At 40.3% G+C, this 144,179-nt stretch overlaps 3 protein-coding genes and 1 long non-coding RNA gene across 8 annotated transcripts; 1 reads left to right on the plus strand and 3 right to left on the minus strand.

Moving 5' to 3' along the window:
• Nucleotides 1-5,437: 5,437 nt before the first annotated feature.
• Nucleotides 5,438-72,295, plus strand: ITGA2 (integrin subunit alpha 2). The gene is made up of 30 exons (XM_066339037.1): nt 5,438-5,585; nt 23,978-24,101; nt 32,108-32,217; nt 33,161-33,252; nt 37,670-37,784; nt 38,182-38,309; nt 39,450-39,598; nt 40,600-40,750; nt 41,175-41,340; nt 42,542-42,615; nt 43,957-44,095; nt 46,657-46,802; nt 47,506-47,649; nt 49,530-49,733; nt 50,516-50,652; nt 52,130-52,269; nt 53,233-53,384; nt 54,433-54,543; nt 55,087-55,169; nt 55,962-56,103; nt 57,736-57,828; nt 58,830-58,906; nt 59,005-59,088; nt 61,683-61,785; nt 62,577-62,687; nt 63,170-63,274; nt 63,574-63,687; nt 65,869-65,958; nt 69,299-69,415; nt 70,154-72,295. The coding sequence occupies exons 1-30, from the start codon at nt 5,540-5,542 to the stop codon at nt 70,241-70,243; spliced, it is 3,537 nt and encodes a 1,178-aa protein (XP_066195134.1). The 5' UTR covers nt 5,438-5,539; the 3' UTR covers nt 70,244-72,295.
• On the minus strand, nt 64,110-69,323 carry LOC136373966 (uncharacterized). The gene is made up of 2 exons (XR_010745777.1): nt 68,789-69,323; nt 64,110-64,883 (listed from the first exon to the last, which is right to left on the minus strand). It is a non-coding gene; the product is annotated as an uncharacterized lncRNA (long non-coding RNA).
• A 6,901-nt stretch (nt 72,296-79,196) lies between the features above and the next one.
• LOC136373963 (molybdopterin synthase catalytic subunit) lies at nt 79,197-84,041 on the minus strand. Its single transcript, XM_066339052.1, has 5 exons — nt 83,900-84,041; nt 82,939-83,065; nt 81,935-82,088; nt 80,419-80,542; nt 79,197-79,302 (listed from the first exon to the last, which is right to left on the minus strand). Exons 1-5 carry the CDS (start codon nt 83,915-83,917, stop codon nt 79,234-79,236), a joined length of 492 nt encoding a protein of 163 aa, XP_066195149.1. The 5' UTR covers nt 83,918-84,041; the 3' UTR covers nt 79,197-79,233.
• Nucleotides 79,197-87,457, minus strand: LOC136373964 (molybdopterin synthase sulfur carrier subunit-like). 5 transcript variants are annotated; one of them, XR_010745774.1, is made up of 7 exons: nt 87,337-87,457; nt 86,884-87,005; nt 84,141-84,287; nt 81,935-82,088; nt 80,775-80,821; nt 80,419-80,542; nt 79,197-79,302 (listed from the first exon to the last, which is right to left on the minus strand). XR_010745774.1 is itself a non-coding variant. In XM_066339053.1 (4 exons), the coding sequence occupies exons 1-3, from the start codon at nt 87,346-87,348 to the stop codon at nt 84,161-84,163; spliced, it is 261 nt and encodes an 86-aa protein (XP_066195150.1). In that variant the 5' UTR covers nt 87,349-87,457; the 3' UTR covers nt 83,034-83,065; nt 84,141-84,160. The 5 variants fall into 5 exon arrangements, 2 of the variants coding, with proteins under 2 accessions (XP_066195150.1, XP_066195151.1); XR_010745776.1 differs by lacking the exon at nt 81,935-82,088; XR_010745775.1 differs by lacking the exons at nt 80,775-80,821; nt 81,935-82,088.
• Nucleotides 87,458-144,179: the final 56,722 nt, after the last annotated feature.

The following is a 144,179-nucleotide window of genomic DNA, read 5'->3' on the forward strand; positions in this document are numbered from 1 at the left end:
TGAAACTACAGGTTTTTCAGCCTGACCTTGGTCCCAGGGAAGGTTATGGAACAAATTATCTTGAGTGTAATCACACAGCCCTTAAAGGACACCCTTTACGAATTAGAGGGATGACACCCAGCCACCAAAAGTTTAGGAAAGGCAGACCCTGCCTGACCAATCTGACCTCCTTTAATGACCTGGTGACAACATCTGATGGATGAGGATATTGTCTACCGGGACTTCAGTAGAGCCTCTGACACTGTCTCCCACAGCATAATCCTGGAACAGCTGGCAGCTCAGGACTTGGATAGGAGCACCCTTTGCTGGCTGGATGGCCAGGCCCAGAGAGTGGTGGTGAGTGGTGCTGCATTCAGCTGGTAGCCAGTCACTGATGGGCTTCCACAAGGCTCAGTGTTGGGCATAATTCTGTTCAATTTATTTCATATCCTGTTCAGTATCTTAAAGATCTGGATGAGGAGATTGAGTATTCCCTTAATAAATCCACAGCCTACACCAAGTTGGGCAGAAGTGTTGATCTGCTGGAGCACAGGCAGGCTCTGCAGAGGGATGTGGACAGGCTGGATCATGGGCTGAGGCCAGTGGTGTGAGGGTCAACAAGGGCCAGGGCTGGGTCCTGCCCTTGGCTCACAACAGCCCCAGGCAGGGCCACAGGCTGGGACAGAGGGGCTGGAAAGGACCTGGGGGTGCTGGTGACAGTGACTGAACATGAGCCAGGCTGTGCCCAGGGGGCCAAGAAGGCCAATGGCATCCTGGCCTGGGTCAGCAATGGTGTGGGCAGCAGGAGCAGGGCAGGGATTGTCCCCCTGTGCTGGGCACTGCTGAGGCCACACCTCGAGTGCTGTGTCCAGTTCTGGGCCCTCACTGCAAGACAGACACTGAGGGGCTGGAGAGAGTCCAGAGAAGGGCAATGGAGCTGGGGAAGGGTCTGGAGCAGCAGTGCTGTCAGGAGCAGCTGAGAGGACCAGCTGGGATGTTCAGCCTGGAGAAAAGGAGGCTCAGGGGTGACCTTATCATTCCCTGAAAGGAGGCTGTGGCCAGTTCAGTCTCTTCTGCCATTCAAGCAGTAATTGGAAAAGACGACCTGAGTTCAATCTGAACATGGGGAGGTTGAAATTGGACATCAGGAGCTATTTCTTCACAGAAGGGATGATTAGAGATTGGAATAGTCTTGATGATCTCAGAAGTCTTTTCCAATCTAATTGAGTCTGTGATAATGTGAATGCGTATTTACAGTCAGCTAGACAACATGTGATCACATTACCACAGTTTATCCACCACCTTTCTGACATTTCATCATTTACTCAAGGTTTGTTGCTAATCTACAAAATGTAGCAAATAATCAGGAGAGAATAGGTCCAGTTCAGCAGTTATAAATATACCAAAAGGTGGGGTTTCTTTTATATTCAGTATTACTTTTTATTAGTTTCACACACCTGATTTGTAAATAGTCTAAGAAGGAAAAAAACTAATCAGTAACAAGGTAATGCATTAAGACTAAAATATTTCTCACATACTTAATTTAAAATTCAGTGGCATTCAGTGGAAATTTTTAAGGGAGTCAGGTTTCCTAAAAAATGTCTACCAAGTTCTTGAGCAAATTTTGATGGCAGGCAAATAAAAAGGAATAATTTATAGACCTTAATTAAAAAAAAAATCAAAACAATTATGAAGTTTCCAAAATTGAAATGGTCAAAAATGTAAACAAAAGCATATTCTAAGGAAACAGAGGCTCCCATCTTCTCACAGAGTATTTATAATCCTGTCTAATAAAAGTATTTTAAAGATATTTTTAAGACCCACTATTTGTTAGAGTTCTTGTGGTTATTGGAGCTGTATCAAGGTTAATACTTTGGTAATTGGAGTAGCACATCAGCTGCTACAGAGACCCTGAAATTACATAGGTTGCACGGTGGGCTCTGCTATAGGATCTCGCTTTTGGGATCACAGGTGGATCCACTTCTTCACTGGCTTCATTTATATTATTTTCCCATGACAGGTTTAAGTTTACCTTACCTGAAAAAAGAATTGGTAAAAATATGTGTATATATTCTGTGCTGGGTAGAACATGGTTCAATCAAAACAGCAAGAAACAGGTAAATGTGTCTGGTACATCCAGAGCAGGAAGTGGTGCTCTGCATCAAGACCAGGACTGGAGAGTTTCTGTAGGCACTTTGATATGATTGAACCAAAGCTGCAAAAAGCATAAAAAATGTGTGGTTTGCACAGGAGCAGAGCAAAGTACTGTTCTGTCCTCTGCTCATTCCCTATGTGATACCTTAAAATGCCATTAGTGTATTTTTGACCTTTTCCAATTTTATTTCAAAACTGAATTATTACCAATGTCTAAATACATCCCCACAGCACACAGCTAATTTTAACATTTCCTTTATAGATTTGGGGTTTTTTAGTGGTTTGTTCTTTTTCCTTCAGTGGAGCCTTAATGTAGCATTTTTGTTATAGACACCGTGTCTCTGCTAAAAACAATAAGTATTGGTAACCATTCCCTCTAGCAACTTCAGACAAATCCAAGAGTGACTTGGAGACATGCATCTTGGCCTGTGTGTAAATTAGTAACTTTTCCAAGATTTCCCCCCAGAAATACATCTACAGAGAACTCCTAAGTTTTGCATACGTCAGAAACTCTGATTCTGTGGTCAGCCTTTTTAAATGACAAAAAATGTAAAAAACCTTCATATTTCTCTGAGAAAACTGGCATTAATTTGTCGTTTTTTTCATCACATTAAAAAGCTAGAATAACATGCATAAATTGTAAAATTGATCATTAATTATGCGTCCACCAGAATAACTTTTCAATCAAGTATCTCTTCATTATCCTCACTTTTGCAACTTCTATTTTTTCTTGAAAATGCAAAAACTATAGTGATTTTTTCATAGTGATCAAGCAACCTGCTTCACACAGTCCTTTTTGTGGAAAAGAAAATTTGTTTGGCCCTTGATAACAAAATAGATTATTTTAATGTGCAAGCACACAGTATTTGCATAGAACCAAGCCTGAATCTTTGCAAATCAGCTCAGGCAGATATGGTGGGTTTGGCAAGTGACCCTATGGTAAAAGACATGCAGACATGACAAGGCGCTATAAAACATCATTAAACAACAAACACATGTACAGCAAAGGGCGTGTATCAGACTCCATTTTATAGTGCATAGATAAGGAGCACTAACCTGTTCTCTGATTAATTTGATTATCAGTGTAGGTGAACAATAACAAATAGTCATTTCCTGAATTTGTGCAATATATGTGTAAAATTTCTGAGGTGAGTCAAAAAAGGTGAAATATGGCACAATATAAAAACTCTTATTTCCTATAATATGCAAACTACAGTTCAGGATTATATGAGAAGGTTGTTATCAAATGGTTTATAATAATTTAAAATAATAGCATTCATCTAAGGGAGTATTGTTAAAAAATACAGTAATTGTCACAGTATTTATTCTCCTACAACGTATTCTTTGTAAACACTGAATAATGTTGATCTTAGAAGCAACACCATGGGAAACAGCCTTTGTGTGAGAAATTATTCTTTAACATTGTGTCTGGATGACAAAGAAAGTTTCATATCCTAAGGGTATATTTATAATTAGAATGATGTAACTGAATCAAAGACATTGTTTCTTAGGAAACTGAGACATTAGTCTGCAGAGGTTATTTTAGGGTGGGGCAGAGGGCAATTCTGGGTTTATTCCATTATTAAGAAACAATTTTTCTCCTTGCTGTGGATTTTTATTTTTTTTTATTGTCCTTTTATTAGTATTTTTTAATCAGTGTTGTTCTCCTTCCTTTTGGAAGTATAGATTTTCCTTCTTGTACTATACATGTATGCGCTCAGTGCAGATGGAAAGAAAAGCTCCCATGGCTGCACTTCCCATCACAAGGTTCCCTCTGGTCACTGGATCAGTCGGGATGCTGAAGCTGGTGTTACGGCTTCAGTATCTGCACTTCAATACTGCTTGAGGTGTCTGGAGGTCTTCTGTGACACCGTGCAGAGGAAACAGTGCTACCAGAGACTTGTGAGTCATCCCTGGTGATGACTGGCCAAGGGCTTTGGGAAGGGCTTTGGAGTTCACCGGTGACTGTTTTGGGAATTGCTCACAGCAAGTCCATGTACAAGCTCTTGCATTAGGATGGGTAACACTCCTGTGTGTCCTATAAAGTAAATACATGAAAGAATTCAATGTAAGTTATACAAAGATGGGTCTCTGCAGCACTTACATCAAGTGGATTTTAACATCTTGGTGGAGATCTCTTTAGCTGTATGTCATCCATATAAAACCCACGTCCAAAAAAACCTGTTGAATAACTCCACTTGCTGAAAAACGCTGACAAATTTCATTTTAACTTACAGCTCAGTTTCCAAATGTTAAAAACAAGTAAGAAGCTGAGAGAATACATCTGCTCCTTAAATAACAGCTACAGTGTGTCACACCTAAGGGGCCATGACCTAGATGCCAAGAAGGGCGAAGGAAGGAAGCTTTTTTATTTCAATTTTCCAGGCCAACTGTCTTTTTCATTACCCCAGATTAATGCCAAGAAGTTCAAATTATTCAGCAGAATTCACTGTGCAAAAAGAGACATTCCATATGAAAAGGTAGTGCCATAAATTTGGGTATTTACTGGAACTGGGTTGGAAAAAATGCATGTTTCTCAAATTTTCTGCACATACAGTGTTCAAACAGTGCTGATGAGGCTAGGTAGACTGAAAGCTACACAGCACCTTGCATAAGAATTCTTTCTGATTTCTCAGGTAGCCAAACTCCTCACCCTCCTTATTTTATTGGCTTCGATTCTCTTTTTCTTCCTGGATATTGGCCTGGCATCTAAGGCAACAAGGCAGTCATTTTGCCTAGGCAATAGATCCTCATCATCACTGCCAAATTCGAGACAGTTGCCTGACAAGGCTTCCGGATCCTGTTTCACTCGTGTGTACCTGGGGTATATTTCTGCAAGAATTTCATTTAAAGAAGAAGACGTAGACTCAGTGTTATCAAACGCGCAATTCAATACTCGAGGATAGCCACTCTACACTGCTCAACAAATACAGGTTTAAAGACTATTCTACAGGTTTGTGACACCATATAAAAGAGGCATCCGCAGCCTTGCAAACCGCTGTTGCCCAGGGCGGGAGTGGTGGGTCTCCCGATCCCGAAGCCCTCCTTCCAGCGCAGCCATGAGCCAAGAGCACAAAGCCTTGGGCAGCGCCAGGCGGGGCGAGCTCGGGGGGGTCTCCTCCAGGGAATAAAACCATGGCAGAAGCCAGGGAGCAGCCCGGCTGCAGAGCCCGCAGGGGACGGCACCGCCGCGGGCGCGGAGCGAGGGGCAGGACACGGCAGGACCTGCCTCCGGCCCCTCCACGGCCGAGGGCCGCAGGGGGCGTGGCAGAGGAGGAGGAGGGAAAAAAGAAGGAGGAGGAGGAGGAATATTTGGGGGCGGCTCGGAGCAGGTGGCGCTCAGTGTCGGCCTGGGAAGCGGCCAACCCGGGAGCGGCGCCGGCTCGACCTCGCAACAGCGCGGGACATGGGCTCCGCGGGCGCGGCGCTGCCGCCTCTGCTCCTGGCGCTGGGTACGTCTGTCTGTCCGTCCCGCCGCCCCGGGAAGCCAGGGGAAGGAGGGAGGGAACGAAGGAAGGAAGGTCCATCTGTGGCCGCGAAGTGCGGAGCGAGGGGCGCCGCCGGGCAGCGCAGAGGCGCGGTGTGTCCGCGGTGCCTACGAGCGAGTGCCGTGCATCGGCGGCGATTTTAAAGTAGGATAAACTCCTGCAGTAGCATGGATTTCATTTTCCTGTGAATGGACTCTGTGTGTGTGCGCGCTGGCGAGGAGGGAACGGGGACGGTCTGATATGTGAATTTAGGATTATATGATGAATGTACCTTTTTAGGCGCGAGGATGATGTTCCCTGTGAATGCTGCTCCTGTTTTGCAAGAGCCCTCTAGGTCTCTTACCACGCTGTTAGGCAAATGTCGCTCCTTGGAAAAGGATAGGGAAACTTGAACCATCTCCTCCTTCTCTTGGCTAACTTAATTACCATTACATCTATTTTCCTGGGAACTATAAGCAATCATATTCACTTGCCATGAGCAAATTCCCAGGCAGTTTCAGAGTTTTAATATTACTGTATACTCTCACAAACCCTTAATTAGCAAGTCACCGAAGAGGCAGCATGAAAATGAGTTTTCACTGATGAGCTGTTCCAACTTGTTCTTTCAGTAACTATAGCGAACACTGCAGTGGAATGTGTGGCTGCAGGGCATGAAATAAAATACAAAAATATTAACCTGTGATGTGATATATGGCACACAAACAACCTGGCAGTTTTTTTCAAAAAGAAAAATTCTGAAAAGTACCAGTGGGCAAAACATTCCACCCCATACTTTTGTGTAGATTTCTGCTTTATTCTCATGGTTACAGCTACTGAAAACCAGGACCATTGATATTCCCTGTAATTCATGGGGTCTTAACACTTGGAAAGGTTTGTAGAGTAGTGCTGAAAGGAGAAGATAAGGACTGATTGTGAAAGGAGAATTCCCCTGGCATTGTGAATGACAGAAGTGGGATAGGTCTGCTTCGTTCAGGCACTATCCATGATTTATCTCAATTTATACATCTGAAAGCTGTCATAATTATGATTTCAGATGTGTTATGACACTTGATGTTAGTGGATGCAATTACTGGGTTCATGATTGCTCAGGCCTTTTTGATCTTGTAGGAGTAGCAACAAAAAGAAAGTTTCAGGACGGGAGCTTTCCCTAAGTGTTTTTAGAGTTCTGCTATGGTGATACTCTTGTAGCTCTCCCACGATAATTTTCAAATTGCTTGAATTCTAATGAACTGGTTTACTTTCAAGGTGATGTTCTTAAATTTAATTGGGATAGCTTAGCTGAATTATTCCTTACTTCCAGAAAATATTCCAAGTTATTCCAGATTTGATTTTTTGTCAGTATATTAACTTCTGAATTATCAGCTGTATTCAATTGATCACATGGCGTGCTTTGTCTCTAAATTCAACTTAGAATAGTGCAACAGCGAAGTAGTGGGTTGCTCATTGTTGATGTGTAGTTTTGTGTCTGGAAAGTCATTAAGACTTTGTAGATGCTACAGGAAGATGAGATCTGAAAACAGACTATCATTTTGATGGCATAACTATGCTACCAACCTTGTTAATTATTGACCGAAAAGTATATAGCATAGAGAAGTAGATTATGTTAAGAGGAATAAATGATGCATTAACAGGGCAACCTATGCAGCAAAGATGGAGCTTTTCTGTTGCTACATGCTGCTGATAGTTTTGCCACATCTAGTTCTTTAAATTTACATTTTGAGCATGCATTTTTTTTTTCCTTATCCTGTTCTTCAAAGTCAGAGCCAAAACAGCCCAGGTCTCTCTGAGAGTGAAGCCAGTGGAAAATACAGTAGCTTTCCTGGGCTCAGTTCTGGTAACATTTTCTTTGGAAAGTTCTAGTGGTCTCATGCTTCAGAGGAGATATTTGAAATTTGGCAGGAAGGCACTATTTGCATTGTCTACCTAAATTTGGCCAGGTAACAAGTTTTTGCAAAACTGTATTCCTCTGGAAAGAAATGCATTTTTATCAGCTAGATTCTAAGTTAATTTATGTCGACCTTGTTGTGCACCTTAGTCAGATATTTCTGTGTGAAATCTTAGGTCTATACTTGCAAATATAAAAAAATTCTTTCTTGATTTCTCGTGCTATTTGTTATTTTTGTGGCAATATCCATTGTTGTTTAAGTCATTCTGCTTTCCAGTTTGCTTCTGGGTGATGGTCTGCTGACCATCTGTACTGCATGCTTTTAACTGTTTCCTGGGCTTTGTATAAATCAGCTTGTTCTCTTTTATATAAGATTAATTCACTTAGAGTGAATTATCAGGTGATAATATTGGGGGACTATATCTGGGGAAGAAAGTAAAATTTGGGGTGCCTCCACCTGAATTTCACAGTGAAGCCCAACAGCACCTTCCTCCAGCAACCCAGGATGTGAGTGATACAACTTTCAGTGCATTCGTCAAATCTCCATCCTATGAAGTACCTTGAGCTCTTTAACTCTGAAATGAAAACTTGCAGCAGCATAAAGGTTATGCCTTTGGGGCTACATGTCCCCCACATGAGTGCCACAGATTCTCAGGTCTCTCTGTGGGACTCAGGCAGACTGAAGGAGAAAACAGGTCTATCTGAACCCAGGGGGGTGTTTGCGGAATAGAGAATTTCCAACGATGGGGACCTTGTAAGTAATGGGCTATAGTAAGTAAGGCCTTTCAGAGGAGTGGGACACCCTACCTACAAACTGTTTTCTTCAGTACACTTTGTTTAAACTTGGATGGAATCTGTGATAATGGCATGTAACATGCAGAAGTTGGAAAGTTATGAATTACTTAAGGCCCAGAATGAGTTAGCCACCTGGGTTTGCCTCTTTTGCATGTCGGTGCATCATGCTGTCACTACCTATGAACAGAGAAAGATGGTGTGATCAGAGAATGAGCTGGAACTCCTGCTTTGCTTGGTTTTGAAATTAGAAAGTGGTCTAATGAATGAGGATGAAATGTAGGATTAAGAGAAATAAATTTATCTCTTTTCTTTACAAAAGTGGATTCTCTCTCTCTATCTTTTTTTTCCACAAAAGCTGAGTACAATTTCAGACGAGTCATTTAAATCAAATCTTTGACATGTGGTTGGAGCTTTTGTGTTCTTCTCTTTCTCTTTGCTCAGCCAGGGGTTCTCAAAACTGAAGCTGCATTTTCACGATCTGGTTAAGCTGACCTGAATGTGGAGCTGACGCTGCAAGGACATTTCATCCACTCCTTGTTTGCATGTTTCCACCAGTTTCTCTGTGCTATCACTGTGGCTTAGTCTGGTGAACAGGTCAGGGACCCATTTGCTTGAATAATTTTTCCCCTCTTTTGAGCCAGGTTAGTTTTGGTGATGAGCTAAACTGATCCTGCTCACTTGAGCAATTTATTTGTTAGTGCTAGCATAGGGGACAGTCAGAACTCGTGGCCAGAGGAGGAAGGAAAGCTGGAAAAGTCCCTTTCACTGGTAGCTATCACTTCCACTGGCTTGAGCTGGTTGTGCAAGTGCATCTTGAGGTGCAAAAATGCTCTGTATTCACAGCTGTGACTGAAGTAAATGGAAATTGTATTTTAAATGTGAAAAATATAATGTTTTAGCTGTATCACTAGATATCCAAAAGTGGTAAGTACTTTTGGTTTTGTTTTTTTTTTTCTTTTTAATGGAGCTAAGGATGATCTTTCATTTCACTTAAGTGTGGAAAAATAAATCCTCTGTCACATGCAAATACTTAAATGTTTATGGTCAAGATATGTAGGCAATAATCAGTAAGGAAGATGCTAAGGTGAAAATCATATACATTAAATGTACATGGCAATATACAGAGCAGAATGGACTAAACTGATAACTGAATAGCAAATGGAAACTGAACCTTTTGTGCAATAAATGCAATAAATTGAACCTAAAGGTTGGGTGAAAATGCTTTTAACGTGTATCCATGCACACAAACTTAAATCTGTACAGCCTGTTTTGATTTCTGTCTTTCTCCCTCTTTGTGATCATCTTTTAATATCTTGATGTTTTACTATTATATTTGTGAGTAATGTTAAAAATCATTCTATAATCTTGAGATGACTTGAAAGCAGGATCCAACCCAAATATGAACTCTTCTTAAAGTAAACGTGTTTCAAGCTTTTCCTTCTTTATGAGGTAGCAAGTAGTAGCAACACTACTACATATTATTTTTGGAGTTTTGCCTCTCACAGCATTGCAGATTGAAGTAAGGCTTCATTCATACTGCATTACAGGACTTGTATTTTGAATTATGTTTATTTTAGAAAGCATACAGTCTATTACCATCAGACATCTAAACACTTTACCAGTTAATGTTTATTTGTGCATAATTTGGTAGACCCTACCAACAAGTTTTAACTGCCTCTCTCTGGAACAACCTGTGAATTGTTCTTTGCTTTTTTGGTTCAGTGTCACGGAACTTCAAGAAGTTAAAGAAGTAAAAGTACAGCTACTCCTTTTTTTTCCTTGTGCTTCCTAGCCACTATATAAATATTATTCATTGTGGTCTTTCTTCACTATTGTAATTCTGAATAAATGGAAGTGGGGTTTTTGTGTACTTCATGTGACATATCTTCATGAGGGCTAATAACTGGAACTACCAGTGTAACAGCTTGATGTCAAAATAGCTAAATGTGAATAAAGTACCTTATTTTAGAATTAATGCAGGTTATAGGGGTTTCTGCATGTCCAGATGAGTAAAGCAAGTAATTTTCCCCAGCAGAAATCTTGTGCAGTCTCTATCCAGTGTTGTTATTTTCGTTTAAAGGTTTCCTTTGTTAGGCTCTGTGCAGGCTGGTTCACATTTCCATGGTGACCGTGCTGAAATGCAGACAGGACACAGGCTGGATTCTCATCGGCATAGCCATGCACTTGCATACCAACACATGCTATCTGCTTGGCTTAGGACATTTCCATTAACAGTTTGAATGTTTAGAGCTTCTTTTTCACATACTGATCTCTGGCCCTGTGATACTACACAGTCTTGGGATTTCAGACCGACCCTATGCAGCAAGACAGAACAAGCTGATAAGCTTATTTTTTGTGTAAATAATTTGGCTCTGCTGTTCCAATTTAAATTACTCAAGGACATCAGAGAACTGTCTGAGTCTTAGTTTTCTTTTCTCTTTAAAGTGATAACACAGAAGGAATTTTATTTATAAGCGCTTAGGTGAAAGACTGACATATATCTGTGCTAAATAGCGATAGGAACATACCACTTGTTAAGGCACTGATAAAAGGATAATAAAAATAAGTGAGTGTGAATTACGTAAGATAAACTAAACCTTCTGTCTGTATCAGTCAAGTGTGAGTATGTATCTTTGTGAAGCAATATGCAGAAATCTTCCTGCTCATTCTGCAATCATTTTCTGGAGGTGGTGAATACTAAAGACATTTAGTGGGGTCAACAGCTTTGACTATAAGCATTTTGATCACTTCCAAATGCTTCCAAATGCTTTGACCATAAGCATTTCCATGACTTCCAAATCAGGCTGTGATTTCTAAATTGCCAAATAAATTCAATATTCTGAGTGCTGGCAATCATTATTTTGAACTATTCCCTGAGTAGTGTTTCTGGATCTTCAGAGAAGTAAATTTTATTTTCTGCTGGAGATGCACACGCTGTAAAAATATAAGACCTGCATATTATTCAGGACTTACAAGGGCAGGCAAGGAAGTAGGATCAGCATAGACACTTTGAATGGAGGATGAGCAAAGACATTTTGTGTGCTACTGAATGGCATCTGCATGGTTGAATGTCACACATGATGAATGTCACAGATTCTTTTGTCCCTTTCAAATTGCTGTTAGACAGGGTGAAGGGCTTGGAAGTTACGCACAGCCCTGATGGAACTGTTGCCTTATTCCTGATTTATTTTACTCTTTGATAAACGTGGAAGCAGGTTGCATTCTTGCCTTATATCATACAGTTGCATGCCTTTTCCTTTTTTATTTTCTTAATCACACAAATCTCCTTGGATAGCATGGTTGGTTATTTCTAAAGGACAGACGATGAAGAAACCTTGGGGGTAATTGCTATCAACAGCAGACTTCAGGGAGGAAGCACATGGCACAGTAGAAATACGTAAGGAAATAGTGGAGTTTGAGGATGGAGACACGAGCTGGGGGCAGATGAGTGTGAAGGATTGAACTAGGTTTTTGCCTTTTGAGTACATGACAGCTAATCTAGCTGCCTGTCTAGCTATCTGTTTCAAACATAAGTGACCTTAAACAAGAAAAGCTAGCAGCAGTTGATGCTGTGTTAAGAGTGCAATACGAAGTTGTGTGTGATGATAAGATTACAGGTGACCAGGCTGCTTCACCCACTGGATTACCTGGTAAATAATCCTGAGCTGGCAGGATCAGTGTTCTTACCTGACTGAGGGGTAGCTGCATTATGGGTCTGTGTGCTTAGTGCAGCCAAGGATGCTGTTACTAGAAGTTGTCAACCCAGCACTTTCTTTGGGGATATGCCTGTGCCATGCTCTGTGCTGCTGAAGTAAGGCAGCTGCACACAGGTAAACCAGTAAAATTAGCTGTCAGTGTGTCTGAATTTCCAGATGCACAGCAGTCACTTCTCATAATTCCTCATTTTCTGTAACTGTTGTGTTCAAGTTTTCCTTCAGCTCTGAAAGCACACCGGGTAAGAAATTCTACTTCATCCTATTTGACCAACATTTATTCTTGTCTGGTCCCATTCTCTTAGTTGAGTAGATGTTTATGTAGGTGTCAAATCAGGGCAACCTGTGTCAAGGGTTTGTGTCCTGGTTTCTTAATAGCAACATGCTACAATAAGGAGAGTAAAACACAAAAGAGTCCCCTTGAGCACCTGTCCAAAGCAGCAGCAAGTGGAGTATTATGTCATGAGGGAACTAGTGCATCCTAGGTAATGCAAATATCACTGCAGAGGAGGGTGTGTGACTCAAATGTCCCTGTATCTGGATTCTTACTTGAATTTTCTGTTTAAAGAGAATACTAATTGCTAATTAAAGAATAGCACATTTTATTAAATACTTTTAGTGATTCTGTTTTCTTAATGGTAAATTCTAATAATGGAGAAAAAATCCAGCAGCACTACTCACATAGTAGTCCTTCAGCTCTGCTAGCCAAATATCTATCCTTTAGTTTCAATGTCTCTACTCTTTTTTTTTTTTTTTTTTTTTTTTTTTTTCTTTTTTTTTGGTGGGGAGAGATGTTGGTACAGGGTTTTTGAAATTTTATTTTTTTTTCCCAAGCTGCTAAAAGCCAGTTCATCATATTGAACAGTAAAAATGTACTTGAGTCTCTGGAGCTGTCCTTCTGAGAAGCTGAGAGCTACAATAGACTTTGGTTCTGTGAAGACAAAAAAGCAACTGTTCTGCTTTTGTGGAAGCAAGTATTATCTCCAGAAAACTCTTCTTAAATGTACATGGGCCCTTCTCTCTGACCCCAAAATATACAATGGCTGCATTAAAAAAAAAAAAAAAAAAAAAAAAAAAAGAGAGAGAGAGATAGCCTGTTACCAGCCTGGCCACTGGCATCTGAGTAAGACCCAGTGTGGTGTGTGGGCCAAGGGCTGGCAGAGTTCCTGCAGCAGCCCCACTTCTTCATCTAAAACATGCTCCCCCTGCCTCAGCATGCAGCGTTGGGTGCCTTGGACTCAGCATTTTAAAATGCACAAAACCCCAACTTTTTGCAAACGGGAAGACTCCTGCAGCTAAGAGGTGGATTGAGGGTGTTTAACTCCATCCTTCTCAAGCACCAGCATGAGGTGCCTCCCTCTGCTGAGGTCAAGGATGGGGAAGAATTTTGGGAGACGGGTATCCAGTTCAGCTTTTTTTCAAGAGGTAGCTGCTTCAGAAGTAATGATAATAGTCAGCGGGGAAATAAGGGACTAGTTTTCCCTTGAGGATCACAGTGATGTAGATTCACCTCTCACAGTTTTCCGGAAGCATCTTTGCTACCTGGCAATAAAGCAGTCTGACAAGCAGCCTTTACCCTGTAAATGCTCTCAGCTCATCCCAGGATGTATATTCATGCTTCCAGACAAGCAAAGATACATCCTGCCTGTGGCCTAATGTCCGAGCACTGAGCTGGTAGGAGCTCTGAGTTGTCTCTTTTGGACCAACTACCCATGTAATTCACATTTGGTTGTGCATGAAAAGAAGTTACTTAGCTCTTTAGTTAAAGAATTTAATTATTTCAAGTAGAAATAATTAAGTTGAAAGGCCTTCATTTCCTCTTACTGTTGTATCAGAGTGGGTTAACAGTAAGGTAGAATACTTTGCTCTTAGACAGGGCTGCTACTACACCTGATTCGTATTCTAAACTTTTTGTGCAACTTTGTGTAATGAAACCTAAGTGACAGGTAATTTTAGGTTCATTGTGGGCTAGCTAGCTACAGAAGTCTGAGCTTCCTGGATTGTTTTCCTGATTTTAATGTGCCCAGATTCTGCCTGGACACTATCTGGTGCCAGAATTGATCATTTCAAGGTGCATTAAGGTGCAGTTTCAGGTGAGTGATTGGGACCACCTGCCTACCATTCAGGATGCCCAGTTGTGAGCTCCCATTAAAATCAAAAGAGAGAAGCAGTCATTATTTCTGGCACAGGAGAACAAATGTTCTGATAATTATAGCTCTTCCAAGTATTCTATTATATATCCTGTGGTGCTTAGGAGGTTTTCTTGTTGCAGGAAGCTGATGCAGCAAACTTTTTCCAGCTGAGCTGCTCTTACTTCTGTGGCTGTCTGTGTACAGTGCACAGACCTAAGCTCCCAGCCAGCTTCAGAAGCTGTAAGGGAGGAACAGGGTCTTAAACATGCTGTCCTAAAAATGGTATGATGGAATGGTCACTGGACCCACTGCAGTCCTCATGCTTTAGGCAGTGATACTGGAGTGGCAGAAGGATGAATGATGATGGCAAGTCCATCAGGTTTTTTCTAGTTTAGCCTTCCAGGTCACATTTAACAGTGATATAATATGATATAAGACCAAATATAATATGCTAGAATACTCTGTAATTTTCAAATAGGCTAGAGTGTGTTATGGGTAGGGAAGTACAGATACCTGTAGGTGCTTTCCCTTCTTGATACTTGTGTGAAAGCTTGCATTTTTGCTTTGTTCAATCATGTTTTCATAGCAGCTGAGATGAGTAAATGTGGCATATAGGGTGTACAGACAGCAGTCACATTGCTTTCAAAGTGGTGACATGCATTTCCTCTCTTACAGTTGTAATGTGGCTCAAGCTTCTCTGACTATATTTGGAAATATTCCTAGTTTAAAAAAAAGAAAACCACTGATAATGTGGACACAAGGGAAGAGAAACGGCTGGAGTGAAAGGCCACTTGGAATGTCAGTTTTTATCACAGGGAAGCATGCAAAGTTTTTTGTGTTTATCATCATTACTTGTGAAGGCCAGTGGCAATTACATAAACAACATAAATGTGTGTACAGCTTGTTGCCCTCACATATTTTTAATCTCTGTGGTGTTGAGAAAAAATTGTGGAGGACAAAGTTGAACAATCCTGTTAGTACCAAGATAAAATAAAAACTGCATGTTATAACAAAAAGATGGAATTTAAGTGAATTTTCTGTAAAATAACGCTTTTCCCCATTGAAAACTGGATGGCAATGTGCCAAGATAATCAATTTGAATAGGCTTGAATACTTGCTGTCTTTATTAAAAACTCATAGGAAGTTGTCAGTCCTGCAGGAACAGCTCCTAAGCATTTATTTGGAATCAGTCCTTGTGTGTATAGCAGGTTGTCTGGATTTCTTAACTACAGATGAAGAGCAGTTTATTTGTCTGTTCTGGCAGCCAAGGAGGGTGATATCTGGGCCACAAGCAGGGGGCTGTGAAAGAAGGAGAAAGACAAGTCTTACAGAGTAACTAATGAAGCTGTGGATAAATTTAATTAGATTTCTTATTCTGCAGCAGGGTCATAATACCAAAATAGACACCTCCTAGTTTTTTTATCACAGTCTCTCCAACTTTTCTGTCATAGTTCACATCCTGTCAGGCTTGGGCTGCTTTATAGGAGGTTGTTGATAACTCCTTAGTGCAGCTTCTTGTGTTCTGAGCCCTTGCAAGTGAAAGGCAGTGTCTGTGGCTTTCCCACATGCAGGGGCTCTCAGGCTGGACGCTGACCTATTTCCAGGAAGAAGCAGTCAGCCAGCTAAGCCAAGAAAACTTGCTGGAAAGGAAGCGAGGAAGAAGGGTGGGAAGATTGTTACTAAATGAGGCATTGTTTCTCTTTTGTTCTGAGCAGTGCACTTGGGGGAAGTTTTTTGCCTATAATTTATTTCTACTCTAAATGTTATTATTTCTGTTAATTATTAAGTAGTCTGAGATAGTGTAGCTGTTGCAAAGAAAAGTTGTTCTCAAGACAACAGAAAGTGAAACAATTGCAGTATTAGTAGTAAAATGAAGTAGTAAAATGAAGATTTGCATTTTTCAAGCTTCTGTAAACATACAAAATAGCAACAAAAACTGAAGTGAGGATTATACAATGTTTCAACTGCCAGTATAAAAAGCAGTGTCTTGCCAATCACTTTACCTACTCTTTTTGATTCTTGTAGAGGTTTATATTGTCTCTATTTAGGAGGTTGTTCTCAAGAAATATGTTCAGTTTTAAATAAAACCAGATTAAATGTGGTTATAAAACTGCTGTTTTAGTATATGAGATGGAGGTATCTACATGCCATTGTATCTACTGCTGTGGGTGTGCATATTGAAGAAAGAAATATTACAGAAAGTAGAAAAGTAAATATAAAGGAGAAAACTAAAGATTTTTTTTTTCAGTTATGTTTACCACACTGGGTAAAGGTTAACACACCTTTCCAGATTGAATTATAAGTAGTCTTTTATCTTCCTTGCGGGTTGGGTTGGATTCTGTGTAGTCAGTTGTGAGTATTCAAAAGACAAATGAAAAACTTATTTATGTTCATTTGTAGAGAGGTTGTAAACAGTGAAACCAATATAGAATTGCTCTTTTTACATGAAAACAACTTGATTTGATATCTTTACCTGTGCATGCACACAATGCACATCCCAATACAGTATAGTGGATCACACTGAAGACTAGAACATTACAAAAAGAAAAAGGAGTTTCTCTTTTTTTGTGAAGATTTTACTCATTGCAGTGAGAATTGCTCAGTGGCTTCTGAAAGCCACAGCAAAGAACATCCATGTTGCAATTCAACAGATTAAAGTAACTGGATGTGGGTTGTTCTATTCTTATGTTTTCACAGTCTTGTCAAAAAAGCGTGCAAAACACAATACGTTATGAAAGCTGGGTAGTTCTTCTGTAAGAATATTTGACTAATTTAATTTGGATTATTGCTCTGATACTGTATGTTCTGAATAATAAGGAAGTAATGTTACTCTTAAACCAAAACATTGTTCCATTTAATAAAAAAGACTAAATATATTTAATATAAAGTAGGCACTTCTTGACTATGCTCTTTCATAACTTTATTTCTTCCCCTCCCTGCCTTCATTCCACCTTCTGACTAATATTAGAAGGAGAGGAGGTGATTATAATGTGAAGGGATCTGTACTCCCTCTCTAACTTTGCAATCTGTGAGCCAGCTTCAGCTAACTTTTGCAGAGAGATGAAGAAAAAAAAAAAAAACAACCCAGCTGGGTATCAGACTGAGACAAAAGTGCTTTTTCAAGTTCCCTGACAACTAAGGAGATCCAGTGTGGCTTTGAACAATACAAAATAGCTGAAAATCTACCCCAAAGAGAGCCCTTAGAAATATTTCAGTCATGGAGAAAGCTTGAACTAGAGTGTGCATCCACTGTGAGATGAAGTCAGTGGAAAACAGCAGCTACAAGTTCTCTCATCCCTCCCACTCTTTTCTTTTCTCTGTCCTCCACAGGGTCTGACAGGCTTCAGGGCCCTGCTGATGTGTGTTCATTGGAGGTGGAAATCTTTGAGACCAAAAGAAAAAATTTCTTCATGGAATTTGTAGTGGCTGTCTTATAACAGTTTAACCTAAGGGGCAAAGCAAAGCCCTCTTCTGGAGTGAATAGATATTTTTAAAAAGGCCAGACTGAGCAATTAAGGCAATGTCAGCAGTACACATCTTAGTGGCTGCCAATCTAAGAAACTAATTCAGGAAGCAGACAGTAATCCAGTGGGGTATTCTCGATTCATTTTTCCACCAAAAACAATTTATAGATGAAAAACCATAGTGCACTGTTTTAGCATAATGCCAGGTCATGGCCTTACTTTTCTTTGGTGACTGAATGCTTACCCTTTCCACCCCAAATTCCCTCAGTATGCTTCTGATCTTGAATTTGGGTTTCTGGGGGTCAGCTGCCCTGCTGGAGCTGGCACAAGGGGCAGTTGTCATAGCTGTGGCTGCACTGCCACAGAGGGGAGCTGCCAAGGGTGCTCCCCTGGCATCACGACTGACACAAATGCTCACTCACAGAGACAAAGGGTTACTCAGCTGGGTTATATAACAAACTTTTTCTGGTTTATAGTTAGTAGTCGTTCAAAGAAGTGAACACCATAGCATTGAGGGGAAAAAAAGACCAATTTTCCTACTGGCAAGGTTAATATTAGATAATTTTAAAACTTAGTAAACTTAGTAAAAGTTAGTGTGGTGGGTCCTTACAGACGCAGTGGTCAAAGTCCATTGTCTCTTCTTTTTTCTTGATACTGTCTTTGCTAGACCTGTCTGACAGAGAGCTATAAATAACAGCAGAGAATGCCTCTGTTTGACTGGGTATTTTAACAAGACGTGAGACTTGGCATAACTGAGGCTGTGTAATTATGGTATTTTGTAATTTACTGCCATATTAAATTGGCACATCACCTTTGCAGTGTAGTAAAATATGATTAAAAATTCCGTCATTACTATTTTGAGTGAAAACAAAATGATGCATTTATTATGATACTTATGATACAAAATGCAGACTAATAGTACATTCACTACATTCTATTAGAGGTTTATAAACTTATTTCACCAAATGAAATAATCAAATACATAAAAATTGGACTTTTTTTCCTGTTGATTTTTTAAGTTTGTAAATCTGAATAAGGGATTTTAATCAAACAGCTATTATAATCTTAATATATAAGATTAAGATTATAATCTTAATATCAAATTATTATCAGACTTTTTTTTGCTTGATCACTTTAAGCTGTGAGCTTTGCTTACAAAAAAAAAAAAAAAAAGAATTGGGTGTACCTAATATGAGCTTTTACTTCATTAAAACTTGCTTCAGCTTGTAGTGCAAACAGAATGAAGCAAACAGAAGGCATTAGAGCTATCATTAGACATGTCATTTTTAGTTACAGAAGAATTCCCACAGGTTGAGGCTTAAAGGTGCCAAGTCATAACATGTATTATTATTTTTCATCCTATTAGGAGAGAAAAACTCCTGGTGTTAAAGTATAAAATCAGCTATGTACCTACACTGCAGCTCCCATAGCTCATACTGCAATAATGCAGTTGCTGAAATATGGGAATCTCCAGGAAAAAAAATACTGTGCAAGGAGATACTGGAGTTTATTAGCAAGCTTACAGTTTCTTTTTTCCCCATTAGGATTTTTTTTTCCTTGCATTTCCTGTCTGAAGCTTGATGTTGGCACTACTCTACACTTAGTGAAGGTGTTCTCTTTAAACTGAGCTGCCCGAGTACCCTTCCCAGTGGAGAGGAACTGCTGCTTTTGAAGTCTGCAGAGGGGCTTTCAGAAGCTTTGGGCTTGTATCTGGCTTCCTTTGTTCCACACAGTCTGTTTACTTGACTATAAATAAAGTCCCATTTACAGACAGAAGTTAGGAAGTGGATTTTTACTTCCCAGCCAATCTCTCATCATGATAATTAGGTCACAAAGTAGAAGTCTGTCACCAAAAGCTATCAAAACCCAGATAGTGAATTAGTTTTCTTTATTTCAAGATTCTTAAATTATCAAAGTTCATTGCCTGAAGGCAGCAAGAGATACTGAATCGTTCCAGCCTAGAATATACAGTACTTTGAACCTAGATACTTCAATGATTGGCACCCTTTTAAAGCATAAGAGACCCTCTTATTTTGCACAGGCTTAAAATAGGTTTAAAGGAAACTTGGAATTCTCTCCTTTTTTTGCCTGCAAATGCTTGAGTTTCTTTCTATGGGTACTATATTAAGATAGATGTACAAAATGGATAAAAGATGTTCTTATAGTGTAAGCACCATATATAGTGGAGGAAAACAGAAGGAAAAATGCCTACTCTATTATTGCCAGTACATGCTTGCTAGGCCCAAGTCAACTAAGATTCGTGTGGACTAGATATAAAAAAATCTGCTGATGATTATAAAAATGTAGAATTTAAAACGTGACTGAAATATGGTGAAACTGGGTTCCTTTGATAATGGTTGTGCTGAGCCAGATCGTGTTTGCCAAAATTTCTACTTTGATTTTTGCAAAGCAGTTGTGACTGAGAGGCAAAGCTGATCTGTAAGAACAGCAGAGCACAGTATGTCTTTAGAGGCTGGGGTTTATGATTGCTTTTCTTGTTCTTTTCTCTTCACTGTCCTTTACTGGCTGCCTGTCTAGAAAGTGAACAGGATAGAGGCGGCTTTGAAGAGACCTGTGACCTGGCAGACACCTCTTCATTATTCCAGCTGTACATTTTTGCTATCCATGAGCAGTGCTCTGATGCTGCAGTCATGCAAATGATTAAAAAGAATTAAGCCAAGCCCCAGTGGTAAATGGGAAGGGTGAGTGAAATGGTGCAATGGGAAGAAGGTGTGGGGTCACTGGGAAGAGAAAAAGGACATTGCTTCTGTAAGCTGTGGTGAAGCCCAAGGGAGCTACAAGGAGTTGAAGCTTCCCAGTGCAGGGACAGGCAATGTCCTTACTCCTTGGAGTAAGCCCCCATCCTGGAGAAAGTAGCACCACAGAGAGTGGCCCTGGGAGGTCCAGGGATGGGTGCTGCACACCTCAAAGGAGGACATGAACAGTCAACATGTAACCCAGCACACGTTTTGCTGACCCCAGGAGAATTTGAACCATGGGGAGTTCAGGCTGTTGGATGTCATACCTGCTTCCTGTTCTTTTACACTGTTCTGGAGGAAATTTTTGCCCTCCCTGTAGCATTTAATAAAACTCTCACATTGGACATAAATTAGAGATTTCTTCCATGTATTTTCACCAAAGTTGTCCAGTGCACTCAGTAGTGTTACCATTTGGCTTGCAGTGTGATTTGGTAATAAGTGTGTAACAGTCCAGACAGTTAAGAGTTTTTCTCTAAATGTCACTGGGTTTTGAGTAAGACTGGAAATGTTTATCATTCTAGATTGCTTACATGTCGTAGTTCAAAAGCCAGGGTTTATTTTCTTGTGCAGCATATAATGTGGAGGGATCTTCTTGGGTGTTTACATGAAGAATGGCTGTGGTACAGTCTCCTGTGGCCTCCTGAGAATGGGACACTGCTAAATCATGCTTCATTTCTGATTAAGGATAATACAATTTAACAACAGACACAAAAATAAAGCAGGATATGACATGAAAAAAATACTAGTATAAAATAAAAGTATATTAGATCACAAAGGAATTACTGGCAATTGTTGATTTCTATCTCAGTACACCTTTTCCCTGTCCTCAAAACCCAGACATAAACTGTGATTATATGAGGTTGTGTTTAGTGTCAAAAGGCTTGCAAAACACGGAGTAATGAGTCTGTACACATTCTCTTCTCCAGTCTTAAATAGCTTGACTCAGGAAGTATATTTATCTCTGAGGATGTTTCTCAAGGAACTATTCTTCTAGCAATGGGTGACTTCTTGCTTTCCAGAGGGTGACTGTAGGTAGTGGTTGTTTGAGATAACTAATATATGATTTCCTGTTTTGAATTTGTGGTAAAAAAGTAGTAACTCTTTTAGAACTGTATTTAGTCTTCTGCCAGTGATGTTTCTATTTTGAATTCTGTGGGGAAGTGTACAAAATACATTGACACTTCTTTCAGGTCATGAACTTTGCCTGCAAGCCTGTGAGACTTTAATATTTTCACTATGATTTTATTGTTATTACTATTACAGTTCAGCTACTTTGATGGGGTGTTTCATGCTGGTATAAACCCTGTTAACATCTCTTCCAAAGCTGCTCCTGGCATCTGGGAGAAAAGTGGTACCAATAGTCTCCGCCCATCAAAACTAGAGAAATGGTTAGAATTTGAGATTATATTTTTAAGATGCCATCTCTCCTTAAAGTGTCCTTGTTGTAAGAGATTATTGAAAAGGCTGCTTCTTTACAACACAATGACTCATACTAAATAACTGTGGTGAGGCATATTTGTGTGTAAAGCAGATAAAACTCATTCTGTCGAGGCACACAGGAAGGGAGGGGAAACATGAGGGATGTTGTTTAACCCACGAGCAACTCTGTGAACCTGCCTCAACTGGGAACCTCAGGGAGTAGCTGCATAGTGCAACCACAAGTTATGATTTCTTCCATCATTGCCATTTTTGTAGGGTTTTCAGGAGCTCTGAGGTGTTCATCAGCTGGGCTGCAGCTTGTTCCTGGGATCCCACTGTTGCCTCTGTCCTTCCAGCTCCACACTGGGGAAGGAGTTAGCTACTCACAGCAGAGTCCCTCAAGGGAATCTGGCCTTTTTCCTGCAGCCTTCCCAGTGGTTATTCTCATAGATATCCACAGATAGTTCTTGATCAGAAAAAAATCAGGCCCTTTATGGACGAGGAGTGGACTCCCATATCCTGCAAAATCAGCTTTGTCCCTCGTCCACATTGCTGGTTCCTTCCAAAATGGAAATACATAATGGTACATCATTATTCCCAGACACATAAGCACCCAAGGAAAAGCAATTAAGAGCAAAGAACACAGCTCAGTAGAGTTGCAATGTTAAATGTCACGATTTATTAATGCTGCTCCACCTTGCATGTTTGTATTTCTAAGTTTTCCTGTTTGGACAACTGTTCAGACTGTTTGGACTGAAAACAAAGGTTTCTGGCATGATAATGAAATAACTCAAAAATGTAGGTTTTCTGATGCAGCAGATAATCTCATTTTTATTCCAGTGTAACAAGCTAAAATATAAACAGTATTAGCAGGTACAGTCAGGGCATTTTGTCTGAGCACAGAAAGTTTGGGTGAATGGAATGATGGTGACAAAGCAGCGTTCTCCAGGGCTCAGTTTTGCTTTGGTATCTCCTTCGCCTGGATGAGGGGATCAGATTTCAGGTGACACCAGTCTGGGTGGTGGGAGTGTTGATCTGCTGGAGCACAGGCAGGCTCTGCAGAGGGATGTGGACAGGCTGGATCATGGGCTGAGGCCAGTGGTGTGAGACTCAACAAGGGCCAGGGCTGGGTCCTGCCCTTGGCTCACAACAGCCCCAGGCAGGGCCACAGGCTGGGACAGAGGGGCTGGAAAGGACCTGGGGGTGCTGGTGACAGTGACTGAACATGAGCCAGGCTGTGCCCAGGGGGCCAAGAAGGCCAATGGCATCCTGGCCTGGATCAGGACTGGTGTGGGCAGCAGGAGCAGGGCAGGGATTGTCCCCCTGTGCTGGGCACTGCTGAGGCCACACCTCGAGTGCTGTGTCCAGTTCTGGGCCCTCACTGCAAGACAGACACTGAGGGGCTGGAGAGAGTCCAGAGAAGGGCAATGGAGCTGGGGAAGGGTCTGGAGCAGCAGTGCTGTGAGGAGCAGCTGAGGGAGCTGGGGGTGTTTGTCCTGGAGAAATGGAGGCTCAGGAGATCACTCTGTACAGCTGCCTGAAAGGGCAGGTGGGGGTCAGCCTCTTCTCCCAGGTAACAAGCAGAAATGAGCTCAAGTTGCATCAAGGAAAGCTTAAACCAAACATTAGGAAAATTTTCTTCCTGGAAAAGGTTGTCAAGTATTGAAACACTCTGCCCAGGAAAGTGGTGGAATCACCATCTCTGAAAGTTTTTAATAGATTTGGAGATGTAGCACTTGGGGACACGGTTTACTGGTGGATTTGGCAGTGGTTGAGAAGGGTTTTCTCAGCCTAAAAGATTGTGTGATTCTCAGCAGGCTGTAGATGTGTTTGCTGTGCCGTAAACTTAACTTATGCCTGAAGGTAAAGGAGAATAACAGACCTCTGAAGCACAGATTTTGCCTCTATTCAGCAAAAGCATTCCCTTTATTAACGCTGCAAGTTTTGTTAAGGCAAACAGTGAATGAGTGAGTGATCTCTGCCCATAGTAATAGGACACACATAGAGTGCTAAGGAGGCATTTTGCATGTCCAGGATACTGTAGCAAAAACAGCTTTTTCAAGCATGTGTCAAAGGCTGTATTTGTTTTCTTCTCTTGGAGGAGCTGTGAGAGAGGATGATCCTTTTTCACTGGGATCAAAATTCTTCTTTAATTGCTTCTGTGATAATCATAATGTTTCTGTTAACAGGCATTCTTCATAATTGCTGCGAAGCCTACAATGTTGGACTCCTGGAAGCAAAAATATTTTCTGGTCCACCGAGAGAGCAGTTTGGATATGCAGTTCAACAGTTTATAAATGAACAAGGCAAATGGTAAGCAGTTTGAGTGGCTTGGTTTATGTCTAGCTAAAAGGTTAAGTAAAAAATGTTGCAACTCTTAATATTTCTTTTATAATTCCACATTTCATTTATAGGGCTAATTTGTTTCTATATTAGAGTTATCTTTTTACAAATAAATATTTAATGTTATTAAAGCAAAAGTTGAGAAATTCTAAAAACATAAAAATGTGATGGTTCATGCTTTTTTCCTTAGCACCATATGACCCGAGGTCTTTGTTATGGTAACCTTTTACTTCATTTCCAATGCACTAATTTCCTTAGCCTTACAATTTCTGTAGAATTTTAACTTGCATTTCATTCCTTTTGTGTACCCAGAGAATCTTTGTTACACTTTACATATATGTGGGATCTTTTTTCAATTTTAACATTATTAAGGTCAAAACCAATTAGGTCTGGTGAGTTCTAATTATTAATATTAAATTTAAATTAAATTAAGTGGATATACTTTTGTGTCTTATACAGTATTAACTTTTTTTTTTCTCAAGGGATGGTGTATTTGGATATATATGATAACACAATCATAGCAAAGTCTTGTGTCTCCTTACTCTCTTCAGCAACAAAATTTGAACTGAAATCCACTGTTGCCACAACATTGGGCTTGACGAGCAGTTAGTAAAAATATTTCTCCTGGTAATGTTGGTTTCAAAAAGAACTTCAGCATATTAATGGGAGCAAGTGCACTGAGTGGAAGACACATTGCTTTCTCTTCTGCAGCCTCAACAGTCACAAAGCTTAAGGTGTCTTTGAAAGTAGTTGAGAACTACTGAACTCCTAAATGGCTGTTTGTGTGTACTTGGGTGTAAGTCTAGAGCAGAAAGGCACACCAGATATTAGATATTATGGTCTGCTGAGGCACTTCAGACCTGTCACCCTGGACAGGAGCTGTGTCAGAGCCCAAACAGCCGCGAACTGCCAGCTCTGCTCAAGTGACAGCCGCCTCAGCAGCTGCGCTTTTCTCAGTAAAGGGAAAGTGAGATGTCTAAGCCTGAAATCCATGGAAATACAAGTGAAAACCTATTATGCAGTTAAAGTTTGGCAAAGCTGGCTCAGAACTGCTGTGACATTTGTGATGGAGCTGTTGGGAAGCACCGCCAGCTGCCATGGGCTGCACACCAAACCAGCCCTAACCTCCCAGCGGTGTTTGCTTCCAGCGACCAGGAGGCACCAGCAGAGCTGGATCCTCTGAACTAAAACCTTGGCCTTTTCTCTCCCTCAGCTGGGTGGGCTTCCAACCCACCCTGACCCTTCAACTGATTCTGTGGTGGCTTCTCATCAGTTTTCTGCCTGCTTTAATTATGTGTTTAGTCACCCATAGACCAGGGATCGCTTAAAAAGAAACCCAAAAACCAACAAACCAAAAAAACTCACAAGCAAACAACAAAACAACAACAAAACACCCCAAAAAAACCCACCCCAACTTCTGTGTAAAGCCATTGAAAGAGAACAAGAATGTGTGCCTGTAGTGAATTGAAAGGGGTTTTTTTCCCTCATATGTGGAGAAATTGCCTTGTGTTTTATACCTCTTGTGAGTTTTTCTGTAAGCCTGAAGCAGAAGCTTCTGTAAGAGGAAGCAATAGCTGCCGGACCCATTCAAGCTATTTACGTTTTGTATTTCCCTTTTATTTTGGCTTCTAATATAAAAGCTCCCCAACTGCCACTTACTTGGATAACATGTGCTCAATAGAAGGAAAAAAAGTAACACTGGTTTAACTTTTCCTACCTTACAGAGTCATAGAATCATTTAAGTTGGAAAAGACCTTTATGCCATGGAGTTCAACCAGTCTTCTCCTAAATATATTAATATTTCGAATGTGGTAAACTTTTCTGTATGTAGGCACTTCACCATTAGTTTTTTCGCCACATGGTGTCTGACCTGTCTCCAAAAATGAGGGAAATTTTTTCAGCTCATTCTCAAGTAACTAGGACTTGTTAGAGACTCTTCAGTGAAAAAAAGCCCTTTTCAGTTTCCCACTCAAAAAATTATTAGGCAAACTTAAAAAAAAAAAAAAAAAAAAAAAAAAAAAAAAAAAAAAAAAAAAAAAAAAAAAGTGAGTCATGTTCTACTGTCTTCTTCTCTTGATTTCTAGGCTTTTTTAATTTTCTTGGGACAATAGAGCTTTCTCCTATATGCATTATTGAAAAACAAACAAATAAAAAAAACCAAAGAAACCCCTAAAACCCAAAACAAAAAACCCAACCAAACAGACCAAAAAAAACCCCAACCCAAACAAAAGATTTAGTCTCTTTCAAGTTGTTCGGTAGAGTTATTTTCTCCTATGAGCAATGCAGAGGCTGCAATCCATGCACTGAGTTCTTGTTGACATGGCTGAACTGGGAACAAGATAAACAGTCTGAGATAAGATCAGGGTGATTTTTGTGTCTGAGAGGAGCTTTTATCATCATATGCTTTTATGAAGAGATCGTCGCTGTGCAGCAATAGTGTGGTGTATTAGAAAACTCTGTTCAGGCACAGAGTGGGGCTGCTCACCACACCATGTGCTGCTGGGGTGCCATCTTTCCCCCGAAGAGGTTATCCAGAATCTGAAGTCCACCAGAAATTTTATCACTTCCTAGGTTTTGCTTAGTAAGTTCACAGGGGGGCTATCTAAAATACAGGTTTAAAAATCCTCCTATACTCTCTCAAAGAGTAGAAAGGAGAGATACAGAACTACAGCAGATGCCAGTTATATTATTAAGCAGTGTTTCTGACAGTGATCTCCCGAGGCAGTAAGAACTAAAGAAATGATAAAGGGAGAGTTTTTCCAGAATTGGGACTAGTTTTCACTTTTGCTTGGAGATGAGTTCAGAAAGAAGAGGGAGGGCAGTCCAAAAAGGAATGCAGGACTGTTGAAGAGTCTGGTACATGCTGGGATGCTGTGACACACAAAAAGAAGACTCTTTTTGTATTAGAGACAGATCATCCAGGATAATTGAGCACTGGTCAGCTGTGCATTGATGAACCTTGATGGCATGTGATGCTCGTAAATAAGGACGAACCTGCAAGTCAAGCACAGCTCAAGCTTTTCACATTATCCTGCGAGTTTTAAAACAGCTCTTTAATGAACTCGAGGAAAATTGTGAATACCAGTGAAACTTATCAATTAGAAAAGCAGTTTACCATGCAAGTAATTAGCCACCACAGAAACATAAATTCAGTTTATGCTGTGGTTCTCCCTGTCAAGAGGTCATCTGCATTTGTATCTTAAATTGAAACTAAAATTTCTGTTATTTTATAAACATAATCTGATATTTTATAAACATTATCTTTTAGAAAGTCAGATTGTAACTGTCACTACATTCCTCCGAGATAACAGTACTTTCTCTGCACTGAGTTGGTTTTATAGTTGTCTCAGGTGAGGAAGATTGAAGTAGTTGTAGGCAGCTGTTAAAATGCATTTTCCTACACACGTGTCTTCAGACACATGCTCAGCTGTGTCTGTGTGCTTAGAATTTGCAATTTTAAAAATTATTTTGGTTTTGAATTTATATAGTGGGATTTTTCTGTCTTAAAATATTTTGTTTCATTTCATATGTTAGCAGTGACACCTTAACATACAGTGCACTTACTGATATATCACGTAATTATTGTACTACCAAAAGTAGTTTTAAAAATCATTGCCTGCTTTACTTTTCACTGCCCATTAAATACAGTGGCCTTTCTCCCAATGTTCTGTGCTGCCTTTTCAGACCAATAAGATATTTTGTCAAGAAAGACACATTTCTATGTGAATTTCTATTGGAATAATTCAAATTCAAAGCCTTCTGATTTTAATGAGGAAGGCCATTTCTTTTGAGGAGGGCAATTTTTTTTAACCCTAACAGAAGCTACCATTGTTGCAGCTCTGTCTTTTCAGTTCCAGAACTACTGCTAATGCTGAGTTCTTTGCCCAATTTTGCTTTCCCTGACTGCATGCACCACAGTTTGCCCTTTTCCTGCTTGGAGAAGCTCTGGCTGTTTTTTTGTAGGACTTCTGAGTTTGTAACTCAAACTGTCTTGCTGTAATTTTTGTACTTTTTTTTTTTACTTTTTTGTACTGCAATTTTTGTACTTTTGATTCTTGTTGAAAGGATCAAAAGTTTTAGATTGTGAGAATTGTTTTACTGTGTGCAGAGAAGCATCTATGACCGTAAAGAGTTTTCTGGTCTTCATATCTGCTTACCACTTCCTGTAATTGTAGGAAAGAGGGCCAGATGGTCTGAGAGGTTCTTTCTACTTTTATTTTCCTGTTACCCATCTTTGTGTTTAGAAAACAAAACAAAACACAACACAATAAAAAGCAAATACATGAAAAGGGGGGGGGGGGGGAGAAACCAGAAAATATAAAGCATGCTCTGACAACAGCTGGGAATTCAGCCTCTCTGCTATGAATTCTGATTTTGCTTTCTGCTACATCACAGTTTGCTGATTACTAGCTTTGTCATGGTGTAATTTCCCAGACATAATTCCTGTTGTACTTTGATCTGCCACTCCTGCAGCTTGTGTGGTAAGGCATTGCAGCTGAACTTCATTTGACTTCCTAGTGCCATTGCTTTGTATGCAGTGTTGGAGAATGATTAGAGAGATGAATAACAACATCAGTAGTAATATTACATTATGCTCTATAAAGTATTTCGTAAAGACAGTCTACAAGGACATGTATGGAAGTTTTGTAAAAATAAATATTTCACTCATGACTGAAAGAGAACCTTAATTCATACATTATGCATGACACAGTTTATTGGGAACAAGCATTCTCAAGTATTTTAGTATACACTCTTGCATTCTTTCTTGATATATTCCATTTCAGTTTGTCTCATGCATCCTGTCTAATTACAATAAAAAAAATTGTAGTTAGCAGGAGGCTAGCCAGATACTCCCTTGCTGTCTTCATTTCTGATGTTTCAGAAAGATGCACATGCCTTTTCCCAGAGCAGTGTTGTGTAACTCCCTACTGTAATGGTTTATGTTAATTATGAAAGGCAAGTAGGACTTTCTGATTTCTTATGTAGATTAAGGCTGGTATTAAGCATAAGGCAAAGAATACAAAAGAAATAGAAATTATATTATTTCCTAGACCCTTTAAGGCTGGCAATTAGAGGTTTAAGCTTGGCATAAGTCAGTTAATAATGTTTTCTCAGGCATGTGTTGATGACAGGTTAGACTAGTTAAGTCAAATAATAGAATGGGTTTAATAACTCTGTTCATTTCTGAAAATTACCATCAGTATCAGTTAGTTATAATTGTGAATTCTGTATATGGAGTGGCATTTTTTGGCATTCAGTATAGATATGACATTGAGATTCACAGACTCTGCAAACTTACAAGGAATACAGAAAAATAAGTTCATAAAATAAGTACCAGTAAACTATGAGGAGTGCGAAACAAATTAAATACAAAATTAATTTTCTTCACTTGGCACAGATTTAAATTTGGATTTAAAATGAGAAGAGTTCATCTTGCTTCATCTTACATTTTCCTGTTTGTACCATGCAGCAGCTCCAAGGTTAGTTTCAAGGGTACAAAAAGTAAAATTATCTTGTGAATATCAAGTTTTAGAGGTGATGGTTCCTTGGTATAAGCAGCTGTCTGGATTGGAGTTAATGTTGAGGGCAGAGAAAATGGGAGGCAAATAATGCCCATGGAATCAGCAAAAGTGTGCATGGTAAAAAGAGAGAAAGGCTTTTAGCAAATGCTAAAGCGAGGATGATGTTTGTCTCTGTGTCAGTTGCTGGCGTGTAGGTTGGAGTTAGCTTGGAGTAGTTAGGCTTGGATTTGGGGTCAGCTAGTGCTCAAACATGCTTCTGTTCCTCTTCTCCTTCTCACTCACTCTTCTTGTGAGGGAAACTGTGTGGTCTGAGCTCTCAGGACCTGTGGCTGCAGCTGTGCCAGCACAACAAAGAATTTCACAGTGAGTTTCATGACCAGATGGGAGTGGTTGCAGGGGGTATTTCCAAGATACAAAGCCATTCTCTGAACAGTAGCTGTCATCCTGCAAGGACTCTGAAATATGTTTGCCTTCTGGGAAACTTGGAAAAAAATTACAAGTGTTTATAAATGTACACAGTGCAATGTTCAGCATGACAGTTAATGCTGGAAAGCTGTTCCAGTTTCAGATATTGCACACACAGTGTTGCCATCTATTTTAAAACTGTTTCCTGTTTCCACAAAAACTCCTGTCTCTTCTCTCTCATGAGCCCAGTTAGCATTTTATACCTGTATCTAACTCGGTAGTACCTAGCAAGGTGGGAGACTCTAACACCGTGTTTTCCTCCTGCTCTTCTTACTTCTTCTTCCCACTATTGACCAGCTCCAGCCCTCTGTGTCACTGCAAGTATTTGCACATTATCTGTTATCTGTTGGCACATGACCAGTGCAGTAGTTGCTTTTGAGCTCAGTTTATTTGGTGCTGAGCTGTGGAGTTCTGGTTTCCACTGTGCTGAAAAGGCTCAGAAACACTCATAAAATAACAAGAAAATCAGAGGCCACCTCACAGCTACTGCAGTGTACATTGTTTTGATAGAGAGAGGTGTTTATATGAACTTAAGTTACATATTTAGAGATGCTAGAAGTACGCAAAGTCCTGTTCCTGCTGCCTGCATGATCACCCTTTTCCAACAAGGTTATTGACAGGAGTTAGGCATTCTTAAAATACCCAGACACACAAGAAAGAGAATCTGAAACCAAACCCCCAGCTGAACTGATAAAATAATGTTGTGTTTAATCGAGGTGAAATAAACTTTAAAAAGAAAATGCAGTTCAACAGTATTTTCTCTGAGCAAACTAGAAAGGTCTAAAATTCTTTCTTGTGCATCTAAAACTTGTTTTTTTGTGATAATGATTTTATTCACATTAGTAATAACATCACAGCAGTAAAATTAGATGATCCCAAGGAAGATAATATGACATACAAAAATTACTTTGAAATTTAATAATTTCACTTTTTTTTATAGTGTAGGTATATTTGTGTTAGGTATCTATAAAATTTTAGAGAATAGCAATTTTGCTTTAGACAACCTATTGACCAACTAAAAAAAGATGGTTTCTAATGGAACTCAATATTCTGTATTGGGGCCCCATTGTTTGTCTTCCTACAGTCACCAAAACACATTAATTACTACCATAGATTGTTCTGTTTGAAAATAGTCATATTGCTGCTAGAACAAACACCCATAATCCCTGCTTTTCAATAATCTGTTTTATTTTAATAACCCTTGAGATCATCATCTTTTGATGAAAAATAGTTGGTTTTAAGCAGTATTTCCAGAAGGTTAACTAAGCAGTTTTGTGAAGGCTTTCAGATAAAAATTTAAAGTCTTCAGGAGCAGATATTGGGGAAAACCTTATGGCAGATGAAGAAATGAGTCAAAGAATGTGAATCATTTTCTGCTGCAGGCAAAATTATCCTAAGTATTAACTTTCTTGTTCAGGATTACACACTTTATGCAGCAGATTGTTACCACCTGCAGTATTTTCCTTCTGACTCAGTGTTACCAAGGCGTGGTAGTTCTCAAGCTCAGACATAAGTGTTTGATTGTTGCTGAGCAGATCCTGTAGAAAATGCTTCTTATCAGTTAAAAGAATAACCTAAAAGGAAGCAGTTAACTATTAACTGATAGAACAATAAGCAATACGTCTCTCAATCCCCAACATATACATTTTTCTCAATTTTTATGTGTCTATGTATATTAGTACCTTCACGTATTTCTTCTGACCTATGACATAATGTCACAATAAAAACAGTACACATGTTTGCGGCAAATGAATACCCAGAGGCTCTCCCATTCTTCTTCACCAAAGCTGCCCCTGGTGAATCCAGTGCAGTATATTGACATGCAAGTACAGCTTCTGAAAACTTCTGGAGAAGACTCCTACACCTGAATGCCCTGGATGCTATATCTTGTGAGAACCTCTCTCCCTGTTATCTACATTGAACCATGCAATGCTGCTGCTGGACTTTTTCAGTATCATTAAGGACTTAATGAAGTTCCTTTTCCTCTAGGCTGTTGGTTGGTTCACCCTGGAGTGGTTATCCTGCTAACAGAACTGGAGATATATATGCATGTCCTATTGATGTGTCCAAAAACACATGTGAAAAATTGAATTTACAAGGTACGTTCTAATTAACAATGTCTTGCTGCACATGTTCAGTTTCCCCTTGTGTTAGTATGAGGCCAATCTACCATATAAAACCTTTTCTAAACTAGCTTCTAAATTCTAAATTATTCTAAATAATCTCAGATTCTGTGGAAGGATGTGTGTGTGTGTGCTGCAAGGCCTCAGTGCTGATGAGATGTCTGTCTGGGCAAAAATTGGTGCCTGCCACTGGACTCAGGCCAGGTGGTGCCAGGTGTTGGAGGCATTGGGGTCTCAGTGTCACCCACTGGAGTCTTTACCCTCCAGCCAAGGGGCAGGAGCACTGTGGGTCCAAAGCCAGTGGCTGGCAGGCACAGGGCTCCATGCTGGCATCCAGGGCTGGGTGGCTGATGGGGGTGCCTGTCCCTGTCCTCCCTAAGCCACATAGGAGTGTGTGTCTGTGTTTGCAAACTAACTATAAAATGGAGTTCAAGTCTGGACACATTACTGTGAAAATATCAGGCAGCAGGGTGTGCTGAGATGCCTCCTTTAAGTTTATTTGTGGTGCAAATAATTTCTGCCCTCTGCAGCCCCTTCCATTTTTTTGTCTAAAGCCTGATACTGGATTAGGGGAGTCTGGCGTCCTAAGGAATGTAACAGTAGCTACTCAGCTGCAGCTATTCAGCCAGCCAAAAATATGCAATAGATAGATTTGTTTCTTCTTCTCTTTTGCCTTCAGCTCTCTTGAGGGCCGATACTCTAAATGGCCATGTTTAATTGATGTCTATATTTAATGGTTAGCAATTTTTTTTCCCCAAAGATTGGCTTTGGTTTATTTTGTCTCCGAATTGAATGCAATCATTTGGAAAAGGTGCTTTAGATTTTGAAAAATCAAGTTTTTGAAAGAAATTCTAACTTAGTAAATTGCTTCTACATCTTATTTATTATTCTGTCATTACTTAATCTAATTTTATTTCAGCTTTAATAAATATTCCAAATGTGACTGAAATTAAAAAGGACATGAACCTTGGCTTGACTCTGATACAGAACTCAAAAACTGGAGGATTTTTGGTATGTATCAAGACCTTATGCAGTACACACGGAAACTTCTGAGGAGAATCCAGAAAACAGAATTCTCTACATTTTTTCATAAATCCAAGCTAAATGTATTTTATTTTGCAGCATAGATTAGTACATCCCACTGCAATTACCTAGGGTCCAAAATCAGTTGTGAAATGTATCATTAATGCAGGGAAAATGTGAAGTCTCTCTCATTTATATAAACATCTTATCATAATTAATGTATCAGTAATTTAAGTCAGACAATATGGGCAAGAATATTTCCACCATTCAGTCTTGTATAGTTCTGATTGTGCGTTCAAAAGACTTTATATAATCTCTCCTCTATCATTCACACTTGCACAGACACTGTTCTCCTGAGATGTCAGAATTTCTAGTCCCTTTGATTTGTGATGTGCTTGGTTAGTGAGCTTGGAAGAGGATGCATTTTCTCAGTGTATATTCCAAAACCCACTGTCCTTGGAGCCTGCAAAATAGAATTCTCACTTGAAAGGAAGTGAATGTCTGTTTAATATACTTTTTTTATGATCCTAATCATAAGCATGAAAACTGTTGGGGTGTAGGTGTATTTCAGTTTGATGCCGCCATGTGCAGTAAGTAAGTAAAACAATAAATTACGGAGAGAAAAGCTCTAGGCTGTTCTTAAGCTTTGTAATTTTTGTTACGTCTTCCTAGTAATCACAAAGGTATTCAAGTATTTATTACACTCATTAACATGTAGCTCAGTTTACTGAAGTACTTAGAAGTATGCCCAATTCCAACCTTTCCAGCAGTTTTCATAGAATTATTAAAGTTAGTCCTAACTTCAAAATACAGCAACAGTAGTTTCCTCAACTTGTAGCTTGAACAGGCCTTGATCAAAAAAATCTTATTCTCACTCTTGAATACTTAAAAATTACTGTAAATATCCTGTGGATAGCCACTTTTCATCAGTGTGAGTGACTGAGGTGTTTTAAAATATCTCATGCAGAGAAATTTGTATTTTCTAATAACACTCAAACTTCTCTCAGTTAAAAAGTATTTCCCGATCCACATGTTATTGTTTGATTCTCCTTAAATTGCATGGATTTAAAAAAAAAAAAAAGCCACAAAAAGACATAAACAGTCACGTCTTCATTGACAGGAGTTCTTTTGTGACATAAGGAGAATGAGGTGCTGGAGACAGGTGCTTCTCTGCGACTCAGCCTCAACAAATACCAAAAGCCCCATGATTTAGTTGTGGCAGGTATTGAACCCCTGGACTGCCTGCTCGTATTTGCAAGCTGCTTCCAGCTGGGACTTTGCTCTGAGGCTCTGTCTGTGGCAGCTGGCCTCTGTGATGGGCTCTTTGGGTTATTCCAGGGCCTCCTCCTCCCAGCTCACTGCTCTCCTTCCTGCTGTGGCCCCTCTCAGCCTCCCTGAGCCTGTCCCAGTCGGTGCTGTGTGCTCAGGCCCTGTGCCCTTTGGCTGGGGAGGGTGACCCAGGCTGGCACTTCAGTTCCCCAGGCTCCCGCTGCCAGGGGATTGCTTCCCACAGGTATTCCGAGTGCTGGGCAGTCATTTCCCACATGCTCGTTACATTGTTCTGAGGCATGCTTAGTCCTGTTGGAGAGGTGCTTAAGAATTTCACTGATGGTTAACAAGGTTTTTCTGGATTTCCCATCTAAACTTTTATCAGCTTGTTTACTGGGAAGTGCTGTGCCTTGAGTTGAAAGAAGTAGCTCTCATCTCTATGCATGTAAAATCTCCCTTCTCTGTTTGACAGCCCACAACCACCTTTCTCCTTTGCCCTGCTAAACAAATACAGAGTTTTTTGGCTGAAGTGTTCTTTTTAAATTACACCTCTCTCGAACATCAGTGACCAGGTCTATACTATATTCCACGTGAGTCTGTCCCAGGCACTATACAGTGTATTTGGTATTTCCCCAACTCAACAGCTTCTCATCACACATCTTGAAGCTATACTTGCTTTGCATGCTGGCTGCATGCTTGCACTCACCCTGCACTCATCCAGTCAATTCATCTGCTTCCCTCCCTTCCATTCAATCACCTTTCAGTTTATGTCCACATTTCAAGTGTACACCCCTTTATAACATTCTGCCTTTCAAGTCCATCTGTCCTTGATACGTGAGCTCCTCTTCAGTAATTATGCATCTTAAATTTCTGACTTAAAAACATTAGAACATTAGTTTTCCCTTTTTTCTCTGAAAATCAACGAAGATTATTAGAACGTTTTTGCTTTTTGCTCGAAGATGTAACATCATAGTTTTGAACTACCACCAGTAAAAAAAAAAAAAAAAAAAAAGTTAGAAAATAGGCAAATAAGACTGATCTAAAAAAACCTTCAAATTAATTTTAAAGGCCAGTAACCCTCCTCCAGCTTCATACATATGATTTAGTTTGTACCTTTCACCTCTTTAAAAATCTGTCTTTTTCAGTAAGAGCTAACCATGCCTCATGTAGCAGCTATAAAAAGCATTTATCTCAAGATCAGATAATATGGATATACTTCCTTTCTTATCTAGAAAATCTACCATCTGGTCAAATATCTTAGGATAGTTTGATGTCATCTCTCACTGGGAAACCACTGGGTGATTTAGCTCATTTTTTATTTACTTTTGAATTTAGTTACCATTTTCTGCCCTTCAGTATTCTTGAGAAAAGTGTAATAGTCCCTCTTTTCCTAAATAGAGGTGCATGCAAACAGACTGTATATGTAAGGAAGCTATAATTTCTCACAGAACGGTTGGAGAGAGGTTATGCAGAGGTTATTTATTTTCTCGAGTTTCTAATGTTTTCTTTTAAGAAGGAAATACGCACACCGACTCGGCACCTCAACCCACACGCACACAACTCCCCCTGTATTCTCACGGCAAAACACTGTCTTAATATGTGGTTGATATAAGTACACATAAAGATGTATAAAGACGAAAATAACAGCTGGTTGATCCAGCTGAAAGGACTTCTTTGTGCGGAGGTTGCTTTCAGAGGCGCAGCAGGGTCATTTCCCCCAAAGCCAAGGACACGCGTGGCCGGGGGGATGCGCGGCCAGGGGCAGAGCTCTCCGCTGGTACGGCCGAGTGGGACAGTGCCCACCCCGAGGGTGCCGTTTGTCGTGTGAATGCGGGGTGAATTCCCGTCGGGACCAGCCTTTCGGAGGGCTCCGAGCTGTCGGGGCCTCCGCTCCAGCCACTGTCCCGCCATCCCCGGTCACGGCCTCACTCTCCTGTCCCTGTCTCCCCTCTCGGGTCACTGTCCCCGTCCCCCCCTCCTGTCCCCGTCCCCCTCTCCTATCCCCTCTCTCCTGTCTCCCCTCTCCTGTCCCTGTCCCCCTTCTCCTGTCCCCTCTCTCCTGTCCCTGTCCCCTCTCTCCTGTTCCTGTCCCCCACTCCTGTTCCTGTCCCCCTCTCCTATCCCTGTTTCCCTCTCCTATCCCTGTCCCCCCCTCTCCTATCCCCTCTCTCCTGTCCCTGTCCCCCTCTCCTGTCCCTATCCCCCCTCTCCTGTCCCCTCTCTCCTGTTCCTGTCCCCTCTCTCCTGTTCCTGTCCCCCTCTCCTGTCCCTGTCCCCCCTCTCCTGTCCCCTCTCTCCTGTCCCTGTCCCCTCTCTCCTGTTCCTGTCCCCCTCTCCTGTTCCTGTCCCCCCTCTCCTGTCCCTGTCCCCCCTCTCCTGTCCCCCCTCTCCTGTCCCTGTCCCCCCTCTCCTGTCCCTGTCCCCCCTCTCCTGTCCCTGTCCCCCTCTCCTGTCCCCCCTCTCCTGTCCCCCCTCTCCTGTCCCCCCTCTCCTGTCCCTGTCCCCCTCTCCTGTCCCCTCTCTCCTGTCCCTGTCGCCTCTCTCCTGTCCCTGTCGCCTCTCTCCTGTCCCTGTCCCCCTCTCCTGTCCCTGTCCCCTCTCTCCTGTCCCTGTCCCCCTCTCCTGTCCCTGTCCCCCTCTCCTGTCCCTGTCCCCCTCTCCTGTCCCTGTCCCCTCTCTCCTGTCCCTGTCCCCCCTCTCCTGTCCCTGTCCCCCCTCTCCTGTCCCTGTCCCCCTCTCCTGTCCCTGTCCCCTCTCTCCTGTCCCTGTCCCCCTCTCCTGTCCCTGTCCCCTCTCTCCTGTCCCTGTCCCCCTCTCCTGTCCCTGTCCCCGTCTCGGCTCCGCCGCTCGTCCCCCGGGTCCCCATGTCCTTGGCGCTGTCGCCACCTGGCGGCCGCCGCTGGCGCTGCAGCGCCCGGACCGCGGGATGGACGTGGGACAGGCTGGAATTCCTCTCCACGAGGAGCCGTGTGACACGGGGACACACAGCGCTGACTGTAGGGATTTGGCCCCCTAATTCGAGCGAGCTTCGCTGGTACTATATGCCTGTTGTCCTGCTTGTGATGGTTTTGTGTATAGGTATGGTGCGACAAGTGTTTGTTATTTTTATAGTTTGTTTTTGTTGTTATTTTTTAAGACTTGTGGTCCCTTGTGGGCACAGCAGTGTGGACGACAATACTATGCAACAGGAGTTTGTTCTGAAATCAGTCCACGTTTCGAGATCCTAAGAAGCTTTTCTCCTGCTGTTCAAAGTAAGGCAACGTGCAAAACTGAGTCAATTAAAAATAAAACAAAACATCCCAAACAAACATATCAGATAAAACCAGCAAATATTGTGTTGGGGACTGTTTACTTTGATTTCTTAAAAAATGTATGTGCCAAAAGCAAAGTCCCAGGATTGATCTGTAAATACTCACAACTTGTGATCTGATGCTGATGCAAATATGATCTTAATCCTCTGTATTCAGAGGCATTGCACCAGTGCAGCTTAGAACTTGCATATGCTCCTATTTGAGTCCTCATTCTGGCAAAGCCTTCTGATCTGAAGTGTTGCCCTTGTAAGACCTAAATATGCACCTCTGGATTTAGCTGAAGAGTACATTGAGACTGCAAGTGCATTTACTGTCCAATTCTTATTTTTTGTTTTAGAGTGTTCCTCTGTTATAGACGTTGTGGTGGTTTGTGATGAGTCAAACAGCATTTATCCCTGGGATGCAGTGCGGGCATTTTTGAAAAAATTTGTACAAGGCTTAGACATAGGCGTTAACAAGACCCAGGTAAGTCAAAGACGTATATGAGAAAGACCAAAAAAAACCTAAGCAAAACAAAACCTAAACCAACCAATTTTAAAGGAAACCAAGCATGATTTTGTGTAACTACAGTACCTCTGTCAAAGCCGCAGATTACACAGTTATCCTATTCAGTGCTGGGAATTTTATCTCATGCTTATCGTATTTCAAAAAGGGATTAGTAATCTGACCCAAAATATAAATTAACCAAAATAGAAGTCTATGTTGTGTCTAGGGGAGTTGGATCTCTTTCATGCATTAGATGTAAAAGTAATTGAAAATAGCTTTTGGGGATGTGATAGAAGTAGAACAGATTTTTAATTGGCTTTTTGTACAACTCTTGCTTTCCTACTGCTGCCTCTTTAAAACAGGAGCTTTTCTTGCTAGTTTACTCACTGATCTCTGAGAGGTTTTTTCATTTTTATTTGATGATAGTAAGGAAAATGTTATTGCCTTTTTTTTTTTTTTCTTAAACATCTTCTGTTTTTACAGTTGTCCATTTTCACTAAACAGTTCTGAGAACAGAGACTGGGGCACTGGAAATCTCTCTCCCAAAGGCTGCCTTCTTCCTTGGGCTACTTTGGAAGTGAGGTGCTTGAAATCTAGGCTTCCTGCTCAGTTTCTTCTGAACCTCACCTTTAGCATCTTCTCATTTTTCGTTTTGTTTTTAAATGCACATCTTGTCATATGTCTTTAGCTTCACCTGTGTTAAAAAAGTAGGGTTTGCAGTGCCATAAAGTAACTAACCTTTATGACTTCCCTAGAAGAAATCAGACTGGGGTGCTCTCAGCTTGTAGAACTATTGCTATTTACTCATTTTTCCCAGAGCTCCTTGTATTATTGCTATCCATCAGCCCTTTCAGAAGTAACCAAGCCAACATTTAATGTCTACTGTTTCAGATTGTTTGTAGTAACATAATGTAGTCCATAACAAATGATATAAAGTGCAAGAGTGTTTTAGCTTTCTTTGCTTTTCAAATGTGTTAGTATTAATTTGTTTTATATGTGTTGAAAGAGAACTGTGCATCTGCAGACCTTTTACACCAAACTGACACATGAGTAAGCATCATGATTCCATGTAGCTAGTTATAAAGCATCATAGTCTAACACCATTTTTTTATTGCATAGGTGGGTTTAATTCAGTACGCTAATGATCCTCGCGTCGTCTTCAACTTGAACACGTATCAAACAAAGGATGAGGTTGTTAAAGCAATGGAGAAAACATCTCAGAAGGGAGGAGATCTCACTAATACTTTCAAAGCCATTGACAACGCAAGGTGAGATGCACTGATAATTTACTGTGCAACTGTTGCACTTACCTTACATGGCAATGAGAACATCTTGAGTTTCGTTCCCATTGGAAGACCATGTGCCCAGGGCCCTGGAGTAAGTTCCCAGCATTAGGCAGAATCCATCAGGTACAGTGTCCCATGCAGATTGGTACAGGAATACGTAAACTAGAATGGCAGAAAAGCCTATTGTTAACCATTGGGTTGAACTCTAAAGGAATTCTGGTACCAAACAGAATTGCTTGTTATGTCACACATCTCTAAACATGACAGTGCACCAAACAGACTGGACAAGGTTTTAGGGAAGATACAAAACCACTGAAAGAATTAAAGTTTATCCAGGGATTCAGTTGGCCCATTAGCATTTGTGTGTGCAGGTCAGGCTTTGATTGATTGCAGAGAAAATAAAACCTCTTGTCTGTTGTCAGTTTGTTACTGCAGCACCATGAGTATGAAAAAATAGGGAAAATTAAAACCGATGTTTCATGACTCTGAACATGTGTACAAACCAGGTCCATTTCTCAACAAGAAGATGCTGTTTTGAAGTTTAATATAGTACAAAACTCTAGGCCGAAAAACATCTGAATCAAAGGAACTTAAGAATTTGGTTTAGGAACAGACTAGGCCTTCAATGGAGTCAGTATTTGCAGTAGTTTTGAGAAGCTTATTATTAATTCTGTTCCATTTTTTTCTGAGCTTAGTGATGCCAATTCCTGGTGTCATAAAACTTTCATAGTTCTGATAAAACCCCCTTTTCATTTAGAAATATTTGTACAAAAAATTCGTTTTTCCTGGAATTTATATTTCTATCAGAAACGCCATCCAGTCCTTCCAGTCCTACATATTTTTTCCTGTTTCTTTGGTTATATTTCTTATGCACTGTGGAGCCAACTTGTTCTAATTCAGTGATGGGCATATTCACTACAGTATGTGTGCTGGATTCCATCCATTATGGATTGATGTGTGATAAACCCAATGTTTTATAACAGACAGTATGCCTTCTCAGCTGAGTCAGGGGGACGCCCGACAGCCACAAAAGTCATGGTTGTTGTGACAGACGGTGAATCACACGATGGCTCCAACTTGAAAACAGTGATAGGTAAATGCAATGAAGACAATATAACCAGATTTGGCATTGCTGTAAGTAATACTGAAGTTATACATTACTGCATGTTTGAAAGATTGTTTTTGTTGTGTATGTATGAAAGTGCATCTTCTGTACAAAAATGGTATGTAATGCACACATTGTTACACTGGTGAGACTGAAGAAAGTCAAATTAAACCTCTGAACTGGTGGAAATACTGGTCTTTTCACTGGCTGAAAAAGCAAGACTAGAATTGCCTGGGCAACTTCAGTGATTTTTTCCCTTGCCAGGCATTTTTCCTGTATGAATGGTCCCTTGTATAGGAATGAACTCTAATAAGCAATTCAGTAATGTGAATAAAGGTAACTTTTTTTTTTTTTAATATGTAGAATATTTGCTAAAATAGTACAGAAGGAAATTGAATAGCACCATCATCTCTTTTCTTATTTTGCTGTTTTTTGTTTGCTTCTTTACACAAGGTTTTGGGATACTTAATAAGGCATGAACTTGATACTAAAAACTTAATTAAAGAAATCAAGGGAATTGCTAGTCACCCAACAGAGAAGTATTTCTTCAATGTGTCATCTGAGGCTGCACTACTGGAAGAAGCAGGAACACTTGGAGAGCGCATTTTTAGTATAGAAGGTAAAATACTCAATGTTTTTGAAAAATTAGATCAGAGTCTCCCAGCTGACAAGGTTATGATTTTATTTACCTTCAGTTTAGTGCAGTATTGTGAGAATGAGGGGTAGCTGGTGCTGCAGGCTGCTCCCTGCTCACCAGGAGGGCTCTGGTTTTCACAAGTGTTCCCTCAGCTTCTCCACCTCTAATTATCCTGACCTTTAAGTTAATTTATGCAGTTTGGCAAAAACATTCCCCAACTGATGAAAATTTCTGTCATGTCATGTGCCTCAGGAATGGGAGCTTTTCTATATGCAGATATATAAATTTTAAATTTTAAAATTTTAAATTTAAACAAACAAATAAACAAACAATAAACCCACACAAAAACCAAATCAAACAAACCAGAAGACTAAGATACTGATTACAGTATTGAACATGCAGTTTCTGTAGTGCCTGCCAGGTCCCTCCCTAGCACCACCCACACTCCTGTGTATTGCTCAGAGGAAGGTGTTGCAGAGCTGACACACTTTGATACTTTGGCTGTCCCAAAAGCCAGCTTTTAAATATGAGTTAAATTCAGACCTTACACTGGAGATGTGTAAGCTGCTCTCAACTCCCTAAGGAGCTTAAGGAAAGTCTGCCGCTTTTCTGTGCTCAGGAAGAAATCTTCCCTTCTCTTTCACCTTCATTTACTCTTTGCTAGGCCCATGCTGCTACTCGAAACAAGGGAATAGGTCCTTTTACTGAGTACTCCCACTGAATTCCCATCCATCTAGCTTAGGAAATGGATGTCACAGTACTTCTCAAGACAATTACAACAGTTTTTAGAAGTCCTATAAAAATAAAAATTCCTATTCTGTTTGAAAGTTGTGAATATGCAGTCAATAAAGCTTCCAATTTCAGGGTATTCATGCTTCCTAGGAAACACAAAAAGAGACCAGCCACAGTGGCAAGACTGTCCAAACTGATCCAAACCATCTTGACCCTCATATTCTGCCGTTTTCTTGGAAGAGATTTATACCATGGCTCATGGCTTCATCTTATCAGTTTGCCACTAAATCCTCGAAATTTTCTACTTTACCAGCTCTGGTTCCATTGTTTGTAAATGTTTTAGCCAAATTGGTGGAGATAAACAGCCCTATATAGCTAAACTTAGAGGCAGCAAGACTGGATTTTGTGTGGTCATGTAGAGATAACCATACATGTATATCTGTTTTACCAGGTACTGATCAAGGTGATACATTCCAAATGGAAATGTCACAGGTGGGCTTCAGTGCGTATTACTCACAAAAAAAGGTATGTGAATTTAATTATTTAATAATACAAATAGATGTACATATGTACACATGAGAGTAAGAAAAGAGACATAAAAACACAATGTCCAATTTTAAGAACTTTTTACAAGGAGAATAATATCAAATTGTCCTTTTAATTTTTTACTTGAATGTATATTAATAAGTATAGAGTTGCACTATAGTTGGTTTCATGTACTGATTTTAAGATGTGTTAATACAATGATTTCAGTGATTTCAGAGTTCGTGTAGCAGGAAAAATTGAATTCCTCCGTGTTTGTGACTAGCTATATTGTAAAGATGGTAGGCAGTCACCAACATATAAATAAATCAAGTCTGAAAATAATTTCTCTATAAACTGTAAAATTAATAATATTTGTTTAAAGTGTTTTTTACTTAAAAATTATTACAAAAAATCAGATATATTTTAATGCTAATCAATTTTAAGGTTACCTTTATGAAATAAGTCCTCCTTGTAAAGTGCAAATGTGGTTCAAAAAGCTTTCAATTGAAAATACAAGAAGGTTGTTTCTTTCTCCTAGCCCTAAAAGATGAATGAAATAATTTTATAGGTCCTCTGTATTTGCACAAATTGATTTTTTAAATTATGAAGCAGTTGATGCAAAGAAATTGCAAAAAAAGAGAAACATATGGGCATTTTTTCAGAAAAATTACACATTCAAGTTTATTGCAGTTTTCTGTAACAGTTTCTGTATTCTCAGTTTAGTGAAGAATAACTTGAATAAATAAAATTGTTTGTTTTCTATGTACAAGTGTAAGATTAAGTGTTTCTGTATGAAGTATTGTATATAATAAGCCATGTTAATTTGGATTTTAGATTTAACTGTTCTCTCAAGGACATCTCCTTATGTAGAGAATTAAACTGTATCTATTTGCATCAGCTTTTGTGTGCTATCATTGTCACTTTCGTCGTCTAGAAAAGGGGCTTTAACTTTTTTGTACAGCTGCAGTTGTGTGATGCTCAGTCTTCTGAGGATCATTGTTGCATAAAAGCATGGACTCAGCAAGCCCAACTTTAGTGTGGACAGACTTGGGAAATTATCACAGTGTTAAATAAATGTATTTTATCATGAATTGCAGTGCCACAGGAACTAAAGCAGTCACTTACGGGTAGGACTTAACTGACCTGTTAAGAGGGATTATCACCCTTCTACTGCAAGAGGATAAGCAGCAACTGAGCAGCTCCAGTCAGCTGCCAGCAGGCTTTAGTCTCCATCACTGGCTTAAACACAGCTATGTAGGAAATTATGCATGGGATCTTCAGTTTTGCTCACATTGTTTTTAAATCAGGTAGTTCTAAAATGTTGACTTTTATTTTTTAAAGGATGTTCTGCTGCTGGGTGCAGTTGGGGCCTATGACTGGAGTGGAACAGTAGTTCAGGAGTCTTCAGACAGAGTCACCACCTTTCCAAGCCATGTCTTTGAAAAGATTCTACAGGATAGGAATCATAGCTCATATCTAGGTAAGGGGCGGAAATACAAATCTAGAAATATGTGAAACCTTGATTAAGATATAAAGAAGTTGGAAAGTTCTTCTCTAGCCAGTTTTGTGTTAAGAAATTGTTTGAGAATGTGTGAAGAATTTTTGGTTAAATTTTTTTTTTTTTTTTTTTTTTTTTACTGGTCAACAGTTCACTGAATAAGAACTTGGCTTTTTTTTTCTTTTTTTTTTTTTTAATTGTAATAATATCAAAGTGGTAAGATGAAAAAAAAAATCAGTCTTTGTCACTGCTGTGGTTTAAGCCCACTTGGCAGCTAAGCAGCCACTCAGTCACTCCTCTTAAGGGGAGTGAGAATGGGGAAGAGTCAAAGTGAGTGAACTTCTGGGTTGAAATACAGACAAAGTGAAAGCCATGCATGCAAGCAAAGCAAAAGAAGGGATTTATTCACCACTTTCCATGGGCAGGAAGGTATTCAGCCATTCCTAGGTCAACAAATGTGAATTGGGAAGACAAACGACATCACTCTGGACATTCCTCCTTCTTCCTCCAGCTTTGTACGCTGAGCATGCCACCACATGGAATGGGAAACCCCTGCAGTCACTTGTGGGCAGCTGCCCTGCCTGTGTCCCCTCCCAACTCCTTGTGACCTCTCCCAGACTCCTCACTGGTGGGGTGAGGAGAGGAAAGGGCTTTGACACAGTCTGAGCACTGCTGAGCAGAAACTAAAACATTCCTGTGTTATCAACAGTGTTTCCAGCATAAATCCAAATCACAGCTCCACACCAGCTGCTGTGAAGAGAATTAACTGTATTCTAGCTAAAACCAGCATAGTCACAAAGACATGATAAATCATGAGATTTGAAAAGGCTGCCTAGTGAATCATACTGATCATTATGAGTTGCTTCTGTTACAATATTTGAGTGTTCTTCCCCAGTTCAATGTGGATGAGAAGTTGATTGCCTTTCTGTTGTTTCATACGTACTTACTGTTTTCTTAGCCTTTTTGAGTTCAGTTTATAGATTTTGAATATTGCTACCACTTAACAGAGATTTTCCTTATAATCTCCATATATATTTTTGACATGTTTTTGTGACCCAATAAAGCCAGTCAGTCTGTATTCTCAGTTCATTGAAATGTTTTCTGTAAACCTTCAACAAGCTTTCTCTGCCATTTCATCCCTGAATAATGCTACTACATTAAGCATCTATGACTTTCTCATTCTTGAAGTTATTTAAAAATATGTTTGTTGCAACTAACATACACTTTTTCCCCCTATGGCTCAACATTACTTGCATCCAAAAAACGAATAATCTAAACCCAACCAAATGAGCAGTAGCACTTTTACATATATGATCTCCTCAGACTTTCTCTTACTTCATTTTCTTAATAATTTTAAAAAGCTCAGGTGATTTCCTTTCTCTACAGGGCAGTTTTAGTGTATTTACTTTAATCTTTCTGGAGCAAATCATGTTGTTGCCTTTTCTGTCCCTTTATTTCCCTTCCACTTTCTGTCCTCCAGTAGGAGCTCTCCATACCAGCTCTCACCAGTTTGGGGGAACATAAGTTAAAGAGCTGCTAGAACATCGTAGCCTGATCAACTGGCCCCTGTTCTGCACTGCTGCCAGTCAGTTCTAATTATTGTATTCTGTACTGATTAGGAAGGTGTGTCCTTAACTTGCAGAATAAAATCTTGTTTTGTTGCTCATTGAACTTCTGTCACAAAAGTTGTTCTCACCCTGTGTCTGAACAAAAAATCTGAACTAGATTGGTGTGATGTAAAGATCAAGGCATAATCCTTTTAGATTGTGCTCCTCATATTGTTCTGCAGCTTGCAGATCTGGGTATTCTGTCCCATCACTGGCATTTTGTTACTGAGTTTCACCATAGACTTTATAAAGGATGACTTTGTTTTCTTTTCTTCAGTTTGCTGGAACTAAACCACAGAAATCTAAAGTATGTGCTAATGCTAGATTTATACTGCTAATACATGTTTACATTTTTGCAGGTATTAAACAATGTTTCCTGAAAGCAAATAAATGCTAGAATAATGGTAATGAGGATTAAAATGTTCAAAGAAGTTCAATCAACCCTTCAGCTGACATGCTGTTAATGTAGCCTCTTCTATTCAGACAAGTCACTGGTCTGTGGTTTGGTGAGCTGTGGGAAAATGCACTGCAAATTTTGCAAAAGCTAGGTGTTTCTCCCTAGCCTGAAGACTGGTTCAAACATTCATCTCGTATTTCTTTATTTCTTCTTTCCAAGGATACTATTTGCAGATTTTTTCTCCTGTCTCCTTTACAACCATGACATTTTTGTGGTCAACTTTTTACTGAATAATCTAAGCTATTGTCCATGTTCTTCTGTAAACCTGCTTCAGCTTGATCTGTGTGTCATTGTTCTCCCCAGGAGAATATTACCGGTTTTATACATATGTGACAGCATAACTTCCCATCTGGAGCAGTCACTCTCTGTAATTAACATACCAGATTCACCAGGCATCCTCTGTGCCTTTATGGATAACCAACTGATAAATTGCAATGAATGGTCTCTCACATATGTTAAATGTTGGCTTCTATCCCCAGGTTATTCTGTTGCTGTTCTCTCAACTATGAGCTCTGTGTATTTTGTTGCTGGTGCACCAAGATCCAACTACACTGGCAGAGTGGTGGTTTATGATGTTGATAGTGATGGTAATATTGCAATTGTACAGTCACAGAGAGGCGAGCAGGCAAGTATATTTTGGTCATGAATACAGACTTTAAGGAATCTGTTTTTATTGACCCAGCAGTAAATCACAATTTGTTTTGATAATTCCTCTTTGGCTCAAAACATTTAGAATCCACTTTAACTTTTCTCTGCTACTAGACTATTTCAATGAGGTTAGCTGTAATTCTTAAACAGTATTTTAGGAAGTCATCCAATTAGTGGTAAAAGATAATATACAAATCTAACTAGTGTGTCCTTCTGTCAGCAATTCAAATTGGGAGAGATTCAATGAACTCTGTTCTGCCTGAGAAGTTACGAAGTAGATGACATCAGAAGACAGATCTGGAAGCTCAATCTCTTCCTCTCTTAAGGAAAGAGGAATTCTTGTGGTTGGTTTTGGTATCACCTGTAGGGCAAATTTGAGAGTAGATCAGAGGTTGGGTAGTTTCATGTGCAGTTATAAAAAATATACACCTCCCATATCTTACCTTCTGTTGGCATTTGTATTCCTGAGTGGTAAAGCCATAGTAGAGACTACAGGACAGAAAAGTGAAATGTGTGCAAGGATATGATTCTTCCAACAATGGACCATGCTACAGAGCAATTTAATTAATCAAAATTCAGTAGTATTGGAATATTACTGCATGTAAGTTTTCTGAATTAGGTGCTAAAACATGATTTACAAAAACCATACACAGCAACAACCCATTTACTATTAATTTCAGATTGGCTCCTACTTTGGCAGTGTGGTCTGTTCAGTGGATGTCAACAGGGATTCTGTGACAGATGTGCTGCTTGTGGGTGCACCAATGTTTATGAATGACCTGAAGAAGGAAGAAGGGAGAGTATACATGTTTTCCATCACAAAGGTAAAAATGGCTCGAGCCAGCACTGATTAGGGCTAATTTCTTTCAAATCAGATTGGCCACATACATGCTAAAAGGCCTTCAGCCTCTCCAGATCACTATTTAGTGAATCTTTTCAGAGTGTTACAAATATTTCAAGTGACTTTTTTTTTTTTTTTTTTTTTTTAACAAGAAACAGAGCGCATGCTTTTCCTGGGATGTGGCATAAGGGCAGGGATGAATGGTACAAAGCTTTCCTGGTTAGAGGGCTGTGTGTGGAGGCCTTTCCAATGCTGCATTATGTATTCTGCTTTTCAGTAACGGTTGCAAACTTGCCCCAGAACTGCTTGTGCATGTAATCTGGGAATTAGGCAGCTGGAACAGACCAAAATGGAGCCAATGAACAAGGCAGTAGCTCATCACTATTAGTGGTCAGGGGTCTGGTGCTGTCAGTGTCTCCCTAGTCCTGGAGTCAGGCAATGTGCTTCATGCTAATATAGCATGGGTTGGCCATATCTCTCAAAAACCTAGCTCAAGGCTTTTGCTAATTAATTTGCCATTTTTGTTTGGTGAATGTATTCAATGCCTGACAGTATTCCCAAAGCAGTTCTAAGAAATGTTCTACCAGCTTTCTGCATTGTTTCATAGACTCTGACACTGGGTGGTTACCATAACTCTTGTTGTCCCCTCTATTCAGTAAAGCTTAGTTATTTGTCTGATGTTTGACTGACAGTGCTTTTCATTCAGACCCATAGTAGGTGTTTTCACAATATATGTATTAACCATACTGAGCTCTCTGGCATTTTTGAACAGTCTTTCATTCGCTGAATGTCTGCAAAGTAAATTAATTTCTGACATCCATCAGAGAAAACAGAAAACTGTCTCTATACTAAGTAAATTGCAATCAAATAAATAGAGAGGAAAGACGGTCCTCCGCAGCAGGACCTCAGTCAGAGTATCCTGATGAAACAGGAAACTACCCTAAAACAATTTAAATGTAGATGGAGGAGGTGAAAGTTGGCAGCTGACACTGATCTTTTTGCCTGTGGAATCAGTCATGAGATATGAAATAAAAGAAAAATGGAAGTGTTTTTTCTTTGCTTTTGAAAACCAAATAAATTGCAAAACTATCTTACAATTTTTAATTGTTGTCAAATGTTGGGTTTAAAATTATTTAAATTTTAAGTAAGAAAGAATAATGAAAAGTATTTTAAATTTTTTTAATAACCTGGATTTGTGCAAGTTGTCCTTGTTGCACAAGTAATACTTTTCTAGTCACTTTTAATAAATAACTTAGCTGTTATTTCTGTAATTTTAAGCACAGTATGATAACTGAGGTTAAAGGTGAGAATGCTGTTTGCCGGAGTTGCATTTAATCTAGTGTAAATGAGATTATTTAACTATGAAGATCTCCAATCTTTCTTTCTTCATTGGCATTGAAGGGGTCAGGAGTTTACCATTTGGACACATGTTTTTTGCATTAGTTTACTAAGGAAATTCCAGTTCTGTTTCAAAGAATTATGTCCAGTTACATAATTTCCATTCCCTCTGCATAAAAACCAGTAATCCAAAACTGGAAACTGTATTTTTCAATGTATTGTGAAACTTCAGAACAGTCAGATGAGGACAGAGAGGGCATTTAAGCTTCATACATATGGTTATATTTGCTGTTAGTACTTTGCATAGTATCCTTTGATTTTGCTGTGTAATTCTTGCCAAGACTTTGAGACATAATGCAAACTGAATGGGAAATACAATGGGGAAGGAATTCAATGTTGAACTGTCTGAGGGGAATGTACTGGAAAACAGAAACAAAAAACAATGCACATAGATACTGCTCCTATGTCTAATCTGGTGCAATGATAGCTGTGTTTCTGCTTTTTCTTATTTTTCCATTTTTAAAGAGAATCTTGGATCAACAAGAACTCTTGGAAGGTCCACAGGGGTCAGAAAATGCACGCTTTGGATCAGCAATTGCAGCACTTGCAGACATTGATTTGGATGGCTTTAATGATGTTGTAATAGGTGCACCACTGGAAAACCAAAACTCTGGAGCAATTTACATATATAATGGATTTAAAAAGACTATACGTACCAAGTATTCTCAGGTAAATAACTGTGTTGTATAACGCTGTACTTGGTAGCTTTAAACCTGCTAGAGGAAAAAGGAAGGTTTTCTATATATTAATTGGCCAATGTTTCAACCTCTTAAAGGAGTACTGTTATTCTCATGGTTTTTTTCACATTTCGTTCCTCTCCTTCCTTCAGCTATCAGCATATCCAGGGTGATGTTGTGGTGCTTGTAACTGAACCATATAGAGCAAAAGGATGTGCAAGGTGCTAATTCTGAGCCATTTTGAAGCCTGAGCCTGAAGTCTGCTAATATCCTAAAAGTGTTTGATACCCATTATTTTCAGGTTTTTAGTGCTGATGGAGAGCAATGAAGATTAGATAAATCCCAGCTCTGCAAATTACAAATACATAGTATTAAAGTGGAAGTCTTTCCCTGGTCTTCTTATATACTGTAATGGTAATGTTATTATCACTTTCCACGCAGATCTTCTGGTTGCAGCAAGTATTTGTTAGAACTCATATTAAGCTTCATATTCTTTGAGTTACTCAATGTGAGATGGAAAAAGTTTCCAGCTGTATCTGGCATACAGCAGTCTGCTAGTTGATCTGCACCCAAGACAGAAAAATCTAGTCCTTTGTCTGCTCCAGCAGAGGAGAAAGAAGGGCTACAGAAGCATCTGAAAACACCGACATATGCATTTTGTTTAAACAATACATTGCATATACAGGGAGTATCAGTGAAAACCTATTAATTATGCTACTATCTGTGGACTTAAGCATGCTTTGGCAAACTGAGTAACCAAGCTCTCTTTCCCAGAAAATCTTAGGATCGGATTCTGCTTTTGGACAAAAGCTCCAATTCTTTGGAAGATCAGTAGATGGCCATAGAGACTTAAATGACGATGGCATTGCTGACGTATCAGTTGGTGCTGATGGAAATGTGGTTGTGCTATGGTGAGTATAATCTTTCTTAGGAAGGAAGCAATTTGTGATTCAGATGCAGCAGTTGAACATGTAGTTAATTAAACAGACAAATAAGCAAATTAAAAATCTCTTTAGTTCCATGTGTTCAGCCCTAACACACTTACTGGCCTCATCATTGATATCAAAACTGGCTTATAAAAGAGCATTAGACTAACTCTCTTTTAAGCATTCATCATTTAACCACTGAAAGCCAAGGCAGCACACAGGGCAGAGCCAGGGCATGTGGGAGGCAGCCAGGTGGCAGATCCTGCTGGGAGGGACCTGACCAGCAATGAGAGGGCCAGGAGACATCTGCCTGCTACTGCTGTGCAGACACATGGTCCAGAGGGAAGGGACAGCACCAGGGAGTGGGACTTGATGGAGAGTGTTTGTAGAAGCAGGTTGTGTACCTCAGTAGCTACAGTATGATTTCGATAGCTGAGCCTGAGACAGATGAAACCACGTCTCACACAACCTGTGTGACCTTTATGGCTCATAGGCTGATATGAGGGAGTGTTGTCCTGCAGGGTAAGGACAGAGAGCAGTGATAGAGAGTTGACACATAGTTCTGGCAAGAAACACATTTTTAATGGCACATTGCCTTTGCCACAGAAGTCAGAGTACTTTCACAAAATATAAAAGATTTCACAGAACCCAAATCATCTGCCTGCCAAAGTAGGCTGTGATTTCCATTCCTTGCTTGAGGAGTTAAATTCAAATGCTGTTTCCTTTCCTATCTGTTGCCTGTCTTCATGCCTGAGGCTCCCCATTGTAAGAGAAATATCACTGAATTGCTACTTCTTTCATCATGAAACAAGATAATTAAAAATGAATGGTCAGTTTGGACCTTTGACTGCTGCTGCGGCTGGGAATTTCATTAAAGAAAATTATGCTCCTTGAAGTACCAGCATTTATTTAGATTTGATTAATGAAGATACTCATTCTTCTTTCACTCTGACATTTGGGCTGGTTTATGCATTTCATTTTGATTAAAGTGTTTGTTTTTACATGTAGGGTTCCTTTGAAATTGTTCTTCAAAATCTTGATTAATTACAAGAAAGTTGTTTTTTGGGAAAATTAGATAATTAAATAAAATGAAGAATTACCCATTCTCACCTTCCCAGAAGAGCACTAAAGGAACAGAAGGTTACTTATTTGGAAAATAGGCCAAGGGCTTCATTCTCTGATAGCTTGAGAGATTGATTAGAGCATTAGGATAAACACATCAATTAGCCATTAATTTGACATGAAAATATGTATTATTAGAAGCAATGATATTAATATTAAGCATGTAAGCAATATGTATTCATGTATATCTAAGGAAAAATAACTTTACCAGTGCCATTGAAAGAAGTTTACATTGGGAACAAAATCAATACAAACATTTACAGATAGTATTAGACAACAGCGTGTGTGTTACCCAGTGTTCTTCAGAACCCCATGTAACTTTTAAAAATATACTTTTCAGGTCAAAAGGCATTGCAAATGTGTCCATAACTGCTTCATTTAAACCTGACAAAATCAGCCTGCTGAACAAGAATACAGATATAACTGCCAAAATATGTTTTCAGGCTACATTTAGACCTGCTAAGAAAAATAATCAAGTGGGTAAGAGTATTTCAATGATTTGTCTTATACTAATTTCTTCAAAAGTCCATTATGCAAATGAGTAATGTAAAGATGTATTAGATTGAATGTCAAGAATCACAAAATCAATGTAAAACTTAAGGGCTTGAGAAGGTGTTTCTAAGACCAAATTCATCACTGGCTCCATACTCTTTGAAAAGTGGGGAATTAACAGTATAGAGGAGAGCTGTGTTCTTGTTATTCAACAGTCCCCAAAAATATCACTAGTGAGAAGCTGGGTTTTTCCAGCCCTCTAGTTTCAACAACAGACTGCATACTTTTCCTCTCTCTTCAGAAAAAGAAAATCAAACATTTTCTAGAGGCTCAGAGCAGTTGTCAGTGGGAGGAAGCTCTTCTTTTCAGAGGAAAGTGAATATTTCTATGACCAGCAGTGGGTTTTCATGAAGTTTTTCATTTCAGTCTTACAGATAACACCAGTTAGACTGCTTCAGTGCTACATAAACTGCCTGTAGGAACTCATGATTTTAAGCTATAAAATAACAATGAACTTCCACAATGTATTAGTCGTAAAACAAAAAGAAGGTGGCAGAAATTGTTATGTGGTTGAAGAGAAGATGCAGATTCTTTAAAGTCACCTTTAAGTGACTTTAAAGTTAGTGATATTGTTGCAAGGCCCCTTTATCCAGACTAACCCTGGCCTTGCTGACTGGCTTCTTGCCTGAGCTGTAAGCTCAGACATCTGCAGTGGAGCTTGGATTGATTGCCATTCAATGTGCTCCTTGCAGATCAAGACATAAACCTGTTTGACTGTTTTGGAAAACACAAGAGAAAGTATTTTCATTTTGAAAGTGCTCTGTATTTAAATATAAAAAACATGAAATATTTAGTGTGGTTTGGAAAGTGTGATCCCTGTAATATTGAGCATAGTAATGAGATCACAGACAACCATGCTCAGTCAAAAATGTACTGTTATTGTTCTTGTAGCTATAAAGTACAATGCAACTTTGGATGCAGATCTCCAGTCCTCCAGAGTGACTTCTAGAGGATTTTTCAAAGAAAATAATGACAGGTACATGCAGAGGGATCTTGTGGTGCGTCATGAAGATATTTGTGTTCATGATGTCTTCAGTGTACAAGTAAGTGCAGTTGCAAGTAGTCTTGCATAACAAAAGTGATCAGAGGAAGACATGGATTAATTTTTTGCCTGTAATGTGAATTTCAAGCACAGTGTACCCAATTATTTACGTTTCCCAAATCCCCCCAGCTGAAAAATACTTAATAGGATTATGATTTCATAGAAACTAATAACTGTCACATTCAGTACAGATTTTTAGGATAGGAAAGAGGGTTCTTAATTGTGTTATTCAGTTTTGGTGTAATAAAGAGCCGATGTTCTATAGTTTAAATAGATTTTAATTTCTCTCTGAGTAGACTCTTCTATAAGAACTAAGTCAAACATGCAAATGTTTTCTTCAAAGTAACACTCAAGCAGACTTCAAGTGAATTCTAACCCCTGGCATACACCGAGGAATTAAATAAAAATAAGCAGGTCTCCATTTTTCTCCATAACAAATGACTGAACACAGTCCTGATGCTTGCCTTAAGCCCTGTTGCATGATGCTGTGTCAGGTAGGGGACTTCTGTCCCTACTCTGATTTGAAGTGATCACACTATTGATCACATTGAGTGCCGTGTGGATCAGTGGGCCATAGGGCTAGAAGGTGATTCAGAGAAAAAGAAAGTACTGAGAAAAAGAGGAAAGAGGCATTTACTGTGTTTTAGTGTCACTCAGGCCCAGATGCTCTTTGTGATGCTAAAGTAGAGTGGAACAGGAATTTGACCTCTACAGCTAGATGAGAATGAAAGCCGCCTGGTTTGAGGACTGGCTCCTACAGCTGCAGACAATCCGCATGTTCCTTAGCCCTTACTGTGATGTGTACAGCCTTCAGGAATCCTAGAAAAAATCAGTTTTATCATGGAAATCACAATGAAAACTGTTAATCTAGAGGAGCCCACACTAGTCAATCTCGCAAAATTATTTTAAGAAATGAAGCTTTGAGATGTTGCTTCTCGTTGTTTAGAGCAAGTATGATCTTGCTGCGCATTCTCAATTCACAGTAGAAATTACCGATTTTACCCTGTTTTCTGTGCTGGCAGCCATCATCTGAACCATTTGTTTTACAGGAGCCTTCAGATGCAGTGAATTCACTCAGTTTGCGCATTGACATTGGCCTTGCAAATCCTGGCTCCAGCCCTGTCCTAGACATATCCTCTCCAGCATCTGTGGCCTATAGTGTAAGTATGCAGATTTACTATTCAGAAATGCATGGCCATACACATCCATAATGTGTGGCCCCCACACACACCCAAGAGGTACATGCAGGTGAAAACTGGTGCTCCATGTCAGTCACATGGAGGGATGTCCCCTGGTTTGCCTGTATTGCGTGAGTTTGCTCACACACACAGGCACATCAACCACACGGCATAACAAGCATGTTAGTTCAGCCATGTCACTGTTGATATGAGCTTCCAGCTGATGGCAAAGATGAATTCTTTCAGTTTATTCTACACTAAAAAGGTACATAAAAGAGAGATGGAACTAATTTGACTACATGACCTGTGTTGTCATTTGAAGAGTAACCTGTCTGTCCTGTTCTTGGATCATTTCACATGTAGCAACACATTACCCAGTTCACTTGTCAAGATTTTTAATGTCCTTCAGAAGGAATTCCTTATCTGCAAGCCAAGAAGGTGTTTCAGCTTGAAGGTGTTTGCACTCTAGTGTCTTCAGATAAAGGTTGAGCCCTGTCATTCAGGAAATGTTTTTGTTCTTCCTAGATTCCTTTTATTAAAGACTGTGGTGAAGATGAGCTTTGTATCTGTGATCTCATCCTGAATGTTCAGCGGAAGGCAGATGATGGGTAAGTGCTGATTTGGTGAAACTGTCAGGGTCCAGTGTTTTCACCACTTGGTTTGTCTGTAGGCTTTGAATGGGTTTCTAGAGGAGAATGCCTTTCTAGTTCAGCATCTACTTAGAAACAGCATGGACAAAAAAAGCAATGGTATTTTAATCTAAATTTAATCAAGGAAAAAGAGGTAGGATAGGAACACAAATATAGATGTAAGACTCTTGTCAGCTTAGACCAACCCAAGTTTTGGTACCTTAGAGATGAGGACATAGTGTGTATTTGGACAGATTGTGCCTGACTGGCTGCTGTTGGAAAAGGGAGCACAATGGGAGAGCATCAGCAGCTGCACCAGCTGTCTTCATCCCTCTACAGGGAGCAGCAAGGATCCTGCAGTAGCTGTGCCAGTGGGGAGCTGTGGTCAGCTATTTGGGCAGCACATATTCCAAGTCCATGTCAGATATATGCATACATGTACATCACAGAGATAAGACTGTCCATTTGTGCTGCCCACTCTGCCCACCTTCCCACCAGGGTACACTCCTTGAAAATTCAGCAAAGTCACTTTTTCAACACATAATCAAAGTCCTGCACTTTCAGAAGACAATAATTCTATCTGGTTTTAGGAAACACCATCACAGAAATTGTTATGCCAAGGAGTTTAGAAAGCAGAGGGTTTAAGTGTGTACAATGTAGGAAGTGTCTTGCTGTGCTTGTTATTTGTTGTTGGCTTCAGGCAACACATTTTTCTGATCCACAGCTGTTCTAGTACCTCTATTTACAACAATGGACTTTATTTTCCAACAGCAAACAACAGTTTATTGTCAGCAGCAAAAACAGAAGACTAACATTCAATGTGAAATTGAGAAATAAAAAGGAAAATGCATATAACACCAGAATCCAGGCTACATTTTCAGACAACTTGTTTTTTGCTTCATCTTCTTTACCGGTGCGTGATACCCAACTTCACTGTTTCTGTTATTCCCCTGATTTTTGAGGTTCTCAGAGAATTTTTTTTTTCCTTTCTAGCACTGCCTATTCCAGAAAAGAATGTGTCCACAAAACTCTCACAATTTGTTTTCTTGGATACCAGAATTATTCCCCCAGCATATCAGTTTATTTAGGTCAAGGAGAGATATTTCCAACTCAGCATAAAAGCTGGCAACTTGTCGAGTTTGACCTCACCTCAGACATCTTTTCCTCACTTTAGGCCTTGGCACCCACATCTTCTTCTCAACTCTCAGCAACATGCCTGAAGCAGTTGTTGTGCCACAGGGAATTTATATTTGATAAATCAGACATGCAGCATTGATGATGAATCCTTAAAGTACAGACTTTGGATCTAGAAATAGTGTTACTGCCAAGGCCATGTGTTCCAGCTAGACAGTTAATCAGATTGACATGATTGCTATACCAAAAGCTCTTCTTCCAACAAATTTTATCTTAGAGAAGGGGAAAGACAGGAATTATGCATACTATTTTGGGGATGCAGTATACCTATAATATAAATTGTTGCTCCCAATTCACAAAGGATGAAATGCAGATTTCACAAGTGCTTGGCTTATATGGTCAGGCTCCTACTGGAGAGGTGCATGATAATCCTGGGGATGAAATCCAGAGCAATCCCTGTACTGAAGGGAGAGGAAGGATAGCATTCATTCCTGCCCAAGAGCAGCATTATTCTAAACAATGAATTGGCAAAAGTACTGCACACAGCGCTGGGGGTGCCCCTCTACCTCCCCATCCTGTTGTGCAGCAAGATTGTTCATTTCACTCCTGCCAAAAGACCACACTGGAGCTAGAATTTTCTTTTGCTTTAAAAGCCCTTTTGCTTAGAAGCACTCCAGCTTGCAAGTGAAGTTTGGACAAAAATGTGCCTGCTTCAAGGCAGGAAGAAAAGCATAAACTGAGAATGTATGGGTCTTTTTGGGGGTTTTGTTTTTAGGGGTTTTTTTTGTAGCACAATTAATGAATGGTAAATGTCTACTAGGAATGTTTTTTACAAAAGACAGTACTTTTTAATAAATTCTCCAAGGGCTGATAACTGGCTCTGGTCTGTGAATTTGTCTTTGAATCAAGGATGATGACAAGCCAGTATTCTGCAAAGTAGTAAACAAAATATTATGTATGGCATATTTTCCTACAGAAAGTTTGATTTCTGTAGGAATTCTCCTTTGCACACAAAATTCTACTGTAGAAGTACTTAACCAGGTCTAAGAATTTGCAAATACGTCTGCAAAAGTGCTGTAAAAATTCAGTAAAAAAAGGACTGTAGAAGTTAATGCTGGAGCTGACCTGTACTCGCTGGCTTGTATTCCTTATTCCAAGCTCAGCACAAAATTCTAATTAGATGATTACAGCCCATAAGACATTGAGTGGCTATGGTCTGCATTTCTTGTGACTTCCTCCTATCCCTGCCTCTGCCCCACTCATCTGCTGCATCTCTGGGATTTACTCCATAACACTTATTTTCACTCCTCCTTAGTATAATACACATGCTGTGGAAGGTACACATCTCACTGCCTTATCTGACATTAAGAACCTGACATTAAGATGGTGTTTCTGTCTGTTTTCTCTGCAGAGTGATGGGACTGAAGTCTCATGTCAAACAGGAGCAGCACAAAGTACAGTCATTTGCCAAATAAGCTATCCTGTTTTCAGAACAGGACAACAGGTACAGCTAGCATGTTTAAGTAACCTTGAGCAACACTCAAAACTTTTTCTGCTATTGTTTTTCTCTAACTCTGCATTTATTGCTGATAAGAGTTTCTTAGATTTCACAACAAAGTCATCAAAAGAAGCAAACTAGGGCTTAAAATTTGTGATTCCCTGCCAGATTAAAGGAAAAAAGGCTCTCAAAGCTCATTTGTCACAACCCACAGCTTCAAAATGCTGCTGCTGTTATGTAACTGTTGGAGAGTGAAAGCTGGGGGCAGAGAAGCACAGAGCATCATGTGCAGGCTCCTAAGAACTGAACACAATTCCTATCAAATCCCTCCTGCAGTGTGAACCTGGGGTAACTCTATCACCTGCTCCATGAATCTCATCTCTCCAAGAAAGCAGTATTGTTTTTGGGAGGAGATGGGAGGCCCACACAGCCCTAAGATGAATTGTGTATCTTTTGTTTCATATATACCATAAACCTCAAGATATCTAGTTTTATGGAATCTCTTATTCCTCAAGGGCAGAGCAGACATAATCAACTAGAACAGTAAGAAACTTGCTAGAAAGGACAGAAATATGATATTTCATGGGACATGTAGAATTATAAAAAAATATATATCTAAAAGTTAAATTTGTTCTGAATGCTAATGGAATTGCTCAAAGTGGACCTGCTGGAACAAATGGAAGAAAAGAGTGAATACAAAGTTTGTGACAATGCTGGGTTTAAAAGGGAGGAATTGTAAACACCTTTTGTTGCAGCTTGTAGCTAGTTGTACACAGTTTAAAATTTCAAATAACTTATGTTTATATAAGAATGCCAACTTGTAAGGGAATGTAAGAACAAATCAATTCTGAGTATTAAGAAATTCCTGAAATATTACACAGAAACCTGCAGAGAGTTCAGACACAGAGGGCAGTTTTAGATTGTTGTACACATGAATTATGTGTTTTGGGAAGTCCCCTGGTTGTTGTACCAACTCATTTACTGTATGTTCCTTATCTCTTCCATAGGTATCCTTTGACATTAGCTTTGATTTTAACCTTAAAAATCTTCAGAATGTGGCCCTTCTGAGTTTTCATGCATGGAGGTAAAGTACACAATGACACAAAAGCAAATTAGGCATTAAAAGCTTATTTGTATAAAACAGTATTATTACACCTGACTCAACTTTATTTTGATGAACAGTGAAAGTGAGGAACAGCAAGACTCGGACAACCAGATCACCTTATCAATTCCTTTGAGATATGATGCAGAAATTCACTTCACAAGGTATGCTGAATTAGTAAACAGACAGTGTCATTTTGCCAAGCTACTTGAAATAACAGCCTTGAAAGGCCACTAAAATATAGTGAAGCTTTGCTTTTGTTTTGGAAGTTGTAAGAAATTCCCTCTTCACCAATAGTAGCAGATTTATCTGTCCTTCCAACCAAACTTATATGTAAAAAATCACAAAAGTTGTGGACCTGTGCTTACCTCTGCACAGTTGTTACAGATGCTCCTGTGAACAGAAGTGATAAAAAGGCCAAAGAGTGCATGTGGTCTTGATAAAAATAGTACATACTGTATAATTCCATCGGGCTTTTTGGCTCAAATGTAATGACATGGGATCAAATGCAGAGCTACAGTGATCAAAACTAAACAAAAAATATCAAAAGAAAAAATATACCCCATTCAGACTCTCAGCAAAGGAAGGGAAAAAAAAATTGTGGACATATCTGCTGAACCTGGAGTAAGAACATAAACTTTTTAGCAGTTTGAGATAATGATTTGATTTAAACCTGAGGTGCACCTGACAGATTCTCCCTTGCTGCAGCTGCAGTGGTGCTGGGAGCAGACACCCTGCTTTCCCATGCACCCATCCAGGTTCTGGCTCAAACCTACGCCCCTGCCTGGTGTCAACCCATGTAGAAGGCAAGTCAGGGCTGTTGCAAGGGGGATCCTTTACCCTGGGAAGCATGGTTTGTAAGGAGAGGCAGCTGAGCAGGTGGGGGGAGAGAGACCAACAAAAAGCCTTTTAGGACCTTTTATCTTCATACAGTGCTCTTGAAAGTTCTTATCCCGAGCCTCAGAAATGCTTGGTGATTCAGGATGCACTCAAACAGTAATTAGTCTGTTACTGTTCCAAACAAGAATGATTTCAGATAAAGTTTAACTTAGATTGCAACTGAAACAAAAATTCATTGGTGTCACTCTCTGATCAAGGTAGGATATTTGAATTTTCATCAACGAAAATATTTATTTTTCTTTCCCACATACTGAATTTCTAGGATCAACACGTAATTACACTGTAGAGAGGGGTAGCTTCTTAGGAAATTCAGATGGTGCAAACTTGAAACAGCAGGTTTAATCACCTGAGAAATTTGAACTGAAATGAAATGCTTCAGAAAAAGCAAGGAACGGAGTCTAGAAGTTATTCAAGGGAAAACAAGGGTTTGAATTCAGCCACATCTCCTGAATATGAGAAAATGCCATTTCATATGCACATCAAGGAATGAAGGAATACCTACTGCCAGAAAATGGTCAGTTGGAGATAATAAATTTAAAAGAATTAAATTAAATGCATATTAAGCCATGGCATAACTTGGCTTAGGAAGGATTTACCTGGAATTAGCTCCTTCCTGAGGCAGGTAATGCAGCCAAGATCCTTTAAAATACAAGGGTTGAGAAAAAAATATTGTTTTGCTGAAGTGAAGTCTTTCTAGGGATAATTTCCTGAGTTTCTAGGAGAAGATGTAGCAGTATGTCTTAGCAGAGACTTCTGAAAGAACAAGGAACCTGATACTGGGCATCTTGGAAGGACTAGAGTTTTCAGCAGTAAGGAAGCAGAAAATATGTCATGCGTGTGTTCCTTGGAGTCCCTGTGAACAGGCCCTTCAAGGAAAGGGCCCATGGGAGATCAAAAAGTATCCACAGTGCATAATGGAGGACCAAAACTGATCAGGAAGCACATCTGTGAGACTGCACATTGTCTTGGGTTGCACCACACACATTAAATTGGGAATATATACACAGAAGTTACCCAGATTAAACAGGGAGAGCAGTGAAGATGATAGATTCCTTGTGTAACAGGAAGAGCTGATGTAGGAGTTGTAGTAGCCCCTACTTCTTGTTAACTCACCAGCTTTCTTTTCTTGACTGCTCAAATTAACTTTCTAATGAAAGCTAATGATGGAGAGCAGACACAGTTCTGGGATGGTTTAGCAGAGGAGCTGCTCACAGATAGCAGGCAGTGGGTGTGATGCACAGGGATGTTTTCCTTGCCTTTGAGCGTGATTCTAGCTGAGCTCCTTAAGCACCCACAGGTCCTTGCACCACGTCCTTCCCTTACACACCTGTCATTCCATGCTGCAGTGGGCTAAAACCACCTTTATGTTACTTTGGAAATTCTGGATTTTAAACCCCATAATTACTGAAGAAAGTGACCCAAAGAGGACTGTGAGGGCTATGTGACACATACCACATACATAAGCAGGGTGATGCCTGTGTTTCCATACCCAGCCAGTTACAGATGTACTGAGGGAGATGGCCAGGAAGGCCCTTTCTGAATAAAAAGATGACAGCAAGGGTGAGTGTTGCAGTCTGTGTGCATAGGAGGAGTTTGCAGTATGGTCCTGAAACAGTGCAGGGTCTGAGACAGCCTGTACCCTGTACAACTCTCTTGTCTTAATTTCACACGTTTGTTCCAGCTCTGGGCTTCAGTATACCATTTTCTTAACCAACTTTGTAAAATTCAAACAACAATCTAAGTGACTGACTTTTTCTCTGTCTGTACTTCTGACCTGTTTCACAAAGGCATATCCAGTAACATATGTTTTTAAAGCAGCTGCCAAATTGAAATGTATTGTTTTATGGTTGTTAACCAGGCTTGCCAACATCAACTTTTATGAAGTATACTCTGGTCATAACATTCCTTCCACTGTGAATAATTTTGAAGATATTGGCCCCACGTTCAACTTCTCAGTTAAGGTTAGTAAGTCTGTTTTGTTCTGGTTCAAGAAGTTGCCTTAGCTCCCTCTGTAGCCTGCTCCCAAAACCTAGTTTAAAAAAAACACTTCTGCTTACATTGTCTAATTTTGAGGCTTTTGAATAGGTCAAGCAAGAAAATAAATTTGCAAATACCGTAACTGCTTGGAGTCTTCATAAGGTTAAGGATGACATTTGCACAAGTAGAATGGGGGAGGAATTGGTCCTGCACTGTGTACATATTTAGAAGATGGTTAATGCTTAACTTTAGGCCAACTTAGACTGTTTTTTCACAGAGTCTCCTGACAACTTGATTAAGAAAAACAAGTCTTTGCAGGCTTGGACTTTGAAACTTGAAGCTTGGCAAGGGTTAAGGCTCAAACCTGATGCAAGAACTAGCCGAATCACAGTGCTTATTACATAACACAGAAAAAACTTAGATCCAAATATGCAACGTGGAAGAAACTTAAATTATGTTCCATTTCCATTCCTATGACTGCTACTCCAAAGGACTAGAAAGGCCTATTGGCTGTGGCAGAGTATTTGCTTTTCAAAACATATTTCATGCAGTTAATATGAGCTTTGCTAAGAAAGCAGACAGGAACCTGGAGTTGTACAGTATACTTTCTGCTTTACTGTTCACAAAATTACTACTCCAATGTCTTAATAAAAAAAAAAAATATGTTAAAGGAGTCCAGTTCTTCCATACTGATCCATTATTTGCTATTTTCTTGCTGTATCAAATTATTTAGGCATAGTTACCTGAATTAACACTTGAGTTTTTTGCTTTGCAGGTAACAACAGGAAGTATTCCAGTAAAGATGGCATCTGTAACAATCAATCTTCCAGAAATGACCAGCAAAGGCAACCCACTGATATACCTAACTGCAGTCACAGCAGATGAGGTATACAACTGAACTGTGTTTCGGGGGGTTCTCAGTACTAGAAACATCAATTAACTCCCCAGTATCATGGCCTAGTTTAAAAGAATCCGTGCTCTTTATCCTTGTCCCTTCCCCATAAAGGGGGGACCACAATGCCAGCAATAAACTAGCCTAGTTACTTGGCAGATGTGGAGTATCTAGATCTCTTTAGTTAGGTCTTTCTCCAAGTTCCTGAAAAGTTACACTAAAAATTAATTTTTTAGATGAGGAAAAACCCTTCAAGTCCATCTAGAGAGAAAAAAAAATGTCAGAAAAACTTCTGACAAAAACAATATATTCTTAGTTTCCTAAAGAATTCAGTGTTCACACTCTAGCCTTTATAAGCCACCATCTAATCCTAGAAATACCTATTATTATTATTATTATCATTATCATTATCATTATTATGAATACAAACTCCCAAGTAGCATGTCATCCAGTCTCATTCCTGCTATCTTTCCTAGGCCAGAGGTGTTACTTGTGACGCTCAGATAAATCCACTGCAAATAGGGAAAAGACCTTATTCTCCATCTTTCACAAAAGAGAACTTCAGAGCTTCCAAAGAACTGGTGAGTAAAACCCAGGGCTGCAGCAAGCAGAACCCTCTGAGCTGAGGGAAGCTCAGAACCTGAGCCCATTGTTGTACTTGTGAGGAAAGCTGTGATGGGGTGTCATTCCTTATTTACAGAGCAGGAGCTTAGCCTGTGGTCGTTCTCACAGATAGACATTTTAGCACAGCCTGCAAGTACTTCATTTGGATGCACAGAATGGCAAAGGAAAGGGCAAAAAGTCTGGATGTTGCAATAACATTTTTTAAAGTGTATTTTTAATGCATGCTGTTGCCTCTTCTTGCTGTTTGTCCTGGAAGAACTGTAAGAACACGAAGTGCAGTACCATCACATGCAAACTAGAAGAGCTTACACTGAAGGGAGAGTACTTTGTGAACATATCCACCCAAATCTGGAACGGAACCTTTGCTGCCGTGAGTATCAGTTGCACCTTTATGGAGGATCCAATACTCAAGTATTTTCGAACTCCTGTTACTTTTTCAAAGCTCAGTACAGAGACCTTACACACTAGAAAGACCTTCCTTTACTTTGTATTGGTTTGTGTTTTTCCAGATTGAAAACTTGAACCTAAAAGTAGTGAGGCTGCATAATGGAGCTGATAAAACTTCAGTCCAGCACAGAGTCTAAGAAAATGCTGTGATAATGCAACTTTCACAGCTGAAAAAAACATTCCCTACATCTGCTAAGTTCATTCTAGGGGAACTGCAGTTTCCACAAAATTCATCGTAGGACAGCAGAGCACAGAGCACATCATAGCCTGTAAAATAATCATGCTTTTAGCTTTAGAACATCACATCGTGATCATTTTAAATCATATCAAAATACCAAAACCCTGTTAGTGCTGCCAGTTTTATTTGATATAGAAAGTGTGGAAAATGTCTTTAATTGATTTTTTTTGTGTGTTTATTAGAGTAGGTGTCAAAGAAACAGTCCTTGCTTAGAGACCTACAGGATGCTTAAAATATCTGTCAGTATCTCAGCCTATTTTCAATCACCATGTGTCCTCCAGGGTATAACTCATCATGAATTAGCAGACTTCTGAAGTTAGACCATGTTTGCTTCTTAGCTAGGCAACCAACCAAATGATCTTGGAGCCCTGGGTTTGCCTAACACGTCAGGAACATGACGCAGTCTCCTTAGTGCATCCAGCGATTCTTGTGGCAGGTATTGACATTTAACAGCAGGGCTGTTGTCAGCTCCAGCATTCAGCTCTTAAAAGGAAAAGGTCAGGTTGATATTGTTGAATATGTTATGGAAATGTGCGACAAAAAGCATCTGTCTTTAGAGTTTGTATTTTTTTAATCAGCTGGGTCAAGACCTTTTGTTAGTGCTGTTAGGTACGCAGAAGGTGGAGACCTGAACAAAAGGTTACTACCCTCACAGAAAAGTAACTGGGAATAGTTTGTTTACCATCACTGGCCGAGGGGGAGGAAAGTTCATACGTCACAGTTCTCCTCACATCTCCCATTTTTTAATTTTCTATTTGATTGTCAAAATTCAGCACAAATAATCTTGCAAGTACTCACTCAATCATGCACATCATCAGGCTTTTTATTTAGTGGCAGTCAGCCATTGTCCAAGAAGAGGATAGCAGGTTTGCCAGTACCTGCTAAGCAAACAAAAGATGTGTTTAGGTATTGAGGTGCTTTGAATAGTGCTCAGGTGTGTTTCTAAAGTTTTGGGTGTGCAGGACATACCACTTGGGCAGATGGCCACAGTGCAGGGATGCAATAACTCACACTGCAGAGACAGTCAGTTTGGTGTGTTGGCTACTGCAGACACCTGCCCATGGTACCTGGCCCTACCACAGAGAAATGGCTGAGGCAAAATGACAGAGAGCAGGCACTGCTTTGATTCAGCTGGAGAGTGGCCCTGTGCTCCCCTGAACCTGAGGCCATTCCTTGTGGTGCTATAAAGGAGCAGCAGTGAACTGTCACTGTCTACAGAGCCATACACCCCTCCTCCCAGTACATCCACAGAGGAAAGTACATGCTAGTGGGGTCTAGTACTAGGTTCCTTTTCAAACTGGCTTAAGATTTTGTCATCTTCTCTGTTTAAGCTGAGAGAGCTATGTCAGAATTTGAGACGTGGAGAGGAACACATAGTGAAAGGAAAAAAATTAATGGGGAAAAACAGAAGCATTGGATAGAAGTGAAGGCGGGGGGAAGTAAAAGAACATCCAGTTTCCATTTCTTTCAAAGGCCAGAGATATGTTCCCAGCTGTCTTTTGTTGCTGTGTCTCCTCTTCTCACTGCTATTTTCCCCCTCTCTTCCCTGCTAGCAGCATTGACAGCTTTGAAATAACTGTAAAAAGGGTTACATAAATAATTCCTGCTGTTTTGCTTGAACTGTACATTAAAGAAAAACTAGTTCCTCAATGTCATTGCTAAGTGGATTACTGATATATTATTACTTTGATTGACATGTTGGCTGGGGAAAAATACAAAAATAATTTAATTTTCTTAATACTATGCTTTTCTTTTCTGGCTGTGAAGTCTTCATTTCAAGGCAATACAATAATTTTAAGGATACCTACATTTTAATTGAGTTGCCCTATAACAGAGCTTTACAGTTGTTTTATTCTTCTCTTTCAGTTAATTTTCCAGACATTACAACTCTCTGCAGAAGCAAAAATTGATACACATAACCCTGAGTTATTTATAATTGGAGAGAATACCCTAACTGTAAGTGATAGTTAATTACATTTTTTCAACTTCTCTGACTGTATTAAAGTGATAGCATTGAATTTTCAGTGTCCTTTAGGAGTACATAGCAACTTGATTATGTTGAACTAATGTATCCTTTTGACTCTATGCAACTCCCTTAAGTTATTAAAATGTTCTCATTTCAGCCCACTGCTATATAAACCAGACATAGTTAAAACCTGTAAGTCTCAAATAAATTGCAACACTCTGAGAAAAAATCAGCTAGAAATTTCTGAAATTCAGATAGCTCTCTGTTCAAGAAAAGATCAAAATTTGGACTTCTTGTTGCAATGGGATTAATTGTTTGTTATAGATAAATGAGGTCTGGGAAACATGCTCACAAATCTGATTTATAGTCTTACTTACTTCTATAAGTATATGTTTTGATGTTGCTATGCAAATGTTTGGCAAAGATCTCCAGAAAATAATCCCATTTGTAAAGGAATGTGGAATATTTTTAGCATTTGGAATAGCTGTCATATGGACAATGTGGACACAGCTAATCTCAAGAGAAGCCTCCATACCACTGCTTTATTATTACAGAATTCTTCTTCCAAGCTTTCTACTTGCTATATAAAAAACAAACAAACAAACAAACAAACAAAACCCCATCACTGGAAGAATAGAGTAGCATTGTAGTACTTTTTTAATAAAAGAGGATACCTTATTCTGTTAGGCTGTCTTGGGAGGAACACCCTTCCATTTGCAGTACTAATTTCAGATTTATTTTTACAGGACTTAATAGCCTGTTTTATCCATAAAATAACCAAGGCCATTAAAGAGGAAAATGCAAATTAGTAAATGAGTCAAATATCTGTAAGGATGTGCAGCATAGCCCATTCATAGGCAATAGAGGGTTCAAGTAAATGTATATAAAAGCAGTTACAGATTGCTCTCTCTCACTGTGTGATGCAATCATCCAGTACCATTTTTAATCATTGGTTTCTCATGGATCACTCTAGTTCTTGTGAAGAACTTCTAAATAAGCCATTTTGTAATCAGGAAGACCTCTAGTGCCTGAAGAACAAAGGAAGTATGTTTTTGCAGAAAAATTACATGCCAGTATTTGAAGTGTTCTGAGTACTTCAGTTTGGCATGGTATTATTTCTATTAGGAGATGAAACTCATTACTATACAATGAAAATATTCCAGGTAATTGCACAGGCTTTTTAGGTAACTCATAAACCATGTATTAATAAGTATTTTTCCACATTTGAAGCATGGTACTGCCAAATCTACATTGCCAGAAGTTCCACTGGCAATTTCAGGAGAATTAGAACTTAATTAGTCAAATGATAGTCGACAAATAAAAGTTAATTTGTCCTCCAGCCATTTACACATGTGCAGCTGGGACTTTTACGCCTTTGAGGCAGAACAGACCCTGAAAGTTATCCACAGGATTCCTAGGAAACAAAGTGGCTTTTGGCCACTTCCAGCCTGATCTTTAGTTAAAGACCTATTGCCCTGTGAGAAGTCCTGGTATATGTGCCAGGTTGTGGGGGTACATTATCCCTAGAGCAGACAGTTTGACACTTGGAGTCAGTATCCTTACTTCTTGTCAGGCCAAGAGGGATATCCAGTCTGCCCTTCACACTTTCTTGGGAACAGGACAGTGCAGAAGCAAACAGAGCTTATTTCCCTACTTACCTTGGTAATTTAGGTGGATGTGGTAGGATTCATCTAATTTAATATCTGCATTAGTCATCCACATTCTATAAACCCTAGTCCCCTGCAAAGAACAGGTATTTCTGAAATGAAGTTCATCTCATACTAAAGATGATCCTGAAAATAACTGGCGTGAATTAGACTCTTAAAGAAAGCCTATCCTCCTTTGGGAGTCAAGGAACCATGTGGTAGATATAACACTAGATGAGTTGAATCCCAGTCTCATAGTGTCTTATTCACCACAGTTTAACTTCAGGAAAGATAATTTGTTCTTAAGCATTAGTTTTCCTTTCCAATAGTGGCACTTCACTATTAATCTAATGCAGAAAGCATTACTAGGCAAACTGCAAATATATGAAATTGGCTTTTTGCATTGGATTAACTGGGTTGTTGTTTTGCCAGATAAATGAATATTGCCTTGTGATGCTATGTGGGGAAGCTGCTTAGGTATTTTTACGTAAAAGCTTTCACATTTTTTCCAAGTTGGAAAGGACTGCCAGCTGGAGGCCAGAATGTCAACCTGCTAGAATCATCATTATAGCCATTCAGTTAGAAAATACACAAAGCCATCCCGCCTTGGTGTAATGAATACACATAACCACACCTAGCACAACAGTAGAGCCTTCCAACAGAAATTACTTAAATCACTGAAATGTCAGTCCAGTGCAAGTTTCCCAGAAAGCTTAAGATTAAATTACTCCAGACAAATGCACTGAACAACCACTCTGAGAAAATAAACCAGTGTGACTTGTTTTATCATGTTTCAGGAAGGAAAAAAAACCTTTCAGCTAACTGCGTGTCATTCCAAGATTAAATCAAAAAATTTGACAGTTCATAAATATTACAGCAATGTCTCCCCAAGAAATGCTGTTATATGTAATTATATATTTGGTTATACCTAAGCCAGCTAGATAGGGTATCACCTGAAAACTAACTTCCAGACATTGTATGCTCTTCTGGGAGCTCTCTGGTACTGTTTGTGATTCAGGAAGTGTAGGTATGCTAGAGGTGCTCCTGTTTGGCCCATACATCTTGCAGATAATTGATGCAGTTGACGCAGGAGAACACAGATCACTATGAGATCTGTCAGGTCATTAGTGGTTTCATAGAGGATAGGAACAGCAGGCAAAGGAGACTGAATTACCTAGCAGCAAGAGGATTGGAACTTGAGCAGATGTGATGGTGCCTGGCCTCAGTGATTAGTACTGCCTCCTACAGCTGCCCAGCACAGATAACAGTCTCTGACAACACTTGGTGGAAAGTAGTGCTTCTCCAGCAGTCTGATTTTGGGGCTGTACACCAGACTATTCCCCACCTTCATGTAAACATGGTTGGTTTGCACAGTAATGGTGTGTGGAGCCTCTGAAAGGCCTCCTGTTAACAGAGAGGCAGCTGGCAGGAGAGATTGACAGAGTTCTCTGCTTGTTATGCATGGCCAAGGGTGATGTGAGAGCCTCTAGTCCTTAGCTGGATTGCTGTGCCACAGTGCAAACAGGCACCCATGGACACCAGTGAAAGGGCTGTAATTGCTTGGTGTGTTCCAGTCATTGATCCTGGAATATGTGCTGTCCAGGCATTCTTGATCTTTGGTGTATAAATCCTACCTTACTTGCAGTTAACATTAACCCCTAAGACACAATCTCTCTGCTTTCAGATCCCAGTTACAATAATGAAGCCAGATGAGAAAGCTGAGGTGCCAGTAGGTGTTGTGATTGGCAGCATATTGGCTGGACTCCTCTTGCTGTTGGTACTGGTTGCTGTTTTGTGGAAAGTAAGTAGGTACTTATACTCTTAAAACCAGAAAGGGATAAATATAATTGAGCTACTTTCTTTGGAATCTCTCTTCTCTAGTTTGAGACAAAACCACATCTACAGTTTGGTGGTATGAATACCACATTGGCATTATATCCTTGACATATTTTAGAAGGGTTTATGAAATGGGTCCTCATAGAAACCAGCAACATGAAGATGATAAATGAGCTGCCAGTCATTCAAAATAGGAGCTGTGGCATTTACTTTCTTCCTTTTGACACTGTCTGCCTCCTTCCATAAAATCCCAGAGGGGCTCTGAACACCCATGATATTCCCAGTGAACAAGGGTGGGGATTACAACAAAGTGGGAGAGGATATATATTGAACAGAAAAAAGAAGGGGCGAGGGGAAAAAGTAAATTACAAAGGTTACATAGAAAAAGGGGAAAGTTTTTCTGTGTGCTAGGGCATTGGTGTTTGAAGTGCTCCTTGGCATACCAAGGCATCATGGAAATGTCTATATCTTGGCAGGGAGAAAACTGGCTAATCAGCACTGCTGCTCTAGCGTTTAGTTGTACCACATAGGAGTTTAGGGCCTACCTCCTTTCATCTTAGAGGCAGGAATTGTCTACAAATCAAACTGCATAGCGTATGCACACACACATGTGCATTTCTACCATCACAGTACTTAGTTTTGCTGAGAAATTAATTATCAATGACTGACTGCAATGTGGTGTTATTCTAACACTTCTCAACAGCTTGGCTTCTTCAAGAGACAGTATGAGAAAATGACACAGGATATAGAAGATGTCGATGAAATTGCAGAACTCACAAAGGACAAAGACTGAAGATGAGTTACATGGATAAAGAGGAGATCTGAGCCACCAATAGTAGTTGTGATCAGTCAGTTCTTCAGCTGGAGTGCCTTAAAGCTTAGTAACATTTAAACATTTTTAATGAAAGTGTCTTTATAGATGAAAATATTTTACAGATTTTACTCTATTATAAGAGTAACTGCAGGACAGTTTGGTTTTTTCAAAAATGATTTATAGTGCCTTTTCTTGCAATTTTTTGCCTTTCAAACAAACTTAACCCTTAGAACTGGCAGGTCCGGAGTATACAGTAACACACAGTTCCAGCAGCCCTCCTCTTGATCCACTGCAGAGTGAAACAGAAGAATTTATTTCAGCTAATTGTGGAACAGCATCAGTTGGTAATTCAGTTGACAAGTACCACATGTGTTAAAGGACATTTTCTATTAAGTTGATGATGAATGTTTGGTGAATACTGCTTCCAGACTGGGAGAAGAAAAGTAATTTTTTCATTGACTAGCTCCATCCTTATTGTTTTAGAAAAATAATTTCCACCAACAAACCTTTGCTTTAACTATTCTATGAACTGAGAACTGTGTATGAAGATGTCTGTCCGGGTGCTACAGGACAACTGGTTGTGCAAAGTCTTCCAGAAGTTCACTGTATTTCTTGCACTAAGGTCACAACTAAATTACTGAAGGATACTGTTTTGGGGAAGTACTGCCAAGTGATACGTATAACTGTCTTCTGCTTACTTTCTCCCTGAGGAAAAAAAAAATCAATTTCATAATCACTTACAGCATGTTCTCTGCAATGTTATTACTCATTTTCATTTTGAGAAGCACTACCACTACTGTTACGCTGGCCTTTACACTCTTGGTCCCTCTGATATCAGTTTGATTTTTGACATAAAAAGAAAAGACAGTCAAGATCTTGCTTTTAATTCTGTACTGAAAGATTTTGCAAGACTAAGAGCATAGAGTGAATTAAGGGGATAACTGACTGAGAAATTATGCACGTTACAAAAGGGGATAGTGAAGATCTAAGCTCTACAAAATGTTTACTGCACTTCTTCTTTAGCATCTCAGTGCCCTCCAGGAGACCAAAGTTCAGTACAACTCCTTACCTGTCACATTTCATTTGGTCCCACCCGTTCATGTCTTGATGAAGTTAACTTATGTTTTATACAGTGAAGTACTGTAGTGCTTTGGAATGAGCTCTAAGCACAGCACTTGAGTGACTTTGTGTTGGTTACACACCTCAAGTTTGTCACATGCTGTTACGCTGCCGGTTATAATGAAAGCTTCAGTCTTACAAAGGCCCATGCTGTAAGATTGCTAACAGTCAGGAGAATTGGCCTTTTGGCTGCCTTTCTCCCTCATGCCTGGCAGTTACACTTAAAATTGTTTGTGAGGGAAGATGTATGTGTTTTTCATATGTATGCTGCCATGCAAGTGAGGTCGTTTCCAGCTTGAGGTGATTTACTTGAAAAGTAGAACATGCAAATGTGCCTGATTGAGAACACGAAGTCATGGTTTCTTCCCCCCAAAGCTGGATTGTAATTATGGTTAGGCACTTTTTCCATTATTTTCTGAGGAACTAGCTTAAGCACGTTTGAAAGTTTTACTCAGTCTTTTTTAATAGCTAATTAGTCAAAAGCCAACCATCTCTTTGGCAAATAACAGTTTATTTGCAGCAACAGCTGGATTATGCTCAGTGTAGTTTTATATGTGTTTTGAATTTATTTTGTATCTATGAAATGTTATGTTTTGGGATTTTTGTTGGGGTTTTTTTAACATTCTGAAGAACAATTTAGATTCTTCTATCAATTATCAAACAAGATTCTTGCCATCAACTGAGTTGGTGACCAAAACAAATATTTTAAAATGGGGGAAAAATAGCAGTTGCATAAATTTAAAGGATAAGCTCCTGATTTGTAATTATAAACTTTGAGGGTAAATGCTCTGAGAGTAAAAATAAAAATTTTGTCTGACTCAATTCTTATATAAACTTGTGCAGAAAAAAATAACCCCTACAGCCATTTATGTGGGAAGGTCCTACATAATCAGGGTCATGCACTCCAGAGCAGAGGGGGAATTTCACAATACACCAGATGCTCGAATCTTCAATTTCTGGTGCTGTCTACAAGGGCAATTCAGGCATTGACCCAGATTTCCTTCTTACACCTTCGGTGAGAGGTACAGGTCAAGATCAAATATGCAACTTCTTCGGGGATTTACCAGTTTATCAATCAGGTAGCAATGGTTCAGTTCACTAGTCTTCACTGGGTTATGTTTTGACATGGACAATATGATTCTCCTTCCCAACCTGGACACAATAGTGCTTTTACAAAATAAAGAGGAGACATAGCAATGGGTAAGGTTTTTGTATCCTAACCACTCCAAGTTACTGGTTTACTTTTCTTTTACAATTAATAGTGAAATGGGTAATTCAGTTTTTGTAATGGGTGAGTTTATTGCACTTTTAAGTTGGCACAGCCGCAGGTAATACTGGAAATATTATGTATATTTTGTATTGTGTGCAAGGGTTTGGTTTGGGTTTTTTTTTTGTTTGTTTGGTTTTTTTGGTTTTGTTTTTTAATTTACTGTGTAAAGCAGCATGTTTTAAATACTCTGAAATTTTGAGCTTCAGCATGTACTTCTGTTTGTGCTTGCAGCAAGAAAAGTCAGCAATACCTTCAGCAAACTCAAGTTATATCTGATTCTGGTCTTGAAATCTAGCTGCTGGTGTCTTGAAGTACTAGAATCAAGTCCAAAATCTGAGTTGGTTTCATATGAGCCTATGTATAAATGTGGGATGTACAAGAGTTTATAATAAAGTTGACTTTTAAAAGCTAGCATGTAAGCTCTATGGGAGCAGGGACTGTATCACTGTGGTGGCCTGTCTGAAGGCCTAACAGCATTACTGCAATAAAACCCAAGACTACTGCTGAACACAGACTCATTTTTAAACTGCACCCTAAAGAGAAGCAATGCTACTGAAAAAGCACAGTATAAAATGAAGCCAAATATGGTTTGTCCCAGTAGCGCATAGGGAGAACCCTAAGGGAATGACTCTGCTAGGTAGACAAAGACACTGCACTTGAAGTCCTGGAGGTCACAGTCAGGAGTGCAGCATTACCAGCAAGCTGTACTGTACTGTAACCCAGTTGACATTACTGCAAAATATTTGGAAACCTCTAGCTGAGTAGATGGTGTTAAAACATTACCATGACCAGGCCTTCCTATATACATGGGCTTATCATCACTGGTATGTAAAATTACACCCCATTCTGCCAATCTCTGCACTGTATCTATTTACAGAACTGGTTAGCAGTAGCATGACATGACTCTGGCTGCGCACCACCATATGTTGGAAAACTGAATTCAACTTTTCAGCAGGAACAATGTAGCAAAAGAAGAGAGGGAGGAACTTGGCCTTATGAATAGAAAGATTACAGGAAGACAATGCTGTCAGAAACTACCACCTGAAAACTACACTTTCACAGAGCTTTTTATTTCCACTTTCAACTCATCCATAATTTTAACAGTGGTACATAAACATTCAGGTAGGCTACCAATTTTTTACACTTCCATCATACAGTATCAGATGAACCTAATCTTAAGTGTCTTTCACCAAGTCTCAGTGTTTTGCAGAATTACAAGCCAGATTCCTCATATACTGACTTATGTATGTGCTGGTTTTGACTGGGGCAGAGGTACATTTCTTGACAGTAGCTAGCATGGGGCTGTGGCTTGGATTTGTGTTGGAAACTGTTGATAACACAGGGATGTTTCATCTGTCACTAAGCAATGCTCACAGGTTTAAGGCCTTTCCTGCTCTTCACCCCACCTCACCAGCGAGGAGGCTGGAGGAGCATAGGAAGGCGGGAGGGGACAGAGCTGTGACAACTGCCCGCAGCTGGCCACAGGCATTGGGAGTGTTTGGTGTGTTTGGTGTTTGTCTTCCTGAGCCACTGTTACATGCAGCAGAGCTCTGCTTTCCTGGGGTTGACTCAACCTGCCTGCCGATGGGAAGTGGTGAATGCATTCCTTGTTTTGTTTTGTTTGCATGAGCAAACTATTAAACTGTCTTCCGTCTCAACCCATGAGATTTCTCACTTTTCCTATTCCCTCCCCCATCCCACGAGTGGCAGAGTGAGTGAATGGCTGGGTGGGGCTCAGTTGCTGACTGGGGTTAAAGCACATCTAAACCTGAACTATAACACAAGTTTGCAAATTAAAGACTAAAAAAATGAAGGTATGAAAATAGATTGCCACATCTATAGCTAACTGCTGCAATTTTTTATTGTCTGTGAAAGTAAATTAAGTGTACATTTTCACAGCTTTAGAGAAGTTGAGTCCTATATTTTAAGTGAATCTTTCTGTTCTCAGTTAATTGGTCAGTTATTTGTATGCAGTCACAGGCTTTTATATGCTGGCATTTTAAAAATGTACTTGCCCCTTAAAATAGTCAAAATGGAACTTTTATAAAAAGAACTGCTATAAAAATACATCAGCATGCTAATTTTTGTAATAGTTGATAAGATCAAATTTTAGAGTGTGTTTGTTTTTCAAAAAAACAGGTCTAAGGTACTCAAAGTAACTGGTAATTTATAGTCATCAGCCTATTCTGAACTCTTTTCAATCACCTTCACAGGACACTTAATTGTACTTAATGGCACTTAATGCTCAAGACTGTTTTTCACAGCATTTTAAGAAGGAAAGGGCAGCACTGTCTGCTTTAACATACAATTTGTTAATAATTAGATTTAGCAGTTCTTCCTTTTTAATGCCTCCAAAGCAACAAATGAATGTGCTACTCTATAAAGCTACAATTTACTTGGAAGAGCTGTGCATAAAGTGAGCAGAGAGAAAGGCCAAAAATCTAGTTCAAAGTTGAGCAATCTAAAGGCTTCATTCCTGAGTGCAGAAAGTGGCACTTTCAGGAGCAGCAGCCAAAGCAAGGGCCTGCATTTCCCAGCAGGGCCAGCACCTGAGCGGGCCAGGAGCTGCTCCTCCTGCTCAGCCATCTCTCGGCTGCCATCTCCTGGGTAGGCGCCTCATCAAACAACCCCCTTCCTCCCCCGCCACATCAATATGTCATACCATGACAATCCAGCAGTCAGTTTTCATCGTGTGCATCAGGCTGAGCTTCTCTTGAGAACGGAGCACAATGCTCAAAATCAGGAAAGGAAACTCTTAAAATCAATCAGTGGTGGTAAATGGATGTTCGGCCAGACAAAGGGGTGGATCAGTGTATTCAAATTGTGCCAGCCAAGACTAAGGCAACTTTTCAGAAGGACAAATTATCACTCTGAAGACATGCACTTCCCTTCCACAGACAGCCCTCATCTGGCAGATCTCTGCAGGAATCACATGGTGATTCTCTGGATCTGCAGCATCTGTTTCTGCAACATCCCTCTACCAGACCCACCAACTCAACACAGCTGGTCTCATGGAGAGCTGGGATTACCTTTCCCTATGGACAAGGAAAAGAAATGGCTGGAGTTATTCCAGAAAGCTGGGTCTTCTTTGTAGATAGACAGACCTGCAGCTATCATCCCACTCAATGGACCTCACCATAACACAGAGTAGCCCTCATCCAGCACTGTAGCTCTGCACATGCGGACAGCAGGACAAGCACCGCCACATCTTTTCCTAACACCAGCGGGGATTCAGCCCTTGGGCTGGGAATTTGGAAACGCTTCTGGGTCATTTCAGACACAGCTTAAGCATTTATCTTAGAACACAGTAATCTGTCCTCTTAAAATACTGCCCTAGCAGAGAGGGTAGCCCTACAGAGGGAGACAGAACACTGAGTTCAGAGCATGGACTTAAATTTCAGTGAGATACATTTTACCTCTAATTAGCACACCATCCCTCCCAGAGACATTTCCATTTCGCTTTTACATGCCAGCTGAAGAAGCCAAGTTACACAAGACTGATATATCATTGTTCCAGAACAAAGCAGTACTTGCCTCATGCACAGCTAGGGACAAAAAATGACATTTCATTGTCTTCACTATGGCAGCATACACACATTGTAACACTCAGCTGTGACTCAGTACAACATCTCTTCCATTCATTGTTCCTGGTCACTGTGGGGAAGTACACAATTATTCTCTCTTCTTTTCTGCACCCTCCTTCCCAGCTGCATTGCTGATGGGGAAGGTGCACTTAAGGTCACCCTGGAGAAATCTTCCAGGAGATTGCAGCACTAGAAAGGCACTAAAGAGACACTACTGCAACTCAGGAATTGCCTCTGATCATGGGGTCCCAAACAGAATTTAACTTTTAAATTTAAATACCACTCTTTAGTGATTTAAATACCACTCTTTTTCTGTATCAGAGCACTAGTATGGAAGCACTGCATAACCTTTACTTCATTCATAAATTATCTACTGGAAAACAAGGTAAACTTTTACTCTTGTGAAATTAACACATTAATTAGTTGCATGGTAACAGCAAACATAAACATGGAAAAATGAACACCAAGTATGAAAAAGTTTCTTTCTCTTCTAAAGTGAAAAATAATTCTTTCACAGAACAAGTGATTGTGCTCAGTACTCTGTACAATTCACAGTAAAAATGACATTCAAACAGCAGAGGGCTTCTCTCCAACCTCCAAAACAAAGGAAAACTCAGTCTTCTATTTGACCAACTCTGTCTAGATAATAGGGCCCACACGGTTTGTACAGTGTGTATCTGTAAGCACACAAGGAGCAGCTGCTGTTGTGCAGAGGAAGAACTGACTTCCACTTAAGAAAATGCATCAATATGTTAATAAGCACAGTTGAACTGTTTCTGCTGGAAGCTGAATGTTTCCTTACAATTTACTTAATTCAGATACAGTAACTAAGTGATTAAAATCCCTGTGGGGAAAAAAAGATCACCATCACCATCTACTTTCCTCATTTTACTTTGTGCAGCCAGAAGTTGTTAGTAGATTTTTGCTGCAGACACAATAAAATGGAATGTACAGCTGAGGCTTCACTAGTGTGTGATATAATGATTACAGAACCAAAGACTGGTTTGGGTTGGCAGGGACCTTACAGGTCATCTAGTCAGAACCATCCTGCTATTGGCTGGGACACATTCCACTAGACCAGGACACTCAGAGCTCCATCCAGCCTGGCCTTGGACATCTCCAGGGATGGGGCATCCACAGCTTCTTTGGGCAACCTGTGCCAGTTGCCTCACCACCCTCACAGTAAAGAATTTCTTCCTAATATCTGATCTAAATCTACACTCACTTCAGCTTAAAGATATTCCCCCTTGTCCTACTGCTACATGTTGTTGTGAAAATTCCTCCTCTGAACTGCTTATAAGCCCCCTTTCACTACTGAAAGGTGATACAAGGTTTCCCTGGAGCCTTCTGCAAGATGAATACCCCAGCTCTCAGCCTGCCTTCATAGAAGAGGTGTTATAGTCCTCTGATGAACTTAGTGGCCCTCCTCTGGACTCATTCCAACAAAATTACATCCTTCTTGCATGGGGGACTCCAGAACTGGACGCAGTGCTCCACAGGGCTCTTCTGAGGGCACGGCAAAGGAGCAGAGGCAAACCCTTTGACCTGCTTTTGATGCAGCCCAGGACAGAGCCAGCTTTCTGGGCCGTAAGTGCACATTGCCAGCTCATATTGAACTTTCTGTTCACAAACACCCTCAAGTGCTTCCCAGGGCTACTCTTGATCCATTCTCCCTCCAGCTTGTATTTGTGCTTGGGAATGCCCTGACTCAGGGTATGACCTTGCACTTCGATTATAAATAACTATATATGATATAGAAACATATATATATAAGCAGCTGAGTAAATAATTTTGCTTTACCTTATTTCCCTTTCCTTGTATCTACCTTGTCTACACTGATAATGGTGACTAGCTAAAACTGCCTCTCAACATTTGCAGAAATGCCATACACAATGGGACCTGACACTCTTAGCATCTAAACACTACCATATCACAGTAGAGTAACAAATAAAATGACCTTGCTTGGACAGGTAACCCATTATTTCCAGTGAAACCCAAGCATATTAGGTCAGTTCATTTAATTAGTTTTCAAAACAGTAACAAAAAACTGCATTAAGATTAAATCTTAAATGTGAATATAAATGCATGTATGAATTGCAGTTAGTTCAATAAAGCCCTTTTCTTTAAAAAACTATTCCATTTGATGACTTTTAATCCCAACATGTATAAAGTCCAATTACTGAAACTAATTACGCTACTGTTGTGTATTTGTAATATTAGCTGGTTTGGGTTTTTTTCCTGCAGCACCACACAACTACACAACCAAAAACTCACCTTGAAAATATTGTCTAGACATCATTAAGCACTTATAGGTGGCATGTTATTGCTGAGGCAATTTTTTTTGCTGGTAGAGTATTAGCTTTGACTTTGCATCAATCTCTATCCATATTTTTTAATGCAATGGACTTGTAATATCAGCTGCACAATAAAAATATTTCTGTGAGACAGAACTACTGGAACATAAGCACTATTAAAAAGGTAGTAACTCTAGGGTATAGTTTATATGTTATTTTGTCTGTACTAAAATAGTTCATCTACTTCAAGTAGCTTTCATTTTATAAGAATGTCAAAATAGCATAAAGCTTCCAAACTAAGTCTACAGTCAACCAAAACTAAACCTCTCTAAACTTTAAGATTTAAAAAAATGCAATTGTCCTGTGGTGACTCCTATGCAGATAGAGAGCACAGACTACGAAGGTAAAAGCATTAAAACAGTATTGATCACAGAGTAGTCTAAACACCTTGCAACAAAGAATTTTAGGGAAGATTATTTTAAAAACTGACTGCATGTTAAAATGCACAGAAAGGCAATTCCAAAAGAGAGTCAAGAACACCTAAAATCCCTAATTAATCCTCATTTATTTCACTCAGTCTAAACCAAATTATTGAGATGGAAACATCTGTTAGAACTGTTTAGAAATACAGACTCTCTGTAAAAAGTCAAAGGTAAATATGCTCATTAGGAAGAATAACACTTTATTTTCAAAAGAGTACATTTATTTTTCTGAATTTGCCCAAAAGCATTCCTTGTTTTCTTTCCAAGAATATTCATCCTCATAAATCTCCTGTAATATAGAAAAAAGAATGAGAAATGTTGTGAGTCTGCTACGTACAGCTACAAACAAGGCCAAATAATTCAATAGCCATCCCACTACTATTTACTGATCACAACAGGACTGCACAGCACTTGGCTGCATGCAGAAGAGAGGGCAGCACCTTAGAACATACAGACTTGGCTGAACCTCAGGCTGATCCCCACCAAATTTAAAAGGGCCCACCTAAGCTGAAGTCAATTCAACAGAGAGATCTGGAAGAAATTACATAATAGCTGTAAAGTACACAGCACTCATGCTGCTAGAACCTACCGTACCATCATTTTGAGATGAGAATTTACACGTAACAAAATGTCAATATTAAAATAAAAATTACATTAATACACTAAATACACTACTAATATATCCTAAGGACAGACTGGATTACCCAGCTGCAGTTCAGTCCTAAGCAGCAAATTCTGAGTCCCTGATTATTCATTCTGAGAGAACTTCCATCTCCGCAAGGAGGTATGTGAGAAGTGGAGTAATGCAGAGAATATCACTGTTAACCACATGCCAAGTTCTACCAAGGAGAGAAGGCACAGATAATGCTCATTTACTTGCATGCAACACTGAGGTTATGCAGTGAGGCTCTTTCTAGACTTGGGCTGGTTTCTCCACACACTGTGATGTACCTGCACTAGCTTTGGGACTTCTGCTTATCCTTTCATTATGTGCTGTTGCTTAGTGCTTTGTGCTTTCTCATGGCCACAGCGATGAGGGAAGAAGAGAAAGGCAAGAAATGCTTCTTTTACTTGCAAACTGCAATGCTGTTCAAAGCAAAGGTGACTCAAATTCCTCCACAAGCCTGCACAGAACTGAGTTTTGCTACTCAAAAGAGGAAAGTTCAGGCCTCCTTCACTTTCACTCTAGCATGGCTTCAACATAAAGAGGAGCTAGATGGGGCAGATACAGGAGAACCTTCCAGATGCTCCACCTGCCACATTTGGGCTGGCTGCATTAGAGGAAACTCACTGGTGCTAGACACTGACAACCCATCAGGAGCAGCTGCTGCCTGTAATGCTGCTAAGGCAGCCCAGCCATCTAAGACTAAAGTAGGCCTAAATTTGATTTTGTCCCCAAACATACCTTTTTCCATATTGGGACAGATGCTTTTAAGGTATTGATGCAGTACGTTACAGCTTCAAGGGATTCTGTTCTGTGTGGAGAGGAGACTGCAATAATTACACTTGCTTCAGTTATTGGAACCACACTAAGGAGAGAAGAGGAACAACAGCAGCTTTAGCTAACACTTAACATCAAGAGCACCCAAAAGTCGTGGCCATGTCACGTCAGTATTCTGGCCACATGCTCTCCTGACTCATTCATAATGAGCAAGTGTCAAACCACATCCAAAAGATTATACACTTTTTAAAAGAAAGAAAACCACAACCAAAATCAGTACCAGATGTTAGAATTCCACACTTTAGAATAAATAAACCCACCAGACATAGGCTTTTTTCTTCCATTCTTTCTTCTTTTAAAATTAAGCCTATGGAATTAAGAGGGGGGAATTGTTAACTTGTAACAATGTATAGGAAACTCAATGGAACCTGGCTTAATAATGAACAATAACAAGTTAGAACAGCCAGTTCTTATCTAAAAACATAAGAAATCATCTCAGTTTGCACAAGAATTTGTGAAAGAAGAAATTAAGTGCCTCACACTATGCAGATTTTGCAATGAAACCAAATTTTTTATGAATTCTGATTTTAGATTATGAAGTTTCCTACTTGGTGTGTTGTGTCAAATTTAGCAAAAACACGAGTTTCTGTGTTTCTCCTTGAAATTGTAGCATTCCCAAAATCTGCCTCCCAATCCTCCCTTTATAGTATGACTCCTTCAGCATAGTCCATAGGCAGAAATCTCAGCCTAAATGCTTTGAGCAGCCCTCATGACAGCCACCCTCTCCTTTGACTATAGAGGAAATCTAGGGAAAACTACGCCTCAGGCCTTGTATCTTACTTACCCTTTACAATCACATTCTAAGTTCCTTCAGGATTTCTGCAAATCCTGCTAGTTATAGTGAGAAATTTTCCTTGAACTGGGAAGGCCCTAGATTATGTTGGACACTAGTATTCCACGTTTTGAACCCAAAGGAAAATACTTATCCAAGATTCAAGGAACAACAGGACATTCTCCCACAATCATGGCTGGCAATTACTATGCCCCAAAGCCCAAGCTTTCAGACTTTTTGTAGCATAAATAGACTTAAATCTGACAATAAGAACATTCTGCAGCCCCTCAACAGGAGAGAGAAGAAAAAAAAAACAAAATGCTGCCACCTTTTAAAAATAAAGAACAAAATAAACCAACAGCCTCCCCTTTCCTGGAGTGAAGTATCTCCCCACTTTCAAAACATCACATCAGCATCAAAAATCCTACCAGGCTAAGTGTCGACTCCTGCAACCCTACCAATAAACACATTTTTGAAAACAAAATTTTTGAAACTTAGCTCCAGAGCAAAAGCTTGATCCTGCAGCCAGCTTTGTGGCACTGTGATCTCTGAACACTCCTGCAGGTTCTGCAACTACATAAGCACAGCCATGCACCAGACAAGAATTGGTACTCCAGTTGCAGAAGAACAGAGTCTGGACATACATACCCAAGTCTATGCTGCACTGCAATATGTTTGACTGAAGGCCATTTCTGTCTAATATTTCTGCAGATTTTCTTTATTTCAGTCTCTGCCATTGAAGTATATGCTTCATATTCTAAGTGAATTACTTTTTTTCCTTCAAAATTATTTCTTGTAGTACCTAAAGAAAAATGATTTATCAACTAAAAGCACTGAGTAAACGAATACATATTGTATCTTTATAATACACATTATATATTATATTAATACAGAGTGAAAACCCAGGATCTCTTGTTATGGGCAAGGTCAGCACTATGCAAATATAATTAACCTCCCCTAATCATGGCTGCATAATGACATTATTTGAACAAGATAAATCTTTACTATAAAAGGAATAATTTAGTTAACACATTACACAGGTCTGCAGCCCATAATGCCCAAGGCTGGGACATCTTCTGTGGGAACTGCTAAGGTGCTATAACAGCATTTGCCCATATAATTTTTAAATGCCCAGTATTTATGAGCCTAGTAGCACTAAGGTTTAAGCACAAAGCAGTTTCATATGTGTGCCATGTACATTAAGCACAGGACAGAGCTACCAGCCTGATCTTCACCAGCCCATTGGTAGAACAGTTCCTCACTTTCAACTAAGACCTGAGTTAGAGGATCTTACACACAGGTATGGACATGTGGTTGGCATACTGATAAGATTCCATTTCCCACCCTGAACAAGTTGTATCCCAGGGGACAGGAGAGAAACTCCCAGGTAGCTCTGTACTCCAGAGCTGCTGTTCTGTTCAGTCGTAACATAACCATACCAAGCCACAAAGTTTCACACCACTCTAGCCCACAGCAGCTATTTAAGAGCTGCCATGGTCTTGCTCTAATAATTCAGAACCTGCTTTCTAAACATCCTGGGCTCTGAGCAGGAACTGATTTGAGTACTACAAGTTTGGGATGTGGAGAACCTAGGTTCCATTCATTAGACTATTAACATATCCAGAGATTTAGCTCACAAATATGAAACTCACCAATGAACAGAGACACTGCCCCACAGCATGGTGAAACAACCAGCTCTGACACTTCATCTACAGAAAGCTTTTCACACTTGAGCTTGACAAAATCGTTTGGCACATCTTTGCTTTCTTCCATATCGCACTAGAAAAGCTGAAACCAAACAGACTCTGTTGTTGTTCCTCAAGATACTAGCATCAGCCAACTGCTCTTCATCTAGTGCTGATCGCCCCACTTCATGCACAACACTGGCACTATCTATTTGCCCAAGAGGCTAGTCTACATGTGAAATTCTCTTCTCAGCAGCCCCACTGAGAGAATATTAACTGCAAATAACAAGCAATGACTTGGTTTTATTGCATACTTATTTCTTTCTGACAGGGAAGTCTGATACAGTTGGGATAAAACTGTAATTAGCCCAAGGCCCTGGTTTAACAGAATGTTCAACCAGCACAGACCACTGAGTATTGCTGGTAAATCAGTGGTGATATTGTCAGTCCCTCCTACTTATCTTATCAAATCAATTTAAAACACAGGTTTCTGATAAACACGGACTAGAGGTCTAATCCTAAAGTTGAGTATGCTCTCCAGGACACTTAGGACCTTATACTATCAGTCTATTACAGACACACAGGAGACATTTCTAACTTTTCTGAGTAGAAACCAGCCATCAGATCACCTAAGAATGAGAAGCGTTTTGATCAGCAGCAATGGAACAAGCTGCACTGAATAGATGGACTGCCACTTGAAAGGACACCTTTTTAACAGCAACAAACAAACAAAATTTCTAAGCAGCAGTCAATTACTTTTATTGTATTATCTTTTCTGTTAAAAGCTGGCAAGAATTTTTTCATTCTTATCTTATTTAGGCAAGCCAAGTTTCCATTGGTAGGAATAAACAAACCGGAAAGAGGAACAAGACCTAAAACCCAGATTCAAAGCAATGCCTGACCTCTCTGGCAAGTGTCTTCCATTTACTGCATACATGTTAATCATTTACTGGTGCACTGTCTTATAACTTCTGCTCAGCACAACTGCACTCTCCAGACAGAAACACAAGTTGGGCTCTCTCAAAAGAGTACTGGGGTGGAGGGAGAGAATTGCAATCACACTGTCAGACCTAAACAAGAAAAGGTTCTTGTAATATCACACAGAATTCATGAGTTATTTTAGCACAGGATTACACCCCACAGGAAACCAGGCAAAAAGCAATACCTACCTAACAGAACCTGGGCAGGTTCAGCCTCCACTAATTGGTGGGATGATGGCAATCTCGTCTCCAGGCTGCAGGACCAGAAGCTGATCTCCAAGAAGCACGTACTCCTGCCGAACAGCAAATATCACTTGATCCCGGATGACAGCAAGCCTGAGGGGGATTGACAAGAGCACAGAGAGGTTTCCAAACAATGTTTGCATTTAACCATGAGATTTCATTGAAAAACAAACAGGTGCACAGTCTAGGGCAGCTGAGGTAAAAACCACTGAGACTTACGCAACTTACGCTTCCAAGACACTGTCAAAAATACAATGAACACCCTAATCTTGGATGTAAATGTAAAAATACAATGAATCCACCTAATCTTGGATTTTCTTGTAGTGGCTAAGAAGAAGCAAGACAAGATAATTTTCAGGAACTGGATTTTTCATAGGCCTATGTCAGAACAAACCAATGCATACCAGAACCACTTCAGAAGCTTACAATAAAAAAGCTGGTAACTCAAGAGGCAGCAACCATCCAGTTTGGGATTAGAAGGAAATGCTGTCTTGATGCAGTCTGGTTGGGCTGGAGCAATTTTCTTACACATCAAGAAGCATTGTGGTATGCTGTTAATGAGATCTCATGAAGATTCAGTGGTCAGAGAGTTGCTCTTGCGTGTGCTCAGACTTTATGAGGCTTCGGGTCTTTTGTACTTACAGGTCTGAAATCTACAATTGATAAGGAGTGGCCAAAGAACCAAGAGAGCAAATGCGATGTGTCTTCCGGCAGATCTTCTATATTTTTTTAATGTGAGATATTGCTGTGAGAGTCCATAGCTCTGGATTTCATGAGGCAGGAAATGACTAAGTCAATTACATAGCAACACATGAGGGCCATAGCAATAAGACAGAAAAGAGAACAGCATTTTACTTCAGATGGTAAGAGTTCTTGTTTGAGAATACAAAATCTGGCACAGCTATCTCAGCGGTATTGCCTAGAATCAAGTAAGCAGACAAATAGAGTACAAGTAAAAATCATCTTGTTTTCTACCAGCCAGATAGACAAAAGTACTCAAGGCACAGACTAAGCAAAACACAGTAGCACTGATTCAGAGAACGGACTGAAGGGAGGGATTGTATGAAAGCAAAGCAAGCCACTAAAGAACTGTGCACAACCATGAAACTGAAGTGCCCATTAGAAGGATGGGCTCTAATTAAAAGTCCCTTGCAAGCTAATTAGTTGGGGAAGATGGGTGGAACAGAAAAGCACTGTCAAGTATGCTCAAGCTGCCATTTGAATATCCATTAGCAATGTGAATAGAAGTCTGTGGTCAATGCCCTACAATTATATTGAGTTTTTCCAGAAAAGCTAGGAACAGAAGCATTTTTCAAGAACGCTGCTGTGAAGTATCTGCAAATGCAAATTGTACTGCCCCAAGTCATCATTCATAAAAGGACAAAGTTGACAAATTATGGCAAAACGACCAACGGTGCTGCTGCTGCTTCTGCTGCTGCTTCTGACAAAGACGAAAAGGCTGCAAAGTAAAATATACACATTCCCTACTGCCTCTTGCACCCAAACGCACTTTATTTCAATTCTCTGGTGAGGAAAAGGTCCCTGGTTCAGCATTTTATGAAGAGTGTCTCACTTGGAAACCGATACCAACTATTTTTTTCGTAGTGTTTGAAAGCATTTTACTAAAAAAGGGTTGTGCCTCAAGGAAGATTTGGACACCTAAGTCCAAAGTTATGGAAATCCCTGAGCACTAAATGCTGAGGACCACAATCTCCCTTATACCTTAGGTTTATTTAACCCTGTTCCATCCCACCAAAATGATGTTGCACCTTTTGTCCAGACGACTCATTCTTGACAGGACTGAGCACCTTCCCTCAGTTTTAAACAGAGGGGATGTTTCTGTCCCCTGCGCAAGGCCTGCCCAAGAGTACCAATGCTGCAGAGGCCCTTACACACAGTGCTTTCTCAGGACCAGACTCTTTATGAAATGCAACCAGCAATGGTGTGGGTCTTTTCAGAGCATTGAAGTGGCTGAACATATTTGCTGTGTCAGGGCTGAGTGGCTAAAGACCTGTGGGAGCTTCAGTCCCCTTCCTGACCTGCCTTGTAAAGTGTGCCACAGGCTCAGACCAATGGCAGTTAATCACACAATCAATTAAGCTTGAAAAGCACTCTGAGATTATCAAGCTCAACCTATGACTGAACATCACCATGTCAACTAGACCATGGCACAAAGTCCAGTCTTTCCTTAAAAATCTTCAAGGAGAGAGACTCCGCCACCTCCCTAGGCAGTCCATTCCAATGTCTAAGCATCCTTTTCAATTAACTTCTTCCTAATGTCTAACCTAAGCAATTGGAAACACCTGCATATTATAATTTATTTCTATCTATTGTCCTAGCTGTGCTTGATCCCCCCTTGTGACATCTGACCTCCTCCACAAACCAGTAACATGGTAGTTTTCAGGTTACCGCACCACAGGCCTCCTGGACAATGGGCCACGTGCACCTCTCAAGAAGTACATCTCCCGCACCTGGCCTTTCCTTCTGTTCACGTAAAGCTGCAACACTTCCAGCTGCACAAAACACTTGCTGCAGGTTACCAAAGGAAGGTAACGCCATCGGTTTTGTACTGTCGAAGTACTGCTATGTATTCCAGCTCAATGCTAAACACCGAATTTGTATTTAAAAAAAAAAAAATAATATCCAACCACGTTTCTTTTGTGCACCTCAAGGGTAGCTTGCTGCATACCTGGGGTGGACCTTGACGATCTCCTCCCAGAGTTGTAGAGAGGTAATCTCCCGCGGCACCGAGAGGGTCTCGGAGCGCAGCCCCGCCAGCTCCGCGCTCCGGGCGAAATACAGCACGGAGACCTGCGCAGGGAACAAACAGCGCTCAGGGCCGCGGGGCCTGCCCGGGGAACCATTCCCAAAACACCGCCACGCTACCGGAACCACAGCGCCAAGAGCAGCTTTCCCAGGCTTTTCTCGATGCGATCGGCACAGCCGATCGCCCCTGCCCCGGCTGTCAGGACAGCGGGGGAAAGGCGGGGGCGGCGAGTGACCGCGGACCCGCGCCCCCCGCCCGCCGGGCAGGTCGCTCCCGCTGCTCGCCGGGGCCAGCGGGAGCCCCGCCGCCGTGCCCGGCAGCGGCCGAGCCTCCGGCCAGACCCGTCCCCGGGGCTCGCCGGCAGGTCTCACCTACCTGGCAGCGCATGGAGCTGCCGTCCCGGGGCGAGCCGCCCTCGGCCCCGGGCCCACGGCGGCGCCTGCGCCCGGGCGAGCGGCGGCGGGGCCGGACCGCCCCTTGCGGCCTGGCCGGGCCGCGGGGCCGCTCCCGGCCCGGGGGACGGCGGTGCGGGGGCACTCGGGGCGCCGCGGACATTACCCGTGCACAGCCTTGCCCGTGTTAAACATCTGCTAAATGCGCAGGACAGGTATAGACGGCGTGTAAAAGCCACGGATCCGTTTCAGTGCTGACACAGGATTTCAGGGTTAGGGCCCGTTTCCGCTCTGCCCGCAGTAACTGAGATGAAGGACAGCAGGACGGGAGGGTGACACGGGCTGTGTAGAAAGTGCTGCCGAGAGACCCACAGCAGGTGTTGCACACGCTGTAATTGTGCCCCAGGACTGTTCCTGTGTGTCGCTGGGGTTATCTCTGTAGCGTTCGTCTGGTGACACACGTAACCTCGCAAGAGTAATGGAGGGGCTCCTCCGGGCAAACAAACCAGGGGCAAGTCCACAGTCACTACCACTGTGCAGAAAATCATGTTGCCAAAGGCCTATGTCCACAAATGAGATGGTTTTCAAAATTCAACTTTACTCAAAACTAGGGAGATCCCATAGGAGCATGCCTATGTAGGGTCTATATAGTTTTCAGCATTCATTTCAGCCTTCATTTATTCTGAACATCCTCCTACTTTTCCCATTGGGTGAGATATTAGGAAGATAAAACTTTTCAGATCCACATACCACATATCTCCCCTCCAACATGTAGCCCGACACCCATTCTTCCAGAACCTGACTGGTTCTTTCAGGTTATCTAGTCATTTGTAAAGACATGCACAGCTATTTCTCTTATCATCAGTGTCATAGAGTTTATGGTCAGCAACTGTGATTTAGGCTAGTGGTCATTGACTTGTTAAGGTTGGAAAAGACATCTGAGGTGGATCATTGAGTCCAGTTGTTACCCCAGCACTACTGTTCGCCACTAGACCATATCTCTGGGTGCCACATCCACAGGTTTTTTGAACCCTTCTAGGGTCAGTGATTCCACCACTTTCCTAAGCAGCCTGTTCCAGGGCCTGATCAACCTTTCAGTGACATAACTGTTCCTCATATGCAAACTAAACCTCCTCTGGTACAACTTGAGGCCATTTGCTCTTGTCCTGTTCCTTGTTAATTGGGAGAAGAGACTGACCACAACCTCTTTTCAGGCACTTTTAGGGAGTGATAAAGTCACACCTGAGTGTGCCCAGCTAAACAATTCCAGCTCCCTCAGCTGTTCCTCACAGGACTTGTTCTCCACACCCATCACCAGTTCTGTTGCCCTTCTCCAGACAAGAACATCAATCCTTGCTGGATGCAATAGTGTCAGGAGAAAAAAAAAAAATCCCTCAAATAAAGAACTAAAAAGATGGCTGAGAAAGGAAGCAGACCTTTCTGCGTAATAATTCTTGCCTCTGAATTACAAACACAATGAAAGTTAAAGTGATTATGTTTTCCAAAAAGTGTGTGATAGAAATACAGTCATTTCTGCAGAGCAATTGTATTGTTGTATTGCACCAGTTACCCAGTACATTGTGTCTTAATCCTCTGCTGTGAGGAACAAATAAGTTACTTTTTAAAGCTGTGTTCTTTTGTGAATGATTAACTAGTGTTACAAATTGAACTCTCCTAAACACAGCATGTGTCAAGTGAATAATTCCTTTCTTTTTTCTCTTGGCTGAGTAATTTTGGATCTATACATCTTAAATGGAATAGATAATTTTGATATGGTGTGTATGACCCAGCCGGTAGCTAGCAAGTAGCTGGCACATTTTTCCCATGCAAAAGGTGTACCATAGATGTTCTTAGAGTGAAGTGAGGGTGTACTGGCCTCAGCTGGAGAAAATTAGCCTCTCAGCCCAGAAAACAGTGAACTTTGAAGGATTTGTCTGTACATTTAGGGTTAAGACAACTATGGAATAAGGAGAGAGGGGTTACTCACAGTGAATTTCGGGATTTTCTTTCTTTGAGCTGCAATAAATAACTCACCTCAACCAGTTCTTGAATATTTTTCAAAGGATGGATCAGTCTTCAGCTCTGCATTATATTTGTATGATTTACTTAAAGGCAGATTATGCCTAGAAAGCAGAGGAATAGAGTATGATCTGTGATTCTTGTGATCTATTAACTATATTCTAGAACAGCTAAGAAGTAGCTGAAAGTTCTTAATCAAAATCGGGAATTAAGCTTAAGTGTAGTATTAGTGGCTAAAACTAAATTCTCTCTTTATTCCGGAAATCTTGTCTTCCAGGAGCATCAGCCTCAGCAAGAGGTGGGACAACTACACTGCTTAAAGAGTTTTATCCAGATTGAGTTTGTTTCATTGTTTGGTTCTTTGGCTTGTTTGGTGTTTTTAGGGGAAGAGTCTGAATACCTATATAAGATTAAATAAGAGATAATTTTATAGCTCTGAAGGAGATACATTAGCTCTGTAGAAACCAGAATTCAAAACTATCCATAATTATATAGACTAGCTCTATATGATGTTCCCTTAAAATATTTCCTATTCTGTATCCTTTTTTCCAGCATCATTTTCTTCTTGAAGTTTTTGGGTTGGAATATGGGTATCTGCAATGTATATCAACTAGTTCTGTTACTTATTGAGTCTAATATATTCAGTTAAATCTTGTTATAAGCAAGGGTAGCTTTGCTGTGGCAGAAAGTTGTGTATGTGTTCTCCCAACTAATATGTACATTAGCCAGAATATAGTATATGTACTTTTTCGGACTGTGTTTCTTTCAGATACCTTCAATTTCAAAAAAGTTATGTTGTGAAGTCCTCCAAAACAGGTATTTCCTATTCCACTTACCAACTTTTCTTTGTTTTAATAGTGTTTAATACTGAAAAAGTAGAAATTTTCCTGAATGTGTGGGATTTTCTTACAGTATCCAAAGAGCAGCCTTAAAAAGTTCAGTTCTAAGGAATCATAGATGTGGATGTTTTTCCTACTAATTTATTTCTTACTTACCATCAGCAAACTTACAACATTTAGATGTAGCTGGAGTATGCCCACACACTATGCTTACAGTCTAAAGCACTGATTCTGCATGTGATGTTGAATGTCTGCATGTGATGTTGAGTAGAGAGAACCATAGCAAAGTTAGCAATACTTAAATGGGTACACTAGTCTGTCTGCTAGTCCTAAGCTAATTTTGTAACAAATTACTGCAAGAATTGGTATAAAATATGACTGGGAAAACCAAAGAGGAATGAACTGGAGACTTGTTGTCAATCTTTAATTCTTTTTACCAATGATTTACCTAATGCCACTGCAGAAAAAAAAGTCTCTAAGACTGTACAAGATTGTGATTGTCTAATTTCTAGCAGATTTTCTATTTCCTTTTGTTTTCATTTTAGACATTTTCTCAGGACTGTTTGGTATAAATCAAGAGTTGCTGCTCGAAAGTTCAGATTTATACTTTGGAAATCTTCAGAGAATGTTTTTTACTCCAGTTTTGTTGTTGTGAAGAATTTAGGCCATGTTGATGGCAGACTTGACTGCTCTCTTTTTTTGTTATGTTGATGCATAAGACTTTGTGTGGAAGAACAGAGAAAATTCCTTTACTTCAAGCTTCCTGAAATACCTAGGGAAAATAGAAATTATCACTCATGACATGGAATAGCCCTTCATTACCTCACCCAGCTTTCGTATTCCTTGGGCAACCAGCCAATTGTGAAGTCATTTTAGCATTAAATTTTTGCTAGAGTTCATTTTCAAACAAATAAACAAACCCCAAAGGGAAAAAGAGAAAAAAACCCACCCCAATCCCTACAAAAAAAAACCCCCAAAACCAAAACAAAAACAAAACAAAAACAAACAAACAAACAAAAACCACCAAAACAACACCATTTGGAATAATCTACAAGGATCCAGAAGTCAGGCAGGTATAGGAGACATGTCACTGTGAATCCACTGCTGCCACTGAATTCAAGTCTGAATTTGTCCTCTTGCATGTCAACACTGGTCATAATCTGGAAAACATCTTCCTATTTTGGAAGGAAGGAGAGCTGTTCCTTGAGTTTCCGTAATGGAACAATGGAGAGAAAAACTTGAAAATATGAATCTGTCTGAGGCACTGTGACCTCCAGGATTCCTGTGTGTGAGGTATATGTGGCCGTTTGACCAATGTATTTAACATTCCCCTTGGCACTCTTTGAAATTGTCTATTACAAAACAGATGGTGCAGTAGTTACTTTTTTGAAGGGGTAGAAGAGCATGACTACATCTGGAATTAATCTTTAGCTCCCTAAACCAATAGATCACCCAGTTTTAAGAGGACCTTCTAATATAATTGCATTGCACAAGTACAGAGAAAGAATACACAGCTTTAAGGCAGAGTATAAGCAGTCCGGAACTATAATTCATAGGCACACAAGTCTTTCTGTTCAACTGTCTCATTTATGGGCAAGTCTTTTCTACAAGAATTTATTTTTATTGAGCAACAGCAGTAAGTAATGTGTAACTTCTTCAGTGAGATTAAAAAATCCACAAAATTTCAGGGTTTGTATAAAGTATTTTTCTGTTGGCAGCTACAGTATTCTTTGAGAGATTACTTCTTTTATTTTTATACTGTCCTTTGCCCAAAAAGATAGCTCAAGGTTGTATTAAACTAGAATGCATACCATCATCATTCAAATAATGCCAGTTATGGAGTTTTTTATGATTGTTAAGTTGTACAACACATGCTCTGAAGAGTGTTGGGAGAGGACATTAGGGCATTCAGGGTTGATGATAGGCTAGAAACTGTTTCTGCAAACTCCAATGCCAAAGGAAAGTGGAAGTTAACTCATAGCACCATGTATTTGAAAGTGCCACGTATTTGAAAGTGCCTTGTACTGAACTTGATCTGGATTATCTAAATATTTAATATATTTAATGTGTTACTTCTCTTGGAAAACAAGAATTGTATTGTCAAAAATGTACTACTTCCTGTGAAAGTCTTGAATTTCTGTAACAAAATGGTTGTAGGACAAGGAATTTGGAATACTGGCAAATTAGATGTCTGAAATAATGTTTAGAAAGATAAAATAGCTCTTATTTGTCGTATTTCAGTGGGTTTGTGTGACCTTCTTTTGTAAAGCACCAAGAACAGGGAGACATGAAAGGATGGCAGATAAATAATACATTGTTGGTTTACATTACCAGGTTACATTGTTGGCACTCTAATTATCATAATGTGTAAGAATCTGAAACACTGTACAAAGTAAGAAGCATTTCACAATATCAGTTTTCCTGAAGCAAATGGAATTCCCCAGGAGCTACACAGATCTGTGGGTGACAGGTGAAAATGAAGAAAACTTCTACTAAAACTTCTACTAAAAACTTCTACAGTTCGTAACTTGTAATGTCAGATTACAGATTGCAGTTAACTCGCCTTTCTATTTTTTATAATCATTGTAGCTGCTTTACTCGGCTTGAAAGGGGAAGTTTTGCTGAAGTTTTTACCTACTATTACTTCAGATTAGTGTTTCAGTGTATTACCTTTATTGCAAGTCAGTGTCTTTAGCTACCACTGGGGGCACACACAGCATAGTTGTGACAGAATATTCTGCAAATGGCAGTCTGTCTTAGGTTTAGATTCTAGCTATATGACATGGTGATTTTTTTTGTATCTGTAAAGTCTTGTGGAAGGTTTGCCTTCAATCTCTTTCCTTTACATTTAACATGTAAATATTATGTAGCTGGTTCTGCAGAATGCTGCACAACTTGATTAATTCTACACTTGGAGTTTAATATTTTCAAGTAATAGAGTTAAAAATGCATACACTTCTATGAGCACTCCAAAGAAACAGTTATACAATTAATACTAAAAGTATATCTTCTCTGGCCCTAGCAGGGGGTGAGCTGCAGTTTTCTTCCTGCCTGCTCTTGTACCTGCCTACTTGCCATTCACAGGATCCCAGCTGACAGTCTGCAGATGTTCATCATCACACATGTATAAAACTGAATTAATATTCTAAATGGAAGGATTCTGTGCTTTTCGCTCACCTGTTTTGCACACTTCCTGAAAACCATGCCTAGATCTTGACTGATAATATATTCCAATGAGGCTGATCAGAAAGGAATTATTTCCACCAGCCCACATGCCCTGGTCATATTCAACTAGTCTATGATGGCTGACAACTGGAATGCTTCCTCTGTAAATAGGAAAGGCGTTTCTTCAAAAAGATTATGTTCTGTTGAAATTTTTCCAAACCTTGGAAACAGGTTCTGTAATTAGTTCTGAAAGCCAGTCACTTGATACTTTTACATTTTGGTATGAATCCATAGGGGCTTTTTGAGGAAGAGAGATTGTGGTTCTGCAGATAAGAATTAGTTTGGTTTTGTACTTAAAATTTACATCAAGAACTAGTGCTGAATACTGGAATCCAGGTAGCAAATTCTGCTTATAAATAAGTAAATGATATTGCCTATACTGCAAGTGAAATGATAATGAAAGACACTTAAACCATCTGTCCAAATTCTATGTGCAAATCTGAGATGTTAAAGTTTGTATGGCTTTGTCTTGACTAAAAGCTTCATTTTCTATTTTATATAATGGCACACTTATCCACATGAGGGCACCAGCTGACATCTTATTCCTAGACCGGTGTGAAATCTGTTTCTGAAATGAACATGTTTATCAATTGTCATCTTTACAGAGCTGGAGTAAAGATTAAGCTGTTAAATGTTACAGTTCTCCAGTTTGGGAGATTTTTTTTGATAAATTCTTAGGGCAGCAATATTTTCACTTTCCCTAAACTCTCCATGCAGCAGGAATCTTGAAATATAATTCAATCACATAGAGATGTGGGGATATAAAGTTTTTTTAAAAAATAAAATTACTTTTTAATTTGGCTATATAATGGAATCTGAGGGAACATTCATTAAACTTGGTAAACTTTATTTCTTTGCTTTGGAAATAGAACAAATATCCTGAGCTTTTATCTTCCTTCTTATTAAACCCCCAACAATATGCAGTCAACACCCATTCCATTTGTAGGCAAGCATACAGCCAGGTTATTTTTAGTATTTAATTTCTATATGTAATAAAAGTTATACAATCTTTAAAGAGCTTGCAGAGAGTAATTGATACTGTACTCTGGGTTAGGCTGAGAATCCAATACCAAGCTTGTCCCCTTCCTTTCCCTGCTGGATATTAAGAACATTGACCAATGTACAGTACAGGAACAATCTCATTTCCTCTGCCATCTCCTTAAGTGTCAGGCAATCAAAACCACAAAGACTTGGGGCTTTCCTCAGGGACCAGCAGACTGCATACTTGTCAGAGGAGGTATCAGTCTGTTACCTACTAAGGGAAGGATACCCGAGAAGTCTGCAGGGTTATTTGACAGAGACAGGGACACACAACATGAAGAGATGTAAAGGTTATGTGTCTTTGAAACCTATCTGACAGCTTTTTGAAGGAAAGAAAAACTTTCTTTTTCTTTTGAAGTCGGGGACTTCAAAAGTGCTTCAGAATACATTCACAGAAAGTTTTACTTAGTGAGACTAACCTTTCTAGACTCTAAGCAGTGGAAACCCACAGGCTTTTCCAAATAATGATTTTGAAGAAATTGTCTTCTCTTGGTTTCCCCTGGCCAAGCCTCTTTCTCCATTGACTTTGGTGTGAACTGGGGAAATCGAGTTTTTGAGGCTGATCTTGGCCTTGGAGAATATACTCCCCTGGTGACAGAGAAACAAAATTCCACTTTTTAGATATTTGGGTTATCATGGTAGAACAGAGTTCTCTGAGTGGAGTGGAGAAAGCCTAGAAAATTTTCTTCTCAGCAGAAAGCCCACAGGGCTGGAAAACATCAGAAAAGCTGTTAAATTATCCTGTCTTTATTGAAGCACAGATACAAACACAAGCATATTTTGTGGCATGAGAAGTAACCTGAGCATTGGAACAGGTATGAAAAAATGTGAATCTGCTGAAAATCGTGATGTAAAAGGTTGACTTAATGGCCTATTTAAAAAAAAAAAACAACAACAACACTAGTAAGTGTTACAGAAGTGTTTCAAGTGTTGCAATAGAAGGGGCTCTGCTTGATCCATAAAATATTTGATCAGCTATCTACAAGTCTGGATTAGCTGAATGTATATTCATCATCTGAAAAGCCTCATGCCTTGGAAACACCAGAAGATTTCTACGATTCTGGACAACTTTTAGCACAAGTCAGACCTCAGTTTAGCTCAATGTAACTGATAATACAGGACAAAAAGTTGTGTGTCCTTAGAGAAGGTGACAAATATAATAATGCATAAAAGAGGACCTGTGATTTTGGCATGAAAATTGAGCCAACAGGAATAAGGCGGAAAGTGTAGCTTTGTTGCTGAGTAAGACACTGAGAGGGCCAGTAGCCTAAGCACTATGGGACTGTTCATACCTGAGGGAAGTTGTAAAGCTGATAATACTCGGTGTGCCAGGATTTCTGGGCACACATGAGTCACAGCCTCTTGCATCTAAGTAGTACAAACAACTTGGAGAAACTTTCTAAATCATTGCAGGAACAAGTACTAAGATGAAAAACAAAAGACTAAACTGAAGCTGTAATAAAGCTGTACTACTGTAGAGCATTGGCAGCTCTGGTTAGAGTAGCAGTGATTTCTGTAGGAAGCTTCTGAGTGGGAGTCTGTCAGAAAGGGTGGGAGTAGTGTGATCTACTTTTAGCTGTCCAATATAATGAGCCTTAATTTGTTGCCTAGGTTTTTCTTGTAGTTGATGAAGAGATAGAGACATCTTCAGATAGTGGTTCAGGTCTTTTATACCAATCTAATTTCTATAGTTATCCTGGGTGAGGTATCTGCTGTCTAGAGGAAACTGTACAGTTTCACTGACTGTAGAAGGATCATCTGGGACTAGATTAAACACAGAACTTTTAGACAGCCAAATTTAAATGAAATAGTCCCATCAAGTTCAAAGTGGTGGTGTGTATTTAAAACTTGTGTCTGAGTAATGATGTGTTTTGCATAGAATCATAGAATCATTAAGGTTGGAAGATACCTCTCAGACCATTAAGTCCAATCATTAACCTAATAGTGACATTTTCACCACTGAACCATGTCCCTATCTAGACATTAGACGGTTAACTTGATCTCCTTCTCTAACAAGGAGACACACTTGTGGATGAGGGAAAGGCCGTAGAGGTTAATCAAGCAGGACCTGCCTGCTACATGGCTTGTAATTCTATATAAGAAACTGGTAATAGTTGACCTGTCTCATATTTGGTATGTGGAGACCCAGGTGCTAAAAGTAACACACAAATAATGACACCAGCATAGCACTGGAGAAAGTGGTGATGTAGGCTGGAGTCCGGATGCATGCAGGCTTTGAAGACACAAGCATCCTTGTACTGGGAAGTGGCAACTTCGGAAAAAATTTAGAAGTAATGACAGGAATCTTGTGTGGTGTTTTCCTCGACTCCTCTCTATTGCTAATAAGTATTCAGTGAGAACACAGATCTTTCTGTAAACTTAAGAGTTCCTCTTCCTTGGCACATCGATACCCAAGTAAGGGTAAGTTGATTCAAGTGGAATATTTCCCAAACTGAATCCAACTGAAGGTTCTCTGATACAGGACCTAAAGTTTCTTAAGAGGCTCCTGATTTTCCAGTGACATATTTGAAATAATGATTAATAATATTGGAAATTAATATTAATGGAAAAACCCAAACACAGCAATATGCTTATTAAAAGAGTAATCTTTCCATATGCAAAAGCACTAACATGTTTTCCATGGATTAACTCATGATTTACTGGATATCTCTACCATGGTAATTGCATAGTGGTATGATTCATAAAGATATTTCAGTGAACTACGTTGTGGCAACTTTGATCAAACTGCCAGCTAAAGAAAACATTTCCCAGTATAAATTATATTTAAGTATCCAAGTAGAATTATGATGCTCTGCTACTTTTTTTTTTTTTTTTTTCTTTTTTTTTTTTTTTTCCAGATAGGCATCTGTCCCATTCTTTTTCCTCTAGCACAGCCTCAAGGCAGACTCTTGGACTCCACTTCCTCAGTCTGGATTTCTCCTGGACTCCTCAAATTTTTACTTTTTTATTAATATTTAAGTAGTTGTATTTAATTAATACATACACTGACAGGGACCTGCAACCTCTTTTTCCAGGCAGCAGCAGGACCTGAACATATTTGCTTCTGGCTGGTGTTTGCTCTGAAGGACAGATGGCAGTAGCCCTTTTTCCCCTGCCTTTGCAATGAGTCTAGATCTGCTACAGAATGTTTCAAGAGTGTGCCAAAAATGCTACCTGTAGCAGCTTTAGAGAAGCTTTCTCTGTACTCATGTACAGCAGCTTTATAGGGTTCTGGGAGCTGCAAATCCTGCTCTTTTATAGAAACCTCATGACCCTCAGTCAAATCCTGCAGGACTGGTACCAGTGGCAAGTAAAGAGCGATTAAATTAAAATAATGTCTCTCTGCACTTCCAAGGGTACAACTACTACCAAATTTCAGTTTTTTCCTGGATAATCTTAAGAATAATTTTGTCACTTCTTCTTAAACCCATGCATCTGAACAGCAAGAAGTAAAAACAGCTGAAAATCTGAAGCGTACCATGTCTGCTAATTGTATACAGCATGGTATCTGTGGGCTTGAGTTTCACACACCTTTGTGTGCTTTCTGCAATGAGGGCATTTAATGTCACTTTTGAAGGATTTGCACTTACAAGTCTTTTCAAAATTCAGAATACCCTGAAAGTATTGCAAATAACCAGCTAGTGATTACTCATTTTTTTGATAATGTGCAGATAGACTTCATTCAACCTGATGGTAACGATCACTTGCCGTGTATTAAAACACTAACAAAAGCATTTGTTGCCTGAGTAGATACTCTCTAACCCAGAGTAGATATACATGTAGCATTTTTAATTCCGTGAGTGCTTCTGGTTGGTGTGGCCAACCTCAGGATCAGATGTGGTAACTGCTGAAAGATGTCTAGCCTAAGCCAAAAAGCACTGCAGAGAAATTGTATCAGTTCACCATGCAGCTGTGTGGACATTGATGCCAACTTTAGGAGAGAAGGTATGAGTAGGAACTAGCAGTTGGAAAGTGTAATCATTTGTTTCATCAGCATATGCCAAAATAAACTGCTCATGGGTTTGCTAACTAAGGGCTGCCAATATCACAATGATATGTAAGTAGAAACTCGCTACTGATAAAGTCTTTTGTTAGTCATCCATAAATTTAGGAATAGAGAACTGAACCCAGATTTAAAGAGAACTCCAGATGTCTGATACCAGAATGTAATCATTATCTCAAAATAAAATTCAAAGAAGAAACAGATCAGAAACTTATGCATGAACATAGGCATGTTGTTGTCAAAGAAATGAAGGTTTAAATTAATGAAGCTGAGTGCAGACCTAGGATTGCTTCCTGAAAAACAAAACGGCCCTATATTTTGAGAATAAATCTAGACTCTAATAGATTTGTCAAATTAAAGACTCACAAGTGGTTAGCTAAACTAAAAAAATTATATTTGAAGATACAATCAGAAATCTCTAGAATATTAAGTAAGCTCCTAGCATTACACCAGGGCCTATAGATTCCTCAACTAATCTGGAATAAAGCTTTCTCTGTAAAAGTAAACTCTCTGAAGTAGAAAATGATATGGAATTTCCTTTGGGCTTAGTACTCAGGTCTCAGACCTGGGAAATAAATGTGATGTGTAACAAACCTAATAGGAGCTCAAATACTACACAGCCTCCTCTAGTGACCCCAAGGTAATCATTCTTTTCCTCAGTGCTTCTGTTGCTACATCTTGAGAATCCTTCTCAGGACTGAGGGGAAAATGTCTCTTTTTAAGACAGCAATTCCTAAGGTCCCATCTCATTTGCACACAGCACTGGCATTAGACCAATTTAAAACAAGTCATGTGCAGTTGTAGCCTCTTTATTACTAAGACTGAATAATGCACACAGTTATCCACACATAAATTAAAATGGTTAGTGGGAGCCTGTATTTTACATGCCTATGTTTTTTACTTTAGACTTTGCTTTTGGATTCAAATAGAGATAGAATGGAGATGTTTGTTATTCCTTTTTCAAAAAGTTGTTGCTCAGTTTAGTGATGCTTTTACTTTACAGCAACATGAGTAGTTGTTAGTCAAAAGACTTGAGTTTGTAATCCAGTATACAAGTCATATAGTGTACATGAGCAGCAGTGGTTTGTAAATCACTTCTACTGTGTTGTGCATTTTTCACTCAGTTGTATGTGTCAATGCTTAAATTGTACACTCTCTTGCCATGTCTGAGATTGTGAAACTGAAATTAACAGGGCCAGGATTAAATTCTAGTTACTTCTGAGCAGTGTCAATATTATTTATTCTTTCTGTACCTGTTTCACAATTTCCTTTAATACAGCACAGATAAAGAAAATGTAATACCTTATGCAAAGCACAGCATCACTTCAGTGACACATGAAAACTGGGAAAAATTTTCACCTTGGTATTGCCTTTGTATGTTGCTGAATGAGATTTGTCTTCTGTCTCTTCCAACAATGGAATTTTTTTTTTTTTTTTTTTTACCTTTTGTTCCTTTCATGTGGATTGTGTAAATTATAGAGCATTTGTTTTGGCAGCTATGAAGGAAAATTAATGGCCCCACATTCAAAGGCCAATATTTGAAAGGACTGTATATAGATGAGCCATATATTACCATCACATGAATGAGAAAGGACAACACTGTCAAGAAATGTTGGAAAGGAAAAGTAGAATATCTTTTTTTTCAAGGACTATACACTACCACTGTTTCTACATTTCATCTTGGAAATTCTTCAGTTTTGCTTGACCACTGTGGCTTGACCACTAATAGCAAGACATTCTGTTGTTAAAGTCAGACTACTGGTGCTTCAGAAATTTTGCTAGAGATTAGTAAATGCAGAAAAAAAGTGTCACAGCTTTAGTTATAAGCATATATAGGGCGAAAATAGTGTAAATTATAAAGTACACACTGTATGTCATTCTCTAGGAGCTCAATTACACTAACAAGCTTTAAGACTATATTTCACAGACTATGAGTTTTCACAGTGGTGCTACCCCAAGAGGAAAATTTAAATATCATTCAGTAAAATGAAGTAACTAAGTATCCTTTTTAAACCCAGTTTATTTAATTTCACTGTCATGCGGACTAAAGCAGCCTACATCACTATAATCTTAGAGCTTAAATACATGTCAAGATGGAAAGAGGGCACAACAGCACAAAAATCCTAACAGAACCTGTTAATATTCATGGAAGGTGTGATACTAAGGGATATTACATACATAGATATATATATATATGTGTGTGTGTGTGTGTATATATTTATAGGAGAAACTTAACACCACTCTGTCTCTAGATGAGAAATATAAGATAGATGTTCACTGATGTTAGATGGATATTCACTGATGTATGCTTGTCACAGATGTGTCCTTGAACTGGTTCATCTTGGTCACTGCCTCTGACCAGAGGTTGGCACACCCCCAAAAGTCTCTGCCTTCTTTCTTGGTTGGTAGGGAGTGTGTACAAACCTGGCCTCAGCCTTCAGAGCCTGTGGACTCTGGTGTCCCCCAGGCCAAACCCAGCCAGAGCTAATTTTCAGGAGAGGTGCAGCGTTTGGCTTTCATGTGGATGCAGTCTTGTTTATTTGTCCCTAGACCCGAGGTAATTAAACAGTAGTGTCACCGTTATTGTATCTCAAGTTCCACTGAGCAGCTTAAATCACAGTCCAAAGTTCCAGTCAGGTCAAGGATAGGTAGGCCTTGGCAGTCACACCTTCTTTATACAATTTTGCAGTGATTGGCCGAACTACTTCATAGCAATGCTTAAGCTGTTACCCATAACATTTCAGTCTCTGACAGTCCTGATGTGCCCAAAGCCCCTGTGAGGCTTTGGACACCCCAAGCCCCACAATGCAGAGACCTGGCTTTGGAGGGTGGGCTATGCAGGGCATGAGGAGTTGGCCAGATGGATGCAGCCAGAGAGTTGTGGTCAGTGGCTCCGTGTCCAGGTGGAGGCTGGGGATGAGAGGTGTCCATCAGGGCTCTACTTTGGCACAAGGGCTCTTTAATGTTTTTTCCAATGACACAGAGAGAGGATGGACCTTCCCCTCAGCGCAGGGTTTGCAGGGGACATGAGCTGAGTGGGGCAGGGGCTGAGGAGAAGCACTTGGGGTGCGGATGGAGGAGAAGTTCCGCACAAGCTGGCAATCTGTGCTCACAGCCCAGAAAGGCAGCCCTGTGCTGGGCTTCAGGAGGAGCAAAGGGCAGCAGGTCAAGGGAGGTGACTGTGGCCCTCCAGTCCATTTTTGTGAAACCCTGCCTGGAACACTACATCTCTCTCTGGAGGCTGCAGCATAAGAAGGATGTGGACCTGCTAGAACAAGTTCAGAGGAGAGTGGCAGAGATCCTCAGGGAGCTGGAGCACCTCTGCTATTATGACAGGTGGGGCAGAGAATATGTTCCAATGCAATTAGGGATGCCTCTGCCTGAACCAAGGCACAGGTGAGACCATATGATGACAGCATGCAGACTTTATTTAACATAGATTTTATTTAACAAGAAATATGAAGTAGAGGGATAGAAAGGAATATAGGAAAGAGGTCTCAGAGAGAGAGAAAGAGAGCAGAAGATAATCAGATGGAACTATAGGATCTTTAAGGCCCTTCACAATCCAAAGCATTCTATGATTCTAGAATATGTGTGAATATGTATTTCAAGTTGATATTATTATTATTATCAATACAATATGATTATTATCATAAATATACCATAAATAATAATTATTACTATTATTTACTACCACTACTATTTCATCTTATTATTCATATTATTTTTCTTCTTTTACTTATTATTTTTACTACTATTACTATTTCTTCTTTTCCTTCTTCTTCTTCTTTTTCTTCTTTCTTCTTTTTCTTCCTCTTCTTACTATTACTATTACTATTACTATTATTTAGTACTACTAATTCTTCATCTTCTTCATCCTATTATTATTCCTATTCTTATTCTTTCTCTTTTCGTGTTTTGTGGTGTGGGTTCTTTTAGTGGTTTTTTTTGTGGGGGTTTTCTTTTTTTTACTACTACTGTTTCTTAAACCCAGCTTTCGTTTGTTGTGAATGTACTGTGTGTGCTACAGTCCTGCAGAGTACAGTGCGGTCCTGGGTATCTCGTCTGTGCCCATTCTTCATGGAGAAAATCCCAAAGGATTAGCAGGTAGTCCTTTTAGGATGAGAGAAAATGGCCTTTCCTCTGGGAAGGTTCCACTAGGGAAGGTTCAGAATATCAGAAACTATTTTTCCCTGACAGAGTTGTCAGGCATTGGAAGAAGTTGCTCAGGGAGGTAGTGGAGTCACTATCTCTGGGAGTGTTCAGAAGTTGTCTGGATGTGGCACTTGGGGACATGGTTTCAGGGTGATGATGGTGGTGCCGGGCTGACAGCAGGGCTGGATGATTTTCAAGGTCTCTTTCCCACATTGATGATTCTCTGTGATTCACGCTGTGCCACCTGCCACCAAATGACCCCCAGGAATGGTGGTTTGGGGCTGGCCACTCAGCAGTGTTTGGTCTTTGGGACACCCGCTTGGGATGCTCCAAAGCAGCTGGCCATTGCTGAGGCTGCAGGGCCATGTCCAGCAGAGGCAGCCGTGTGGCTCCCTCGGGACGCCGGGCAGGCTGTGGGCCAGCCGCTCTCTGCGGAGCGACGCTAATCCTCGGGCAGTGGCACCAGGCAGGGACAGCGGAACAGGCTGCGCAGCGCCTGCAGTGCCGGCCTGAGGTGGGAGGGATGGTGCTTCGGGACAGTTGGCTGCCACCTGAAGGCCTGGGCTGCCAGCTGGGGAGCAGGACGTGCCCCTGGCACCTGCTCCTTGAAGGCAGGAGAAACTGCACATCCTCCGGGAACTTGGACTTTCACATGGCGAGGCAAGGTGCAGAGTGGCACCTGGGGGCATGGCTCAAAGGCCTGGTGCTCTACCCAAGCCTCCTGATGGACAGGCACTGGGAGCCCGTCCTCTGCAAAGTGTTCTAGTCTTTTCTGTCTGTCTTCTTCATCAGACAGCTCAAGGACACTCAGGTCATCCCACTTATCCTCCTCCTGCAGCAAGGGCTTGACCCTTGTACTGTGGACACTCATATGTTCCCAGCTGTCCTTCGTGAACTCTTTATCACGGTCATTTTTCCAGCTGGGATTCATGGGATGTCTGTCAACATTTGCTTTGGACACCTTCTGGCCAATGTAATCTTCCACTTCAGAAAGCTCTTGGCCAGTGGATTCTTCCCAGTCAGAGAATTCTTGGTAGTTACTGACTTCATGCAACAGCTCTTGCTTGCTGTATTCTTCCCAGTTGAGCAGTTTTTTGGAACTACCGACTTCTTGAGAAAGCCCTTTCTCCATATACTCTTCCCAGTCAGAAAATTCTAGGTATCTCCTGGAATCTTTTGGGTACAACTCTTGCTCTGTGCCAGCTTCCCCTGGGGACAACTCCTGATAGCTACCAACTTCTCCTGGGGACAGCTCTTGCTCTGTGCCAGCTTCCCCTGGGAACAACTCCTGGTAGCTACCAGCTTCTCCTGGGGATGGCTCTTGCTCTGTACAGACTTCTCCTGGGGACAACTCCTGGTAGCTACCAGCTTCTCCTGGTGACAGCTCTTGCTCTGTACAGGCTTCCCCTGGAGACAATTCCTGATAGCTACCAACTTCTCCTGGGGACAGCTCTTGCTCTGTGCCAGCTTCCCCTGGGAACAACTCCTGGTAGCTACCAGCTTCTCCTGGGGATGGCTCTTGCTCTGTACAGACTTCCTCCTGGGATATTTCTTGGTATTTTTTCATTTCTTGTTGGGAGAGCTTTGGGTCTTGTTCATCATCACATTGGGAAAGCTCAAGCTCCCTGGCCAAGGTGCCCTCCTCAGTCTCCTGTTCTGACAGGGCTGATGCCCTGTCTGCCTCCTCCTGCTGCTCACTGAGTGCCTGGGCTCCCAGGTGGTAGCAGGGGGGGCTGGGCAGGTAGCAGGGGCTGTGACAGGCAGAGGTCAGGCTCTCTTCCATTTCTACTGGAGCTGCTGCTTCCAGTTCTGCCACCATGTATTGCTCCAGGTCCCCCTGTTCCTCTGGCTGCTGGCCAGATGCCTGAACCTCAAGGTCAGCTTTGCACACCACCTCATAGCTGATGTGCCATGCTAAGTCCAGTGGAGCCTGGCTGCAGTCTGGGGGACTGTGTGGGGCAGGGACTGGGCTCTCTGTCCCTGACAACGACACCTCATCACTGAAGACTGGAGAATCTGGTGCTTTTTCCACCTCAGTAGCCAGAGGCTCAGGGAGCTTCTCCTCCTCAGCGCCTCCAGCCAGGGCAGCAACAGCTGCTGTCTCAGACTCTGTGGGACTTTCCAGGGTAGGAGAAGCACAGGACAGTTCATCGACTTCCTCTCCTGACTCCTTAGTGCCTATGCTGCTGGAAGAACTGGGTCTCCACTGGGTATGAGTCTGGGCATCCTCATAATTTTCTGTGTGCAAGGGTTTGTCCCAAGTCCTGTAACTGATTTCTCCTCCCCACTGGGAAAGCCCCTGGCCATTCATGCTTTCTTCCTGTTGGGACAGCTTTTGGTCACTCTTGTCTTTTTCCCATTGGGGCAGCTCTTGGACGTTGTAGCCTTTTCCTTGTGATAATGCCGTGTCACTGTCATCTCCTACTTGGCACAACTCTGGGTCTCTCTTGTCCACTTCCAGTTGGTACTTGTGTGGATGGCCTCTCACATCTTCCAAAAGAGATAGATTCTGGTATCCCTCCCTTTTCCACTGGGACAATTCTTGGTATCTGTCATCATCTTCATTCCATGGGTACAGCTCCTGGTCTGTCACATTTTCTTTGCAGTGGTACAGCTCTTGCTCTGTTCTGTCTTCACACTGGACTCTCACACCTGCCTCCCACTGGGCTGTCACTTCTTCTTGCCATTGGTAAAACTCTTGGTCTCTCACTTCTTCACATGGGCAAAGCTTTTGGCCACTAATATTTTCCCCCTGGGAAAGTTCTTGATTGGTGTCGTCTTTCCACTCTTCGTCCATGTTGACAAATGACTCCTCCTCAGTATCTGACAGGGGCAGGATTGAGCTACCCACTGCCCCCAGCCACTGCCTGCTGAGGACCTGGTCTTTCTACCAGCTGGGCAAGGGCCTGGGGGACTGAGATTTGGGGTTCACCTTGCCCTCTTCCATCTCAGATGTCCTCTAACACAGAGAGATCCTGGGAGCTGCTTCCTCCTGAGGTGGCAATTCTCATGGGACTGGTTACCATGGGACTGGTCACCAGAGGACTGGCTCTGCACCCCTTACATACCCCCTTGCAGGGCTCTGCCATGTCACAAGAGGCTCTGAGCACCACAATGTCCCACGTCACCCAGAGCCCTGATGCAATGCACCTGTGTCACAGAGGTCTTCCCTTCAACAGCCAAATAGAGAAAGAAAGAGAAAGACGGGGGCAAGAAAGAGAGTGATAGAAACAGTTTAAGTAGAAAATATCATCATTCTGTTGATCTCAAAGGTATCCCATTGATGTTCTCTATGAAGGCTTCTTGATGGTGAGGGGCCCCAGGAAGCATTGCGTTCAGTGGATTGATACACTTGGGCTGTGTGGGAAGGCTCAGGTACCTCCCCCGAGGAGAGGGGACAAGTTTGACACAGTCTTTTGCAGATCTCTCTGAATCTGTTGCATCACTTTGCATCACGTGCCGTGCTCTGCTGCAAGGCCTCAGCAATGACTCTGGGGAGAGCTTTGATGGATTATGACACCTCCTCAGTGCCCCTAATGTGCATGTCCCATGGATGTGGTCTTCCCGAGATGGGAGGTTTTACAGCTAAGGCAGTTTGTGTAAGGGAGGATGGGTCACTGATGTGCTGGGAATTCTGTACACCTCCCCTGAGCAGGGCATGACTATGGAACTCCTCAGCTTTATTTCACCATGCAATCCCAGGCAGCTGGAATACCTCTGGTGCGACAGACAAAATTACAGAGTATGTGACAGGAAACTGTTAGATATTGATAGTATGTAATTATAGATATTATAAACTTTGCAACTATTGCATGTTCAGTGTTGGAGTCCAGGACATCCCCTTGGATGGCCTGGGACCTGAGGAAAGGAGTTTGAGCCCTGGACAGGGGAGTGTGGAGACGGTCGAGGGGGCCCGGAGACCTTGGCACAGAGCCCAGGAAGGCACCGGGTTTGATTTTGATCCATGGGAAAAGCTTTCAACATTGCAGAAGTAATTACAAACTTCCAGGATGTGAAAATTGTAGTTTAGCACAGTAGATGATGTAGAATTTAATAGTTTTAGAATTTTTAGAATAGAAGTAAATGGGGACAAGATGGTGGAATTTGAGTGGTACCTTATGTACTTCTCCTTCTTCCTCGTCCTCCATTTTTTGGGGCGGTGATGGCACAAAGTAGTTAGAGTGGATTGGACCGAAGTAGAATGTCAGTTCTGGTGTGGGCACTGGGCATTGGCACAAAATAGTAAATAACTAGTACGTAATTATCTGTATAAATGTTAGGGGACATCCCATCTGTGGCGCAGCTGCTGTCCAGACCTCGGCTGGGACCAGAGAAAATTTTGAGATACCAAATAATAAACAACACGAGAAACCTGAAAACAAACCTTGAGGACTCTGCTTTTTTACACGGATGCGACTCAGGGCTTTTTAGAGGGCCAACGACTTTAAACCACCTAAAGCTCGGGTGAGGAAACCCCCCCAACAGTTCAGTACCTTTCCTGACCGAAAATTTGCAGCCAGGTAATTGTCATATAACTGGCCTTTTGCTCTTGGCATTTGTCAACAGAATTGGCCAGTGTTACATCAGTGTTACATTTAGTCATGGGGGAAGAAATTGCTGTAAACATTCTCTCAAAACAGGGATCAAGGGCAGAATTGATTTAAACTGACCCTGACAATGAAGTGGTCTCATTACAGGGCTCTGTAGCCAGGGCCTATTAAAGTAATCGGGTGGTTTTTCCTTGATATTTTTGAGACACTGAAATTTTGTCAGCATTGAAATAGAGTTAACTGCCAGGAGTGTATTTGCAGCTGTCAATGACATCTCTTTCACTGTTGTTCTAATTCCACTGAGAATAAGACAGAAAAGTATAGGTAGCTCTGTGACAGATTTATGAAAAGAAAACAAAAATCCTAGTAACTCCATTATCTGCCCCATTTATTTTCATTTTTCTCTGGCATCTCCAGGGTTTCCAGTTATAACGATTTCTGAAGGGGCTGTTCTTCCAGGAACAGTTCTCTTAAGGGGTAAATGGAAGAACTATATATCTGTAACATTAATTTTTAAAGTTTCTGGAGAGAAAGTACTTTTTTAATCTCTTCCAGGAAACGATTTTTGTAGTGCAACATTCATGCTTTTAATCAGTCCAAGAAAATTGGGTGTCTGCTGTTACTCTTGGAATTAACCTTTCAAGATGTTAAGGAAAATATTTTCCAAGTGGGATCAGGCAGGCACTAGAACAGGTTGCCCAAAAGGGCTGTAAGTCCTCCATTCAGCTTATGTGAGCAAGGCACTAAACAGCCTGAGCTGATGTTGCAGGTAGTCCTGTTCTGAGCACATTCTTTTATTGAGAAATGTCTCATGATCCCTTCTAACATCAGTTCTTCTCTTAGCCTATTGTTTTGATGACTTGTACAGAAAGTGCTAGCTTATTCAATTCTTGCACTTCAATTGACATCAGATCCTTGTGCTCAGGGGCGCTTATTGTCTGCTCAGACTTGGGCCCTTATTAATTAGTAAAATAAAATAACTGACTGAGAAGGAGAATGAGGATTTTTACAAAATAAGTGCGATTTAAAAAGTGTGGCACTTTACTTTTTACCTTAGGTAAGCACTGAATAATCTTGGTTATCAATAATAGAAAATTAATTCACTTTTACAAAAAATACTTTTATAGCAATTAACACAAGTTTCACAAAAGGGTGTAGCTCTGATCTACATATTCTTGAGAACAGAAGCTGGTCATTGTCTCTTAATAGTTTGGATGTCAAAATACTTTTGTGTACTCACTGTTCTGACTGCAGTTTCACATGGTCAGAGGTATCAGAAATTTGAAATCAGCCCTTGATACAGAAAAATAGCCAAACAATTTCATGTTTTTTCTTTAGCTGAGGTGTGCTCTGGATTTTTCTTTCTGTCCAGGTAGTGTGTTTTAACGACAAAATGCTGATACACAGATAGAACTAACCCAACCTGTGTGACTCTTGCCATCCAGATTTTTTCTCAACCCATTAGGTTGTAAACTGCTAAATTGCAGAAAATGTCATTGTTTGTGTATATTCCTTGGAGAGTAGGAGACCTGAGTCCGTTATTTGACTAATTTTTGTGGGTTTCTTTCAGACCTCTCATCATTTGTTTCTTGCTGGCTGAGTCTCTGGGGATGTAGGAAACAAAGACCGGCACGATTTTTTGCCTTCAGCGCTGAGCAGCACTGTGGCTTCTCTGGTTGCCGTATGTCCCAAAAAGCAAATGCAGGGTGCCAGATGATGCAATGACATGTGCCATGCTACTGGCTGAATAGAAGTGTCACACAGGATTCAGCTGCACCACTTTCTTGCCTGCAGGTCTGCATTTTCATTCTTCCTCAGTTTTATGCATTCAGAGTTAAAATTTGTGGGGCATAACTGAATGCAAAGATCTAATTCTCTCAGTTTGAGGGACTGAAATTAGGATCATATTTTCACTAGTCTGTTTTAGTAGTCTGTTAAGAAACAGGCTTTTTTAGAGAGTGTTAGGGTTGAGCTGAGTAGGAGGCATCCCCTTATCTTTCAAGAGGGAGCTAACAATAAATACATTCCTGATTAAGGTACCTGGCTGTCTACCCAGAGTTAGGTGAGATGAAACCAGATAGAGCACAAATGCTAACAAGGCCAGTCCTAATCCAAACAGTCTGAATCCACAATTTAATTTTCCTAGGAGTCATGCAGACCCAGCCTGTTTAACCTTTTTTCTTTGTTTCTGTCCTTCAATTTTCATATGCCAATGACACTGTTTTTACTAGCAATGTGTGGTTCCTACTCCATGCTAATTAATTTTTCTTTTATGGAGGAGCTAACAACAGCAAGCTACCTAGCATGTCTCAAGGTGCAAACCTGCCCACAGGCAGGAGCCACAGACCATAGATGAACAGATGCATGGAACAGTTTTTGGTGGCAGAACAACAGACAGGCAGAGAAGAGAAAAAAATAGATGCTGAACTGAGGAGGTGAAAGATAGGAAGAAGAGGGGAAGATGAGGACTAGTAGAAATTCTTTGGTTACGAGAATATACATGTGGGGTTTTGGGAGAAATGTAGAGCACCTAATTCCTGGCAAAGTCCAGAGCTGTGTGAAGTCTGCCTTGGTGCAAGTAACTGATCTGCATACGACCCTGTACTCCAGCCCTTCCACCCTGCTGCAGAATGTAATCCAGCAATAGCTCAAAAATCTATGAGATTCAGGGTCTGATTTGCATTTTAATCTGCCCTGCAAATATGGAGTGACAAAGTAGTTTGGAAGTACAGAAAACATAAAATATGAAGAACTTAAAAGAAGAGAGAAATGCAAAGCTGGCTAAAACCTGAAAGGTGAATTATGGCTGATATGCTTGGATTCTGTAGGAATTTCTTTTTCCTCTATTGGTTAAGTATTTCCAGTTTGTATATCTAAATGTCATTTTTTAAATATTCAATAATTGTCGACTAGTCAATACCAGGTGCTAGCTTCCCACACTTATGGGATCAGAGAGCTTTCTCTGCCTATTGTCAGGTTCCTCAGTTGTTACCCACAGTTTTTTGTGGGAAAATACTTCAATCTGCTGCAAAGCATGTCCTCCAGTAGTTTGGGACTACTTCTCTCTCACTGAAGCTTCTATGCGTGATCTGTGCAGTGGATGTGGTGCTTTCCTTTTCGCTGATGAGGCAACATTTGGAGCTATTTTGAATCTCATTAAACATGCAGAAAATTTTAGCATTTTAAATTTCAGTATTTTCTAAAAAATATTTTTCTTCATTCATAATATGCAAGAAATTAATATCCTGGATTTTTATGCCAGACTGGCAAATAGAAGAGGGAAGAGTGTCTAGCAGTAGTGTTTCAGTTTTTGTCTTAGGCATTCTGCAATTTTTCTGTGGCCATCTAGCTTTATGTATGATTATTCTATTATAAACCTTGTTATGATACCAGAATAATTTTATAAATATGCAATTAGAGGTGGGCCCTGTTTGGCTGCAACATTTGTGTGTGTGTTTGTGTGTTTATCTTTTCTCTGTGTTTGAGGTTCATTTCCAAGGAATCCAAACCTGGATCCAAGTCCAAAGTCCTCAGATGGTCCCTGTCATTTCAGAAGGCTAAGCCAAAACAGCTGAGCACAACTTTGAAGACATTTAGATTCTAAATCCTGGCCCAAATTACTAGAATTCCTTTCCTTCTCCAATCCCTTTAATCTAAATTGTAGATAAGATCTAGGGAGCACGGGAAAAAGAAAAGACAATATCAACAGTTGATATTAATTGCCCTTTATCAATCCCTGAAGAGTTTTCAAAATATTTAAACAATCTGCTCTAAGTAACAACATTAATAAACTAAATGTGAGAAAGAAGAAATGCCAGTAATTACAGCAGAGTTTAAGCATCACATCTGATAACTAACAAAGACCTCTAAATTAAACAAATAAAAAAGATAAAACAGAAAGCATAGTAAAGAAAAAAAAAATCAAAGCATTGGCCTAAATGGCACAGAGGTCACATGAATTAAATACCTCTAATGTCTTTCCAGAAAGAAAACATCATTAAAAGCCTGGAAGAACTGAGTTCTAAATTAATTCTTCATCAACATTCAAAGTGCTTCCCCCTCCTTTCTATCCCAGCATTTTTCCTAGGGACTCATGCTTGACCTATAAAAACCATGTAACTGTCATAAACAAAAAACAAACTTTTGACCATTAATGGAAGATTAGAGTGTTGTAGGAAGTAGGTGGAGTAGGAAAGCCTTAAGCCAAGAGTATGTTCAAGGTCTGAGAGAGGCTCTTTATATGGAATATATGAGAAATACATGGAATTTATTTGTTATTTATTGCAATTATGCACCCTCTTTGCCAACCAGTTATATTTACTAAGTGTCAATTACTGGCAGATTCATTTGATTTGAAGGCAAAATGTCTGTTAATTTTTATAGCAGTTCTGCAGTGTAGTAGAACCCAATTTTTTTTGCCAAAATGATCCCAGTCAGTGCAATTTGCAGAAGCTTGTGGTGTGTTAGCTTAACCCAACTTTTTGGGTTAGAGATAAGGCTGCTGAATTGTATCATACAAAATTTATCTTTCATTGGGCTTGAATGGACAGATACCTTAAATCCTCCTTTATTTAATCTATACAAGGCCTTTGGACAGGCAGCTGTTCAGCAACCTCTGCCAGCACTTCCTTCTCCTACTGCTGAAACATCCTCATCTTCATCCTTGATATTTTACATGGCTGATATTCTTCTCTTTCATCAGACATTTCTAGCAAAGTGATGCAATGGAGTTTAATATACTCACTCTAGGGGGCAAGTATATATTTTCTGGTTTTGCTTGCATTTACTATTAAGAAGTTACATTTTTATGCAACTCTACAATAATTTCATTAAGATGAAACACTGGGGGCATTTCCATTGAGATGAAGGATATGCCAAAATTTTAAGACTGTTTCTCATGTGGTTCTTCTGTGACATATATTTTTTCCTGTTAAAAAGAAAAAAAAGGAAAAGAAAAGAAAACCCAACAAAGGAAATTGGCCTGGGGAAAATGGCACTGAGATACTGTTAAGAAGTCTGACTTAAAGCCAAGCAGCATATGCAGGGCAAATGCTCAGTCCACCCATTGTGCTTACAGCCACAGGGGGCTGAGAATAGTACCCTATGAGATTTTACTAGAAGTGTGGTAAAAATATTCTGGTATAGCTGCCTCTCTCTCTGAAATGAGAAACCTTGGGTTTTACTTTAACTTATACTATCTGCTTGGACACATGTTTTAATTTCTGTGTTGAAACTATCATAATGAATTCAAAGCAGTGCTGTGAATTAAGTGCAAACTACTCCTTAGCATACTGCAAAATTAATTGTAATCTTGATAGCACTTATTAACCACCTGTGCAGGTGCTGAGGGGCCACTGAGTCCATGGCTGCAGAAATATGGCCATGGTGCATTTACTAGTTAGTTCTTTTACCAGAAGATCTGTTTCAGTCTAGTCTAATTTTGAGCAACATTCGGACTGTTTTAAGATGTACTAAGGAAAGACTGCTTTCAGGCATAGGGAAGAATTAGGAAGGTGAAGGGAAGAATCACCTTTGTTCATTTTTAACTCTCCTGTTCTAAGAACAGTGTTGTTTGCCAGAGAATCTGATCCATCTTTGACAATTTTCTTTTCAGTTAAAATAAGGAAATTAATTTAGGGCTATCTGATAGCTTGGAAGTGAGGAAGTGCAAAGCATGCTGTGCTGGCTGGTCTCCCTTGAAACACAAACTTTAAAGGGCAGAGACCTGGTGTAATCACTGCCTCTTCACCTCACTGAGGTGGCCAAAGCAAATAGTGGTTCCCAAAATTGGAGTAGAGCCCTGGTCTTTGCTGGTGGCAGCACACAGTGCTCTGCCTTTTCCTCCAGGCTTGGAACAAATCTGCTATTCAGCCTTAAGGAAAGGCAAATTTGTTAGTTAGAGCATTAGCTAAAACCTTCAAAACAAAGCTTTTTATTATATTATCACAGAATGCCTGTAGATTTATGAGTCTTTAGGAATACAATAAATTAATCACAGTAATACTTTTCTGTTTCTATAAAGGTTTGCAAAACAAGTAATAAAGTGTTGATGTGATTTTTTTTTCTACTTCAAAATTTACTAATGGGAATATTTAGGGATGCTGTTCTGAGTCTAGTTTTTATTAAAATGAGCTGATCTAGAATACATCTAGGAAGCATGAGTCATTTGAATGTGATTAGGATTTCAGGTTGAAAGTCATGAGATCCTAAATTTGATCTTTGTTGTATTTCCTCTTTAGCTACAATAGTAACAGTACATACAATAGTACTTTTTTTTTTTTTTTTTTTTTTTTTGCTAAAAGCTAGCTAGGAGGGGAAAAATAGGATTATTAAAGGAAATAGGCACTGACTTTCCAGTAAAATAAATGGAAATATCATAAATGAAAGCATCAAAAGTTTTACTTTATCTCCTTTAGTAATTAATAATTTAATGGAAGCTTTCTATTTTAGAACTCAGATGTTTTTATTAGGGCTGCTAAAATGTTTAACAAACCATTGCGTAATTTGTCAAATTATCTACAATCAAATCAAATGCATCCATCTGCATTAACTAATAAAATATTTGTTTTCAGTAGTCCTGAAGAGGTATTACTTCAAAAGCTGATATACTAATCATTTTTCAGAATCTAACTCTGTTTATATCCTACATCTCAATTCACATTAGGAATTCCATGTCCTACACCTAAAACACATTGAAACTACAGGCATCTCTGCACACTCCAGCAACGGCAGCCTCAGCTGCTGGGGATGCTGCTACCTCCATGCTACATTGCTTCCTGAAGGAGTCTGTTTTCTCAATTGATGACATTGCACAGCCTTTATTTTTGTCAAGACTTTTTCGGTAGAGTAGTATGATGTGAAATAGAATAACCTGATGAAATACAATAAGTTAATAATAGTGCTATACACAGAGCACCTTTCATCATGACAGATCCCAAGGAGTTTTACTTGGACTGTACATATAAAAATCATTCTTCACCCACCACTGAAATGCAGTTACTGTTACAGAAGAATAGGATAACCATACCGTGCCAGGAATAACAGCTTTTTTGAGTGAGGGAAATTAAGAAAAATGTCTTCCTATGAAACAATAATGGGAATACTTAGGGACACTGGATCTAATTACTAGCATTTGCATTTGGTCAATGTATTTAAAGGATTTCTTGTAAATACATGATTCAGTATAGGAATATGGGTATCCATAAATATTTAATTTGCCACAGGTTCTTGTGACTTTATTTTGCCTTTTCTCAGCACCTTAAGCAGCAAAAAGGAGGAAAAAAAACCACATGTATTTAAGAATTGTTTCAAAATTTGCTCAAAGAAGGAAATGCCAGTTAGTCCTGAAGACCTGGCTCTAAAATGTTCACATTTTTGCACCAAATACTGGACAGATCTGAGTCTTTCATGTGGTGTAATTCAACAAAAAAAAATTGTGGGTATTATTGTGAGCTGCTGCAGAACATAAGGATAACACAAGTTCTTTTAGTAGATCCCTTGTGGCAGATTAGAGTGAGCAACACTGAATGAATGGTGTTTGTAAATATTATGTAAATATTATGGTTTATTATGGAACAATTTGGTTGCAAAAAAAAAGCAAGTATGTAGGTATTTTGTTTATTATTGCCTAGTTATGTGCAGAAAATCATGCTATGAAAAGCCAGTGTCCATGAAGGAGACAGAGGAGTCCTGCAACTTTATTTGAATAAAAGGAGATTCCCCTGGGGCATACACTTGTGGGATTTCTCAAGGTTTTGGAGGATGCAGCGTCCTTCCATCCTAAACTCCTGGCTTCATTCTGCCCTCTTCCTTTCCCATTGGCTGAGGTACTGGGAAGGTACAGGCTTCCCAAACTGTCTAGCACATATTTTTCCCTTATATTACCATGTCGTTTTCCTCCAAAGTTCAGAAATCCAGTCCATCTGGGTCCTGCAACAGACTTAGTGCAGACTATTGCCCTAAAGTTCAGAAGTTTAAACTGTAGTCGAACTGCCTGGTTTCTGTAAACACTTGTGTGGCTTGAGGTTGATGGAGACATTAAGACCCATTTCAAATACATTAACACCCATTTCTCCTCATTCACTGAGTTGTTTGTAAAGACATTAGCACCCATCTTTCCTACTAGTAATATAACATGAAAGCATTGCAATATGAAAGTGCAACATCACCCAAGAACATGCACAAGGGAAAAGAAAGAGAGAGAAAGGACAAGAGAGTGAATATCTCACCACCCACAGGCCCCAAAACAAGACTTCACAGTCTTGGTTAAAGTTGTAGTCACAAACTGGATCTGTTGGGTCATGGATCAAGTCCTGAAGAAATGACAGGGAGAAATCCACAGGAAAATCTATGAAACACAAAATCCACAGGGTTTATTTCCACTCAGGTTTGGGAGGGAATGCCCAGGAACTTCCCGTGGCTTGGGGACTCTTTGGGAGTCCCTGACACCTTCTAAGACAGCACAGCTGCCCATCACACCAGCACAGCTGAGTCAATTAAGGCCCATTATGAACCTTCAGAGAGATGAACACTCTCAGACCACCATCAAAGTCCCAGTACTTCCTTGGGGTGGGGAGGAGAGGGAGTCCCACAACCCAGTGTTTTATGCAAGGCAGGACAACTTCTCATGGCAAGAGGCAGCTGCCCAATTCCACAGGACCCTCTCCTACCTCACTTGTAGCCCATCCTTCAGCCTCTGTCTTTTCAGGTCACAGGTTTAGTCACTGCACACTGAAAAGTCCACCTCCTCCACCTGAGCAAAGATTTCTGGTGTGTTCACAAATGGGGGAAATTTTGTTATCCTTTAACAGTTCAGTCTCTCACAGGTATGTCCAGCTAGAATCCTGTCACACCAGAACTGGAGTCCCAGTGCCATTCAGTGCAGTACAATACTGGCAGTGGCAAGACTGGTGCTGTATTTGCTCTCAGTGGTTTGTGATACAACATGAATATATTGATACTGGGAATATCAGAGCCAATGTAACTGTAAGATATAAGCATTCACAATGCAGATTTATGACTTTTGATTTTAAAATGCAATTAAAGTGTCATTCAATGCATGGCATTTGGGGTTTTTAGCCTTTACTAGTTACAAAGTCGTTGAAAAGAACAAACATTTTCCTTTGAAGATTAAGTCTGTTTGCTGTGGCCTAACAGCACTCTCCATCAGTGGCCTCAGTTAATATGTTGCATGCATACTTTGCAGCCTGATCAATTTTTGCAGCAAGCAAATATTATAAAATGGAAATGATCATATCAAGATAAGGAAGGATAGGGAGAGATAAGAGGATCATAGTGTCCTCTTTTTTTTGATAGTCATTATAGCATGTAAGTCAGAATCAGTTGCATTTATCACATTGTATATATAGGAAATGCAGGCAAATATGAGAGAGGAAATTTGTTTGATGCTTCTTGAAAACTTAAAAAATTATTTTAAATTCACTGGAAGAGAATGAGCTGAAGGGTTAAAAATGAAAATAACAGTTCATGGCAGTAGGTTAAGCTGGTGATAAATAATCTATACAATGTCATAGAGATTAGTCTTCTTGCATGTCATTATTGATTCAATGGAAAAGGATATCAAAACTACAGTAATGAGGTTTGGAAACTGAAATAAACATGAAGAAAGCCAGAAGTAACAATTAAGTCCACACTAAAAGGTAAGAAATATGGTTTGGAAGTATTATACTGTGATTCAGTATGAAAAAATGCAACTAATATAACTAAAGAATATAGAATCTAAAATGTATTTGTCAGCAAAAATGAAAGGTAATAATGATAGACAGTGGTTTAGATGTCTGTAATATAATTTAGTGCCTAAAAAATATGCTTCAGGGCCAGACACTCATAGAAGGCAGTGAGGGGCAGCAGGAGCTGAGTTTTAAGTCAGCTTGGAAAACTAAACCTGCCTATGTCTCTGACAAGCAAACCAGCACTGCTAGGTAGGAACAATGTAGAGCTCATCAGTTTCATACACTCCTGGAAAGTGTAAAGCATTGCTTTTGTGAATTTTTTTGCTCACTTCTACAAGGAAATTCTCCCATTCACTCCCTCCTTCAGGCCTCACTTGAATATCTATCTCACTGATATCACAAAACTTACCTTCAGGTTGTGATTGTAAATCTATATCCCTCATCTCAGATTTCACTCTCATTCCAATCCTATATTCTAGGAGAAAGCCGTCCAGATTTAAAAAAAGGGAAATAAATCATTTTCTTAGAATGTTTGCCAACTCTACAGAATTCCTCAGCTTGAAAAACCTCACAGCAAAGCTAATACTGGGAGGGTGAAGCATGCAGTAATTAAGCCTTTAGTCGATGATAAGGAAGGCTTCGATTCATACCCTACTGAGGCCTGAGTCACCTATTTGATCCCAGCATTGTTCTGGCTCTCATTCCTCATTCTTAAAATGGATTTAATAGTCTCTCTATATATCATAGGAGTCTTGTGAGAATAAATATGCCACAGATGGTAAAGTACTCAGACATTAAGGTCCTGTGGGCCAGAGGAAATCAAAAGTTATATCCTTCTATCTGACTTTGGAATCATTTGAAATTGAGTGCAAAAAGCTTTCAGAGAACATGCGAGACACAATTGCCTAACTTACAGTACATATTTTATTCAATTAATTAAATTTCCATTATTCCAATGAATTGTCTGTAAGTGGTTTAGGAACATAAGAATTCCCACCCCATCAGGAGGAGGGTTTAATAGAAGGCAGGCTTTGCGGCGCTGCAGCAGGGTGAGTAGCACACAGCCTCCCCCAGGACCAGCCTCCCAGCTCTCCACCATCTGTGCAACTGACTTCCACAGTTAGTGGGTTTTGATAGATGCAGTTCATTGTTTTACCCCCTGCTTTTTGTTTGTTTGTTTTGTTTTGTTTTGAGGTATGCTCTGGGGCTCACTAGAGAGTTGAATACCCCAATAGAAATGATGGGATGCTTTTCTCAGGAGAGAAACATTACCATCAGGCTGTTGGAAATATGGATGGAATTTAGTGAATATGTCATCACTCAACAAGAAGAATCTCAGCATCAGCCAGCCCACCTAATGTATTTTATCAGTAATACTCTGTGTGTGGTAGCTAGTGCTTATCTGTATGTCAGCTACTACATTTATTAACTTTACCTATTTTCTCTGACTAGACAGCATCTGTATTTGAGTGAATTTGGGGTATGGTGTAAATATTTACAAATATTTACAAACAGTGCCTTGCTTTTTAACATAGAATACTCTGTCTGCATTTCTAACCTGGAACTGTTTTTTTCAGTAGCAGACTTTCTATGTTTTCAACACTCTGGTTTGAGCAAAAGATATTTTTTTCTTGATCAAATCTCTTTTTGTACATCAGCTTTTCCTCAGGAAAAGACTCATTCATGCTCAAGATCACATTCTTGTTACACGAAACTACTAGTTGCAATTATCAACACCCTTATTAACTAATTCTTAGAACAAGCTTTGAGATTATTATGTCTTTACTGAGCTGCTCACATGTGGAAGCAAAGGCAGACAGAATATGCAATATTCCTCCAGGCCACAAAGAAATCATTAGCAGGAAACAGATTAAAATCTTGATTCCTTGTCCCTTATTTAGATGATGCCTTTTCCTTCTTTCCAACTTGCCCTGTTGTTCTGCACACTAATACAACACAGTGCTTCTCAGAGCACTCACATTGGTCTAGCATTTCAGAAGAGATTAATAACTACAGCAAAAATGGCTGAATCCTCTTTGGTTTCATGCAGAGTCCAAGAGAAGAACTGAAATAGAGATAAACCACAGCTCTGGGAATGGGATTTGATTTTGAAACTTTGAAAGGTGAGGCTACCCAAACAGATCACTAGGTAGTAGCTAACTAACCTCTTTCAGCTTACTTACCCAACAGAAAAGAAACCTCACATTTGTTTCACAATTCCAGCAGATCTGTCTTATTTTACAGAAATAAGGCTAAATTGCCCACTTTTAATTTGAATGCTGTTTTTATTCTAGGAGAAATGTTAACTTCTTCTACAGGAAAATATCTGTGAAACTCTACAATGTAATATATAGTTCTTTCAGTTTTTATTAAAAAAGAAAAAAAAGATAAAACTTTTAGGTCTTGGCTACTTTTTTACTATTAAATATGTCTTGGCACTTGCCTAGATTATGGAGTAATCACTTGCACAACATCATCCTTTAAATAGGTCAGCCAAAACTCTACATCCAAATACACTCTAAGCATTGCTCAGATCTCAGACTTTTACAGTTGGGTTCTGTCTCTCTAATGGTCTGAATCAAAATTCTGGATACATCCAAATACCCTGAAGCAAGGGTATTGAAAATACAGATCCAGCATGTCTGGCACAAGTCTTTCATTTTCAGGCTTCTTTTTTTTATCTTTCTTTTCCCCACCCCCATCTCCTCCCTTTCAATTAGGGCAAAAGCACATTGTTATTTCAAGAAATCTAGAAGAGATTATTTTCCAGGATAGTTGATATTCATATGTGGAAAATGATAAAGTGATTAACTTGCCATTCATCTTGAGTAAAACCCACAGAGAAGAGTAAAAACATGGAAATTCAGCACATATGTTTTGTAAAGAAAACCTATTGTCCTCTCTGGGAGGCTTTATTTCCCGAGCTTTTTAGGCAACACTCCTTTGGCCCATAAATCAATATGGAAGAGGTCCTGGTGCTCAAGCCTCTGTTACTAGCAACAGTTGCAGAAGGGTTATATGTGTAGTAGGATAGGCACCAAAAGTCTGAAAGAGTCCTCTCAGGACACTACAGTAGTTGTGAGTATTTGAGGTAATCATATTATATACAATGCTTATTGTTTTATTGTGGCTGATACTTGGCTTTCTATCCTTAAAGCAGAGTCAGAAGTCGAATTAATCCTGAACCATCACAGTGACATATTTTCCAGAGGATATGCAAACTGAGGCTGATTTTTCTGTGGTTTCTTAATGTCTCCCCTTTACTTGATTTCTTTTTTGACTCCATGCTGTTGCCACAGACAAGCATAGGATAAGATCTCAGTATTTGTTATGTCTTGCCCTCCAGGATATAATTTTTCCTAACTATCTTAAATTGAATGAATTAACTTTCCTTTATAAGTCTACAAAGCGTAAGGTGTGCCCAGATGCCTAAATACAAGCATTAACATTATGTTAATCCAGTCTAGTTTTGTGACTGTGCTGTCTAGAAGAGCATACCAGAGCTTGGTTTTGTCATACTGGAGCTTGTCTTCTGGCTGTGGGTGCTTATATTCCAGCACCTTCTTCATGAAAAAGTTAACTTAATATTTACAAATTATTTTGTGCGTAATGACTAATGGAATTTATAGATGCTTTCTTCTATTCTCGCCATTTTAATCATCTGTTGAGCACTTAAATTTGCTCTTTTGGCATTTCTGTCTCTATCATTCCCACGGTGACAGCTTTGATGGCCCATTCATCTCACAAATGCTTCTACATTTTGTCTCAGATTTCATCTGCACCTTTTCCTCCACTGTGCCTTGATTCATCTTCATGATTGGGTCCCCCAGGCCAAGAAACTTGGACTAGAATGACAGCTTTATTTCTGTAAAGACTAGAGCTGAGAAATAAAAAAATATATTATCCCAAGCTAGTTACATGTCTTCTCTAACTACCAGCAGTCTCAGTACTTTATCTTGTCCTTCGTCTTTTATTAATTCACACCTTCTACTTCCCCTTTTTTGTTGCATCCCATCCAAACTCAGAGAGGGAGAGGTTTAGGATTTACCCCACACTTCTGAGAGTCCAGCCTAGCAGAAACATAGCTATAATAATGAGCAATATGGCTGATTGAGAGTGCCTTGAGAATCAAAAGGGTTTTAATAACAAGGGAGAATAATACAAAAACAAAACAACAAAGCCAAGCACAGCACAGAGACAAACTCTTTGCTTGCTACAGCACCTCAAAAAGTGTGGAGTTTCTTTGTTCTCTCTCTTTAGTACTTAATAGCTTCTGTGGGCTTTTTGGCCCTTGGCCCAATGAATGTAACAACAGTTTTTGAGTTACATTTTCAGAGTCCAATCTGCACTTCTGGGCTGGCTCCAAGCCAATTACAAGGAGATATCTACAAAACTTCCCAGCTAACTTCTTAATATGTCAAAAGGTAAACTGACTCTCTTTGCCTATTTAGAAGCACCTGCTAGAAGTATAAGGATTGCATTACCACAGAGAGGTTCATGCCAAAGGCAGCTTTCTCCTTTGTCTCTATCTCTAGCACAAGTGTGGGTGCTGGTAAATAAATAAAATCGATTCAGGCAGATGGAAGGCACAGTGCTGCTCCAAGGACTGCACGGACTAAAGGCTTTAACTGTTTTGCTAGCTGGGTTATGCTGCTCTTCCACATGGCTCAGCACCCACTTTGACATTTGTTACAAAAGGATATCTTGGATAAGGATTGACCTTTCCATCTCATTGCAGAGTTAAAGCCAGGGTAGCACTTGCGTACCAGAACAATATCTGAAAGCCCTACTGAGTATCCACATACTAAGTATTGCACTAGAGTAGTCCTCACTCCAAATAAGTCAGTCTTTGTTTTTTTGTTGATTTTATTTTTATTTTAGCCCAAGTACCAATATTAGGACAGTCTGTGCTTGAGACCAAGAGACAGGAGATGCCTGTTTTGCATTCCTATGCTACAAACCCCAAAATCTGACCATAAGTTTTGCTGTCTTTTTTTCAAATCCTAGTTACTAATGTCATGATTCATTTTTTGTTTTATAATAGTACCCAGATGTCCCAATCAGAGTCCTGCTGTGTTCAACACCATAGAAACATATAAGAAGAAACAGGCTTTTCTCTGGAGAACTTAAAATTTAATTTAGAAAACAAATGTAGTATTGTAAACAAGGTGAGATATGCATCAGGGTGACTAGTTGCTGTAAGATCATACTGGTCACCGCAGAGCAGTGTTACATCATGCACTGGGACTTCTGTTGAGTTGGAGAGCACTGGTCACTGACCCACTGTGGCTCTGTCATCAGCCATCAGTTGGTGTCAGGAGCTAGTCCTGAAACAGAACTTGAAGCTAATAATATGAATTTAGTAGACAAAGCCATGCAGACTGAGAGGGGAGCATATGACTTGGTTTTTTCTTTATTATCCTAATGAGGAGACAGCAAATCTCTGACAAGGTAATGCTGGGTAGGCTTATGGAACAAAAGCTGTAGAGAAGTACTAAAGGGGGAAAAAAGCTCCCTCATGCAGCGGTGAAGGGACAAATCCCATTTCAGATGGGGGATGGTCAGATCTCAGTGAGGAAATTGTGTAATAAAGGCTGGAACTGAAAGAATGAAGGAGACGAAAGGGATTTCAAATTGTTAGGTATTTTTATTTCATACAATAATTTCCCTTTGGACCTGAAATGCCTATCTTTCTATTTTCTGTTCTTGAAATACTAAGTACTGTATCAAATTTATTATTTTATAAATAAAACCATGGTTTTTTTAAGAAACAACATAAGTAATTTCTGGGAATATTGGTCATTTTGCCTGGTGTACAGGAGAAATGTGCTTTTCATTTAATTGACCATTTGGTGGCAGTACACGTTAGCCTCACTTTTTGGATGATAATGTGTTATTCGTTCCGGTTGTATCTCAGATTTGTTCCTCTCAAATGTGTCAAGTGCAGGAGCCAAATCTTTACATAAAGTTTGCAGTGCTAAGGGGTGAATGCTCATTCTTAAAGCTCACTAAGAGAAACAGGTATTTATATGAAGAAAATGGTGTTCATTAACATTTCACAATAAATCTTTTACCTATGAGAAAACAGTTCATTTTGCTCCCTACCATTATTTCTTCTAAGGTAGTGTGACATATTTTCACAGAAATTATACTTATAATGAAATTTCAACAGTACGCTGGGATTGCTTTCTTCTTTACATGGAAGTTAAAATGAAGACAAAATAAATAAAATTGATGACCTGCACACAAAGAATAAATTCCAACTATATGATAAAAAACACATCCAGGACTTTCCCTGGTAAAAGGCACATGTAACCACACTCCTACAATGCAAAGTACACTATATTCTGAATGAACAGTTCTATCTGTTACAGTTTGGAGAAGCATACAATATCCTGTTTTTAATGCAGTGCAGGTATTGGCAGATCAAAATACTAAGTCTCATTAAATCGTATATATATATATATATATATATATATATATATATATATATACATAGTGGCAAAACCAAGTTTCTATTTCCAATACTAGTGTACTAGATCAGAATGTTTAAGAGGAGGGACATGAAGAGGGATCAGCTATGGTGTTCATAGGGGTTGATACTTGCTAATCTCTGTTTTGATACAAGCAATATTTCATTGGACTGTTTATTTTCACTCAGATGTGTTTGGAAATTATTTATTGAGCTGTGATGCTTCTTGGGAAGTGTTTCTGGCTGTGGACAAATACCATCTGCAGTAGAGTAAACTTATGTATGAAAAAGCTCATTAGCTGAAAAAAAGCTCACAAGCTGAAACCAGGAAAGGATCCTAGAAAGGGCCCAAGGAGGGGACCTGTAAAAGTAATGACAGGAGGGAAGGGCAGAAGGACACTGGACTTCAGTTCTGGACAACAGTCCAGCTTCAAGCTAAATAATTTGCAGTCAGCTTGTATTAATATTACTGTGTGCTCTCAAGCAGGCTGCAGACAGCCACCTGCAAAGCATTCCTGGAGGCAAGAGAATTTCTGAAATATGGACATGGAGGTGCAGAATGCACAAATTATGGATCATATATATATATATATATATATATATATATATATATATGCATAGTAATGTGTATCTATATTAAAATATGAGAATATTACCACTGTATTTTCAAGTCTCTATGAATTTGAAAACTGTAATCTGAATCAACAGTCTTAACTTTAGAAGTCCCTCAATTTTCAACGAAAACTACAGGTGCACTTTAGTAGCTGTTGGCATCCCTAATTCTTGAACAGGCAGTTTGATTTGATCTTCTCTGGTTTGACAGTCTGGCCTCCTGCATTTTATAGTGCTTGTATTTTTTCAGTATGGGAAATTTCTAATCCTCACAACACCTGTCTGCAGGAGGCAAACGTCACTACACATGACTTTTATGTTCTGAAAATGAAAGAACCAAACTATTTAAAATACTTAAGTGCCATAGAGTGGTCAGAAATATAGAAATAGCAGCACTCTTGGGGTAGAACACTGTGGGGGTGGGCGGAGCCCCAGCTGCTCTGCCCTGGGAGGGAGCTAAGCTGAGGAGTCAAGGAAGAATTTCGTAACTTCACCTTGAGCCACTAGGACAAAAAGACAAACCTCCTAGCTACGATGATCCGTCTGGAGACCCACAAGCCCCCTCGGGATTTTATGCAGATCTGTTACAATTGATTGGTTCTGTGCCCTTTTCCTCCCACCCTGGTGTCCCATAAAAACCCCTGGGTTTCCTCTAATTGGCAGAGGTTCCTCGTCCCTGGATCCCTTTCGCTGGTACCCTCTCAATAAAGTACCACCTGCGGAAATTCCATACGAGACCTCTCTCTCTCTCACCACGGCCGGCTAAAAGAGGGGCTAACTCGAAAGGGCATGAGCTAAGAGCACTGAGCTGAAATCACTGAAAGCTGAAATCAGTGAGCTGAAAAATCACTGCTCTGCCTGGTGCTGAGAAGCCCCTCTGCCAGCTGAGGAGTGCCCTGGCCTCCCAAGGAGCTGTCTCTAGCGAGACATCCTTTGGGGTGGCTGTGGCGCTCTGGGTCCCAAGCGGGGGACCCCATCCACCAGCTGGCATAGAACACTTAGTAGTTTCTGCATCACATCATTAATATCCTTCTTGCTTTGGCATCCAATTAACAAATTACACTGAGAACATCATTGGATTCAGTTTAGAATTTAGACATTAATTTAAAGCATAGCTTTTTCCAGTAACAACACAATTTGAAATAAGGAGCAGGAAGTATACTTGAAAATTGACTGATATTTTCTGAAGAGATTTGGGAAAAAATATAGTTATTAGCTATAGTCACAGTGTGTTTGAGTGTAACCTGCAAGTACTTATTCCTTTCACTGGGAATACCCAAGTTTCTCTAAATCAGGTAAGGCTTGGGAGATATCAGGGAAGACTTCAATAGTAGAAGAGGTGGAGCTGCCACCTTCTCCTTATCCTCAGCAGCTGTAAAGGAGTTCTACTATATCTCCTAAAATAAGAAGATTTCACTGGCTGAGCAAAGTTAAAGTTTACGGTTTCAACAGTTAAAAGGAATATAAGCAGTACAGTAGGCATTGATATAATGAGATACTGTCTGTAAAAGGTAGTGTCTGATTTCTTAATGGGCATGTCCTTCAGTCACAGGAGTGATTTGTGACAGGAAGGTCATCCTGGAAGATGGATAGACATTCTTCACACTTAAGTAGTTGTTTTGTCTTCAAAGGAAGGGTCCAAGTTCACTGAGGTCACCTATGCTTGGACTTTGTCGTAGCTTATTAACTTGGTTGCTCTATATTTGTTCCTTGCATACCATTTCCTGCAGTAAGTACAAACCATCCTACTCCTGCTGCCATGAAGGAGTCAATTCCATGAAAAAAGGCACCATAATAGTTATGACAAGAAGTCCTGTGCCTATGCCATGCCTGTGGTGACTTGCTCCTCTGCCAAGAACTGGAATAAACATAGAGTAAAATCCTACTGAAGGCAGTTTTGCTTCTGTTCCTAGTGTAAGGTAGCTTATCTACAGCCTTGCATTTTCCTGCTATCTGCAGGGCCTCCAAAAATGTGTGAAAGCTATAATCTGCTGCCTTCTTTTGTATTGTGGTCATGTTAATAGTTAAGAACAAATCAATTTTCATAATAAAGAAGCACTGTATAACTGTTTCCTACCTTTGCAGTGGTAGACTTTTCCTAGAGATTTTTGTTCTTTTCATACTGCTGAAATGGAGAAAATGAACTTAGAGTGGTTTTTTTAAAGCCTGAAGCTCCACAGTTTTTCAAATTAGTGAGTTTGTTAATGAGAATAGTAATTCCAGTATATATCTACTCTTTGGTGAGTTGAGTCACAAGTATCTCAAAATAACATGATTCTTGTCCAAAGGATACATAAGCTACAAACCTTTACCTTGAAGGAAACCCAGTAAGCAAAAGATATTTATGTTTTCAGGAAACTGATGTCTTTTCACCTGCAGTGCGCTTTACTTTTCCTTGTAGTTATAAGATTATTATCATAGAATTACAAAATGTGCTGAGATGGAAGGGACTCATCAGGATCATCAAGTCCAACTCTGGCCCTGCATAGGACATCCCCAATAATCACACCATGTTCCTGAAAGTGTTGTTCAGGCTCAGTCCAAATGCTGTCAGGCTTGCTGCTGGGACCACTTCACCTAACTAACCACTGGGTAAAGAACACTGGTATCTAATCTACGGCCTCCCTGACACACCTTTAGATCATTCCCTTGGGTCCTGTCACTGGACAAGAGAATGGAGACATCAGTACCTGCCCCTGTACTTCCCCTCATGAGGCTATTGAAGATCACGGTGAGGTCTCCACTCAGTCTCCTCCAGGCTGAACAGACCAAGTGACTTCAGCTGCTCCTCTCCTCCAGACATTTCACTTCATGGCCTTCCTTTGGACAGACACTTACAGTTAAATATCTTTTTTTATATTGGGGCTCCCAAAACTGCCCCCCAGTACTCAAGGTAGGCTGCCCCAGCTCAGAGCAGAGGGGACAATCCCCTCCCTTGCCCAGCTGGCCGTGCTGTCCCTGATGTCCCCAGGACACGCCTGGCCCTCCTGGCTGCCAGGGCACTGCTGGCTCATGTTCAACTTGCCCTGGCCCAGGAGCCCAGGGCCCTTTCCATGGCACTGCTCTCCAGCCTCTCATTCCCCAGTCTGTCTGTACAGCCAGGGCTGCCCCAGCCCAGGTGCAGAATCTGGCCATTTCCCTGTTGAGTTTCATGTGGTTGGTGATTCCCTGGCCCTCTACTTTGTCAGAGTCTCTCTGCAGGGCCTCCCTGTCTTCAAGGGAATCAACAGCTCTTCCCAGTTTAGTGTTGCTGGCAAATACAGTTAGCATTCCTTAGAGTTCTGCATTGAAGTGATTAATGAAGATGTCAAAGGGCACTGGACCAAGGATGGATCCCTGTGGAATACCCCTGGTGACAAGTCCCCAGTCTGATGTCACCCCATTCCCTGTAACCCTTTGTGCCCAAAGCATGAGCCAGTTCTCACCCATCCCATCATGTGTTTGTCCAGTATTCAGCTGGACATTTTGTCCAGAAGAATCCTGTGGGAAAGAGTACTGAAAGCTTTGCTGAAGTCCAGAAAGATCACATCAACTGCCTTCCCTTGATACAGTGGGTGGGTTACCTTTTAGTAGAAGGAAATGAGGTCCAACAGGGAGGACTTCAGACATTGTGAAGCCATGCTGTCTGTGGGCAGTATTTAAACGTGACACTCTAAATATCAATTTCCACCTCTGTCCTAGAAGTGAAACCACACATTGGCTACTGCCATTTCTGCTTTAAACCATCTATATCATGTTGCTTTTATATGTGGCTATGTTGCTGCATGAAAGACATGTTCTGATCACTCTTTGTGGGCTTTACCCGTACTCAAAAGCCACAGCTTTCGGGCAGTATGGTGCCAGGACAGCAGCATATTTAATAAGCACAGTATATCCTGCATGGCTGCAAGGAATGAACAATACAAATGCATATCTTCTAAATCAAGTGAGAAATTGCCTGTCCATTACTCTGGGACGTTGCATGATTTTGTGCCTCCAATGCCATTTATGTTCAAAAATTATTCTTTTTCTTCCATGAAAGACACAGCATGGTTTTTACTATGTTATACTAAGGTGATAAATAAAAATAACTTGACTCCAAACACATTTTTGAAACTGACTGTTTCATCTATATGAAATTTTGCCTACAGCAATCACCCTGATATTTGTATATGTATTGTGTTTGCATGACCAAGTTTTGGTAAGAGTGGGGCTGCAGGGGTGGCTTCTTTGGGAGGCTCTCCCATGTCCAACAAAGCCTATGCCAGACAGCTCCAAGAAGGATGTGCTCCTGGCCAAGGCCCGGCCAATGGTGGTAAAACCTCAGTGATAACATATTTAAGAAGAGAACAATTGTCAGAGTCTGTCCAAGGATGTGATATGCCTCACGACCGTCTCCAATGACTGAGGACTGAGACCCCAGACTCTGAAAGGAGCCCTGGCCTGGCTGAGGTGGAATGTTTGCCAAGTCCCGGAGGACTGGTATGCATCTCCATGAGAACGGAGTGCAAGAACAGTGGAACTGGTCACAGTGGACTGAGCCAAGGCTGCTTGCCCAAACTGGTCTGCCAGTATCGCAGTATGGCACGTACGGTGTACAGCTTGTCCCTGAGCACCCAACCTCGACGCAGGTGGCTCCGGTTTTGGCCCTGTGACTCTCCTTTGTCCCAACCCTGATGCAGGCGGCTCCTGCTTAGGCTCTGGGCCCCTCGCTTTGCCTGCTTTGGCTTTGTGCCACTCGCTTTGGTCCCCGCCTTGACCAACCTATAAAACCCTGGAGACCCCTGCTCACCTTCGTGTACACCCCACTGGAGAAGTTCGTGTCTATAGGCATCTCGGCCTCGAGGACTCGGCCCTCCACATTGGTAGCTATAATCCCCTTACCCTCTTTTCTATCTTTCTTACTATTCTCTATTTTCTCTCCCACTATAGCATTTTGGTGGCACTAAATAAAGGTGCATTTTTGTTGTATTGAGTTGTCCCTCGCTGTGTCTTTTGCGCTCTGAGATCCTGAAACGAACCATCAGGTTCCCCGCATATGTTTGTGGACCCTGACATAAATATTGCACGGTTGTGCCCAGAGAAGAGTGGGGTGAGAATATGAGGCAGGAACAACTCTGCAGATGCCAAGGCCGACGGAGAAGGACGTGCAGGAGGTGCTCCAGCCTGTAGAGCTGAGATTCCCCTGCAGCTTGCCGTGAGACCATGGTGAAGCAGCTATGTCCCTGCAGCCCATGGAGGACCACAGGGATGCAAAGATCCATCTGCAGCCCATGGAGGAGCCCACACTTGAGCAGGGGAATGCTTGAAAGAAAACTGTAAACCCGTGGGGGAGGCCTGACCTGGAGTGGGCTCCAGGCAGGGACCCAGAGACAAGGGCAAAGAGGAGCCCATGCCTGGAGCAGGTTTCCTAGAGGGACCCACATTGGAGCATACTGTGCCTGAAGGACTGCACCCCATGGAGAACTGTCCCATCTTGCAGCAGTTTGTGCAGAACTCTTGCCCATGAGATAGACTCACACTATCTGAGAATTTTCTCCTGCATGGGAGACCCTATGCTGGAGCAGTGAGAACACCTCCTCTCCCTGAGCAGCAGCAGGAGCAATATGTGATGAACTGACTGTAATCCTCATTCCCTGTCTCTCTGCATTGCTGTGGGGGAAGAGGTAGAGCTGGGAAGGTGGAGGGTGGGGGGGAAGGTGTTTTTAAGGTCTTATTTTACTTGTCATTCTCCTGCTCTGATTTTGTTGGCAATTAATTTAATTAGTATCTCTAATTCGAGTTGGTACTGGGGGAGTGATTTTTCCTAGATCTTATCTCAACCCATGAATCCTTCTTTCTCCCCTGTCTAGCTGTGGAGGGGGCTGATAGACATGCTTTGGCGGTTGTCTGGCATCTAGCCAGGGTCAACCCCCTAGAGTTCTGTGCAGGATTTGGCCAGTCAGAGGTGGGGTGCAGGTCACTTGGCTTGGATACTTTTCTTCTGAACACACTGTAGGACATACAGGATCCTTTTGTACCAGAGAAGTTGTGCTAAACATTGGAACATCAAATCAGAGAGAAATTCAAGTGAAGTGCTCTGAGGATAGACAACTTCTGTATGTGTAAGGTAATATCATGTGGAAAAAAATGAACCTTTTTAACCTAGCATTGTCCTTCTTTTTACTGTGGAGATCTCTGTTTCATAAAAACAGTGTCACAGACTGTAATTAATAATCCATGAGATAGTCAAGGCAGACTAGACATTCAAAGATAGTGACACTACCTTGTGAAACTGTTGTGCTGGCTTTAGCTGGGGTAGAGTTGGTTTTCTTCACAGCAAAGTGATATGGGGATGTGTTTTGGATTTATGCTGGAAACAGTATTGACAGGTATGATTTAGCTATCACTGAGCAAAGCTCACACAGTGTCGAGGCATCTTTTGTGCTCCTCACTGAACCCTAACAGTGAGGAGGTTGTGGGGACACAAGGAGTTGTGAGGGGACACATCCAGGACAGCTGCCCCCACCTGACCACAGAGATATTCCATCCCATATGGCATCAAGCTCAGCATGTAAAGCTGGGGAAAGAAAGAGAAAGGGGGAGGATATTTGTGGTTGATGGCATTTGTCTTCCCAAGTCACTGTTACACATGATGGAGCTTTGCTTTCCTGTGGATGGCTGAACACCTGGCTGCCCATGGGAAGTGGTGAATGAACTCCTTGTTTTTCTTTGCTTGCATGTGTGGCTTTTGCTTTACCTATTAAACTGTCTGTATCAAAAGTCCACCAGGGGGAGAGTGAGCGAGTGGCTGCATGGGGCTTAGCTGTCAGCTGGGGTTAAACCATGACAGCTGTCCATAACACTATCTATCAAAACTGGTGTAAGAGACAATAACTCCAGTCATGCTATTACATTTGGGATTTTTATTTCAAGAAAACCAAAGCCATGAAGGAAACTAACCATTGGAGACCTGTTACATCTTGCTGAATCAGAAGAGAATTTGAATAATAACTCCACTGGGTAAGAGCAGTATGCATGTAAGCATATTGGGTTAATCAGCATTGGTTATTCAGCATTCTCTCCTTGGAGAGAATGTCCATGGATTTAGCAGGAGCAAAACATGTGGCCCATTTGCAACTTAAGCAAGCAGAAATGTTCAGTCACCAGTGGGATGAAATCCAGACATAGAGGCTTCACTACTGCTACTTGATTTGTTTTCTGTAAAATATTATGTTTGCCTTCAGTTCAGGGAGTATACCAATAGGTAAAGTCAGAAAGTGCTTTGAGTTACCCCATTTTATAATCATAATTAGATAGTTATGGCACTCTTGCTGGACCTTTGCTTAGCTAAATCTGGCTTGACACCAAACAGAAAAGAAGGTTGTAATCCAGTCTCTCCATGTGCATGTATTAACCAGTTTCATTTCAGTTCAGAGAATTGAGTCCCTCCGTCTGTCTGTGTCTCTCTGTCCCTTCACTCAGCTGAACAGGAGCAAAAGGATTTTCTAGTGAGTCTTGGCAACAAGAACCAAGTCATGAGTTCTGCTGCTGTCTGCAAGGGCAGGCAGAGCAAATTCATCTGTCTGAGAATCTTTAATATAATAAAGGCTCTGGCTCTGCACCAGCCACTGCAAGCACCCAGTGAGGCTGGGATGGACTTCATCTTGGTGACATCATTATGGTACCACTATATTCAGTGGGAAGGGTAAATGAGCAGAAGAAAAAGGGGGTTTCCCTCTGATGATGTGATCTTAGCTGCCCTACCTGGGAGGAAGGGCAGAGATGAACATGAAAAAGAAGGATAAAGTAATGAGGCAGAGACCAAGGGACTTGTTCTGGTGCCATGGCCTTGCCTATGTATCCCTCTCATTGCTACATGGCAGGGGAGGGACAGGAAAGGCTAGAAGCACATGAAATTTTACTTCTCCCATCCTATAGACTTCATTTTAAATACTCAGTCTGGTTTTCAAACCTGTTCAGATGTCTGGTACCTCCACATTAAAACTAGAACCCAAAATTACTTGTCTATAAATGGTTCATGCCTAGTTATGTACATTAAAATACCCAAATCTAAAGCCTAAGAGCAAGTAAAGCCAGGAGCTACCTTATGTCAGTGAACACACAGCCTTCAGGAGCTAGACAAAAAAGAAACTCTAAGAATATAATGTGTCCTAGATCTTACCCTTTACTTGGGCTGCAAAAAATTGCTTTTACACATGATGTGTACAGCCAGAAGTCTCTCTGGAAGGTATATGTCTCTAAAAGCCAGGCAGATCTCATTTGTTTCTTTTAAAATGTAGTGAGAACTTGTGCTGCCTCCTTCAGAAATAGTAAGAGCATTCAAGAAGAAACAGACTCAATTCTTCCCTCATCTCAAAATATTTTAATCCCTCTTTTCCTGCTTTTCAAAAGATGGAGATCACCAGGAGGTGGCCTATCCCTCATAGGCTTTTTTAAGAAGTAGAAGAAGACTCTTTTCCGTCCTTTGGGAAAATTGGACTGCTATGCACAAGATATGAAAGACTGAGTGACAGAGACAGAGCATGAGTCCCTGGTCTAGTGGTTAGGCTTAGAGCTGAGAGACACAGTTTGGGTGCTAGTTTCCATGGTCATTCCTGTATTTTAACTATATCACCTAAGATACAGATACTGTCCTGGGAGCAAAAACCAGAACACAGAACTCCTACTGAGCTAAGCCTCTTATCCACTTAATCTACTGAACTGTGTTTCTTGATATAAACTTTGAAGCCTTGTTAGTGCATTGTACATTTACCCAAATTGGTTAAGTCTAGTGGCAGGACATTTTTCTCAAAGAGAAGACTCTGAATCATCTCATAAACAAGAGGGAACTAAACTTGGTTGACTATGCCAAGGTGGGTGAATTTAGATACACAAAATGGGCAAGGAGGAAATTTTAAGGAAGAAAATTTAAGCTGAAAAGGGACAACTGCCTATTAAACCCCACTGTCTTCAGGGATAGGCAGACATTTTCAGTATCATGTCTAAGACTTCTAACTTCTAGATCCCAAATAAAGTCCTCTGAAGTCCTCTTTTGAACTTGGCCCAAAGCTATGTTTCAATCCAAATGTAGCATTCACATTAAAACTCAATGCTTTCTCACTTTACTTTTGGGTGCAAAGTTCACTGTGTTCATGAATATAAGCCAGTGATCCTGAAAGTCTGGCAAACACAGGAACAAGAAAAGTTCTTTTCTGGGTATCTGGCAGACCTACAGCAGTCAGATTCTACAGTTCATACATCCTCAAAGCAAGAGAGATTAAATTTACCCTCCCAAGCACCAGCCTGACTAGAGCTCAGTGCAGCAGGCTGGGAGAGAGCAGAGTCTGATGTAGTACCATTGTGCCCATAAATTCTGTGACATTGGAGATCCCCCTGCTAGCACTGCTTAAAGCACTGTGTGCACAGGGAGCTGCACTTCAATAAGCCTGCAAGTTGTTTGTGAGCACAGCATGTAATATCCTGGCACTGCAGCTGATTGCTTACAGGTGGTAAAAGAGACCCTGACATCCACACTGAAAGCGCCTTTGCACAAAATTAGCCACTGCAGCACACATTGGAGACAGGTGACAAAAATGCATCTGCAGTCCTTACTAACATATCTCCCTGCATTTACAAGGAAGTTGCAAGAGAGAATGACAGAAACAGCAGTGGGAAGGGATCTCTAGAGATCATTCAGTCATGCCTCCCACCTGAAGCTTGAAACTGTGGGGTTCTTTTCAGTGCCTCACTGTCTTCTCAGGCCCCTTGCGTGCTGACAGATTCAAAGATGTGGAGTGCATTTTGAGCTCTACAGTACAAAAGTCAAATAAAAGCTTAAATGAAAAAAAAATTGAAAAAATCAAAAAAGGAGAGAGAAGAAAAGAGAAGCCAAGAAAGAGCCTCTAGTTTTAGAACACATGTCAAAGTCTGTGGGTAGTCTTGTTGCAACTGGAATGTGTGGAGCTCTTTTGCCATTAACCTCAAGACAAATGGCTTGTTTTAAAGACAGTAAAAACTCCATGTTGTGCAGGTGCCTCTATGTGTGGGAGGATTTCTCAGGAGAATGTCAGGGACTGTAGCCACAGCATTGGCACTCCCCGGTGCTCTGCACCATCTGTGGTGTGTGAAGGGGAAGCAGCTGCAGTCCTGTACAGCCCTTTCCCCAGGTCCTCCTCTCCATCACCACCCCGTTCACCTCCAGACCTTGTACCTGAAATTCCAGACTTGAGGTTGTTAAACAAAATGCCAACTGAATAGAGCAGAAACTAGTAGATGAGCAATAAGGGAATTTCAACACCAGAGGGCGATTAGAAAAGGAGTTGAAATGGCAATAAATAGAAAATACTATTCTAAATGAACAGTGAATCTTAGTTAATCCTATTAACTATTTACGATAAATAGAACAAATGGCTTTTCAAAGTACTGACAGTTTTTCTATGGTTTGATAGATCAAGGTTAGTTACTATTAGAACCACAACATTTTGCTTTGTTTCCAACTGATGAACAAATAAGATTGATTTGAAACATATGGTGAAAAATACTGCAGTTCTTTGTTTGCATCTGTTATACTTTTACTCGTTAGTAATTGGTTCACAAGTTGCTTTTCTATATTTTGCTGTGTTTTTTAATATATTAAGTGAAAGCAGAGACTTTTTAGCAGATGTACAAATGAGAGGATAAACATCTCAGAAAGCTTTGAAGCTGTGTTATGTTTTTTATCCAGTTTGTTTTATATCTCCAGGGCTACACACAGGGTTTTCTGCTGGTGAACATGGGTGAAAGGCTTTTTATTGGGTCACTTGAACCCAGAGAGTAGGGGGTCAATATCTGGCATCCTCTAATAGCATTTTTCAAAGACATAAGATTGCATCCAAAGAAGTAGCACCTTCTTCTATGGTACACTTCTATTTTTAAAAGGGTTAACTTGCATTGTATCAGTAAGGTTCTGAAGGAAGTTCTAGAGTGTTTATTTAGCTAAAGCCAAGGCACTGTCATGGGATTAGTTCATTAGAAATTACTTCAAACTGTGAACAGCCCAATATTTAAAGTTAATTCTTAAAGAAGAAATGCAATGAATTCACAGCATTTTCACATCTTTACTCTTTTCTTAGATTATGAAGAACAGTTAATCATAACTCCATGATCTGTGAGTGCATACCAGAGCAAGCCTAAAAGTCAGTGGAAATTACAATGTGTGTGCTTCAGTACAATCAATTTTGTTTGTTGTTTTAGTGGCATGATTCCTGTTTACAGCAATCAAACCATCATATTACACAAAGTAAATCAATAGGGTGATAATGTAGCTGTTTACTGCACTTATAGACATGCTTGTGACTATGTCTAGGACACACCATATCGCACAACACAATGTTCTTAATTTTGATTTCCCTTTGGATGAAGGTTGACATAACTCACAAGTACTAGCAAATCCCACCATGCTTCAAAATGTAAAATTTATAAAAGATACATATGGTACATATTTATAGTGAGCAAAATAAGGACTTGTTTCAATTATGCATGTGGATTAGCTCTTTGAAGGAAAAAAAAAAAAAGTAGGTGTTACCTCATGCCCATATAAATCCAGGGGTAAAACATGCCTAAAACAAAAACCCCTTTACATGCCGTTGCTTGTACATGAACATTAACATGTTTCAGGTGCAACTCTGAACAAGATACACAGACATATGTTGCTATGAATCTTGGAGAACATGATGTGCTTATATTTTTCAAGCTATCCAACAATTTCTGCAATAGATTTATGCTGTGCCAGAGAGGGACAGTATCTGGATATCCTGTGGGCGTGAGCAATATACATTCAATGCACATCAAATGCATATAGGTAGATGAGCAAGTTACTATTGGCAAAATTAGGGAGTAAACTTTCAGCATTTCAGCTGTTTGAGACATCATCCCATGCACACATTATTACCTACTGTACCTTGCTCTGTACCCAATGCATCCTGTCTGCCTTTCATTGAGATGTAAACAACAACATCTCTGGGAGGGGACACTGCAGAATCACAGGCCACTCTGACTTCTGCCATGGATTTAATCTGTAGCAACCCAGTCACTAGAGGAAAATTACAAAGAGTAAAACTAGGGTCAGCTAATTGTCATTGAGAGTTCATCCATATCTGTTTCATAGGATGGAAATTGTAGACTTTAGTCCCAAACTCCTTTTCTGGGAGACACAGGAGGACTAGGGAGAAGCAGGAGGAGAACAACCTCCTGAAGAAGGACCTTCATGCAGAATACCAATTCCTGATTCAACATAGGATAAATCTAGCAGACAGTGACATTGCTACAGACTTGGATTTTCATGATTTTTGGGAGAGTTATATGCATCCACTTTCTAAATCACGATGTGTCTGGAAAAAAAAACCTCTGCAGTTAAAAGCAACATTACTTTCCAGCAACATGGGCAAAGTGGAGATTAATGATGTCTGTAACTAAGTTACATTTTCTTTGTGTATTATTATGTGTATTCTCTTGAAATTAATCCATAAGGAGTGAGAACTTGAAGACTTCTTTGTGTTATTTGCAGCATGAGCTTTTATGGAGGTTAGTGACACTGATTCTCTCTTCCTGAATCTCTCCTATTTCCATAATTTCTAGAGTGCAGAACTGCTTCCTCCACAGTGTGCCCATCAAAAGAAACTGCAGTATGTCATGGTCTGAAAACTTTAGCAGAGCATGCTAGGTTTGGCCCTTCTCCCTCTGTTCTTCCAGAGATTTCCAAATCTTCCCCTTAGGGGAACATTCTTTGGCTACTCTCTAAGTAAACCTTGTTTTGTTTCAGCCTCCCTTTCTTAGGTTTTGTTTTATATGAATGAATTATATTCCTGAGACTTTTGACAGATAATGGCCCATTCCTACAAGTCCTCTTAGGGCCTTTTCTAGGGTCTAGATCACACCAGGTAGAAACGTCTTCTTCTGGTGTTTTTTGGTAGCTTTTTTCCATAATAACTTAGCACACTAATTATTTGCAAAATCAGATTTGTGTGTTTAATAAAATGAATACAATTTTTCAGATGAATACAATTTTTTCAGATGATTTGACATTTTATGGAATTCTATTTATTTGTGTTTCAATTAACTTTGTTAACAATGGCAAAGTTAGTAACGATATTTGGCAATCAAAACCCATTATGAAGTATTTGAACAATACAAGGTTAGTTAAGTTAAAGGAGATGTTGTGCAGAGCATTTCAAATTGAATTTGGATAGTGGCAAGCATCTGTGTGTTTGGAAATCTCTAAATTTCTGCCTGAAGGGTAAATTGAAGCTTATATAAACAAGAACTTGTGATCTAATGTTTGGGCTTTTACTGACACAGACACAAAGACACACACAGATGCACACACATAAACCTCTACGGGAGGTTACAAAAGATAGGGAAAAAAAGACAGAAGAGTAGAGGAAGAGACGAGACATGTTAGCTGTCTATTTAATGTTTTTCACCCATGTAATACAGTATGGCATGACATTTTCTACAGTTCCACCAAATCAGACCTGTAAAAGCAATTATCAGTCATCATAACGTGAATCAAGCTTGAGCTGCTGTGGTTCTGAAAAGCGTGACAAAGTTAATTGAAATTTAGGCAGTGAATAGTTTTCACTTCCTGAGATAAGGTGTGTTTTCAGGGGAAGTTTGTTGCTATGTTGGCTGTAGTTAACAGTTCTTAAGTCTCTTGTTAAAGGATTTGTATTATTTCTGTGGGTGGATCACAGTCTCATCCAATTATGACTTCAGTACAGCCAAGCTTTGTGTCATATGCTTTACTAGCCCATACTGGTTTGTACATTCCTTTCACTTCACAAGAAGATTAAAAAAAAAAAAAAAAAAAAAAAAAAAAAAAAAAAAATAAGGCAAGATTTTCACTCTCAAGTGATTACAAACAGTACTTTGGAAGTATCAAATTCTACTGAATGCTCATTTCATTCCAAAAATATCGTTTTGGTGGCTTAGTGGTGTATTGTTTTACTAACTACAATAAAATTGTTTAAAATCTGGCAAAAAAATTAATTCTCAGCCTAGAAACCAAATGTGATATATATCTATGTTTCTTTGGCAAGTTATTTTCTAGTCTCCTGACTGTAGAGAAACTTTCATGTCGTGTTGCATCTTTTTTAAAGCAATCTCAGTATTTGTATGGTTTACTCTTAACGACTGAAATTCTGAAGTCATCCATGGCATTGGTATGAACACAAACATGGTAAATATTGTGTGGAAAGGAAACTAGAACTTCCTGAGTCCCTGGGGTATATTGCGTGCCTAATTGTCTGGGGTTTAGCCCAATTTTAGCCAAAATTATTGCAAGTTTTGGAACTTCTCTGTGCCAAGTTACAAGAAATATCAAAATTACCATTTAATTTTTGGGAAGGCTTTTTTTAGAACTGATTAGTCTGATACATTATAATTTTTGCTTTTGTAATGTTGGCCCTTAGTTCTTGCCCTTAAGGTCTTTTTGTGTCCCACAGAGTGCCATTCTTTAGTCACTTTGAAAAAGGACGTTTTTCTGAAGAATTTCTGAAGAATTTCTTGATGTTACCAAAGAATCTGTTTTGTGAAAGTAGAGTTAATATTTCAGTACATTTTTCCAGGTAAGACATGCCAGTAATATAGATAGTATTTGTGGCTCTACAAACATTTTCAGAGTGAAGACTTGACTAAGAGTCAAAAGAATCCTTAGTCCTTCTGTCAAACCTAACATAATAGCATTATATATAGTTGTATGAAGGTTTCTTCTCAAGAATAATAAACTCTTTTATGGCAGCCTCCTGCAGCTCCCATTTCATCTTCCCTCTGACCTCCAGCATTCCCAAATATCTCTGAAGCAAGAGAGAAACCAAGAATGAGGATGCCAGATAGATGTGCACCAGAATCTAATCTAGCAATTTTGAACATTTATAATACTCCCAGGAGTACTGCAAGACCTGACATTGCTACATGAGGTTTAAATTTAATCCTACTGAAATCATGAAAGTCCAAACTAATGGAAGTCAATTTAGCATTTAAGAACAGCAAAAATATTTAGCCTGTACATTACAGGCTTCCATGACCTAATAATTTAACCAGAACGTATTTCTCTATTTAATATTTCTTGTAAAATGAGTCTATATAAGACCTGCAATGCCCCAGGTCTACTTGGACTTGTTGGTGATTTGGGCTCAGAACTAGGCATCCCCAAATTGATTCTGAGCCCCTGGGAAACTCCTGCAATTGTAGCTGAGGAAAATTAAAGCCTAGCATCTGAGCAGGTAACATTTGATAAAATGAGCAAAAGGCAATGCAGCTAACCTCACAATGGTAGCATTCTCCTTTCCCACTCCTCTGCCAAATGCACTTATTTGATTATAACAATTCTAATTAAGCCCATTATAATGCAATGGAAATTTCTCAGGACAGACTTCACTGCTAGAAATAGGCTAAATGATACTTACTGGAAGTGTTGTTTCCCTGTACACTAGTTATACTGTCCTCCTTTCTTCCAGGGCAAGGTCTAATTTTGGACATGCAAAAAGCTTTCCAGTTTTCCTGCATTCTCTCTACCCTCTGGAAACTTGCATTTTTGAACACTGAAGCACACGTGCTATGCAGTATTACATTTCTCCCATCTGGCCTGCAGCCTCCCCCCTCAGGCAATGAGCTCACTGGATCTCAAAAGCTGTGGCAGGGTTAGTCTAGGTCAGCGAGTACTGGAGAGGATCTCCAAGCAGAGGTTCGGTGGTGCAGGAATCATGAGTGTCATTTCAGTAGGGGGCATTCTTTCCTTTGGAGTTCACCCCAAAACGACACTGCCACATGCTGGATGGAACCACAAGTGCAACCCGAGTTCAGGTCGCGCCCCCAAGTCCATGAAGGGCACGAGCAGAGAGCCAAGTGTCCCCTCCATTTCACTGGGTCATCATTAAAGGCTGCCAAGCCCCACATGGGCACTAGGGCAGTGTGTCCATCACTGGCACATGCTGCCATGCAATCCCTTTGGGAGAGATACACTGTGGGGCCTTGTAAATGACAATGCCATCTGCTCCATCATCTCCTACCTGCCACCTGCCAAACAAAACCTCTTAAGCATCAGGGGAGAAGAAACCCAGGACAGTTCTCCCTTGAGGATGTTGGGATCTAGCAGGACATGGGAAACACAACTCCAAGATTAAATTGTGCCTGAGTAATTAGATTCAACTGTTCAAAATCTCCCTGAAATGCCAGGTGAGTAAAACCTCCCTGGCTGTCAGAACTCTCTGCAGCAATTTGGTCATGTTGTTCTGCATCATCTGCAGCTCTGTTTTGTCTCCCCTGCAGAGTTCTAAAACTTTTTGACTGCTATAGACATGAAGAATGTAAAAACAGTGTCCAAAATTCAACTGTTAGCAATTTTCCCCAAAAAACTAAAGAGGGCTCTTCAAGCCAGTGGCCTTCCAGCTTTTTTTTCCCCCCTCTGGAGACCATTCTCACAGCAAGAAAGAAATCACATTCTGGACCACTTGGTTCTTTTCCCTGAGATCTGTTTGGTATAGTATAGTTCCCAAAACATTTAACTTCCGAGACCACCTGGGAGAGCCCTACAAACCACTGGTGGTCCATAGACCGCAGTCGGAATGCTGTTCTGTTAGGCTACTGGTTAAAGAAAAGGAAATTAAACACAGAAAGTTGTTAAAATGACATTGTGGGTGAGTCATGGCTCCACATTAAGTAATACTCATACAGAGCACTTGTCTTGTCTCCCTGGATGAAAGCTCCCCACCTTCTGTCTCTAGTCTCTACCTCTTGGTAATAAATATCGTATTTTCTTATTATACAAATGAAAGAAATGCTAATGCTTTGTCTGAGAAACAATGAAGTGATAGAAATAGAAATAGAAAAGGAAATGTAATGAGAGGTGTATGACTGAATACACCACTCGTATATTTCTGCTACCAACATGCAAGGAATTCTTTAAATTTCCACTGAAGCCTGTTTAAAAGAAATATGTCAAAGAATACTCTTTTTTCACATTCTCTCTTTCCAAAGTGCACCCTAGTGCAACAAGATTGTTTCTTTTTTTGTTCAGTATTGGGCTACAGCAAGCTTGCTTCAGCCTTGCCTGCCAGCTGATGGGATCATGCAGAGATAGTGTCTGGCGGCCACAGGTTCATGCAGTTCCCTGTCTGATTTTGGAGCCATTTTTTAATGAGCTAATTTTTATGATTGCTGACTTGCTTAGGCTTTAAGAAAATTGGTTCAGATCTGGGGAAAGACTGCTGTGCAACAGTGGTCCATTACAATTGCAGTCTATTATTATTCTTCTTTCATCAGATTACAAATGTTGTCCTCTCAAATCCCAGATATGAAGATGCATCACAGAGAATACAATACAGAGGACAACAAAAGAAAGCTTTTTCCCTTGGCATCCTCCTACTTTCAGGTCTTGGACTCAGAATACACTGGTAGTTTGTAGGGCTGTTTGTGACACAGTCACATATCTATCCGGATGTCTCAATTCAGACTCTCTCTGTTACTGTGCATGGAACAAGCAGAGCTCTGAATTTGGCTGACTCTTTCTGAGAAGCAATGGGACCAAGGCATAGATTTGTCACACTTGGGACCTGCTCCCCACAATGGGTGGGATGATCTTGTGCAACCCATAGCAAAGGAGAAGTGTCGGAACAATAGATTTCTGCCAGCAGCAACATAAAAAATTGAAGTGTCAAAAATATGGTTAGTGATGCACACAGGATTGTTGTCAGCCCTTTGTAGTGTTAAACTGAAACCTTATATTTTCAGCTAGTGCCTCATTCCTAAGGCTATTTGTTACTCTCTCAATATTGCACTGGAGGAGTGGATAGACGAGGCAGGGCTGCCAAATCCCTCCGTTGCATGAAGCACACAAAGCTTGACAGGCTGGCAAGAAGCTGGCTGTGCTACCATGACACCAGGATGATGGTTACTGCCCTTCCTGCCCCAGGGCTGGGATCTTAGCTTGCCTGCCAGCAGAAAGGCAATATTTCTAACTTCAGGGATTCCAGGCACCACTTTGAGAGAGCATGACTTGGTTCACTTTTCTAAAGCATTCCCCAGTAAATCCACTACACTGACAACATTTCAGCAAGACCTGGCAGCAAAAGGTGGAAAGAAACGAAGGAGTGATGTAAACAAGACCCTCTTGATAGGAGTGGCTGACATGTGAATTGTCCAGCTGGTATTTGCTGCCCATCTCTCCACTAAGGGTTGCAAATCATCCAGCTCATTTCAGGCTGGGCACCACCACTACAGTTCCTCTGTGGTGTGCATGTGTGTGTAAAAGGGGCACTTTGAGGGAATTTCCAGAAGTGTGGTGGCTACTTCTGTATACTGGAATTGATAATCTGAGTTTGAATGGTAGGCCCATGGTATCAGCTGTCAATGACAACATCTTGCACGAACAGCAATGATGGCAATAGGAATAATTTAATTAAATGGTAATAATAATAAGGAATAACATTTTTTTCCAACAGAATCCTCAGAATCACTGTTCAGTGTGAATATATGGAGAATTTCACTATGCCTTTAATGAAGTGAACAGGAAATGACCTACTCTTCCAGCAGTAATGCTAGAACATTTTCTTTGGTTCCTTTCAGCAGACTTGCATATCAGGGTAATGCAAATGAAATGTCAATCTGCTGTTCACTGCCAGAAGCTTTACTATTTACACTTGGAGAATAGGTTCAGAAAGCAACTAATCTTGCACTTCTAATTTTTTACTTTGATTAAGCATTTGAGATCTCTTAGTAATGCTCAATGTAGTTGATGCCTTAAGTTTTATCTTTAATATTTTCCAGATTCTCTACTGCATTAGTATATAACTCTGTGCTTCATACAAAGTGTTAGGAAGTTCTCTTCACAGTTTAGTTGGAAAAAACTTTTCCAACTAGCCCAAGAACCAAGGACACCACTGCAACTTGAGGCCCAAAAAGTATAAACAACAGCAAATTGAGGAGAGCAAACTGTGAAGATGGGACTTCATAACCTGAAGTTGTAACTAGACAATTAACCCCAATAATGGACCAAAACTTTTAAAAGCATAAAAACTTGGGACCCATCGTCCATCTTGGGTGTAGCCTCAGCCAGGCTCTTGTACTGCCCAAGGTGCACCCTTTGAAGACCTTTTTAATAAATACCTATTTTATTCCTTAAACACTGTCTAGCCTCTGCTCTAGGTAGCCTCTCAAGGAGTCACAGTAAACAGAAAAATTATTAAGAAAGCACTTGAAAATAAGTTCCAGAGCTTCTGGCATAAAGACTGGAATTTGCATCCCAGTCACCTGGCACAAAGTTAGCACAGAGTAAGTTTTTTCCCATGATCTTAGCTGCTGAATTTTGTTGGCTTCTACGTGGAACACCAGCATTAGAAAAAGTGAGGTATCAGAGTGAGGTCATCTCCCTCTACGAAAGGACAGAGGTTTGGCCAGTACTGCAGAGGATCCACAAAGCATCCTCTCACCACAATCACTTCCTAGGTTAAATCCAAAAGCAAGGCTGAACAGTCAAGGATGGAGACCCAGAGAAGGACCCAAGAGCCCTGTATACCTCTCTGTGATACAACAATGCATACAGAGCAAAACCAAGCAAAGCTTCTGGTTGGAATTTGAAGTCTGTCAAATTTATTTCCATATAAATGTTCATTAATGCCAGAACTTGGACAGTGGCCTCAACCTTGGAAAAACCAAATATCACCAAACACCAGAGATCAAGCTTCAGAGCAAAAATTGTTGTCTCGGTTGGAGGCATTATAGTAAAAATAGTAACGCTATTAAATTATTCTGGCATTTAGGAAAGAGTTGCAAAGTGCGTATGGACATAACCCACAACAAAACTATTTGACAGACATTTAGCACTTTTGAAGTCAGTTCCACCATCTCCCCCACCCAAGTACATGAGACTCTTTTGGCCTGTGGATGGTCTGGATTACTATGGGAGCTAAATAAACCCTTAACCATAATAAATATGGAATGCTGCAGTATTCCCTTGTTTGTTTCATGGAAAAAAAGGCATGATAGCACTTACTTACGACTTTCATGCTTTTTTATATGTCTCTGTTCAAGCCATGCACCTGGTGCCTTTTGATGATTCATTTTAATGTGTTCAACACATGCTCGTATACAGACTGAGATCAAGATAGAAAAGTGCTGCAGTGTGAGTATCCAGGGATCTATGCCCAGTCAGTTGTTGACAATGACAGAGTGACAAATGCTGTCAATATTTTATAATGTGAAAAAAAACCCAACCCCTACCAGG

This window comes from Sylvia atricapilla, chromosome Z (assembly GCF_009819655.1).
Source record: "Sylvia atricapilla isolate bSylAtr1 chromosome Z, bSylAtr1.pri, whole genome shotgun sequence".
Lineage (NCBI taxonomy): Eukaryota > Metazoa > Chordata > Aves > Passeriformes > Sylviidae > Sylvia > Sylvia atricapilla.

What these genes read in the sequence shown, in the direction of transcription:
- ITGA2 (XM_066339037.1), top strand. Translation starts at nt 5,540, where the DNA reads ATGGGCTCCGCGGGCGCGGCGCTGCCGCCTCTGCTCCTGGCGCTGG. An exon ending in TAGGCGTTAACAAGACCCAG is followed by an intron (nt 38,310 to 39,449) that starts GTAAGTCAAAGA and finishes TTTATTGCATAG; the next exon opens with GTGGGTTTAATTCAGTACGC. An exon ending in GCGCATTTTTAGTATAGAAG is followed by an intron (nt 41,341 to 42,541) that starts GTAAAATACTCA and finishes CTGTTTTACCAG; the next exon opens with GTACTGATCAAGGTGATACA.
- LOC136373963 (XM_066339052.1), bottom strand. An exon ending in GGCAGTGTCTCTGTTCATTG is followed by an intron (nt 82,089 to 82,938) that starts GTGAGTTTCATA and finishes ATTTTTCTTTAG; the next exon opens with GTACTACAAGAAATAATTTT. An exon ending in CTGTCCCAATATGGAAAAAG is followed by an intron (nt 79,303 to 80,418) that starts GTATGTTTGGGG and finishes TCTATATTACAG; the next exon opens with GAGATTTATGAGGATGAATA.
- LOC136373964 (XM_066339053.1), bottom strand. An exon ending in ATCGTCAAGGTCCACCCCAG is followed by an intron (nt 84,288 to 86,883) that starts GTATGCAGCAAG and finishes AATCCCCCTCAG; the next exon opens with GCTTGCTGTCATCCGGGATC.